The sequence below is a fragment of the Momordica charantia genome (genome assembly GCF_013281855.1).
Source record: "Momordica charantia cultivar OHB3-1 chromosome 9 unlocalized genomic scaffold, Mcharantia_2.0 BLBB01000009.1, whole genome shotgun sequence".
Lineage (NCBI taxonomy): Eukaryota > Viridiplantae > Streptophyta > Magnoliopsida > Cucurbitales > Cucurbitaceae > Momordica > Momordica charantia.
The window spans coordinates 18,970,662-19,114,840 of record NW_028275167.1 but is presented as its reverse complement, the minus strand read 5'-3'; the positions used below and the strand labels follow the sequence as shown (position 1 = coordinate 19,114,840).

Here is a 144,179-nt window from a genome sequence, read left to right as displayed (position 1 = left end):
GGATAGTAATTTTGAGAATTGGAAAGTTAACAACTTGACAAATAGTTTCAAGATCTCAGTCTCCTTTGATGATTTTCATTTGAGAACAATTTCATCATGTTACTGGAGCAACAACAAATAAATAATTTAGAGCAACGGTCAATATTGTAAAAGGTGACTTATGCATGATCAACGTTTTGTATGTGATTGCACCATATTTTGGTTTTAAAAAGAGTATGTCTGCCCAAAAAAAAGGAAAAAAAAAGAGGGAAGAAATGAAAAAAGAAAAAATAAAGATAAATATATATATATGAAACGTCTAAGGCCATGACAATTCTTTAGTTCAATGACTCGGCAATCAACATAGATCAACAACAACAGTTTCAAATGCTTCAAGGTCCTCTTTAAAAAAATTTCAAATTGGGGCAAAGTCGAGCAATGCTACGTCGGGACAAAATTGTAATTGCATTGTACAAAGCTTTGAGACAAAGGTCATCTTTAAAATGAGATTGTTACATTTCTCATCGCACAAAATCTTTCAATTTTGAAAAGTCTTCAACATTCACAAAGTGTACTCTAAAACATCCATAAAGAGCTACACTTTGAGGAAAAAAAGAGAGGTCATTTTCATTCAAAAGTAGACCACAACAACATTTCCGTGAAGCGTAACATGTGGCTAGAAATATGATTTCATCCAATGTCTCCAACGAAACTCAAAGGAGTGAGGTACATGAGATGAACTATTGGGAGAGTTACGCAACCATTTTTCAAGGTTATTTATCCGAAGAAATTAGATCATTTCTACTCTTCTATTCATTTGATCATACTCTAATCTCTCATCAATGCTTTTAAAAACATATTGTAGTCTCTTATTGTTAAAGAGATTTGTCAAAATATCCATGAACTCTTATTTTCCTTTTCTCTAAAAAGGAAGCTCTCTGACTTTTCTTATCGTTAAGCTTGATGGAAAATCATGATTTTCATCCCCCATTGCTCCTAATGTCAAATTCGTTTTCTTGTATCCGACCTTCTTGTCAATTACAAGGATGGGTTTATGAAACAGCTTAATCAAGCAAGATGTACAGTACTATGGATTACTTTTGATAGTTCTCTAAACTAGTACTTGAGATACATCGAAAAAAAGTACCCCACCAAACCTGATATGGTGAGAAATTACTTTGATGTATATATCTCTTACCAAGTGAAGACATTCGTTAAAGAAAAAAAGGAAAAGCAAAAACAAAAGAAAATGAAAAAAAAATCGACATGTTTCCTCCAATGTTGACAATATTTTTTTTTTCATTTTTTGATTCGTTTTGAATAAGAATGATGAAAGTAGACAAAAATGATATCTTTGCAAAAGAATGGAAAGATTTTTTGTTGTCTCAAAAATATTTCACAAGTCATGCATTCACAGACTGACATTACTATTTGTCAAAATAATAATAAAATAATAATAATAGTAGTAATAATAATAAAAATTCATTTTCATTTGAATATCATACATACATGTTACATCCATCTAGCTCTAGCATGCATGTGCATTGTGCATAAGAGGTGCATTCATTGGTTGAGCAAAAATGAATATCATGCATACATGTTGCATACATCTAGCGTTTAGTAGGCATATACATTGTTGCATCATGCATTAAGGGTCAGATACATTGGTTAAGCTAAATAAAAAAAAACATATCATATGCTGTCACACATTGTCAATGAGTTATCATTCTACACGTGATAAAAAATAATAATAAATAGAAAATAAAAGAGAGCATCATTTGTCATTCATTATATTGAGACAATACACATTTACAGATGCACCCATCATTTTTGTAAACATCATTTACGATAAGTACTACATATTATGATTGAGAGCTCTCATTGGCATGAACATGTGGTCTTTGTTAGTCTTATTGTCATGTGTCAAGTGATCATCTCATGCATTTAGACAAGTTTAGGAGAATTTTCTAAATCTTACACACAGTTCAAGAACTTCTTAATGAATCAAATAACTTCAACTTTTTCGAAAATTACATTTTAATCTTTTCTGGTTAAATCAAACCTCGGTTCAAGACTCAGGTCAAAGCTCGCGCAAATCACAGGTCTAGTTCATTTTCACATTTTTTTGTTAAATCGAACCCAATCTTAGATCAAGGTCAAAGCTGTGTAAATTGCAGGTCTAGTGCATTTTCACACTTTATAGGTAAATCAAACTCGATCCAAGTCGAGGTCGAAGCATGTGTAAACGTCAGGTACGTTGTATCTTATCTTCGGTTAAATCGAACCTGATCCAAGTTGAGGTCGAAGTCTATGTTAAAGATAGTTCCGTTGCATCTTATCTCTTGGTTAAATCGAACTCGGTCCAAGATTGAGGTCGAAGCCTGTGTTAAAGCCAGGTCTGTTGCATTTTTATCTTGTCGGTTAAAGCGAATCCGATCCAAGTCGAGGTCGAAGCCTGTGTTACAGCCAGGTCATTGCACTTTATCTTGCCGGTTAAATCGAACTTGATCCAAGTCGAGGTTGAAGCCTGTGATAAAGCCATGTCCGTTGCATCTTATCTTCGGTTAAATCGAACTCGATCCAAGTCGAGGTGGAAGCTTGTGTTAAAGCCAGGTTCGTTGCATCTTATCTTCGGTTAAATCGAACCCAATCCAAGTCGAGGTCGAAGCCTGTGTTAAAGCCAGGTCCGTTGCATTTTTATCTTGTCGATTAAATCGAACTCGATCCAAGTCGAGGTCGAAACCTATGTTAAAGCCAGGTCCGTTACAGTTTTATCTTGTCAGTTAAATCGAATCCGATCAAAGATCATGATCGAAGCTTGTGTCAAGCTAGGTCAGTCGCACTTTATTTTCCCATTAGTTAAATCGAACCCGATTAAGAATCGTGGTCGAAGCCTATGTCAAGCCAGGTCTGTCACACTTTATTTTCTCGTTGGTTAAATCAAACCCGATCAAAGATCGTGGTCGAAGCCTATGTCAAACCACGCAATTTATTTTCTCATTGGTTAAATCGAACCTGATCAATGACGGTAGTCGAAGCCTGTCCCAAGCTAGGTCAGTCGCACTTTATTTTCTCGTTGGTCAAATCGAACCCGATTAAGGATCATGGTCGAAGCCTGTGTCAAGCCAGGTCCATCGCACTTTATTTTCTTGTTGGTTAAATCAAACCCTATCAAAGATTGTGGTTGAACCCTATGTCAAGATAGGTCCGTCGCATTTTATTTTCTCGTTGGTTAAATCGAAACCGATCAAGGATCGTGATCGAGGCCTGTGTCAAGCCAGGTCCGTCGCACTTTATTTTTTTGTTGGTTAAATCCAACCCAGTCAAAGATTGTCGTGGTTGACCACTCGTGAACAGCGGCAACATCCTCCAACGAACATAATCTGGCGACCATCCCGGCATAATAGATCCGACAAGCCCAACAACCACGACGACCTCCGGAAGCATCAGCTACGAATCCTGATACCAAGTCTGCAAACTGCACATCTACAATACATATTGCTAATACCGTGCAGGGTTTCCTAAGCCAGCGGAAACCAACGCAAAGTGAATCTTTCATCTATTCAGGCAACAAGGTGAGCTCACATGTGGAAGTTGTTGGAACCTATCGCCTTTTTCTGTCTACTAGCTTTATTTTACCTCGAAAAAACCTTTTATATTCCTACTTTTTCTAGAAACCTAATTTCAATTTCTAAACTTTAACCTTGTGGATATGTTCATAACTTTTGTGGTAGCTCATTTAACATTTTCAAAGATAATGTTGTTGTTGGTTATGGTTCCTTATTTGATGGTATTTTCAAACTTCACCTAAATTCTACCTTTGATTACAACCTTATGGCTATGTATGGTAATGTCGGTTTAAAGCGAAGTGTTACGATTGAAAAATCGTCCATGTTGTGGTATAGAAGATTAGATCATATCTCCATTGAGAGAATTAAGAGATTAGTAAATGATGAAGTCCTTAAGACTCTTGACTTACCTAATTTTGGTACTTGTGTGGACTGCATTAAGAGAAAGCAGACCAACAAGACCAATAAAAATGCCAAAAGAAGTTCTGAACTATTAGAAATAATTCACACTAATATATGTGCCTCTTCAGAGGTGTGCTTAAATGACCAGAAATATTTCATTAACTTTATTGATGATTATTCACGTTATATGTATCTCTTCCTACTTTATAATACGAATAAAGCATTAGATGCTTTTAAGGTCTATAAAGTAGAATTTGATAAATAATTAGGGAAACAAATCAAGATTGTGAGGTCAGATAGAGGTGGTGAATATTATGGTAGATACATAGGATCTGGACAAAAGGTCGGTCTATTTGTAGGGTTTCTTAAGGAACATGGTATTGTTGCACAATACACAATGCTTGGCTCACCACAATAGAATGATGTAGCTGAAAGTCGAAACCAAACACTAATGAACATGGTAAGGAGTATGGTTAGTAACTCTCTAGTTTACCATTATCATTGTGGAATGAAGCTCTTAAAACATATGTGCATGTATTAAATAGAGTTTCAACCAAGGCAATTCTTAAAATGCCTTTTGAGTTATGGAAGGATTGGAAACCTAGTTTGAGGCATTTACATACATGAGGTTGTCCAACTGAAATTAAAGTATATAATGCACATGAGAAGAAATAAGACACATGAATATGGGTCTTTAAGTTTTTATGTCCATCTAATGCAAATAGAATAGTAGTATCACAAAATGCAAGGTTTCTAGAAAATGATGAGATTAGTAGGAGTAGTCAACCTAGAACTTTATTTTTTTAGGAAATTCAAGAAACAAGCTTCATTCCTAATTCATCAAATAGAGTTGTGTTTGTTCAAGATAATCATCAATAATTAAACAATATTGATATTGTTGATGTAGATCCTGTTAGCCAAAATTCTCCAATAGAGGATGTTGATGTAACATTATAGAGATCTATCATAACAGTAAAATATGCTATTCCTTCTAACTATGTAGTGTATTTACAAGAATTTGATATTGACTTTGGTGCTGAGGATGACCCCATCACGTTTTCACAAGCTATCAGTGGAAACAAATCCACATTATGGTATGATGCTATGTAGAATGAGATGAAATCTATGGCTAATAATCAAGTTTGGGATCTTGTCAAATTTCCAGAAGGTTCAAAGGCCATTGGTTGTAAATGAGTTCTAAAAGCGCAAAAGAGATTCTCCAGGCAATATTGAAAGATATAAAGCAACACTTATAGTTAAAGATTTCACTCAATAAGGAGTTGATTATCATGAAACCTTATCTCCAGTTTCGAAGAATGACTCATTTAGAATAATCATGGCATTAATAGCTTATTTTGAGTTAGAACAACATCAAATGGATGTGAAAACAACATTCCTAAATGGAGATTTAGAGGAAGAGTTATACATGAAACAACCTGAAGGGTTCACCTCAAGTAAAAATAGTCACTTGGTATGTAAGCTTAAAAGGTCTACATATGGGTTAAAGCAAGCCTCCTGCCAATGGAATTTAAAGTTCCATGATGTCATTACTTCATTTGGTTTTGAAGAAAACATCGTGGATCAATGTATATACCATAAGGTTAGTGAGAGCAAAATCATTTTCTTAATCCTATATGTAGAGGACGTATTTCTTGCTTCAAGTGATTTGAGCTTATCCTATGAAGTGAAAAAGTTTCTCTAAAATCTTTCAATAGGAAAAATATGGGTGAAGCTTCTTATGTTATTGGCATAAAAATTAAAAGAGACAGAGTTGAAAGGCTATTAGGGTTGTTGGGGTTTATCCCCTAAACTCGTGGTTTGTAAATGTAATTACAAATTTATTTATTTCAATAAAATTGTTATTAATGTTTATTTTATACTTTAATCCAAATCCAATAAACTAACATTTGAGAATATTTCATGTAGTCGGGACAATATATATTGGGTATATAATTGATATACTCTCGATATACAAGTGGATAATGCCCCGGTAATAACCTAAAGGGTCTGTAGGATATGAATAAGGTTGGGTATCTTACCTTAGTAACACTACGGATACGACCCACTTTGCAATAGTTACAAATGACTTGATCCGGGTGGCTCGTGTGGGACATGCAAGTGGGGGTATCTTATACAATAAGTTTGTATAAGACCGGACCGCGAAATAATTAATCTTTAGCTGTAACACTGTTAGCTAATAGATTAATATTTCAATAGGATGACCATGTAACTTGATCTTTATCCTTAGTGAGTTATGGACTCCTGCTTGTTAGGACTATTCCTTTGATTTGTATGAGTGAAAGTGGCCCGAGTCACCGACTCAACATTCCTACCATTTTGGGGACGAGACTGAGTGAGGAGCTGGGTGTTGGGTGTGTTGCCCTAGACTCGTAGTTTGTATTTATGTAAAAATAAATGTATATTCAATAAAGTTTTATTCAATAAATTTGTTATTGAATTCATAGCATTGCATTATCCAAAATTCAATAAATTAAACATCCAAGGTTATTATCATGTAACCAGGACAGTATATATACTGGTATATATTTGATATACTAGGTATATATTTGATATACCCCTGATATACGAGTGGATAATGTCCCGTGAATAACCTAAAGGGTCTATAGTATATGGATAAGGCTGGTTACCTTATCCTGCAACACTATGGATATGGCCCACTCTGTATGTAACGCCCCGAGTCCCTCAGGTTAGTTAGTCTCGAATCGGGAGATTTTTTTTGTTTCATTTAAATTTCAAAGTGAATGTTAATTGAATTTATCGGGCTCTAAAAATCCAATTAAATTATTATTTACCGAACTTGGTATGTTACGTCTTGTTTTGAGGGAATGGACTCCTTCTTCATTGGGCTTGGATGATTGGGCTTTCTTTGAGGGAAAATTGTTTTAGAACAAATCAAAAGGGAAACCCTAACATTTTCCTTCTTCTTCTTTTCTCCCTTTTCTTCTTCCCCATCCCTAGCCCTAGCCGATAGCCCCCCCCCCCCCCCCCAAACTTCTTCTTCTTCTTCTTCTTCTTGGAGCGTTCCAGCCGGCGGCCCTTCTTCTCCGGCGAAGTGGCACAGCAGTAGCGGCATCTCCACACCGGCGTCCTTCTGCAGCAGCTCGCGGCGGCGCACGAACGACGGTGTCCGACCCACGGCGGCGGTGTTCCTCAGACCCGCGACGACCCACGTTTGCGGCCCCATCTGAACGGGTCTGTTGGAGTTCGACGGACGGCGTTCCGTCACGGCGGCGCACGACGCACGGGTCAGCTCCACGGCGGTCCCGACGACCTGCTGCTATAACCTTAACCCCGGCGACGTGCGCAACTCCCGACGGCTGCCTCCGACGAACAGCAGCTCCGGCGGCTCGTTCTTTTTGCAATCCGACCCGAACAGTAGCAGATTCGCGAAGACGTCTTCATCCCGACACATTTTGACATTGACCCACACCCAAACGAAGGTTGATTTGAGTTACCCATCACTTTTAGACGTCGAGACAGCAAGCTTAAGACCTCTTGAACTCAGATTGGGAGCCCGAACCCCTTCGACGTCGACCCACTCCTAACCCAAGTTGTTTTAGTGTGAGTTAGTAGGTAACGACTCTACCTAAACTCGCTTTCGTTTATAACTAAATGTTTCTAATTGGTTACTAACCTCGAGATCATGCTCTTTTGTAGTAGGAAGTGTTCAACGAGCTTAGGAGCTTTACTACAAGTGTTAGTAAGTAGAACGGGGGCGGGGGCGTGTGTTGATGTTTGTTATTTGGTTGCCGATGTACTGTTTATGATGCTTAATATTGGTTCTGATACGTGGTTGTGCAGTGTAACTCTTGTTTATGTAGTTTTGTATGCCTGGTTAGTGTTGAATGTCCATCGGTGATAATAGTGGGAATTGTGTATTGTTGAACTGCTGAGATCTGTTGTAGAATGATGTATGATTGTAGGGAATGTTCGTTAAAGTGAATTTATTTTGGAAATGTTTGTTGTCTGAATTCGTATGAAGTGTTTGGCGTGCCTCATGAGTTTTTATTATATCTAGCAGTACTTATTGAATATGGATGTTGGATATTAAGTGTTTGGATGAATTGTCTTTGGCTCCAATCGTTTGCAATTTGTTTACTATGCTCTGTTATGACTAAACTCACTGTGACACTGTTGTTAAAATTTAGTATGTTGTGAAAGCATGTTTGGTTTATTGTTCTGCTATTAGAATGATGTTTATGTTGTGGAATCATGCTGAAATGTGTTGGTGAGCTGTGAGATGCATTGAAATCATACTAGTGGTGGTGTTGTTGATGGGCGTTGTGGTGGTTGGTGTTATTAGGAAGTTAGTACTGGAATTTTGGTTGGAGGCTAGAAACGATATGTGGAGTTGTGCAAATTATGAAGTGAATGGGTGAGTGTCAGGGCCTCGGGTATAAATGGTCGGGGGCTGATACGTCACTAATTGGGTATCGAGGCCTCGGGTATAAATGGTCGGGGGTCGATACGCCAATATTGGATAAAGATGAGTGTCGAGGCCTCGGGTATAAATGGTCGGGGGTCGATGCGAGGAGTCTTTCGAAAGGAGAACTATTGGGGCCTTGGGTATAAATGGTCAAAGGCCAATAGATTGTAAGACATCGAGGCCTCGGGTATAAATGGTCGAGGGTCGATGCACTAGTGTCGGGGCTCTGGGTATAAATGGTCAGGGGCCGACACTACCAAAAGAATAGTTTTGAAGAGCTCGAATAACTGAGGTGAACATAGTTGTTTTTGAGGTGTTAGGGAGCCAGGTGGACGGTAATTGTTTTTATATGATTGTGGTTAGCATCGGGTCTTATAGAGCATGTTTATGGATGAATATATAATGTATTAGTAGAGCATGTCTATGCTTGTTCGCATACTGTAATGATAGAGCATGACGATGTATGTTTCCTTTATGGTTACGAGCATGATGTTTGTGTGTGCTTGGTGAGGGCTACTTACGGAGTATATTTTATATACTCACCCCCCCTCTACAATGATTGTTTCAGGTGAAGGACTCGTGGGTGACCATGGTGATGGGATGGAGGAGACCTGACGAGCAAGGACCATAGGCTGCTTAGTTTTCCTGTTTAGTTTAATTCATTGGTTAGGGCCTTATGTTGTGGCCAATAAACGTTTTATTTGCATTTGAATAATTTGAGAGATTTTTCCCTTGTTGTTAGTTTTGCTTCGGGTTAGGTGCCTATTTGAGTTTTATTCCATTTGTTTAGATTCATATAGATTGAATAATAAACTTACCTCGTGAAGTGGTTCACGAATGTTGTTGAATGTTATTCCATGAGATTGGTTTATCGTTAATTTGATGAGGATTGCAACTTGATTTTATAAGTTTATGTGCATAGGAAGTTGGCAGGATGTAGCCGGGATTAAATTTGATTAGTTGGGTAGTTAATGTGACCTAGAGGTGTGCGAAAAATTTTGGGTCGTTACACTGTAAATGTTACAGACGACTCGATCCAGGTCGTTCGTGTGCAGACATGCGATTGGAGGTATCCTATACAATGAGTTTGTATAAGACCGGACCGCGAATAGCCAATCTTTAGATGTAACGCCGTTAACTAACAGATTGCTATTTCATAGGATGACCAGATAACATATTTTCAATCCTGAGTGAGTTATGGACTCCTGCTCGTGAGGGCTCGTCCTTTGATCTGTATGGGTGAGAGTGGCCCGAGTCGTCGACTCGATATTCCTATCATTTTGGGGATGAGACCGAGTGGGAATCTGGGAACATAACTTCACAAGATGAAATTCACTCCTCCCCGACTTTAGGGAGTGGATGAGTGTTCTCTTAAATGCTGACTCCGGGACTTGAACAAGGGGCTCCACCCTCTCACTGGCCCGAGAGGGACTTCCGGTTCTTAGTCGGACCATAACCGGGTTGTTCATTAGAGGAACAGTGGTATTTAAGGAGTAAGATGTAACTCAGGGGTAAAACGGTAATTTGACCCAGCTTGAGTTACGAGCACTCATGAAGGATTGACTTGTCATTAATGGTCGTATATCCATGGACACGACAACATTCTGTAGTGAGAAGAGTGCAGCTGCAGGTCTTTAGTGAAGTGACCCGTAGTTAACGAATATTGATTAACTCGGTCAATGATTTTGACCGATTAATCTTATATCGTTGGAACTTCTGATTTGTAGGTCCATTAGGTCCCCTTCTAGCTTATAACGGGTAAAACGAGAATCAAGTTTTTGGAAGAATTTGAATTGTTCAAATTGCTCAAGGGATTATATGTATATTGATACATTATAATATATAGTTTATTCTAAATTAAAACTATATATTATGAGAGATATTATTTGAATGAGATTCAAATAAAATAAATATGAATAAGATTCATATTAAAACTATAGATTAAAAATAATGTGCATAAGATGTACATTACGACTATAGGTTATACAAGAGAAATGCTTTAGAATATGATTCTATTTTTATGATAAATAATTAAGTGTTAATTATTTATTTGATTTATATATATATATATATATATACATATATATATAAATTGATTATTAATTATAATCATAATTAATTAATATTTATTATATAATATGATTAATTAATTAATTAATTATATATATTATTATATATTAATTATTAATTATTAATTATTAATATTAATATTAATGTTAATATGAACACTCCCCTGCTTAATTGCAGGGGAATGAGATGGCAGTTATGACGTGGGGAGTTACCCCACGTCATACTTTTGGGTGATGCAGAATTGTTCTACAAACCACTCCCCATAAGAAATAGAACAATAGTTCTCTCCAGCATTCCTCTCAATCACACTCTCTCAACTCTCCCTCACGTTCCAAACCGACGCTCCCACAAGCGAGATCGTCACACTCTGAGGATAGTAAGGAAGATCGTTTGATGGTATTCGGAAAATCGTTGAAGAACAGTTCTTCAAATGTAAGTTTTCCCTATATTTCTTATTGTTGCACATTTAATTTTGTTACTAAAAAATTCATGAACTATGATCCGCTTCCGCTCCGGGATTCACATCCCATCACTGGGAACATAACTTCACAAGATGAAATTCATTTCTCCTCGACTTTAGGGGAGTAGATCAGTGTTCCCTTTAGTGTTGACTCCAGGACTTGAATAAAGGGCCACACCCTCTCACTGGCCCGAGAGTGACTTTTCGTTATTGGTCAGACCATAACTGGGTTGTTCATTAGAGGATCAGCGGTACTTAAGGTACAAGATGTAACACATGGGTAAAACAGTAATTTGACCCAACTATGGTTACAAACACTTATGAAGGATTGACTTGCCGTTAATGATCGATATTCGTGGACACAGAAATATTCTATAGTGAAAAGAGTGCAGCAGTGGGTTTTTAGTGGAGTAACCCGCAGTTGACGTATGTTGATTAAAGTGGTAAATGAGTTTAACAAATTAATCTCGTAATGTTGGAGCTTCTGATTTATAGGTCCATTAGGTCCCATTGCTAGCTCGTAAAGGGTAATTAAGAACATTAAGTTTGGAACGAATTTAAGTTGTTCAAATTTAATTAAAGGAAATTTGAGTTAATTGTGTATGACACAATTAATATAATGTATGATGATACATTATAAAACTATATAGTATGAGAGAATAATGTGAATTGGATTCATATTAAAACTATATGTTAAAATTTAATGTGAATTAGATTGATATTAAATACTATAGATTATGAGGGAAATGTATATTTGAATATGATTCAAATATGGATTGATTTAATTAAATTATGTTTATTTAATTAATTAGGATTTAATTAAATTAAAATAGTTTTAATTAAATTAACTAATTATTTAATTTGAATCGAATATATATATATATATATATTAAATTAATTAATTCACTATTCCCACCAATTTTGATGGGAAGTGGTGCGGTGGAGAGTGGGAAGTATACTTGAAGAATATGAAGCTTTTCTTAAAGAGTCTACTTGGCATCTCACTATGTTACCTCCTGGTAACAGTGCTATTGGCTGTAAGTGGGTATATCGTGTGAAACGAAATCCAGATGAGAGTATTGCTTGTTATAAAGTCCAATTGGTGGCAAAGGGTTATCATTGAGAAGAAGGGATTGATTATGAAGAGGCCTTCAGTCCAATTGTGAAGAAACCGACTATTCAGATCATTTTCTCTCTCGCTACTCAGTTTGACTAGTCTCTCCGGCAACTCCATGTCAAAAATGCTTTCCTTCATGGAGAGCTTCGTGAGGAGGTCTATATGTAGCAACCTCAAGGTTTTGTGGATCCCCAACGTCCTAATCATGTGTGTAAACTTCTTATATCCTTATACGGTTCCAAACAAGCTCCTAGAGCTTCACTTGAGTGTTTTATGTCACATCTTTTAACGTTGGGATTTGTTGCCTCTGCTACTAATAACTATTTTCTATTCGCCGCATACATAAGATCAGTAGACGGTTGAAGAGACTCGATGACCGAGTTAGTGCTATCGAGGCCACACTGACTGGCTTTGGGGTCGCCCTGAAAGGTATCCAGAGATACCCGAAGAAACTATCGAAGGTACGCATTTTATATGTATATAACATTAGGTATGCTTAGTTATTAATTATGATTAGTTGGGTCCGAGATAACGCTTATTGGTCCGTACTTTTCGTGCAGGGTAAATTCCCTAATTCGACCAAATATTTTGGACGTGGGCAACATAACCGTATGGGATTCACTCCAAACGGTCACTCCACTGGATGAACTTGAGAAGGAGTTTAAGGCCAAGTGTACAATCCTACATGCGTTGCTGCATCATGGCGGGATATTTTCAGTTCGACCCGACTTGCCAGTGGTGCCGTGCAAGGTGTGTCGGGTTCGCGTACCACAGCAGAGTAGCGCGACTGATTGCAGGATTTTCTGTGGCTGGTATTTCGAATACGATGCCACCGGGTCAAATATGGACACTTTGACCCAAGATAATATTGTATATTTTAGGCGTCAGTACGCTGTACAGATGTGGGCGCGTCGTCCAATTTTTTGAATAGTGTATGCATTTTCGATATTGTTTCTATGTCATGGTTCATTATTCTAGCATCATACATGAAACACAAACAAATACAATCTCCCCATTAATAATGATAATAATAATATAACACATAGGGTTACCAATGCATGCATGCATGGTTGGTTGCTTGGGGTACAAGTTACCATACAAATTTCTGAAAAAACAACAAGTTACCAATACATCATACATTCACACTGTGTTAAGGGGTTCATTACATGTTTTGCGATTGTACCCCGATGTACCACACCGACCGCACTTACGTGTTTGGCGCACCTCGCCCGTGGAAGGAATCCTAACTATCCGCCTCCTGCCAACTCTAGAAACTATATCTGGTGCTTCTACCAGTGTATTGACAAAATCGAGACGTGACCAATTGGAAATATTGGTTCTGCATAAGCCATTACCCAGGAGTTCGTCGTGTATGCCTCGTCACACAGAGTGTACGGATTTATGTTTCGCATCATCGCCCTAGCAATAGCATAAGAGCATGGAATTTTAAAATAATCAAACTCCCGACAACTACATGTCTTAGAGTTGAAATCCCATCAAGGTTACCATCACGTACCTGGACATGAAACTGGTCGATGTTCACTACAACGTGTCTCCTGGCATTGTCCGAGTATTCAGCAAGCTTATTTTCTGCGTAGTTGGACAATGTGGTTGATCGGGAAGAGACAAGCGTTCGTCGATCGTAGAACCAAGTCTATAACAGACATCTGATATGGTCCAATAAAGTAGTTACTGGCAACCTACGCGCGTGTCTAAAGAGGGCATTCACGGACTCCGCATTATTACTGGTCATCTGTGTGTACCTCAATTCTGTTTGGAAACAACGAGCCCAACGCTCCTTCCTAATGTCATCCAGATACTCTCTCACACCAGGGTACGCACCAAGTTGAGCCCAGATTGAGTTGAAATAAGACTCTCGATATGCTTTCGCAGCTTTTAGAAATAGTTCCTCGAGTGCCTTCGCATGGACTTTAAATTTTCCTAACAAGTTCATCTTAATATGTTGTATACAAAAGCAATGAAATGCAGTGGAAAATACCTTGTCAATTGCCTTACAAATTGTGTGATGTCTATCGGAAACGAAAATCAAATTGTTCACTACGCCGAGCGCACCTTTTAATAGAGTCATAAACCATACCCATGATGCTACAGTCTCACCGTCGACAATAGCAAATGTAACTGGGTAAATCTGGTTATTCGCATCCGCACCAGAAGCTGTTAACAATACCCCATCCGAACTTCCCTTTTAGGTGGGCCCCGTCGACAACCAACACTGGTCTCGATTGACCCAAAGCCATAAAGACATATTTGAAATATTTTCCATCTTTGAGTTCCAATTCGAAAATAGTACCTGGGTTCATGATTTTTAATGCTTCACCATAAGCTGGTAGTAGACCGTATGGTGATGCTGGATTCCCTCTAATAAGTCGAAGTGCTTCTTCACTGGACCGCCAAGCTTTGTCATAACTTAAATTCACACCATACTCCTTCCTCATGTCTTGTATTATGTCCTTCGGTCTATACGTGCGGGAGACGTCTGTAAACTTCGCTTGGACAAGATGTCCGACTACCCAACTCTTGGCTTACCTATGATCCTATTTCAAAACTCCACCGTTGCATGTATGGATGCTATAGTATTTTTTTATCTTGAACAAATTGCAGTCCTTCATCTTTGTAGCTCGAAGTCTCCAGGTGCAACTAGTATCAACGCAGCGTATTATATATAGTTTCGGTGTCAACTTTTTTACTTAAACTAAAAATTCAGCCGCATTGCAACTAAATGCATTCTCAAACTCAACTTCTTCTTCGTATCAAATACTTCGCCCTCCTTAATATCATTTGTTCCAGAAGACTGTACTATGAGTTGCAACTTCTCATCATTAGGCTATCCAGTGAGACCATCACACCTCATTTGTTGGACCGCTGCTTCATCCCTACGAATCTCAGCGTGTACCTGTTCCACATCGGGCTCCGACTCTTCATCAAGTGCATCGTCATAGTCATCATTCACAAATTCTGCTTCATAGTCTCCTTCTTCTGACTCTCCCAACGGATCATATGATTCATCACTTTCATCTTGATTATCATTCCATAATCGCGGCACATTCCAATCACATACCCTGTCATCTCCTAGGTTACATGAAGCAACATCTGATTCTAATGGTGTTAAACCCGCTATATCATGACCTAAATGCCCATAATAGGGGTTTGGTTGTTGAGAAGAAGAGGGGTTCGATGATGAGAAAGGAAATGAATGTATCGAATCTGTGGGTCTTTGAAATGGGGGAATACAAGCTGTCGGCATGCAACTCGAGGACACGTTTTGACCTACATGATATGGGAAAGAAGGCATGTACGTTTCATTCTCATGTACCTGCTTTGGCGTAGTAGATATGTATATAGGCAATTCAGATACATCTTCACCAGTTAAAAAAAAATTCAGGTCATCGTCATCAGTTGTCTCCATTACACAAACTTTAGTTATAAAATGATATACGCGTCTAATTATAATATCGAACTGAAGGGGGTTTATATTACTCAATCTATACACGTGACCTAGAAATTCTCTGTACGTGGTTGTACTATCCACTGTCAATCCTCTCGTGCGACCACCAACGTAATCTTTTTCACTATCGTTCCATTCTCCACCAAATGTTATGAAAATACGAGGCATCCTGCAAATAGATAAAATCAAGTGAGATAAGAATATCGTCCAAAAAAAAGTAGTAAAAAAATAACAAAATACATGTCATCCCGGACCGTTCTGGACCAGTCTTGGTCCGAGACATATCCCGGACCATAGTGCTTTGAGATTGGTCCGGGATGTACCCCGGTTCACTCCCGAACCATCTTTCTATCCGGGATTGAACCTGGATTTGTCCGGGATTGAACATTGAATCCCGAATCTCGAAGCTTCAATCTCGGAACAATACTTTGTCTGGGATACCGACTGCATTTTTTTTCCTTTTTCAAGAAGCCAAGTGAAAATGTATGAATGGAAAATATTTCAAATCATTTCAGAAATTTTAATGTTAACGTACCTCTAACTCTTCAAATGTGAAAATGTGGGACAACGATTTTAGATAGTGTGGGGACAATGATCAAACACGTGGCAATGTTTCTTTCCCGGATTTTAAAAAACGTGATCTGTGAGGAGTTTGGATGGTGTGAAAATTTTGGATTGTTTCAAATTCAAAACATAAGTAAAATATGAGGTTAAAAGTTTGGTGAAATGGTTGAGTGGAAGTTAATAGGGAAGTTAATGCATCATAAATAAGGGTATATTCGTCTTTTCACTAAAGGTGGGTTCAAAATTAAGTAGATGTGGGGTCAAAAATTAGGTTTTTTTAAAAGCATTTATCCAATTTGAACTATTGGTGGGGTCAAAAACCCCAATTTCCCAAGAATTATGGTATTTTCTCACAGAGATCGGTAAACTTTCTTCTTCCTTATTGTTTTAGTTTAGTTTTTTTTGATTTGTAGTTTTTTAATTCAGTTTATTGGGTAAAGTTTTGAGGTCCTTATTTTTAGAATAAAAGATTTTAAGGACTTTTTATCCTAAAAATTTTCCAGAATTTTTAGTTTGAATTTTGGTTTTTATGAGACTGTTTTTTTTTTTGCTATTTTTCGATTCTTTTTACATAAAAAATTTACCTATTTGTATCTCATCTATAGCTTATTGTTATGATTTTTACATGAAAAATTGTATGTTTTTACCAAGTTTTAAAGGTATTCTATACAATTTTTCAATCTGATTTTTCTGGAAAAAAAAACAGTAAATTTGTAATTGTTTTGTGGAAAATTGTTGGAAGTTTTATTTTATAAAACATAAAATTTTCCAGATTTAAAATCCCCAAATTTTCAATTGTTTAGAACGTTTTTAAGCTTGTTTTGTTGAGAAACAGTTCGTAAATTTGATCTGTATTGATTTATACCGATTCTTGTAATTTTAAAGTTGTTATTTTTGAATTTAGGGGTTTTTTAACCCAGTTTTTGAGATCTGGTTTTGTAGCCCTAAATCTATATTTTATTAATTGTTTTGTGTAAAAAAGAGTTTTGAATGGGAAAATTGGGTAGATAAGATTTGTTTAATAATTGGTTGAATTTTAAATCCTTAGGTAGGATTTAAGGATTGATTACAACTACCCAAGGAAGAAGTTAATTAAATTTGTAGGAATTCTGAAAAGGGTAAGTGATTTACCATATTCTTTCGAAAGTATTATAAGTGATCTACCATATTCCTTCGAAAAGTATTGTAAGTGATTTATCAAATCCCTTCGAAAAGTATTGTAAGTGAATTTCCATATCTTCGAAAAGTGTTGTAAGTAATTTGTCATATCCCTTCCAAAACTAAAATTTATTTTGGATTTGAGATGAAGATTTTGAAATTGATATAAGTCATATTTTTGTTTTGAGGAACGTTTTGGTTATTTTGGGTAGTAGCCTAATTTGGAATTGATGGATTTCTGTTCTGACTTATTTGTGGGAATGCACTTTTGTGTTTGGCATTCCTTCGGAATGAAGATTCATGTGTGTTATTCACTCACATGGCCTCACATTTAAGTAACCGCTCTGTTTGTTCTAGTCGATATTATTTCGACAACTCTGTTCTGGTCGATATTAATTTAACAACTCTGATGGGAGCTTCTGATTGTTTGGTGTCACCGACGGGTAACCACATATGTTCGGTAGGCTACCCAAATAATGTAACCTCCCACTTTGATTTTGAAAGTATGAACGAGTATAACATTGTTTGAATGATTTAGTTTATTCGAAAGGGTGAAAGTTGTACTAAATGTTTTAGAAGGAATTTTAAAAGTTTTGATCTGTTTGTATTTTTTGCTACTGTTTTCTAAATGTTTTCAGATGAAGGTTTGAGTGACTGCTCTGATAGTGATTGAGGAATAGCGTTCTGGCATGAGGAATTGGAATCAACCTAGGTAAAGAAAACGTTCCAAAAAAGATCGCCTCATGCCCAAGCTAGCCGGACGGTGATACAACACGTATGGATCAAGACTTGGGCTTACCTCTCACCATGTTTATAAGCCCACTACATGGTTTTGGCTTATAAACCAACTTTTCAAATGATAATCTTTCCATGTGGGACAAAAATGAATTAGTTTACCTTTGTCATTCCCAACAATCCCCCCACGAATGATAAAGAGTAAAACAGAAGAAAGATAAGAACAAATTTTTCTGAGCAAAGGATAGACAACTTAAACATTAATATCATTCGATTTGAATTAATGTATTAGTGAAGTAGGGCAACAACCTAAGTAGTGAAAGTGAGTTACCTCTTTAACTTCCAGTAATTATAGTTGAGATCCTCACAACACGTTTAAATCTTTGATATTGATTCCACAATAGTTATCAAGTGCTATTCATTGCCATGCACATAGAACCCTTGGGGCATCATGACAGCTCTAGAAAGAGACTCTGACTCTTTCATAGAAGGCGGCCTAACCTTCACGGTCACGCTGTTGTTTCATCAAGTCTATCATCGATAAACCACTCAAAACTGGGCTAGAAGACTTTGAACATTATCCATCAAGTCCTTACAAGAACCACCCAAAATAGGACTATGGATCACAATGTGATTTATTACATCCATCAAGTCCATACCTGGACCACCCAAAAGAAGGGCTATAGATTCACATTGTGGTTTATTACATTCATCAAGTCTATACCTAGACCACCCAAAATAAGGGCTATGGATTCACAAATGAGAAACATCAAATGCTGAGTCCCATACAACTTGATGATTCTACAATTACCGTCCTTGTTTGACCTTTGGTGAGAGGATCTGATAAGTTCCTCTCGGACCTAATGTAATCCAAAGAGATAATGTCATTTTTCAGCAACTGTTTCACAGTTCCATGTCTTAAACGTATGTGGCGTCTCTTGCCATTGTACACACTGTTTTTGGCAATCCCTATGGCAGCCTGTGAGTCACAATTAAGGGATACAGGTACAGATTTCCCCCATAACGGCACATCTCCAACAAGACTTCTCAGCCATTCAGCCTCTTGTCCTGCTAATTCAAGTGCTATGAACTCGGATTCCATAGTGGAACGTGTGATGCAAGTCTGCTTTGCTGACTTCCAAGAGATAGCTCCTCCACCTAAAAGAAACACATATCTGCCAGTAGAGCTCACCTCACCGTTATTTGTAACCCAGTTTGCATCACAATACCCTTCTAACACAGTAGGAAACTTGTTATAATGCAAACAGTAATCCATGGTGCCTTTTAGATATCTCAACAAACGATGAAGAGCGGTCCAATGTTCATTACTAGGATTATGTGTATATCTACTCATTCTACTTACAGCATATGCAATGTCAGGTATAGTATAGTTCATTAAAAACATAACACTACCTATGATCTTTGCATATTCAGATTGATATATAGTATCACCTTTATTTTCTTTAGACTAATGCTAGCATCATAAGGTGTTCTTACAGGTGGATTATTAAAACAGTTGAATTTCTTTAACATTTTTTCTATATAGTGTGACTGACATAAGGAGAATCCATTATCATTTTTCCTTATTTTAACACCAAGTATTACATCAGCTTCTCCTAAATCTTTCACCTCAAAATGTAAGGATAACAATAACTTAGTATCATTAATGACATGTCAGTTTGTACCAAAAATAAGCATGTCATCAACATATCAACATATAATCACACAGTCAACTCCAAACAACTTTGAGTAAACACAACAATTTACTTTATAACCATTGTTTACTAAAGTGCTATTGAATTTCTCATACCATTGTTTAGGAGCTTAATTAAGATAGAGAGATTTTCTAAGCTTGAATACTTTATTTTCTTGACCAGCAATTAGAAACCTTCAGGCTGTGTCATATAGATCTTTTCCTCTAAATCTCCATTAAGAAATGTTGTTTTTACATCCATTTGATGTATTAATAGGTCATGAATGGCAGCAAGAGCAATTAGAGATCTAATAGTGGCTATTTTAGTTACAGGAGAATATGTATCAAAATAGTCAATTCCATATTTCTGTGTGTAACCTACAACCACTAATCTAGCCTCTTGGTAGGTTTTAGGATCTTCATCTATTAGATACATGCAAGCAAATTGATTATCAATTTTATCCGATTTTTCAACTAAAAAGGTAATTAAAAAGTCAGGTCCAAAACTTTTGCTAATCTTTTGCCTTTTACTTCTCCTAAGTTCTGGATCTTTTATAACCTCACTACTACGTTCAGAATCCAACTCATCACTAGAATTAAGCGTAAAGTTCGTTTTTGAGTTACACATGATTCACTCAAATTCTTGATGAACGGGAAAATATTTTCAAAGAATACAGCATCTGTATATTCACAAATTGTATCATTCCTTAAGCACATGAATCTATACGCTAAACTATTTTAAGCCTAACCAATAAAGACACAGTCAAATGTTTTAGATCCTACCGTAGGTTTTTTGAATTCTGGATATGCCACTTTTGCTAAGCACCCCCACACTCTCAAGTAGCTTAGGTTAGGTGAACATCCTCTCCAAAGTTCATACGGTGTCTTATTCAGCTTTTTATGAGGGACCCTGTTAAGAACAAAACATGTAGAGAGCGCAGTTTCCCCCCACATATTATCAGATAAACCAGAGCTCAATAACATAGCATTCATCATTTCCTTTAATGTTCTATTTTTACGTTCAGCTATTCCATTTTGTTGTGGTGAATAAGAAGCAGTGACTTCACGTATGACACCATTCATTTCACAAAATTCTTTAAGGAAAGTATCACTATATTCGCCTCCCCTATCAGATCTTAGTCTTTTTTATCTTTCTATTCAATTGGTTTTCTACTTCAGTTTTGAATTTCAAAAACATATTACTAGCTTCATCTTTAGATTTTAGTAGATAAATTTCCGTATATCTAGAAAAATCGTCAACAAATGAAATATAGTAATGTTTTCCACCTCTACTAGTAGTGTTCTTGAAATCAGCTAAGTCATAATGAATTAAATCAAGTAGCTCAGTACTTCTAGTTGTGACAGGTCTAAAAGACTTTTTGTGAAACTTTACCTCTACGCATACATGAGATTTCTGGGTTTCATGCAACTTATAAGTATCAATTAGATTTAGAGCTTTAAGCCTTTTAATTGATGCAATATTCATGTGTCCTAGTCTACCATGCCACACATCAATAGACTCAACCATATAAGCACAATGTGAATCAATTTCATTAATAGAAGCAGTGTTAAGGATAAACAAACCATCTGATAAATATCCCTTACCAACAAAGTCACCATTTTTGGTGATGATAACCTTGTCGGCCTCAAACACAATCCTAAGTCCAGCTCGATTCAACAAACCTCCAGACACCAAATTCCTACGTAGGGAAGGAACATACAGTACATTACTTAAAAATAAAGTTCTGCCAGAAAAGAGTTTTAAGAGTATCTTCCCTTTCCCAATTACTCCAGCTGTGGTAGAGTTCCCCATAAAGACACATTCGACATCAGTGGAGTCCTGGAAGTCGTGGAAGAGCTCACGGTTCGAGCAGAAGTGCCTGGAAGCTCCGGTGTCTAGGATCCAGTCAGACTTGTTCTCTACCAGATTTGCTTCCACGACCACGGCAGCAATGATATCATCTGTCTCTACGAGATTCGCTTGTGGAGTAGGTCATTTGTCTTTTCTCTGGATGCATTGATAGGATTTGTGTCCTAGTTTTCCACAGCATTTTTGAGTTGGAATCCCTTCTTATTTTGTACTCTATCATTAAAACTCTGTTTCCTTTGTTTTTTAACCTGTCTTTGAAAGCACTAGAAGATTCAACTAAGTAGCTTTAACTGAATTTAAAGATTGGGAAGAGAGCTTATCTTTTTGTCCGTTGGCTGTTGGCTTCCTCTGTACGCATGTTACTGATCAATTCCTGCAGGGTCAACTCTTTTTTCTTGTGTTCCAGGTGGTTTCGATAATCACTACATGAGGGAGGGAATTTCTCAAGCAACGCATTCGCCTGAAAAACCTCACAATTCTTCATGCCTAAGAGAACATTTGCCATCAGGTTTTCGTACTCATGAACTTAATTCATTATTGGTTTTTCATCCGTCATCTGGAATTGAAATGATTTACCGACGACGTACTTTTTCCTGCCTGCATCATCCCCACCATATCTAGATTCTAAACTATCCCAAATAATCTTTGTAGATTTTTGGACTACGAATAGATCAAAGAGAGAATCCTTCATATGGTTGAGTAGATGCCCATGAATAGTCTTGTTGTCTTTCTCAAATTTGTCAGTACCATCGACAGCAACAGTGAACGTTTCGGGATCAGCAGTCGTAGCGGAAGCAGTGTCGGCAGACTGGTCAGCAGTGTTGGTTGTGGCGACGGTAGGGGGACTGAGCAGCAGTGAGGATATAGTAGCCATGAAAATAAGTAGCTTCTGGGACTCGTCGAGAGGTTCCAATTTTGACAAGTTTGCTAGGGCCTTTCCAGATCCGATAGTAGCCATGTAAATTTTTGCTTTCAGATTGAAGGGAAGGATAAGGTCAAAATTGGAACGACCAAGAAAAGAATTGTTGTGTTGTGGGTGCAACCACTGAAAGCAAAATCGACACGATCGTGATGCTAAATCGTTATATTGCCAAAATACTCCCCAAGGTTAACACAACCTCTGATACAAACGTGCACTCGTTAGAACAGAGTGGAATCGAATCGTGCTCAGAAAATCTTTATGGAAAGGAGAGGAGAAGGAAGTGAAAGATGGGATGTGTAAAATGAGAGGGGAAGTAACAATTTATAGTCACTAGGTTGCTAAAAAAAGAAATTGGATTTAAAAAAAAAAAAAAACTCAAAAGAAAAATTTAAACCCACCACACGCAGTTTTGACAAAATCGAAACCTAGTAAAGAACTAACCAGACGGTGACAAAACATGAGTGGATCAAGACTTGGGCTTACCCGTCACCATGTTTATAAGGCCACTCCATGGTTTTGACTTATAAACCAACTTTCCAAATGATAATCTTACCTTGTGGGACAAAAATGAATTAGTTTACCATAGTATCAAATTAAATAAAGAAGTTTTTCCTTTAATATAGTGTTTATTTGTTTAACTTCCGCATTTTGTCAGAATGACCGTATTAGAAAATACGAGTTGTTACTCTTAATTTTAGGGAAAAAAAAAAAAGTAAAAAACTACATAGTCCTCATGCCACACAAAAAAAAAAAAAAACTTATTCATGCATATGTTTCTTTTTTTTTCCCTGAGTAAATGACTTTAAAGTTAAAATAGGAGGAGCAAATAAAATATAACCTAACTTTTGGAAGTTTTTTTTTTTTTAAACCTAATGTTGATGTCATATTGATGTTATTTTAGGTGTTTGTCCCTTGTACATTAGAATCAAGATTTAGCTTTCCACATAATTGTTTATCGAAAAAAACTAAGGATGAACTTCTTTCTTTTAACACTATTAAATATTTGACAACTATGAAAGAGAAGTACAAGAATTAAAAAATTAAAAATAATAAGTTGTCAAATATTTAACAATACTCCTAAATTTTAAGGAGCCAAGTTTTTTTTCATGGTTTATTATCATTTTCACTCTCCAAATGTATTTTTCTTTTGCAACTTTCAAACTTCCCAACATCTTTCATTCTATATATTTAGATACTCTGTGTTAGATGTGAAATGTGAGATGGAAGTCAAACAAAATAATAATACTTTGTTTTTAAAAAAATCATTAAATTTTATCTTACCGTATTTTTCGAAATACTTCCATTAAGATTACATTTTTGAAGAGAGAAAAAATAGAGATGGAACACATACTAGTGAACTTTGTACTTGTGCATCTCTCTCTAATGAGAAAAAACTTACGAGCAAGCAAGAAAAAAAAAAACGAGAACGTAGAAAAGAAAGAGCGAAAAGGGGGAAAAAAACAAGCAGCCAGTGTTAGTCTTTCCCGGCAAGAAAATTTCCAAAAATAATTTTACAAATTGAGAAAAGTGAAAATAACGTACAACCTTTTAGATTCCTTTATTTACTTTTGATGACAAAAATATATATATTTATATAAATAAATAAACACTGTTTTGGCTCCTACATTTTTTTTTTCTTCGAGTTTTTAAAACGTTCAATTTGATCATTCTATTTTAACTTTTCTCTGTCATTGTACTTCCAAAACGTTAATTTTGGTTTCTATACTTTTAAAAAGTAATCAATTTAATCCTTCTTCGCAAAATTTTAACACAAACGTTGTACACAATGTAAACTCTTAAATACAATTGAAAAAGATGGATCCAAATTTAGTGGAAGCTAAAATTATAATTGAAAAAGATGGAATAAAAATAAAAGAGAGAACCTCCAACGGCTAGTTGCCTAACAGAAAATAACTAACATTAAAAAAGGCTAACGGCTAGTCCTTAATACAAGGGAAGAATAAATGGTTTACATTACATCAAATTCCCTCCCCTTAAAAAGGAACTCGTCCTCGTCCTCGAGTTATGTGGCTAATTGAAATGAATCCGGGGCTTGATATTCATATATGTGTGAAATATTAAAAACTAGATGTATCCGGATAGTGTTGGGAAGATTTACTCGAAAGGCATTGTCACCATATTTCTTCAGTATTTCGAATGGTCCAATCTTCTTGTCCTGAAGTTTATTATAGGTTCCTTTAGGGAACCGTGATTTCTTTAGATGGACCATAACAAGATCACCGACTTCAAATGTTTTATACCGTCGATGGATGTCTGCGTCTGCTTTGTAATGAGCTGCTGCCTTTGTAAGGTTGGAGATTACTTCTTTATGCAACTCTACAATTTTGTCCGCCATTTGTTCTGCCTCTGTACTAAGATCAACAGAAGCGAGTAGGTTAGCTAGGTCCACTGTTAGTCTAGGAATCTTAGTGTAAACGATTTCAAAGGGACACTTCCCTGTTGATCTGTTTCGCATGTGATTATACGCGAACTCAGCTTGAGCAAGCGTAAGATCCCATTGTTTAGGTTTATTGGTGCCTAAACACCGATTTAAGTTGCCTAGCGTCCTGTTGGCGACTTCCGTTTGTCCGTCTATCTGCGGGTGACTAGTGGTACTGAATTTTAAACCTGTATTGAACTTTTTCCATAAAGTTTTCCAAAAGTAGCTTAGAAATTTCACATCTCTATCTGAAACAATTGTCTTTGGTATTCCGTGCAAGTGAACAATATCCCTAAAAAATAAGTTGGCTATATATGTAGCATTAGATGTCTTTTTGCAAGGTAAGAAATGAGACATCTTGCTGAAACGATCTACTACCACCATTACGGAATCATGTTCGCGTTGTGTTTTATGAAGACCAAGGACAAAGTCCATGGAAAGATCTCCCAAATAGATTCTGGGATAGGCAGAGGATTATAAAGGCCTGTGTTTTGACTTTGACCCTTGGCCTTTTGGGAAATAAAGCATCGGTTGACAAGGTTATGGACATCACGCCTGATTTGTGGCCAGAAGAATCTCTGGGCCACTAATTCCAATGTTTTATCTTTACCCAATGTCCGGCTAGGCCTCCGGCATGTAGGTCTTTAATTAAAGTCTCTCTCAAAGATGTGTCGGGAATACACAAACGGTCTCCCTTAAATAAGAAACCATCCATAATATGGAAATCATCGCACTGGACATGTGGTTGGCATTTGAGCCATGTAGTATGAAAGTCACAGTCGTTTTCATGCGGTAGAGAGGTGATCGAATGCCACAACTTGGCCTGATAGTAATGTTAGTAGACTTGCTTTCCTACTGAGGGCATCGACAACTTTATTAGTAATGTCTGCTTTATGTTTGATGATAAATCAAACTTTGAATAAAGGAAATCCACCGAGCATGCATACGATTAATAGTTTTCCGAGTTTGGAGGTATTTTATAGAAAAATGGTCGGTGAAAAGAATGAATTCTTTGCCTATAAGATAGTGCTCCCACTGTTTTAGGGCTCATATTAGGGCATATAGCTCTTGCTCATACGTACACCATTTTTGTCTAGGTAGTGTTAATTTTTCGCTGAAGTATTCAATGGGGTGGTTCTTTTGGGATAGGACGACGCCTATACCTATGTCGGATGCATCTACTGCTACCTCGAAGGGTTGGGTAAAATCTAGGAACCTTAGGACTGGGGTTGTCCATAGTTTTTCTTTTAGAATATTAAAGCTCCTAGTTTGTTCGCCCATCCCATTTAAATTGTCCCTTCTTTAAACATTCAGTGATAGGGGCCGCTAGTGTGCTAAAGTGCTTAATGAATTTCCTGTAGAAAGATGCTAGACATAAAAAACATTGAACATCTTTAACACTAGTGGGTATTGGCCATTGTTTAATAGCTGAAATTTTGTTAGGGTCAACAGCAATACCGAATTGGGAAATCAAGAAGCCTAAAAAAGAAATTTGTGTTACTAAGAAACAACATTTCTTAATATTAATATAAAGTTGATGTTGTTCCAAAGTTTGAAAAAGTGTATGCAAGTGTGAAAGATGTTCCTCTCTTGATTTACTCTAAACCAATATATCGTCAAAATAAACTACAACAAAATGATTAAGGAAAGGAAGTAGAACCTGGTTCATTAATCGCATAAAGGTGCTTGGAGCATTTGATAAGCCGAACGACATGACTAACCACTCAAAAAGACCCTCATTTGTTTTGAAGGCTGTTTTCCATTCATCACCGGGTTGTAGTCGAATTTGGTGGTAACCGCTTTTGAGGTCTATCTTAGAGAAAAGTTGGGCCCCGCCCAATTGATCTAAAAGGTCAGAAAGGTGAGGGATGGGAAATCAGTATTTGATGGTTATTTTGTTGATAGCCCGACTATCCACACACATACGCCACGAGCCATCTTTCTTGGGTGCTAATAAGACAGGGACTGCACAAGGGTTTAAACTAGGACGTATACGGCCTTTATCGAGTAGTTCTTGTATTTGAGAGTGGAGTATTTGATATTCCTTCGGGCTCATTCTGTAGATTGGGAGATGGGGTAGAGTGGCTCCGGGTATGAAGTCAATTCTATGTTGGATATTTCGCAAGGGTGGTAAGTCAGTGGGATCCATTGCTAGGATAGGGAAGTCGTCTAGTAGTTGTTGAATATCCGGATGATAAGTAGGATTTGGTTGGGTTGGACTGTTTCCTTTGACCACCAAGGCTAAAAATAAGGAGTCATCTTTTTGAAGAAATTGTTTGCCACTGATTAGGGAGAAAATTGATTGGAACTAATGTCTTTATCTGTTTTGTTTTTAGGGTCGGTAGAAGATGGCACAAGTATAATACGTTTTCCCATCCAAGAAAATTCATATGTATTGTCTCTGCCTTTATGGATGGTTTGTAAGTCAAAGTGCCAAGGACGACCAAGTAAAATGTGGCAGGCATCCATGTCTAAAACATCATAAACTATCTCATCCCTATATTGGTTTCCTATAGACAAAGGAACGGTACACACAAAGGAAACAGTGGCTTCACCACCTTTTCTAATCCAGGAGACTTTGAACGGATGGGGGTGAGGGTTGACTTTTAGTTGTAAGGCCGAGACAAGTTTTTGAGAGACCATGTTTTCACTACTACCGCTATCAATTATAACACTACATACCTTGCCGTTAATGGTGCAGTGGGTGCGGAAAAGGGAACTGCATTGAGGATGCAATTCGACCTTTGGTGTTAGGAGAACTTTCTGAAGAACGCAGCTAAGTGAGTCGCCATCATCAGCTTCGACATATGTGGGTTCCTCTTGGTCTGGGAGTTCAAGCCCATCGTCAAAATTGCCCTCGTCATCAACTAAAGCCAAAGCACGTCTCTGGGGACACTCATTGGATAAATGTCCAACCTGTCCACACCTGAAACATTTACCCAATGTTGGGCGAACATCAGGATTATTCCCACGTCTAGAAGAAGAATCAGTAGTTTTAAAAGGAAGGGACTTAGCTGAGTCGTCTGGAGTTTTATTTGTAGTTGAACTGGAAACGCCCCCAATTTGAAGTGGCTTATTTGTATCACGTACACCCGCCTTTGATGTAGAGGCTTTGTCCCAGGTGGTGCGGCGAACAGGAGTTCTGAAACGTTTCTTCTCAATCTTTTCTTCAATCTTGGTCACCATAACTATAACATCGGTTAAAAGGTTGAGAGGTTGTATGTCTAGTTGATCTTGGATGTCTTCGCGAAGCCCATCAACAAACCGAGCAATTTTATAATCCTCGGTTTCGGCCAAATTAGTGCGAGCACCCAAACGATGGAAGGCTTCAGTATAGTCAGCTACTGTCCGCACACCTTGTCGGCACCGCTGGTACTGCTGGTATAAAAGTTGCTCAAAATTAGGCGGTAAGAAACGTTCACGCATGAGGCGTAGCATTCTTGGCCAACTACGGATGGGCCGTTTGCCAAGTCGTCGACGGTTGATCTCGAGCTTGTCCCACCACGCAGAGGCACCAGATTGGAGTTTGAATGCAACCAACTTCACCTTTTTGTCATCCGGGGTATTGGTGTAATCGAAGAAAGTCTCGACGTTTTTAACCCAGTCAAGAAAGGTTTCCACATCTACTTCTCCGTTGAATGTTGGAAGATCGATCTTCATCCTGAAATCGGTATGAACACCACCTCTGTCAGCATTGTGTTCTCCGCTAGCAAACCGAGGGTGTTGCTGAAAAAACTCATCGTCTTCTTCAGATGAATCTGAATCTTGAACTCTGATTTGCAGTTCTTGGTTTCGTCGGTTTCCACCTTCTTGATTTCTTGGAGCATCGGGTGTTCGAGGTTGGTTTCTTGGTACGTTTTTTGGTTGATTTGTGTCCCCCGTATGCTGCAAGTCAGTTCGTAGACGTTCTTGTTCGTCCGAAATGAGCTCCAGTTGCCTGCCTAGATTTTCTAACAGGGCGTGGATATCCTAGACATTCGATCGAACTTATCCCAATGAATCTTCCATCAACAACAATCGGTTGGTGGTTGATCTTGGGGATAACACTTGCGGAGTCGTCGGATCCACAGCGGCTCCTTTGCTAGGATTTATTGTGTTTTTCCCAACCATCAGATCCTAGGGTTCCATTTAGGGCTCTAATACCAAATTTAATGTAATACCAATGAGAGAGTTTTATTAAAATTCTGAATGAATCTTACAAGAAGTTGGAAGGTTTTTAAAGAGAGAACCTCCAACGGCTAGTTGCCTAACAGAAAATAACTAACATTAAAAAAGGCTAACGGCTAGTACTTAATACAAGGAAAGAATAAATGGTTTACATTGCATCATATATACTATATAACATCATTGTCTAATCCCCTAATATATCATCCTCAAAGCATGTGTTATTGAACAACTGCATCTGGAGGTGCCACTTCTGGTATCTGAACAAATTTCGATAAACAAAATCTGAGTTCTAACAACAGGAATGATATTCACAAAAGGTGCAAAACTTGGTTCCCTCGACGTCAAAATATATAAGAAAGTTCAACAATGAGAAGCTTGAGCCTATGTAATATGGATTTGAAATGTAGGTACGTGCAGAAATGAGTTACACAAACTGAGATAATGTTGGTTGGCCTGTAATTTGCAAAAGAGATTTTATACCTACGTTGTATTCTAATTTTAAAAACTATTTACAAAAAAAAAAAAAAAAAAAAAAAAAAAAAAAATTCAGAATGATTATAAAACTAGTCTTAGATTCCACTAGTCCACATTCCTATTTCAAGAAACATACATTTTCATCCTTGGTGTGTAGTTTAAGAGGTGGATTTTAAAAATATAAATTTTTGTAGCTTAGATCTATGTAACTTGGAAGATCAAAATAAACTTACAATTTGGGATAACACAAACCTGTATTATATTCAAACGTAAGTTCAGTTTAGAATTTCTAATTATATAAACTCAACTCAATTCAAAAGCCAAATAATTGTATATATTTTACGTGAGTTGTGGGAGTGGAAGGATCTCTAAATGAAATGGGAGGCAGCCTCATACTGACATTAAGAAAACCAATACATTCAAAAAACAAGAAGGAAACATTAAGAAAACATCGTACCTCTCCAGGAACCCATTTCTCTTTCAACCAAATGCTAACATCCACAGAACTATTTTCCTGCTGTAAATTATGTCTGCATAATTGAGAAAAGAAAAACTAAACTTAAACATATATTTCTGACTTCTTTGATGTATAAATTTAGTAATGTAAATCGTCTTGAATGTAGTTGTTGTTGCTAATAAGATGATGAAAAATTTCACTAAAAAAAATATAAAAAGCTAACAGCAGTTTGATGAAATTGAAAGAAACAATGTTCAAGCATGAAGTTGGAATGAGAACGAGTCAAAATTTCCAGCAGCAAAGAAAAGATGGGGCACAACCACGATTTAGTGTCTAAAAACCTATATAAGGCTTGCAGTGGATAAAATATATGAGATCAGACATGGAAAGGGAACGCAAGAGAACAAGGCAAAGCTCAAGTCCCTAAACAATGAAAATGGGGTTGTGGGAGAGCAATACAACCGTCATGCTACTAGGCGAAGTGCTGAAGTGCTACACCCTAGATGGCGAGAGGCCAGTAGTCGAAAACAACACTAGCTTAAGCTCTGACCCGAGTAGTATGGAGCACATGGAATCATGTGTGAATGAACCCAGACCACCTTGCAAGGCAAAATACTCCTGGGTGACTAATAGTGAAGTAGTACCGTGAGGGAATGGTGGAAAGAACTCCCTTCGGAGAGTGAATTAGAACATGAAATCGTAAGTTTCCAAGCGATGGGAGGAGACCGAGACTCTGACCGCATGCTTATTGAAGAATGAGCTGACGATTCATGGGTAGTGGCTTGATTAAGAGAACCCACCGGAGGTGTAGCAAAAGTGAGTCTTTGTGTGACTTCTAATCTACTCAAGAGACAGATCAAGTAGCATTCTCCAACCTGCTTAGGCGCTAAGACATTGCAAGTGTTTTCCTTCTTAAGTATAAAGAATGATTTCATTGATAGGGCCCTCCAATTCTACATCCCAAGGATCATCATCAACAAAGGTTTGCAATTCATAAGATAAACCATCTAAACCCTTTCCAGTGACCTCAAGGAAGCTGGAGCTCAAATAAGACCCTAGTGGATACTCCAAAGAAAATACTTGAAAAGGTAAGAAAGATGGGTGGACAAGCTCACAAGGCATCTTTGAGCATAAATACCAACGAAAAGAACAAAATTCCCACTAGAGATGGTCTCAAATGGGGCTTGGAATCCTCAGTTAAAATGAGGATAGGGTTGGGAAAAGGGAATTGAAGCTTTTTGAGAGAAGAATTTCTTCATATTATTTTCAAGACAATAGAATGAAAATATATACAAGTTTACCTTCAATCAAAAACTAGAAATTAGGTATCAATCTAGATCTACAAGGAAAGCCTAAATCACATAGTATACAAGGAAATAAATTTGAAGTAATTTGTCCTAAATTTCAGCTTGACTTTCTACACTCCCCCTCAAGCTGGATGATATATGCTTGTCATTTCAAGTTTCGAAATCAATCTACTAAGGCTGGTTCGATGCAATGCCTTAGTTAATATATCAGCTGCTTGTTGTTGGGAGGACACATATCTGAGGTTAATTGTCTCCGTCTCAATCTTCTCACTGATGAAATGACGGTCTATTTCAACATGTTTCATCCGATCATGATGTACTGGATTTCTTGCGATGGCTATGCCAGATTGGTTGTCACATAGTACCTCTATAGTACCTTCAGTCTTGATCTTGAGCTCAGTGAGAAGGCGTTTTAACCAAATTCCTTCACAAATCCCATGTGCTAATGATCGAAACTCACCTTCAGCAGTGCTTCGGGCTACAACCGGTTGATTCTTACTGAGCCAGGTTACTAAGTTCCCCCATACATATGAACAATATCCTCATGTTGACTTCCGATCAATTGGAGATCCGGCCCAATCTGCATCAGTGTAGACTTCAAGAGCTCGGTTTGTGGTCTTCCTGAACATGAGTCCCTTTCCAGGATCGTGCTTCAGATATCTCAATATTTTATACACAGCTTCCATATGTTCCTTTGAAGGTTTGTTCAGGAATTGACTTACCACACTAACTTCAAAGCTAATGTCTGGTCGCGTATGAGTTAAGTATATAAGCTTCCCAACTAGACTTTGACATCTGCCTCGATCAACTGGTTCATCTTCGAGATTAACTCCAAGTTTTGAGTTTGCATCCATAGGTGTATCTGTTGGTTTGCAGCCACTCATCCCCGTTTCTCATAGTAGATCTAGCGTGTACTTTCTTTGAGTAACAGAAATCCCTTTACTAGATCTTGCGACTTCCATTCCTAGGAAATACCTTAGGTGTCCCAAATCTTTGATCTCAAATTTCTTTGAGAGAAGTTGCTTCAGTCGAATCATCTCCTCAGAAACATTTCCTGTGAGAATTATATCATCAACATATACTATTAATACAGTGATCTTACTTGGTGAGAAATGTTTGATGAAGAGGGTATGGTTGGATTGACACTGAGTATAGCCATCTTGTTTTAACACAGCTATAAATTTTTCAAACCAAGCCCGAGGTGACTGTTTTAATCCATAAAGAGACTTCTTGAGTTTACATACCTAACCTCTAGTATACCTGTTCTCAAATCCATGAGGTATGTCCATGTACACTTCCTCTAATAAATCGCCATTTAGAAATGCATTCTTTACATCTAGTTGAAACAAGGGCCATTCTAGATTTGTCGCAATAGAGAGAAGTACCCGAATAGTATTCAGCTTGGCAACTGGAGCAAACGTTTCCTAATAGTCAATCTCAAAGCTTGGGTGAATCCTTTTGCCACAAGACGAGCTTTGAACCGCTCTATACTACCATCTGGTTTGTGTTTGGTCGAAAAAATCCATTTACAACCAACTGTGCGTTTACCTGGGGATAAGTCTGTAAGGATCCAAGTCCCATTTTTCTCCAGAGCCTGTAGCTCTTCTAGGGTGGCAGCTTTCCATTCAGGTCTCTATAGAGCTTTTTGAACTGAGTTGGGAGTTCGTATCTGATCTACTGAAGTCCCAAAAGCTTTGAAACATGGCGACAAATTAATGTAAGATAAGTGATATTGTATGGGATGTTGAGTACACGAGCAAACACCTTTCCTTACAGCAATGGGTCTATCATCTTCTGACATGTCGTGTGCTATTTCAAGGACATTAGGATTTTGGTTTAGATCTTGGCTTTGTTGAACTTGTGTAGGTTGTATCTCAGTCCTCTCAGGTTGTCTCGCTCTTCACGAATAAACTTGCAATTTAAACTCAGGGGTAGATAAGGGAGTTGACTCAGAAGATGGTACAAGTGAACTTTCAGATGATACATTTAAAGTTACTGTAGGAAAAACAGGAGTGCAATCCCAATTTTGTGATTCAAGATCATAATGCTCCCCTTGAATTACAGAATTGGGATAATATGGTTGATGTTCAAAAAATGTGACATCCATGGTATGAAAGAATTTTTGAGATGGAGGATGATAACATTTGTATCCTTTTTTATTTGATGAGTATCCAAGGAAGACACATTTTATGGATCTCGCATCAAGTTTACTACGATGCTGAGGATATACATGAACGAATGCAGTACACCCAAATATTTTTAATGATAGTTGGGACACCAAATGGGATGTAGGATGGGTCGTAAGTAAACCTTGCAAGGGTGTGCTGAATTTGAGAATACGGGAGGGCAATCGGTTTATGAGATAGGTCGCGGTGAGAACAGCTTCACCCCAAAAAGATTTTGGAATGTGTGATGTGAGCATTAGGGATCGGGCTACGTCGAGAAGATGACGATTTTTGCGTTCAACGACACCATTGTGTTGTGGTGTGTCAACACACGAACTTTGGTGAACAATGCCATGAGATTGGAGATATGTTCCAAGAAAAGAGTTGAAAAAGTCACGTGCAGTGTCAGTTTTCAGTTGAAAAAGTCACGTGCAGTGTCAGTTTTCAGTACTTGGATATTGACTTGAAACTGATTTTGGATAATTTTATGAAAGGTGGTGAATAATTGGCTAGTTTCAGATTTGTCTTTCATAAGGAATGTCCAACTCAAACGTGTGTGATCATTAACAAACAGAAGAAACCAACGAGCCCCATTGATATTTTTTACCCTTGAAGGTCCCCAAATGTCTCCATGGATAAGAGAGAAAGGTTGAGATGGAGAATGAATATTAGGTGAATAATGGGCACGTGTGTGTTTGGAGAGTTGACCAATCTCACACTAGAAAAATTGACTCTTTTTATTGATAAATAAAGAAGGAAACAGATGCTCGAGATAGGCAAAATTTGGATGACCAAAATGATAGTGCAACATCATGATACGACTATCTTTATGATTTAAAGACACAGAAATATAAGCTCACTCACGATTAGACTGCATTACAAGTTTATTGCATTCATGTGTTGGTGGAGGACTAGTTGCTCTCAGAAGATACAATCCAGCACATAGTTCAGCATTGCCAATCATCTTCCCCAATCCCAAGTCCTGAGAAATACAAGAGTTTGCAAGTAATTTAGTTTCGCAGTTCAAGTCTCGATTCAACTTACTTACAGATAGCAGATTATACTCCAACGTTGGCACAAATAAAACTGACTCAAGAATTAGAGAGCTTGATATCTGAATACTTCCAATACCGGTCACTTTAGCAGGTGTACCGTTAGCAATTCGAACAAAGAGGTTTCCCGTATAAAGTGAAAAGGATGAGAATAAGGATCTATCACCTGTCATATGATCTGATGCTCCAGAGTCCACTATCCATTCAGATGGAAGAGTTTGAGTATGGAGAGCAAGGGAATTTTGGTTACCTTGCTGTACACATTCCCAGAACCACCTACTGTTGTTGATAGATTTGTTTTGTGCAATAGTTGTTGCAGTATGTTCAACAACTCTTTAGCATGTGGTTTTTGATTGGAAGTTTCAGATAGAGCAACATTCCCCTTAGTTTCCCGATCCGATCTAGTAGTGTTCGGCTTCAATTTGCTGGTTTCCCACGTAGTTTCCAACAGGTTTCTTTGACATGTCCCATTTTATGACAGTGATCGCACCATGGTCGCCCTTTGCGCTGCCGATTGTCACCATAGGATTGGAAGTTTCCCCGAGCAGCAAGAGCGATTGGATCTCGTTGGGAAATGAGAGCAGATCCAGTTTGAGTAAGAGGATGTTCAGATGATCCCAACATGACTTGCTTTCGACTTTCCTCCCTGCATACTTCAAAAAAGACTTCTCGGATACTAGGTCATAGCTTAGTTCCAAGAATTCGACCACGAACTTCATCAAGGGATTTATTGAGACCCATTAGGAATTTGAAAATCCTCTTTGTTTCCACAAATTCTCGAAAGAAAGTACGATCATCAGAACATTTCCAATCAATAGTTTCAAATAGATATAATTGTTGCCAATGGCGAGATAAAGTGGAGTAATAGGTTGTAACAGATAAATCACCTTCTTTGAGATCATGGAGAGTAGTCTCTGTCTGGAAAATTCAGCAGTGTTTTCCTTATTGGAGAAAGTATCATGAACAGCTTCCCAAATCTCTTTGGCAGTAGAAAATAGGAGAAAATTTTCTCCAATTTCGGTTGCCATGGAGTTTATTAACCAGCTCATTACTTGATTATTTTCAGCCCTCCATTTGCGGAATTTTGGATCATCAGATTTTGGCGATTCTGCTTTATCCGTGATATGGTCCTCCAATCCACGACCATACATGAACATCTTTACTGATTGAGACCACTGGAGATAATTGTGGTCGGTGAGCTTGTGGCATGTTATCTGAGTGTTGCTGCTTTCGTGAAAAATTGGGATATTATTATGTGATTCTGATTCTTATTCTGCCATATCTAATGAATCAACGAACAACGGTGTTCTGGAGAAAAAGAAACAGAAGACAAAACAAAACGTGAAGATTGGCGGTGGTGAGGGTGCGGCGACGGCGGGGACTGGGAGCGCGGCAGCGACGGCGACTGCGAGAGGCTACGACGGGTAGTGGCGCTGGTTGTGATTTCGGTTGCGAACAGATCAGAGCAGAGGAAAAAAAAACAGAGGAACGATATCGCCGGTAAATCGAAGACGACGACGATGGCGAGGATGGACGTCGCGGAGGCCGACTGGATTTGTGGCGGATGAAGTCGGCGGATGAGGGTCGCGTCATAGATGAAGCCGGCGGATGAGCGTTGTGTCGCGGATGGAGCTGGCGGATGAGGGTCGCGTCGTGGATGAAGCCGGCGGAGTCACGGTGGATTTGCGCGGATGACACCGGTGCGGATGGCGGAGATGGCGACGAAGTTGCCGAGAAGAGGTCGCCGGAGGTAGATCTAATGACAGCTAGGGTTGGTAAAAATTAGGGTTTATCTCTTGACGGCTAGGGTTTGAAAACTTAGGGTTGATTTCTTAGCTCTGAATACCATGAAGCTTTTTGAGAGAAGAATTTTTTCTTATTATTCTCTAAGACAATAGAATGAAAATATATACAAGTTTACCTTCAATCAAAAACTAGAAATTAGGTATCAATCTAGATCTACTAGGAAAACCTAGATCACATAGTATAGAAGGAAATAAATTTAAAGTAATTTCTCCTAAATTTCAGCTTGACTTTCTAGAGGAATACCTCAATATTTTTTGGGCGGGATGGGACCGGGATGGGGAAACAAACCCCCATACCACCCAACTCTGACTTCTTTAAGAATAATAATTACCTCCTGACTAGTCTCTTGCTGACTACTATTATGTTTTTAATAAAGAGACATGCAAAAAGGGGAGAGGAGAGATTTTTATTTTTTAAAAAAATAAATAAATAGCTAGCAAATTTTAAAGGCGGTGAAGATTCCAGCTAACCTGTAAGAAGGTAAAAAGTATTTCTTCATTAAATCATTTATTTATATACTTATTAACCTTTTTCTAAAAATATATTAATTATTTATAAAATTAACTATTTGAACTAATAAAGAATAGATTAAAATAATATTTTGAACTTTCTACTTTTAGCTCTAGTTCAATTTAGCCTCTGTACTTTTAAAGTGTTCGTTTCGATCACTGTAATTTTAATTTTGGTTCATTTTAGTCCTTGTACTTTCAAAATGTTTGTTTTGATCCCCATAGTTTTAAAAAGTGACCATTTTGGTCCCTGGGCGTAAAATTTTAACACATTTTCTACATATAAGGGAAACTCTTTAATATAAAGTCATGGTTACATTACAAAACATATATTGAATGCAATGTCCCGTCAAAATTATGATTAAAAAAACGAGATTAAAAATAAAATTAAGAGATCAAAATAGTCACTTTTTAAAAGTACAATGTCCAAAACAAACATTTTGAAAGTATAGGAACTAAAATGAACTAAAGTTAAACGTACAAGGATCAAATGAAGATTTTGAAAGTACATGAACCAAAATAAACCAAAGCTTAAAGTACGTGCACCAGAATAATATTTTAACTTAAATAATAAAAATACTAATTTGGTCATAGTAATATATATAATTTTAGTATATTCATATTTTTTTATAACTGGGAGTTGGAGCTTGAATCCCCTATAACTAAGGGCACCCACGCCCACCCTAAAGACCGGATTCGAAATACATCAACGGTTTTTGGTATTAAACTCACCAGAAGGTTTGAACGTGAGACCTTTAAGTCAATATGACCAAGAGACCCCAAGCCTTTGCCAACTGGGCTGCCCTTTGAAGGCTAATTTTAGTATATTCATTGATCTTTTAATTAATTTTTCATTTAAAAATAATTTAAAATAAATATAAAATAGGGGCCATGATTCTCGAATAGAGGTTCTCCAACCTCCATGAGAATGAGGATAAAAAATTCCTACAAGGTCGAGAATGGAAGGTGCAGTTGTAACCCTACCATGCCTTGTTACTATTCCTACGAGTCAAAAAGAACTTTGGCAGGTGAAACGCCCTTTCTCATTACATCTGGAGCAAAAGTGTCATTCTAGTTAAGATCAAAATGTCAACACAATATATCTCCCCTTCCTATGCCAATGTAAACCAAAACAACAGAGGCTAGTGCAGGGTTAGGATGACCTCAAAGAATGACATGAGCATGATAGTATACGCTCAACTTTACGACTCATGAGCCAAGATCAAGGTTTTTGAGATTAGAGACCAAGTTCTAATAAGAATGTTCAAACATACTTAGGAACCCAACTCAAGCAAGCTAGCTCCATCTTGAGAAAGCCAATCCTACAGGACATGGAACTAGAAACATATCAACTCAAGAGTGTCCAGAAAGAAAACAAATATTAAGGACTGCACAACACCTCAAATCTTACTGTGTGCAAACTACATCAAGTCCACTGATGAAACCTAGTCTAACCTAGGTCTACACATCTGGCACAGATCCATGAGTGAATCTCGCACCCAACGACTCAGATCATGCTCCACCTTTCTCAAGTTAATTATTATTCCATGCTTAGGAACAGGAATGTATGCATACACAGAAAAGTACACACAAAATTCCCTTCTACAGATTCATACTCTCGATCAAGGCTTTTCAAGAACAATTTCAAATCACCAAGCCACTTATTCTTCACTTTCTCTTTTCCTGAATCATTTTGGGGTATGATCTGTTTCCTCCTTTGAACGAAATGAATGAATGGTTAAAGAAAAAACTTGAATGTCAGAGTCAGACTTGTTGGGACTAACACCCCGGTGGTGTGAGTTACAACTGTTGTTTTATTTTACTAGGTACCAGCTTAATGATGGTGGTGGTTACCAGCAACGACAATATTAAATATTCCAAGAAACTTAAAAAAGGTCAATTATTTAATTTGCAAACAATAAAGTTCTACTAATGGGCTATCAATAGTAAAATATGGCTTCAACAAACTTACACCAACTGAGCATTTGACGCAATTTGTTCCCCTGCACTCAAATTCGAACTAGTGGAAAAGATAGTTGATGAGGCATCCGTTGGAGGGAAATTTGTTAAGATTGCTGGGGAGGAAAAAAGATTGCTTCCAATATTTGCTAATCCACTATTATTGAAGCCACTTAAAGTAGAGTTTCCAAATGTTTGGCTAGGCAGTTGACTACCAAGTGCACCTACAAAATTAACAGTCAGAAGAAAGAAGTTTATGATAGCAATAATAAATAAAATAATCACTGCACTGCATAGCTACCATTAGGATTGTACAAGAACTAAATCAAAAGGAAAGAACCTTACTGTTAATTGATAAGAAAAAATAATTATTTCTTAACTTATCTCCAAATAATTGATACAAGACTATAAATAGGAGCTACAAAGAAAAAAAGAAAAGAAACCCTTGCCTATTAGGATAAGAAAACACTTACCCAGAACAAGGAAACCTAACCTAAACACAATAGAAAATTAAAAGAAATAATATAATTTAACACTCCCCCTCAAGCTGGTGAATTCCTAGCTTGCTAACCAAATTCTCAAAGTTGTTGTTCAAACATTTAGTTAGGATACTGCTATTTGATTATTTGTTGGTACAAATGGAGTACATATGAGACCGTTGTCTAACTTCTCTTTTATGAAGTGTCTATCAACCTCAACATGCTTGGTTCTATCATGTTGAACTGGATTATGTGCAATACTGATGGCAGATTTATTATCACAGTAAAATTTCATAGGCATTTCCCATGGATTCTTCAAATCTTCAAAAATAATTTTTATCCAAAGTAATTCGCAGATGCCCAATGTCATTGCTCTAAATTCCGCTTCTGAGCTCGATCTTGCAACTACATTTTGTTTTTACTTCTCCATGTCACTAAGTTTCCACCAAAGAAAGTACAATGGCCAGAAGTGGATTTTCTATCGTCTATCAATCCTGCATAATCTGCATCTGTATAAACTTCTAGATTGAGTTTCTCGCCTTTCTTAAACAACAATCCTCTCCCAATGGAGTTTTTCAAATAGTGAAGTATTCGGTACACTGCTTGGAGATGAACTTCTTTTGGACTATGCATAAATTGACTTACCACTCCTATAGCATACGCAATATATGGTCTCGTATGAGAAAGATATATTAATTTTCCAACTAACTTCTGGTAAGTTTCCTTATTTACTGGAGGACTCTCTTCAAATGCACATAATCTATGGTTTTGATCAATTGGCGTTCCTATCGGTCTGCTGCCAAGTTTTCCTGTTTCAGAAAGTAAGTCAATCACATATTTCTATTGTGATAGGAATATGCCTTGTTCAGAATAGGCAACTTCTGTTCCAAGAAAATATTTCAGCTTTCCTAGTTCTTTAACTTCAAACTCTTGGATTAAACAATTTCTCAATATATCTTGTTCGTTATTATCATTACCAGTGACAATAATATCGTCGACATAAACAATTAGTGCTGTCACTCCCCCTGCAGTACAATGTTTTATAAACAATATATGATCTCCCTGACTTTGTTTATAGCTCATCTTCCTCCTAACTTGAGAAAATCTACCAAACCATGCCCTAGGAGATTGCTTTAATCCATACAACGCCTTTCTTAATTTACAAACTTTATTTCCTGCTTGCTCATATCCAGGTGGAATCTCCATATAAATTTCTTCTTGAAGATCACCATGCAAAAAAGCATTTTTTACATCATATTGTAACATGTCCCATCCGTGTTTTGTAACCAACCGTGTTTTGTACCTCTCAATTGTTCATACTTCAAAGTATATATCCATCGACATCTTACAGCTTTCTTATCTTTAGGCATAGTAACCAACTCCCACGTTCTATTTTTTTCTAAAGCCTGCATTTCAAGATTCATTGCTTGCCTCCATTCTTCATGTTGTATTACCTCCATATATGTGTTTGGAATATTTACCTGAGTAAGATTAACCATGAAACTTGTGTACTCACTTGAGAGTTTGTCATATGATACGAAGTGAGACAATGGACACTGAGTACAAGTTCGTTTTCCCTTCCTTAAAGCAATAGGCAAATTCAGGTCCGACTCATCATTAGCAGATATTGTAATGTCTGATTCATCACTGATTCTTTTATTGTCAATTTCAGTTCGAGAGATATGTTCAGACTCTTGGACTTGCGTATCTTTTTCAATGCTCCTTCTTGAATAAACCTGTAATGGTATAGTAGTAGAAGGGTTAGATGGCCCTGGTCAGGTGTCTATGGGTGGTAAAGATGAGGAGGATTGACTAATGTTGGGGTCAATTTCAATAGGGTTTGGTACAGGCGATGGTAAAGGATTTAATACAGGAATTGTGAGGTTGGGAATGGGCAAATTCTTATCTTCCAACAATATTTCCTCCCCCTGAAGATAAGGTGAGGTAAAGAAGCTGATATCTTCGTAAAAGGTAACATCAGCAAAGATGAAGTACCTTTTTGAAGGAGGATGATAGCATTTATATCCCTTTTGAGTGTTCGAGTATCCTACAAATATACACTTGAGTGCTCGTGGATCAAGTTTACCTCGCTGATGACTGTGAACATAAACAAAGGCTTCACAACCAAATACTTGAGGAATCAAGTTATTTGTCGTTCGAAAATCATGATAAAATTTTGATAGGATATCCATAGGAGTTTTCTGTTCTAGAGTAGTAGATGGTAAACAATTGATTAAATAAGTGGCTGTCAGCACAGCTTCCACCCAGAAGGATTTAGAAACATTTCTTTGAAAAAGAATGGCACGTGTCACAGAAAGAATGTGACCAATTTTTCTTTCGACCACTCCATTTTGTTGAGGAGTGTCCACATAAGATGACTCATGGATGACTCCATTTTTCTGAAAGAATGATGTTAGGTTTTGATTGAAATAATCTCAAGCATTGTCAGAGCGGAATCGTTTGGGTTTGATTCCGAATTGGTTTTCTATCATATGAAAGAATGTTTGAATGGTAGAACCAACATCAGATTTTTGCTTTAAAATAACAACCCATGAGACTCGAGTACAATCATCAATGAACACAATAAACCATGTTAATTGATAAGGAAAAAAAATTATTTCTTACTTACCTCCAAAGAATTGATACAAGACTATAAATAGGAGCTACAAAGAAGAAAAGAAAAGAAACCCTTGCCTATTAGGATAAGAAAACACTTACCCATTAGAACAGGGAAACCTAACCTAAACACAATAGAAAATTAAAAGAAAATAATATAATTTAACACTTACCCTTTTAGCTAAATGGTTACGGTTATTTCTCAATTTTATTTGTGCTCATAAAAATCCCCTAGTTTTTTGTCAATGCCTCAAAGGTGCATTTTACTATCTTACATGAGATTCAAGACCATGGCAAGCTTGATCATTCCCTATTTACGAGTGAGAAGAAAAGAAAGGCGGTCTTTACCAGTTTTTTGGATAACTGGGATTCAGAGCGTTGCTCCCCTATACCCAGGGGCACTAGCACCCACCCCAAGGCCCAGACTCGAGAGATATCAAGAGTTTTTTGTATTAAACACACCAAAAGGTTCGAACTTGAGACCTTTAAACCAGTATGACCAAGAGACCCCAAGTCCTTGCCAACTTTACCAATTTATCAATCCTTACGTGAAGAGATCATCAACTTACAATAACCAATGAAGAAAAACATCTTATGAAATGCTCAATCAACTTACAAGAACAGAACCTATAAAGTAAAACGCCGTACAGCATTCCCAGTTGCTTCCAACCCCCCACCCCACAACCCACCACCCACCACCCACCACCCACCACATAGAAAGTAATTTGGCCAAGCATTGTTTAATTGTTCTTTTCATTTACTAGTTGGCAGTGGATGTGTGCACTAATGGGAATCATAAATTTGATACACAGTAAAACGACATACTGGAGTTGTTCCATTCCCTTTTTCCCATCCACTAGTACTAACAATCGCTTTTGTCCTAGTCCATAGTCTAGATGAACCACACACAAACCCTATTGTACATGTTCCTCAGTGCTGAGGGCATCCTCAAATGGCGGGTTATGTGTGAGGCTTCCATGTTATTTCTTTCATGTGTCTTAACGAAAGTGATCTATTTCTTTTAGTGGTCTGCGGAAGTTGTAATCCCAGGTGGCTGTGGAGTGTGACCAAAGCTCAGAAATAGTGGCTTCTTTGTTGGTCGAAATAGCATAGAGATTGGGATAGAGGCTGTCCAGAGTCCCTTGTGAGAGCCATGTATCGTGCCAGAAACTAAGAGCGCTTCTTTCACCCACTTTGCAAATGGCATATGTCCTGACAAAGCGGACTGGTGGGCTGTAATCGTGTGGGGCAGCAGGTTTTTGAGCCTCTCGGATAGGACACGAGCAATGATTTTGTATGCACAAGGAATGAGGCTGATAGGGCGATAGTCATGGACTGTTTTTGCATCTTTTCGCTTAGGGATGAGGCAAATATAGGTCTCGTTTAATGCAGCATTGATGATTCCATTTTGGAAAAAATCTTGGAACATTGCCAAAATATTAAATTTGATAGTGTTCCATGATTTTTTGAAAAAATTTGCAGTGAAACCATCCAGCCCAAGGGCTTTGTCCTTTCCAAGACAAGACAACAGACTGCTTTGTAGATCTCCTCTTCCGTGAAAGGGAGCTCCAGCCTTGTTGAGTTTTCTATAGTGATGGGATCCCATGGGAGATTGGTAGGGCAACATCTCTGTCCAGCTTTCCTAGTGCAGAGGGATGAGTAGAAATCAACGAATTCCTTTTCAATATCCCCAATTTGTGTGAGGCTATTACCTTCCCTAGAGAGTAGTTCAGTAATGGTGCTTCGTCTTCTTTTGTTAGCTAGGAAACGGTGGAAGAATTTAGTATTTTCATCCCCCTCATGTAGACAATTTAGCTTGCATTTCTTCCTCCAGAAAATCTCTTCTTTTCCGGCAAGAGAGAGTAATTCCTCACGAATAGTCAAGCGCTCCCAAACCTTGTCAAGGGATAGGGTGTGGGTTCCTTCCAAATCGTCCAGTGTGGATAAGGATTGGATGATATTGTCCTTTTGAGTGTATGCAACCGAAGTGTTCTTTGTTCCACACCTTCAGGGCTAGCTTCAAAGCTTTGAGCTTCATCATCAAGCCATGGCCAGGCCAACCATGGATGGGGTTGCTATTCCACCAAGACTCTAGGAAAGGCTTGAAGGATTAATGGGCAAGCCACATGTTCTCAAATCTGAAGGGTGTTGGGCCCAATTATTTTATCCAAATTCCAAGAGGATGGTAAAATGATCGGATGTGGTTCTGTCCAGTCTCTTAGCAGTTGGCATCCCAAATTTGTCCGTGCACCCTTTAACCAATAGGAAACGATCAATTACGGAGTGTGATTGGTTCCAGGACCACGTGAGCTTACCGTTGCTGAGGGGAATATCAATGAGACCAGATTCATCAATGGAGGAGTTGAAAGTCTACATACTTTTGGTGAGGGGGCGGCCACTGGATTTTTCCCAAGACCATCTGGTGATGTTAAAGTCCCCAGCTAATATCCAAAGATCCTCACAAAGGTCGGAAAGATCTTTGAGCTCATGCCAAAAAAGATGGCGGTGCTCAGAGGTGGATGGGCCATAGATTCCTGCGATCCAGAAAGAGAAACCGTCAGTTAAGATAAAGTTTAGAGAAAGGGAAAAAACACCTTCAATAATCTCCCTTGTTGTAAAGGCAACGTTGTTCCAAAGGATAAGTATCCCACCAGCCATACCCACAGCGCCAAGAAACGCCCGATTTATCCCATGGGAACTCCAAAGGGATTTAACAATAGGGGGTCAATATGAGCCATTTTTGTTTCCTGTAGGATCACCACACTAGGATTTATGCGGGAGATAGTTTGCTTGATGAGGGCCCTCTTCTTCCATGAGCCCAGACCCCTCACATTCCAAGAGAGGATCTACATATGGCATAGGATGGTCCCCCCTTTATAAGCTTTCGTTTAGTTGATGGAAGAGGTAAGGTTCTTTAGCTCTCGTGCACCTGTTTTGGGCTTTTGGGTTTTGGAAGGCCTTTTGGCCTTAGTTTCTACTTGTGGGATGGCCATGATGAATAAACCCGACTCCTGTAAGTAGCTGGCCAAGTAACGTTGAAATAGCTAGGAGAGAAGAGGTTTTTGGCTAGGTTTTTGTCAGTAAAGACAGGGCTGTCATGGGTGTCTGCCAGAGAGGGTAGTGCAGCAGTATCAGTGGCCATGGGGTGAAGAGGAATGTATGGGTGGGTTGGCGATGGATAGGGTGTTGGATGGTGAGTTGGGTTGTGTAGGGGTAGAAATGTGAAGGGGGGCTGCCTCGGTAATTGGTAAATCACCAAAAAAATGGTGGGGATAATAGGTGTGGATGGGCTGTTGCAGATAGCCAAAAGTGGGCTATCATCGGGGAGCGGACTCGAAAAATAGTCAACGTCATCTAGGTCTTCAAAGATAGGACTACTATGTATGGGGCTAGGTTTCCTTCTTTGTAGGAGACATTTAAACATTTATTAACTAGTGAATTTCTTCAAAATAGTTCAGATGACTTTCAATTAATCTTGTAAGTTAACTTAATTTTAATCGAATTGGAATTAATTTAATTTTTAATTTAATATCGAGATTAATAGATTAAAATTAATCCTTTTTGTTACTAAACTTTTCATATATATCCCATTTCTATAAGTAAATACAATGAAAGTTACTTTAGATGGATGAAAAATTACAAAGGATGTAAAGTGACAAACCAAACCAATTGATACGTTTTTTGTCCTTTTTTATAGATGTAATTTTTCAATTGCATTCGCCTTGTTGTTCAAGAAATCAAATGAACGTTTCCATTTATCTGATCAAAAATTGAATCACACATAACTGACTTATACCCTAGCTTCTACAATTACTCATGAACACACCTGCAACTGCCACAGCACTTGTTGATGGAAAATTTGCTACTCCAAATGCACTCGATTTTCGTAGGGCACTCGATAATTGAACTGGTTGACCAAATGCATTATTAGGTGGGTTGGAGGGCCTGTGAAACAATTGCTCCAAATGTGAGGCCCAAAGATAGTTATGCAGACCGCAAAGCATCAAATCAAGTTTGTAAACTATATACATTCTCATAGAAAAACAATAAAATAAAGCTATATGTCATCTTACCTAGCACCAAACCCCGTATTAAGTGATGCACCCAACTGGCTAAAACTTGACAATGAAGGATGAGCACTATTTTGAGCACTTGGTAGAGTTGAATGAGAATTAGTCCCCAAAAATGAGCTTTGATTGCCAGGAGTATGATTTACTGGTGTTACATACGGCTTATGAAGAAGGCTGTCGAACTCGGCTAACTTAGAATTAAGTAAATTTCTCTCTCTTTCAACCTGTAACAGAATATGTTAAAGTTAATAGTTACGGACTGATGAAACTAGTACAACATTATTACCAATATCAAAAGAATGGAAGTTTTACTACTTCACAATTCACATAGAGGACACTTAAATGTTTCTTGAGTCATGATTAAACCACTGCTATAGTTTTAACATACATTCTACACGTCTAATTTGGTGAAGGACCTTGACAACATCTGGTCCAATGACAAAAGGATAAATTTTTTTACCTCGTACCAATTCCTTCAAAAAACTCCAAGTAAAGGAAGACAAGACCTTTGGGGCCAAAGGAAAAGAAAAAATCTATAAGATCCTCAGTGCCTGGTTAACTATGACAAACAACAGGCTAAACCTTGAAAGGGAAGGTTAAGTTCTCAATGATTATTATTTCATCACAGGTGAAGGACTTAGGTTCTTTGGCTAAATGAACCGCAATTAAAGATACTTTGCTTAAGGTTAATCCTAAATTTTCATTCTCACGAGAACCAAACTAAAGACCATTAGTGATGCAATCTTGCACAAGGATTTTGATAATAATTCAATAGCTCCTCATTAATGAGGTTGAAACCTATTTATAGAGGTTTTAACTCAAGTAAAACAAGGCTAAGATGATGAAGCTGCAGAATTTATTGATTTGTTGTCAACATTGAATCCATTCATCCCTAGTAGCTCGGATGATAGCAGGTTCTGGTTTTTGGAATCTTCGGGCTCGTTCACAGTGGCTTATTTATGTAAGTCCTTTTCACCAACCTTAATGCCAGCTGACATTTATCAGGCAACATGGAAAACAAAATGCCCAAAGAAGGTTAGTTTTTTTATCTGGATCATCATGAACGGGAAGCTAAATACTGCAGATGTTCTCCAAAAGAAACTCTCAGAATCTTGTTTATCGCCCTCAATCTGTGTGCTCTGTCAAGCAGGTGGGAAGAGTTCTGTTCATCTATTTTTTCAATGCCCCTATGCTTTGAAGTGCTGGTCTTTACTATTCAAAGAACTCAATTTATCTTGGGCTTTCAGTGGTGTAGTCGTGGACAATGTCATTCAATTACTCCTTGGGTTGAATTTGCCTCCACAAGGTCGCCTACTATGGATTAATGCTATTAAGGCTGTGCTCTATGAGTTATGGTTTGAAAGAAATCTAGAATCTTCGATGGGCAGCGTAAATCTTTGTTCGATAGGTTTAGCATAGCTAAATTTAAAGCCCCTCAGTGGTGTTATGGTTTAATGCTATTAAGGCTGTGCTTTTTGTTGCGGTGTTTAATTTTGGTTTATTTCATTGTTTTCTTTCCCTCTTTCAAGAGTTTGTATCATTGAACATTTATGTTCCTTTTCATTATGTCAATGAGAAGTTCGTTTCTCGTTAAAAAAAATAAAAATAAAAAAGATAACTAGAGTTACTTTGCAGTAAATCCAAATCCAACTTAAACAAAAGCTATAGCTAGGCCATGTGAAAGATAAAGGCTACTTAACAGCCAACTAACTACATCAATTTCCCCAACCCAAAAGATAAAACTCGCCCTCGAGTTTAAAATCAGTGGAGTTAGAAGGTTATGAACAATCCTCAAAATCTTGTGGTTCAAAAATACTCCAACCGAAAATTTGAACTCATTCTCTCTAAACTCTTACTATTTATATTGGCCTTTATTGACCACCAAGCCAACCCTTACTCTTTATATTGGCCCTTATTGACCACCAAGCCAACCCATGATGGTCGTATGAAGTTACTTATTAAACAAAATTTTCCTAGTCTTTATCACTTGGCCTTGCTTACATGGTGTTCATTGCGATTATCCTTGTTCTCACATGAGACTCCTTTTTTCTAACAAGAAACAAACTTTTCATTGATGTATGAAAAGGAATAGAAAATTTTTCAAAGATACAATTTCCCGAAGGAGTAAAGAGAAAGGAAAAAAAAAATTAAAAGATACAACCAAATCAACCTTAGAATAGGCAAGAAGATAGAAATATTCAAAAGAAGATCTAGACAGAAGTCAAAAAACGTCCCAATTAGAGCAGATTGAAGGCCCTTGGTTTCGCTCAAACCATAACTCCGATAAAAAAGCTTTAATACCATTTGCCCATAAGAGGCTTGCTTTTGGAGGTAAGGATGGACCAAACAGAAGCTGAAAATTTGACGAAGAGACTGCCTTGTCCTTAACCCAAACAATGTTGAAAGATTTAAAGAAGAGATCCCAACATGCAGAAGGGACAGAAAAGGAACAAATGCACCTTGTCTTCACAATTGGCAGCACAAAAAACACATACAGAAGGTTGAAGGAGCATGATGGGCAGCTTCTTTTGAAGAGCTTCTACTGTATTAACTTTCCATTAAGGAGAATCCATGATGTAGAGACTAAGGTTGGAGAGAATCCAATGTGATGTATTCTCATTATTAAAGTCTATATATATAGACAAATATATAAGGTTGACCTAATTTTATAAGAAGGTAAAGGACAAATTAATATTAATACAAGAATATATAATATACTAATATATACTCTAACACATGATAAAACATTCACCCTTTTCAGACTGTAGAAACTAAGGTTTGAGAGAACCCGATAGATCTCATTCTCATTACTGAAGTCTATATATAGACAAATATACAAGGTTGACCTAATCCTAGAAGGGGAAGGTAAAGGACAAATGAATACATATTATTTAAAAGAATGTAAAATATACTAATACATACTCTAACACTCCCCCTCAAGTTGATGCATATATGTTAATCATGCCCAACTTGTTAGAGAGATAATTTATCCGTGCTCCAGTCAATGCTTTAGTGAAGATATCTCCTAACTGCTCTCTAGTCTTCACATATCCTGTAGTCACCAATCCTTACTGTATTTTCTCATGTAAATAATGACAATCAACTTCAATGTGTTTGGTTTGTTCATGAAATACTGGATTAGATGCAATATGGAAAGCTGCTTGATTATCGCACCAAAGTTTCATTAGAGTGGTGATGCCAAATCCCAATTCAGTCAGAAGCTGATATATATATACTAATTCACACACCGACTGTGTCATGGCTCGATATTCTGATTCAGCACTTGAACGTGACACCAAATTTTGTTTCTTACTTTTCTAAGAAACTAAATTACCTCCAACAAATACACAAAATCCCGAAGTTGATCTCCTGGCTTCCTTAAAACCTGCCCAATCAGCATCTGAAAAACATTCAATATTAAGATGACCATGATCTTTATATAACAAACCACGTCCAGGAGCACCTTTCAAATAACATAGAATATGTTCCAATGTGGCCCAATGGTCAGTCGTAGGAGAACTCATAAACTGACTCATAATACTGACTGGATAAGCTATGCCAGGCCTAGTAACTGTAAGGTAATTAGCTTCCCTCTAACCTCCTATACTTCTCAGGATCTTTCAACAACTCCCCTTCTTTTGTAAGTTGTAAATTAGGCATCATTGGAGTTCTACGTGGCTTAGCAGCTAATTTTCCTGTTTCAGTTAACAAGTCGAGTACATACTTTCTTTGTGACAAAAGGATCCCCTTCTTGCTCCGTGTTACTTCAATTCCTAAGAAATATTTCAATATTCCCAAATCTTTAGTATGAAATTGACTATGAAGAAAAGACTTGAGTGATAGGATGCCTGATGAATTATTACCAGTAATCACAATATCATCAACATATACAACTAGTAAGATAACACCAAACTCAGATCTTTTATAAAAAACATAATGATCTAACTTACTCTTCTTTATCCCAAAATTTTCAATCACCTGACTGAATTTTTCAAACCATGCTCGCGGACTTTGTTTCAACCCATATAATGATTTACGAAGGTGACGTACCTTTCCATTCTCCCCCTGAGCAACAACTTCTTCTTGAAGATCACCATGGAGCAATGCATTTTAATTATCAAGCTGATGCAAGGGCCAATGATGAATAGGTGCCAATGAAATGAATAACCTGACAGAAGCCAATTTAGCAACTGGAGAAAAAGTATCAGAGGGAGATGTATTGCTAGGAAGCTCTTCAACAGAGGTAGAGACAATAGAATAGACAAGAAATGTATCATCTTCCTGTGACTGCTCCCCCTGACTGGTACTCAGGACGATGAAAAAGGAGTATCTTCAAAGAACTCCTTTTTGAACACGAGAGTAACCAAGGAAAATGCATTTCAATAACTTAGGGTCTAATTTGGTGAGCTGGGGGCGAACCTCCCGAACGAAACAAGTGCAACCAAATATTTTAGGTTTAATAGGAAATAAAGGTTGCGTAGGACACATAGTACGATAAGGTATTTCACCCTTAAGAACTGACGAAGGCATGCGATTAATCAAGAAGCAAGCCGTCGAAACAGCATCAACCCAAAAGTATTTTGGAACATGAATTTGAAACATTAAGGCTCTTGCTGTTTCGAGAAGATGTCTATATTTCCTTTCTGCAACTCCATTTTGAGACGGAGTATCAACACACGAGGATTGATGAATAATACCATATTCACTTAAATAGGAGCCAAGAGCACCAGAAAAATATTTCTTAGCATTATCACTCTATAGAACTTTAAGAGAGCCACCAAATTGAGTTCGAATTTCAGCATGAAAGTTACGAAAATGAGAAAGTAACTCAAAACGATATTTCATCAAATATAACCAAGTTACAAGAGAGAAATCATCGACAAAAGTAACAAAATACCGAAATCCATTTTTGGATTCAATAGGACAAGGACCCCAAACATCATAATGGACTAATTCAGAAAGAGCATTAGCTCGTGTATTGACTCTAGGATAGGAACTGAGACGATGAAACTTAGCGAATTGACATGACTCACAATCTAAAGAATGCAAACTATGAAATTGAGGATGGAGACTCTTTAACACGGAGAGAGATGGATAACCCAAACGACAATGTTCTTCGAAAAGAGTTGGCACTCGAGTGCAAATGGTGGCTGTAGGTATTTGTGTATCAAACGTGTAGAGGCCATTAGATTCACGCCCTATACCAATAGTCTTCTTCGTTGTAAGATACTGAAATAAGCAATAACCAGGAAAGAATAAGACACAACAATTGAGATCACGAGTAAGTTTACTGACAGAGATCAAATTAAAAGAAAATTGTGGCAAATTTAAAACAGAGGTCAATGAAAGAGTTTTGGAGAGATGAACTGTGCCAGAGCCAAGAACCGGAGAAGTGGTGTCATCTGCTATTGTAACATCAGGTAAAGATGTAGATGGTGAAAAGGTAGCAAATAAATTGGGGTTACCTGACATATGATTCGTAGCACCAGAGTCAATGACCCATTTTGACGCAGAAGAAATAAGACATTTATTGGTATTACCTGAATCAGCAATGACAATAATTGGATTAGAGGATGATATCATCAATGACTCTTGATACTGTTGGAATTTAGCAAACTCTTCCGCAGAAATCGTTACCATTAATTTCTTGTCGATCATAACTTCAACAATATGGACACAAACAAAAACTGCACTGAAACAGACCAAACCAAATCTGACGGAGGAAAGGGAATCGAACCAAACCAATTGAACAGAGCCAAGTGAACCAAACCAATTGAACCGAAACAAACGAAACCAAAATAGACACAAATTCCATAGCTTTGAAACAAAACCAATGGGCATAGATGAAGAAGTAGAAACTCTAGGTTTACCGAGGGAATTAACCTTCAATTTTCCAGAAACGTTTCATCCAAAATAGACAAAACTGTAAATGCTTGCCACAAGCCCACAACTTGCCACCAAAGAGCTGAAGATTCAATACTAAAACGCCATCCCCACTTAGCAGAAGCCTGCCAATTTCCAAACCTCCTTCTACTCAACAAAGAGAGGTATAAAGACTAAGGTCGGAGAGAATCTGATTATGCTATTATCATTACTGAAGCATATATATATACAAATATACAAGTTGGTCATGTAAAAGGACGATAAATGACAAACTAATATAGATTACTACAATAATATAAAGTATACTAATATAAATACTCTAAAAAAGAGGTAATGTCCCCAACTTTGGTTCCAACAAGCCAATTTCCAAACCTCACTCAAGACTCCTTATCCTTAAACTTTGGTTCCAGACTTCCAGTCATCCTCTTTCAGAATCAGATTGTGAGTCTTTAGATATTTCGTTGCTCTTATCCTTGTTTTCTAAGTTCTACCCACAAACTGGAGTAAGGGATAATTGTTTTTGGTCTCCTAGTCTGTCTAGGGATTTCTCGTGCAGTTCCTACTCTATCCTTTAGGGGTCCACCATTCCCACAAGTTCTTTGTTTTCTTTGCTATGGAAGGTTCAGGTCCCCAAGAAAGTTAGATTCTTTGCCTGCCAAATCATCCAGGGAAGTATTAACACCACGGATTGCATTCAAAGATCGTCTTTTATTGTGCTAGAGCCCCAATGGAGCAAAGTGTATAAGAAGGTCGTGGAAAGTCTTGATGACGTTCCCAGTTTGCTACAAGGATTTGGGATAGATTCTGAAGCACTTTTGGGTTGTAGTTGGCTTGCAACAGATCTTATGATAGAGGTATTCCACCCCTAGAAAGGGGTGCTTATAAGGCAAGCAATTATTTTTGCTATTTTATGGAACATTTGGCTTCATAGAAACAAGAGAGTCTTGAGTGACGAAAATTTCCAAAATTCTTGGAGGATGTGTAAGGCTTAGCTAAATTGAACGCCTCCCTTTGGGTTTCTATCACCAAGGACTTTAGTGATTTTCCTCCATCTCTCATTCTTTTGAATTGGAGCCTTTTTTGTAATTTGCTTCTCTCTTCCTTGTTTTATTTTTTTTTTTTTGGGTACTCGTAGGCTCTTTTTGGCTTGGACTTTCTTTTTTTGTATTACCCCTTGTATTCGTCGATTTTTTCTCAATGAAAGTTGTCTTTTCATAAAAAAAATAAAAATAATAAAAAAACTTATTAAACAAAATACTTTAATAAATTTAATGGAACTTTAAACAATTACTTCGTTTATTAAAAAATATAATTAAATTTATGAAAAAATTAATAAAAATATATATTACAGCTTACACTTTTTTTAATAAGAAGCCTTTCATTGTCTCAAACATATTTCGGGTCTTTCTCCTTCTCAGTTGAATGAGTATCTTGCCTTTCTCGATTCTCAGCTTGTTAGGCTTCGAGAAGAATGGGCCTTGATGATAGAAGAATTTTCTAGAAGGTTGGATATTCAAGCCGCTCGGGCTAGGGAGCTAGCTGAGATTCAAGCCAAATTCTTCCCAGTATTCAAAGATCTATATGCAGAAGATAAAGATGGAGAACCCGAAGTTAAAGACCCCTAAAACTTCTCTTTTGTGTCATCACAAATTGGTGGATGTTTTTGTTTGTAGTTAGCTTGTTTTTTTGTTGGCTTTTGATATCACTCTTATGTTGATTGTATTGCTCATTTTCAAGCCTATATTTTGCTTTCATCTTTTCCTTTTTCTCTCACTCCTATGGGAGTTTTTATTCTTGAACTTTTTCTCCGTCTCATATATCAATGAAAAGTTGTTTCTTGTTCAAAAAAAAAAATAAGAAAACTTTCATTCAACTAAACAAATACAAAATAGCCCCAAGGGCAGGAGAAGATGGAACTCCCTCCCTAAGCTATAAGAATAGCTTTCCAATCTTGTATAGTCATATAGAGACTATAGTTACACAAACAATTTCTCTGCGTGGCATCATGAACAGGAATGAGGTGAACTGTACACTATTACAAAAGACTAAAAAGAAGAGGATTTATTTTCAAAAGCTCTATGATTTCTTTATAGCCATGTACTCCAAAAAAAAGAGCTCTAATCGCACAATTCCAAATAACCTTGGCCTTCCCTTTCATCTTCCACCCCTGCAAAACTTCTGTCAGCCAATCATCTACGTACTTCAACATACACCCAGATAATCCAAAAATGTGAAACAAGAACGTCCAGCCCCTAGCTGGAAAGGGACAGTGAACGAAAACATGGTCTATTGTCTCTTCCTATCTGACACAAAGCAAGAGCACGGGGATAAGGCCCATTTACTTCACTTCCTTTGCATATCATCTTCGGTGTTCAAGGATCTATGTGCTAAGGACCAAAGAAAAAGAAAAACTTCACTTTCTTTGGAATATTGTACATCCAAATGAGGTTAAGCAGAGGAAATTACCACTTATACATCTTTTTTTAATGAACAAGAAACTAAACTTTTGATTGATAAAATGAAAAGAAACAAAAGTTCAAGGATACAACCCCCAAAAAGGGGAGAAAGCGAAAACTAAAAGAAAAAAATAAGAGAATGAAGTGATAAATATCTCCCAATTCATATAGATATCTAAAGTAAAAACAAGGCACGCCAAAAGAGTCTTAAATGCTTTCTTCAAGTTGGGGCATTCCAAAGCTCCAAAAGCTGCAACAAGATTCTTCAGCACACACAAAACCATCTTCATCTTCATCGTCCATCTTCATCTTCATCTTCATCGTCCATCTTCATCAAACTCACTTTCAGAAAAAAAGGCTTTGTATTTCATTGAAAATTTGACGAATGCTTCAGCAAGCTCCTTCTCATAATTAGCTTGGATCTCCAATTTTCTGGTCCATGGAAACTTGCTCAGGAAACGAATTGAGAATCCAAGAAAGAAGGCTGGAAGACTTGCGGCTACAAGCTCCTGCACATCTTATTCCTACATACCAAACACAATAATCCTTTTCCTAAGTAAACCATTACATTCCCAAGCTCCATATTCCCATTTTGCACACTAAGAGCCTCCTTATTGATTTTTCTATTCTCAATCTCATGTTATCAAATCCTGAAAAAAAAAATTTGGTTCCAAATTGCTTTCTTAGAATGACAACACAGCATTTCGGAAGCAAGGATGCACTTCTCATCCCACCCCATTCCACAATTTGGAGAATTAGGATCGAGTTCAAGGAAATCCCCATTCGGGATCAGAATTCCTCACAAGAAAAATTATGGTTTTATATTTATTTTAAATTATTCTTTTGAATAAAATTTAATTAGATATCAATAAATATATTTAAAATTATATATTTCTAATCACAAAATTAGAATTTAAATTATTTACTAGTTTTAATAATTAATATATATTAATAATAAAAGGGTCAAGGAAGGGTTGAGGATAGGGATGAGGTGGTAAAAGAATTTCCCCGTCTCTCTACAAAAATTATTTTCTTCTCTCTATCCCACCCTATAGAACTTTTACCCTCCCTAGGATTACCCCACACCCATAGCTCCCATCATGACATTATATAAATGAAACCACACAAATTAAAAATTGAAATCATGAGGTCCAAATAAAAAATGAATAAAATTCAGGGTACATTCTCATCTTTGGAACATTTTTCAAAATGTTAGAAAGTAAATCTCAAAAGAGAATATAAAAGGTGAATTCATTTCCAAAAATTTCAACTGAAGCTCAAGCAACATTATGTAGTTCTAGGAAGTCAAAAGCAGTTAACATGGTTCCTTACAATTGATTGCAAGCTTATCCCTCGTTTGGCTTCATCATATGCAATTGCCCGTAGTTCTTCATAACTAACATCACCAACAATATCACAAGGTTCACTGCAAACAAAAAAGTGCAATGGTGTTAAATCATTAGATGAATTAGCACTGACATTGATATGCCCCTGACACTTTGGAAAAAACATAATATATCAACAAGTATATTCCTAATATAGGTACAAGATTTAGTTGTCATATTTGTTTTTACATTTAAATAGTGGATTTTAATACAAAATTAAATATTTAGGCCAAGTTTGTTACCAAAAATAGCAATTTAAGAAAGGTATCCCTCTGCCCATCCCCATATTCCATGCATTCTGGAAGATTATTTTCCCCTATAGTTGGGCGATTGTGAGGTTCATTGGCATGCCCTGGTTAGGGTCCTTAGAGGAAATGAACATGAACCGGAAGACCCTCAAGATGAAATTCAAGATGGGGAATCATTCAGTAGTGTTAAAGGGTGACTCATCCATTTGCGACTCATTCATTTCCTTCCACACCATGAGTTGAGCCATCAACAAAGAAGGCCAAGGAATTATGCTAGAGTAAGAACCAAGAGAGGAGGCGGTTATCGTGCCCGAGTTAGCCCCAGTGCTTGAGGCACATTCATACTTTTTTCACATGCCTTGAGGGCTTTCCCCAAAGAGAGCCCATAATCGTGCCATTGAGATGGCAGTTCTCCGGTGAATGTCCAATCATATAAGTATCCATAAGTCCAAAAAAATGAAATCGAACAGCTAGTCCAAGAGATGTTAGCAACGAGGATAATCCAACCCAGCCACAACCTATAATCAAGCCCCTTTTTGCTGGTCCAAAAGAAAGATGAGAGTTGAAGGTTCTACTTCGGCTACTGAGCATTTAAGAAGGAGACTGTGGAATGACTTGGATTATTTAGAGAATGTTAATGAAGCCCGGCAAACGAAGTCAATTTTAGATGTTTTAGTAAATCTCTTCAATGAAGATAAAGGGTCCTTTTCAGGAAATATAGACAATCTTAGTAATTGTCAACAGAAGGGTAGTAATCAGGCTATTCCAAAAGACAGCATCGTGGCCTCATCTACTATCAAGAAGAACACCTCGGTATTTTGAAGATTCAAGGATAGAGAATAAAGGAAGAGATGTAGCAAAGAAAAAGGGGACCTTTTCTATAACAAGTATTTTTCAATACTTTGAAGAAGTTGAAATTACTCTTGTTCCAATCAAGAAGCTTTGATTTAATGCTAAAGTTTTTTTTTTTTTTTTTGGAAAGTGGTTAAGGTTTTGATGGTTATTCTCTTTTGCTTGGCTGGAAGTTGGGTTTTCAAGGTATTCTCTTTTAATTTTCACTTCTATACGATGTTTAGGTGGAAAAACTGTTGTAACTAATGTGGTTAAGTTTTTCGTACTTGCAGACTCCAAGTTTCTCAAAAGAATAAAAGGCAGCAAGGTTCTTCTGAATTTGAAAGGTCATTTTTCATTAAACTTCAGCAAGGGCTGATTGGTTCTCCATTAGGTTTTCTTTTTTTTTTTTTTCCTTTAAGAACAAGAAACAAAATTTTCATTGATAATACGAAAAGGAAGAAAAAAGTTCAAAGAATCTCCATTAGGTTTTCTTCTGAAGATTAAAGGTTGTTGGTGTTGTTTCCTAAGGGTCTTTTAGAATTTACCACTTATTTATTGCAGCCGAAGGTTTCTTTGGAAAGAAAAGTGACTTTTCCCATCCTAGTTTTCAAGGCATATTTATGGGATTTTAAAAGGTTTTTCTCGGCATCATTAATCCCTTTTTGAGAATATGACAGGTTTAGAACGCAGAAGGGGTTTTTTCAATTTTGAAAGGTCATTTGCAGAAGGGGTCTTTCGAAATTCCCCTGGTTCCAACCATTGAGAAGTCTCTTGAATCTGAAAGGTCTCAGGTTTTTATTGTTATGCTTCGGATTTCATGTCTAGGTTTATTAAGAAGACCTTTCATCTTCCTCACTCATGGAGTTGGTCTTTTCTATCCTTGTAATTTATATTTCAGCCGGTCGCAGTTGAGTTTCTTCACGATGTTTTGCAGATTCTCCCAAAAGTGCATTTTTCTTCTTGTTTGCTTGGTTCACTATGGAGTATCCACCGGGAATTTCTAAAGAAGACATTGTTTTATTCCTCAAGCTTTTATCAAGCCTCTCTCTGATGTAACTATCAGTAACTACTTTAGTTAGTCTCGAGTTAGTTAGTTAGTTACATAGTTAAGTTGTTAGTTCTTCCCATATCCCTAGGATATTTCCTATAAATAGCTCGTCATTTGTAACTTTTCCTACACTTGAATACAATCCTAGTTTTCTCTCAAAATTGCCTACACCAATTTGGTATCAGAGCAACCAAAGTCCTTGGGTAATTGTCCATGGTGGGAAGAAAGAATGCTCCGGTAAGCGGAGACTCTTCACTCGGTGACAAAGAAGCGGAACCAACCACCGCTCTCTCTCCACGGTCATCAACCATTCGCTTGCTGATGGTTGAAGGAGCTGTTGAAAATTTACAGCGGAATGTGGTTGAGATTAAACAAATCTTGAACGTTTTAGTAGACAAGATTGATGGTCTGCAGATACAACAAGAACAACCAAGAAAAAAGAATGGCAAGGAGGTTCAAGAACAGGGGATTGCTTTGGATTGTGATGCACAACACCAAGTGCCAAGAATGCTGAAAGATCCTGTTCCTTTTAAAGAACCTCATCCTGCTCTTCGTCAACATTCAGAGTTAGCCCACAATCCGAACCAAGAACCTTATCCCAGAACCTTTTCTAACCATCAAGAACCATACTATGCCCGTCCACCATATCAAGAAAGACAGCAATAACAGCGTGCGCGTCGTCGGTTCGTTCAATGCCCTCGCCGACGACAATTCCCTGTAGATTCATCCAGTGATGAGGAGGATATGCCACTGTGGGATGACCGGAGACAGCAGCTGTACAATCCTTATCAACCCCGCGAACCCAGTGAATACAAGATGAAAGTTGATCTTCCTCCGTTTGATGGCAGGTTAGATATCGAAGGCTTTCTTGAATGGATCAAGAATGTAGAAAGCTTTTTTGAATACATGTCGACTCCGGACCACAAGAAGGTAAAGTTAGTGGCGCTAAAATTGAAAGGAGGGGCTTCCCCTTGGTGGGAACAATTGGACAGCAACAGGCGACGTTTTGGGAAGGTGCCTATCCGCGTTTGGGAGAAGATGAAGAAGCTCATGCGTGCCAGGTTTTTACCCATCAATTTTGAGCAAATCTTATACAATCAATACCAAAATTGTAAACAGGGCACACGATCGATAGCAGACTACACCGAGGAATTCCATAGGTTGGGAGCAAGAACCAATCTTGGAGAGCCCGATCAATACCAAGTAGCTCGTTTTATTAGTGGTCTTCGGGCTGACATCAAAGAAAAACTTCAGCTCCAACCAATTGGATATCTTGATGAAGCCATTGCCACGGCCATAACCGTGGAGGAACAACAAGCTAATCGATTTAAGGTACAATATCAACGAAGGACACTGGGAGACGTTCCAATTGGTTCTTCCAAAAAAGGTACATTCTACCTTGATAAAACCACCCCCGGTTCTGCCTCTACTTCCAAAGGTAAAGGATCTGAGGATACCAAACCTACTGACCAACCTATCAAGAAGACATCCAATGTTTACAATAGACCCACATTGGGAAAATGTTTTCGCTGTGGGCAAGTGGGCCATTTATCCAATGAATGTCCACAGCGTAAAATGGTTAACTTTGTGGAAGATGACCAAGATTTGGGTGAGTCTTGTGGCCATGACTCCGACGGAGATATTGCCTACCTGGAACCCGATGAAGGAGATCAAATTTCTTGTGTGTTGGAAAGAATTTTACTTACCCCTAAGATACAACCTACGCCACAACGACACTCCTTATTCCGCACGCGATGTACTGTCAATGGTAAGGTTTGTACTATTATCATTGATAGTGGCAGTACTGAAAATGTCGTTTCAAGTAAGCTGGTTTCAAGCTTAAACCTCAAAGTTTCCCCCACCCCACGCCATACAAGATCAGTTGGATCTGAAAGGGTGGTGAGGCCCTTGTTAATACCCTGTGTACTATTCCATTATTCATTGGGACAAGCTACAAGGATCAAATTACATGTGACGTCCTCGATATGGATGTTTGTCACATCCTTTTGGGACGTCCTTGGCAATTTGATACTCAGGCCATCCATAGGGGTCGTGAAAACACATGAATTTACATGGATGGGGAAAACAGTGGTTCTACTCCCTCTAACCAGCCCTACAAATTCAAAACATGTGGACAAAGGCAATCTTTTCCACATTTGCAATTCAAAACAACTTCTGTTTCAACAATCTGCTCCTATTTTGAGTTTGATAATAAAGAGCTTTGATAGTTCCGATACTATTACTACCTCTACCATACCACCGGAGGTTGACCAACTCTTATCCACCTTTCCTGACCTCCTTAATCCACCAGAGTCTTTACCTCCAATGAGGGACATTCAACATCACATTGATCTCATTCCAGGTGCCCATTACCCAACTTGCCACGTTATCGCATGAGTCCAAATGAATACAAAATTTTACATGACCAAGTGGCAGAATTGTTATCCAAAGGCCATATTAAACCTAGCTTAAGCCCTTGTGCTGTCCCAGCACTCCTTACGCCCAAAAAAGATGGATCTTGGCGAATGTGTGGATAGCCGGGCTATCAACAAGATTACTATCAAATATCGGTTTCCTATCCCTCGCATCAATGATCTCCTTGACCAATTAGGGGTGCCAACTTCTTTTCTAAAGTGGATCTCCGCAGTGGATACCACCAAATCAGAATTCGTCCAGGAGACGAATGGAAAACAGCTTTCAAGACAAACGAAGGGCTATTCGAATGGTTAGTCATGTCATTTGGTTTATCCAACGCACCAAGCACTTTCATGCGCCTAATGCATCAGGTACTTCTTCCTTTTTTACACAAATTTATAGTTGTCTACTTTGATGACATCTTAGTCTATAGTAAAACAAGAAGTGACCACATTACACACTTGGACACTCTGTTTTCAGCCCTACACCACAATAAACTGGTCATAAATATCAAAAAATGCCTTTTTCTAGTCTCAGAAATCTCTTTCCTAGGGTTTATAATTAGTCAGCAGGGGTTAAAAATGGATCCAGCCAAAATTAAGGCTATTTCTCATTGGCCTGAACCTAATTCCATAAAAGGCATCCAATGCTTCCTCGGATTAGCTTCTTTTTATAGAAAATTCATTAAGGACTTTAGCACTATCGCGGGCCCCCTCACTGATTGCCTAAAAAAGGGCAACTTCCAGTGGTCTCAAGCTCAGAAGCAGAGTTTCCTACATTTGAAACAGAAATTAACAAACAGCCCCGTTTTGAAACTGCCAGACTTCACCCAACCCTTTGAGGTAGCCGTAGACGCTTCTGGGGTTGGTATTGGAGCTGTTTTATCCCAAAATCAACATCCGATTGAGTACTTTAGTGAGAAATTAAGCCTCTCTCGCCAAAATTGGAGTACATACGAGCAAGAATTATATGCCCGGGTTCAAGCCCTTAAACAATGGGAGCACTACTTGCTTAGCCACGAATTTATCTTATTTACTGACCATTTCTCTTTAAAGTTCCTTCACACACAGAAATCTATCAGCCGCATGCATGCTAGATGGCTGTCCTTTTTGCAGAGGTTTGATTTTGTTATCAAACACAAGGATGGTACCCTTAATAAGGCAGATGCCCTTAGTAGGAAAGATTCTCTTCTCACGATTTTACAAAGTGAAGTTACTGCTTTTTCGGCCTTACCTACAAATTACCAAACTGATCCAGATTTCGAAACAATATGGACTCATTGTCAGCAACACAAACATACAGGAGAATTTCATATCCTAGATGGGTATCTCTTTAAGGGGGATCAACTTTGTATCCCTCGTACATCCCAAAGAGAAGCCCTGATTAAAGACCTACATGCGGGAGGTTTGGTCGGTCACTTTGGCCGAGACAAAATACTAACCCTTGTGGGAGCATGCTTCTTTTGGCCTCAACTACGAAAAGACGTCTTTAGCTATGTCTCCAAGTGTTTCATTTGTCAAACTAATAAGGGGACAAAACAGAAGACTGGCCTTTACATACCTTTACCTACACCAAAAAATATTTGGGAAGATCTATCTATGGACTTTGTCCTTGGATTACCCCGCACACAACGAGGTTATGATTCAGTGTTAGTGGTTGTGGACCGATTCAGCAAAATGGCCCATTTTTTGGCTTGTAAGAAAACATCAGATGCCATATATGTGGCAAATTTATTCTTTAGGGAAATCGTCCGCTTACATGGCATACCAAAGACCATAGTGTCAGATAAGGACGTCAAGTTCCTTAGTCACTTTTGGAAGACACTTTGGCACAAATTCGATACTTCACTAAAATACAGCACAACAAACCATCCACAAACGGATGGTCAAACGGAAGTAACAAACCGGACTTTCGGCAATCTCATACACTGTATTTGCAGTGATAGACCAAAGCAATGGGATCTGGCCCTAGCACAAGCGGAATTTGCTTTCAACCACATGCAAAACCGGACCACAGGGAAGTCCACCTTTGAAGTAGTTTATACTAGTCTGCCAAAACTAACAACAGTAGACCTTGCTAATATTCCTCTTTCTGTTGATTTCAGTTTGAAAGCTGAACCAATGGCCGAACGAATTCAACAATTACATGAAGAAGTTCGCCAACATATTGAAACGACAAACGCAAAGTACAAGCAACAGGCTGACAAAAAGAGGTGCGACCAAGAGTTCAAAGAAGGAGATTTGGTCATGATACACTTGACTAAAGGAAGGCTGCCTTCTGGTACAACACACAAGTTACAGAAGAAAAAATGGGGACCTTTTGAGATATTACAAAAGTACGGCCCAAATGCTTACAAAATCCAGCTACCTCCAGACTTCAATATTAGTCCAATCTTCAATGTGGCAGACATATATCCATACGCAGCACCAGATTCTTTTGCATTGGCTTCTTAACTCGAGGTCGAGTTTTTTTAGAGGGAGGGAAAATTGATGTAACTATCAGTAACTACTTTAGTTAGCTTTGAGTTAGTTAGTTAGTTACATAGTTAAGTTGTTAGTTCTTCCCATATCCCTAGGATATTTCCTATAAATAGCTGGTCATTTGTAACTTTTCCTACACTTGAATACAATCCTAGTTTTCTCTCAAAATTGCCTACACCACTCTCCTTCCCATTTGGAGTCCTATTTGTCCTCTCTTGATAAGGAGCTTATTAGAGATCGAGAAGAAGCTCTCCACCTTAAAATAATTTTTCTTAAGATGCAGATTATTTTGTTTAAAGAGTATCTAAATGAGTTCAAGGCCTTCTTTGAGGAGTCTTCTTCTTCGGATCCTTCTCTGCAGTAGGTTTTGATGTTTTTTGGTTCTCCAAGCTTTGTTAGCTGCAGTTTTCATGGTTCTTTAATCTTTAGAGGAGGCTGTTGGATTTAAATTTTCTTTATCTATTCTCTGTGTTTGTATTGCTATTGTTGAGCTTGTTTTTTATTACTTTTGTGTCCTTTTCATATATTGAAAAATTGTTTCCTGTGCAAAAAATAATAATGAGACTATGTAAGATCGTTTTCCAATTCCAGTCATCCATGAGCTGTTAGACAAGTTAAACAGGCAGCGATGTGCTCAAAACTAAATTTGAAGGTTGGGTATCACCAGATTCAGGTTCGAGTGGAAGATGTACCGAAGACAGCGTTTCGCACCCATGAGGGCCACTACGAATTTTTGGTCATGTCATTCGGCCTAACCAACGCTATGTCCACCTTCCTATCTCTCATGAATGGGATCCTCCAAGAATACACCACAATTCACATGATTTTCAGGTTTCCTTTGGCTTAGAATTGTTTTAAGGAGAGAACCCGGCCTCTTTTAAGTACTAAGAATACTTGTTCTTTGTTTTTCTGCTGGTTTTCTTAATGAAATATTGAGATAAGTCATATGAAACTTATCTGGTATCAGAGCATCGATTCCAGGGCATGCAGAAAGGGAAAAGGATGGGAAGTAGGATAGATGCTTTGGAGGGATGAGTAGGGGCGATTAGTCGTTCCTCCATGCTTTTTGTCTCTTGTAAAGTTTGGAGCTTTGTCCTTTGTTTGGTCGTTTTTTTTTCCTTTTCTTTTTTCACTTCCCTTTGGAGTTTGGATGCTTGAACATTTTTCTTCCTTTTCATAATATTAATGACAGGTTTTTTCCTTGTTAAAAAAAAAAAAGAAAAGACCCCAGCAGCGATATTGAAAGGATTGGGGATGCTAATGAGGAACCAGGACGCTTCTAATGCAACTGTGTTCGAAATAGTGAGAGGCGACAAAGGGAAAAATACATTCAGACCAACGGTTGAAGGAGGATCGAGGAAGACGAGTGGGAGATTCAAGGGGGTAAATCAAACAGGAGAATCGGAGTTGAGAGAAATTGACCTATCTTTGTTCGACGGTGACAACCCCAAAGGCTAGTTGTTCCAAACAGATCGTTACTATACCATCAACCACGTTTTGGAAGAGGAGCGGCTAGAGATGGTGATGGTGCAACTAGGAGAGCTTTGGCTTAGTGTCGCTAGACTTATAATAGACGACCTTTCGAAGCTAGTCGAAATTTCAGCAGCATTGATCAACTGGTTTCAAATGTCACAAAAGAGACAACTGTATGAACGTTCCCAATCCCTTAAACAAGAAGGTAGCGTGAGGGTTATCGGCATCGGTTCAAGGTTTATGGAGTCCCGTTATTGCCTCTTCCATATATGGTTTGGGAGGGGAACTTTGTTAGTGGGCTTAAGCTTGAAATTAGGGCTGAACTGAGGTTGCATTGTCCGATTGGGCTTGAAGAGATGATAATCGTGGCCCAATTGGGCTTGAAGAGATGATAATCGTGGCCCAATTAATCGCGAATAGAAATTTGGCTATCAAATCAGGTAAAACTAGGGCACCATCGCCACGTACGACAAGTTATACAAGGGCACAACCCTCAGCGTCAATTGGAAAAGACAAGGGAACGACGAAAGGAATGATGGCAACACCTACACGAAAGTACACAACCTATAGAAAAACTAACAAACGTAGAGCTTAGGCACCAAAAAGAGCAAGGCCTTTGTTTTGTTGCGAGGAAAGCTATACGGTAGGGCACAAATGTAAAAATAAGGAACTAAAATTCCTTTGCGTCCCAAAAGAAGAATGGGATTACGTGAGTTCGTCAGCACCACCCGTCGCCTTATCACTAAAATCTGTCGTGGGTGTAGTCTCACGCATTCGATGAAGGTACAAGGCACCGTGGGCAACAAAGAGGTGGTCAGTGAGTGGTCAGTGGGGCTACCCACAACTTTGTTGCAAAATGGCTGATGAAGCAGCAAAACCTATCGATGGAAAAGGCCAGCAAGTACAACGTGGCTTCACCAACAACTTAATCAAGGCAAAGAGGTGTGTCGAGGGGTCAAGCTGAAACAGCGAGAGTCGGAAATGGTGGAAGTTTATTTTTGCTAGGAGAAACGAATGTGAACTGGAAGACTCACGATGATATTCAAGATGAGGAATCCTTCAGTAATGTTAAAAGGGTGGCCTATCCCTCTGCAATTCATCCATCTCCTTCCATGCCATAAGGCGAGCCATCCACAAAGAAGTCCAGGGAATTATGCTGTAGTGTCACGACAAAACCACCAAAGGAGGTGGTTATCGCACCCGAGTTAGGCCCAGTGCTTGAGGCACATTCATATGCCTGGGAGGCTTCCCCAAAGAGAGACCATGATCACGCCATTGTGCTAAGGGACAGTAGTTCTCTAGTGAATTTTTGACCATACAACTATGCCCAAAATATTGAAATTGAATGGCTAGTTCGGGAGATGTTAACAACAGGGATAATGCAACCTAGCTACAACCCGTATTCAAGCCTCGTTCTGCTGGTCTGAAAGAAAGATGGGAGTTGGAGGTTCTACGTCAACTACCGGGCGCTTATAAGGAGACCGAGTTAGATAAGTTTCTAATCCCGGTCATTGATGAGTTGTTAGACGAGTTAAACGGGACAGTAATGTTCTAAAAATTGGATTTGAAAGTTGAGTAGCACTAGATTTGGGTTCAAGCGAAAGCAGTGTTTTAAAAAGCCCCCTTTCAGGCGCACACCTAGGCGCTAGGCGCAAGTCCAACACCTCGCCTTTTCTAGGCGAGGCGACACTAGGAAGGCGTGCGCCTTCCGTTGAAGCCCTGAGGTGCAAAGCGTTGCACCTTAGGGGCTTCTGTAATAACTAGGAAAAATAAATAAATTTAACCCATACCATTTCCTTCTTTTTCTCCACAATTCCTCTCTTCCTCATGCTTTCATCTCATTTGTTAAATTTCTCTCTCTCTCATTTGGTCAAAGAGGAAGAAAAGTGGTCGAAAGAGAGGCAGAAGGAAGTGAAGAAGAAAGGTTGGGAGAGGTGAAGAAGAAAGGTTGGGAGAGGTGAAGAAGAAAGGTTGGGAGAGGGGAAGAATAATCGAGGAAAGGTAGAAGTAGAACTTAGAGGGAAGAGAAGATAAATTTGAAGACAGATCATTAAAGTAGCATTTTCTAGGCTCACAAAAGAGGCTGCATGCTAGTCAGATTATTATAAAAATGGAGTATTTATTATTATGTATATGTACATATATATTTTTGTATTTTTTATATATAGGTGCTTTTTTTTGGACCTGGCGCTTAAGCCCAAGAAAGCTATTGCACTTTAGTGCGCCTCGAGCTTTTATAAACACTAAGCAGAAGATGTATCAAAGAGAGGATTTCGCACCCATAAGGGCCCCTACGAATTTTTGGTCATGCCATTCGGCCTAACCAACACTCTGTCCACCTTCCAATCTCTCATGAATGAGGTCTGGGAAGACACCATAATTCACATGATTTTCAGGTTGTGTTTGACTTAGACTTGTTCTAAGAAAGAGAGAAACCTAGTCTCTTTTAAGTGCTAGGAAGACTTGTTCTCTGTTTTTCTGCTGGTTTTCTTAATGAAAAATCTCAATAAGTCATCTGAGAATAATCCCATTCCCTTGCCAGTCTCATGAATTTCGGAAGTTCCATACACAAACAGTGACTCACACATGGTGGTTAATTGGAAGAAGACTCAAATGAACCAAAATGGAGATTTAGGCACCTGTAATATCCAACAAAGAAATAAATCTCTTCTTACAAAATGAATATGAAGATATATTTATCAGGAAAATGCTCTTTGATGAAAAGTATTCCAACCCAAATATGCATTAGATGCAATCTTTAGAAGCAATTTTAGATGCAATCTTAAAAAAATTGTATTCAAACAAGGATTCCAAGTTTCTGTTTTCAATGAAAAATACATAAACATCAATAGCAGGATTGGTTGATGCTAAAAAATTTATTCTGTAGGGAAGGATTCAGAATAAATATTTTAGTATAATGACAAGAGTTTGTGACATGACCAGACCTTTTACTGTGGCCATAGCATGTCAGTTTCCATAATGGCCTCTCGTTTTGAAAATCTTCAACAATTTGGCACTTGCAAGACTCCCCATCTGTGCATCTTCATATACATGAATTTGCAATTTATTTTAAGTGATTGACATTTATGACTAAACAGCAGCAAACAGAGTAAACATAATTTTGATGACCAAAAGATTGGGCACGCACTTGTGATTAGCTGATGGGGGCTGATTGTCTGATTTTTGAGAAGGAGCATTTCCAGAAGGTGTGGAAGAACGAGTCCACTTATTTTCAAATGGCTATTGGAAAGAAGCTTTCACAAGTTAAATTCAGAATATAATCTCAGTCATAAAACAGAGAGAGAATTTATTTAAGCCTTCATTTTCTAACCCCTCATAGAAGAGAAATATTCTTTTCCAGGGCCATAAGATCCAATGGTAACTTCTTAGGAGATTTAGTTTGTTGACATTGTTGGGTTGTTAAAAAGAAAAATATTATAAATATCATGGATGCATGCAACATAAGCTTGCAATTTTAAAAACAGAGCCTTCATTAAAAAAACATGAAAAAATACAAAAGGACATACAAAAAGACTCTCCAAAAAAAGAAGTCGGGATAAAATTAACTATAAATAAAGGGCTCTAATCCAACAGAATGAGGTCTGGCGAACCATTACAAAAGTCTGAAGCTTAAAAGAGAACCATTAAACCTAGCAAGAGACTAAATCTCTTCCCAAGACCTCTTACCCCTCTAAAATCATACTATTTCTCCCAAACCAAATGCCCCCCAAAACAGCCAAAAAGCCAATATTCCAAAGAATCCACCCCTAATCCTCCCAGCTCTCAACCCCTCTAAACATAAGCATATTGATTTCTCGAAGGCTTGGTTAATATCAATAATTTCCTACAATCATGTTTAGTCATAGAACCAAAAAAAAGTATGGAAACACAAAATCTAATCTGAATATAAAAAAATTGAACTGTTCAGCACAAAAACCAGCTCTTTTCAAAAACAGTCTCACACCTAAGCTGATTCTGCCTAAACTAAGCCCGTGGATAGAATGGAAGACATAAGACAAGTCAAGAGCAAGTGTGAAAAGTGGAATGCTTATGCCTTTCCAATGTCAATGCATGGAGCCAACAGCATGATGTTTTAACCCAACCGTGTCTATTTCCAATCAACAACAAACATAACACAACCCTTCTGACAATGCTTCTCAGCTCTCCCAAGGTGGTTAGTGTCGACAAATGATGACCCATGCCACATTTACAAATTTTATAATATCTATAAAAATTTTATTTTCCAAGCAGCAGAGTCTATTCAACTGCATTTCGATTCAACTAGTGGTAGTACTCTGCTTGAAAGTGGTAATGGGCTATCACACAAAGTTGCAACTCACAAGTGAATAATGGCCAATTATGGAAAAAAAAAAGAAGGAAAAAAAACATCTTGTGTGCACCTAAGGAACAAGGATAGCATACAAGGTGGATGATAAAGATATTTTGGAGCAGGGTCAAGTCAAGAATTTCCTTTGTAACTTGTGATGGTGAACAGCCAATAAAGTGTAAAGACGGTGATAAATTGGCCCTATTTATTCTTCATTTTGCTTGTTTCATTTGTTTATTATCTTATTCTTCAATTCATCAAATTGAACTGTTGATTTACAGTGCATCGGTGGTTAAGTTTGCTTGTTTGGGATTTCTTTTTCTTTTTCTTTTTTTATCTGTGATCGAAACTGTCCAATTTGATGAAAGCTCAGTTTCCTTCCAATTTTCTACACTACTACTACAGAAAGGATCAAATAAAATTTGAAAGATCTATTTTTAGCCTAACACACACGAGGAATATACCCACAGTTATGTTTTAACTATAAAGGACCAATGCACTACACTAAGTTAGACTTTTAAGAATATAAGAGATTGAGGAAGGGATAAAAGTCACTAGAAGGTTTCAATTTCAGAGTGATGCAAGACATGATTGAAAAGAAAAAAAAAACAGACAGACAAACATATAAACACAGGCTAGAGTTAGTATTACTCCCACAATATTATGTCTTTTTTGGGCATTCTTGGGCCTTCTGTTGCGTAACTATATACTAACTGGTATTCTTTCATGTAATCTAATGTTCTTTTATGTGAAGGATTCCTTATCTCTAACTCCTTATATAGACATTACCTCTTATTTTAACAATATATTCTTGTTTATGATTAAAAAAATAATAATAATAATGTTGCTGATTATAACTTCAAACATCCATTATCAAAAGATCTCTAAGATGAGAAATGACCTTATATTGGTTTTGTTTCGATCCAAAATCAGCAGCTGCTTTAGACTGACCGGTGCTATGAACTCCAAATCCAAAGGGATTAGGTTTTTGCTGATGTTGTGAACTAGTTTGCATCCCAAAGCCAAAGCTACCTGAGTTTTGTGGTTGCTGAGTGGCATGGATATATCTACACCTTTCACCATATTTGCAACTGAAATAGGACAGATTGAAGCAGCACATAAACATAAATAAGTTCCATCAGTAACTGGCTTGGAAAAACATAATATTATTTAATTGGGTGAGGACCCTGGGGAGAGAATGAACCAAAAAAGTAGGCCTAATAGCAAGATATTAAAGAAAAATAATTTTCTCCTAATCTAATAGACGATTCTAATCTCTCTCTTTTTTTGGTTAGGTCATTAAGGTCTAATAACATAATTATTACAAATTTAAAAATGTATATAAGAAAATGTATCTTCTTCTATTAGAGAACAAAATAACGAGATTCCATCATGATGCAACAAAAAGGTTTCTCCAAATTTGAATTTGTTCATCGTGCATTGCCAACTGCATTTGGACCAATCTTTAACTCTACTTGAAAGGGTGCTACTCCCTATCCAATCACTCTCACATTTTATAAATCCAATAAACGAACTTGGGAAATTAAAAAATCTCTTCCTTCCCCAGAACTTGTCTTTGCCCAACCAAGACTCCACGAGAATGAGGATTCTCGTCTCGCCAAAATCAACACTCCTAAACAAGCTTAAATATTAATCACTTGTAGGTTTCAGAAAGAGAAACAAAACCCACTTAATCCATCATATTGGGTCGGATCAAATTATACAAAATTCTCATCGTCTTCAGTGCACTAAATAGCAATATCCGGGTAAGATGAAAATAGGATCAAATTGTCGAATATGGCGATGAAAGAGGAAGGAAATTCACCATACCTGCCACGCTGAAAATTTCTGCAGAGGTCTTTCTTGTACTGCATGTTTTCTCTCCGTCCCCTCAGCTCAAGATTTTCTTCCCGCTCAAATCTCTCAGTCCTTCGGTTCTTTCCGGTAACTTCTCCAGTCGGAGGCGGTGTGATTCCTTTTGGAAAAAAACTTGCAGTCGTACTTTTTTTATTTCTTTTGTAATTATCAAATATTTTAGTAGAAAGTTGATCAAGATGACTCAAATGACCTTTTATCAAATATTCAAATGACCTAACGTCTCAAAATATGTCCGGCCCACTTCAATATTTAATTAATTTTAAAAGGTAGCGAAATTACAGTACTACTCCTTTGTTCAAAAAATCAAACGGTTCGCTCCCCCTTTCTCTCTGCTTTAATTTCCCGTGTTTCCCCTTCTTCTTCGTTTTCAGCCACTTCAGTTACCTTCGAATTTCTACTGCATTTTCGTTTTTCCGTCGATTTCGTTGTCCAATTTTACTTTTTTTCGTTCCATGTTATTTGTTGATTTTTCCTTCGTTGTTGTTATGCTAAAATTGAGATCTGTGGGAGGTTGATAGCAGTTCTAAGTTGTGTGGTGGGAGGTTGAAGAAGAAGAAGGAACATCACTCTTGTTCAGCTTCTGTCAATTTTTCTCAGGTTCGACTTCAGCGAGGTTGAGCTCGAGGTCTTCGGAAAAGGCTAAGCCTCGAGGTTACCTCAAGGTTGAGCCTCGAGGTTGAGGCCTCTTTCAAATACCTCGGGCTCAACCTCGAGGATGTGCCCGAGGTATTCGAAAGATGTTCAACCTCGAGGTTCAACCTTTTCCGAAGACCTCGAGCTCAACCTCCTTCGAGGTCGAAGCCGAGAAAAATGACTGAGAGCACCAAACCACTATCGACTTTCAAATTTTTGTATAGTGTATGTACATTCTGTGAACTTTTCGGGCCCAACCTCGGACGACCTTTGAAATTTCATCCAAATGTTGCTCGAGGTTGAGCTTCTTTCAATTATCTCGAGCTCAACCTTACCCGAGGTTGAACTCGAGAAAACTGACAGAGAGCACCACACCTTGAGCGACGTTTCAAATTTCGTCAACCTCGATCTAGGTCCATCCCACTTCACCCGAAATATTTCTTCTACAACCTCCCACCACACCACCTCAATCATTTCAAATCAACTTCCCACATACCTCAGTTCCAACAGAATAACCAAGAACGAAAAAATGAAGAAAAAATAGGGAACCAAATCGATGGAAAATACCTAAATTGATGCAGTATTATACATGTATTCCTTCATCTAAACATAGGAAAATTGAATCGACGGAAGAAACAAAGGAGGAAACTTGCGAACGGTTTGATTTTTTTGAATAAGAGGTAGTACTGTAATTTCACTACCTTTTAAAATTAATTAAATATTCAAGTGGGTCATTAGGCACATTTTGAGGGGTGGGTCATTTGAGCATTTCAAAAACTTTTGAAGGTTATTTGACTCAATTTCCCAAAGTTCATCCCTAACATTAACAACTTTCTTTTTCTCTAGGTAAATAAGTTATGGAATTTTTCAATTAAAATTAGACCAAGATTTTTAAAGGCAGACTTAGGTGGAAATTCTTGGATATCGAATTTATAAATCACAATATCGATGTAAATATTTTCTTTTCATATACCATTACTTTTTTTAGTACAACATGTAGGTTGGAAGACTCACAATCTCTTGATTTGAGATATATATCAATTATCGCTGAACTCTACTCACTTTGGTCATATATCACTATTATATCATATCTATTTGTCAAAATATATATGCATGTATATATACATGCATGTATCAATATATAAAACAAAAATGGTATACGTTCATTATATAATTTTCATATTATTTTTTTTTTTTTGAAAGAATTTTCATATTCCTTTTTAACTCCTATACCACCATGTTCAATGTTTATTGGTGGGTAAATTTACATTATTTAGCGCTCAATATCTTTATGCTCTCACCAATTTTACAATTATGATTTCTAATTTATTTTTTGATATTTTAGACAAATAATATTAGCATTTCTAATGTTAGGTTCTTTTTACAAATCCACATTTAATTCACAACTTCTCTTCAATTGATATTGAAAATATTATTTTTATAAAGTAAATTTTACAAAAAACTGGTCGTCATTCAATACTGCAAATTTAATTTTAATCTAGCAAATTTAATTAATGTAGATTCTCGCCTCCCAAGTAGATTCTCACCTCGAGATAAACCTAAAAAAAAGTAAGTTGGATTTTCCTACAGAACTCCTTGTGAGAATTCGGTACACAGTCACACCCAAGTAGATTCTCGCCTCGAGATAAATGCTTCCTTACTTTACTTGCTCCATACCCATTTGCTCCCACCTTGAGTTCTAACTTTAAATTAGAGTGCATTCAGTAGAGTACCACATTTTTGTCGATACGGTCTTTAATCGAGTTTTCTCTTTCTCACATTTTTGCGTGGTTGTAGGTGCATGAACGATTTTGAGAGCTTGGAATATATTATAGATCACGAGATAGAACACACATCCCATAGAAATGGAATAGAACAAAAGAGAGCCCAAGCTGAAGCAAACATGAATTCGCCTAACCCAAATCCGAGCGTATTCCACCAAATGTGAGGATTGAGGAAATAGTAGATGAGGTTCTTGTTGCTGCTAACCTTGAGGTAGCAGTGCCCCCTCTCAATGTGTAACGACCAAGAATTTCCCCCACACTTCTAGGTCACGTTAACTACCCAACTGATTAAACTCAACCCCAAACGCATGATACCAACTCCCTATGCAACAGTTATATAAAATCAAGTTCCACCTCTGGTCAATTCAACAATACATCAATTTCATAGAATATCGATCAACAACATCCGTGGACAACCTCACGGGGCAATTTTATTATTCAAACTAAGCAAAAATCAATGAATGGTAGAGAACTAAGATAGACACCTATCCTGAAATAAAATCAATAACAACTGGGAACCTCCCAATTATTCAAATACGAACAAATAGTTTATTGACCATAACATAAGGTCTTAACTAATAACTTAAACTAAGTAAGAGTGACTAAGCAGCCTATGGTCCTTGCTCGTCATGTCTCCTTCGTCTCATCACCATGGTCGCCCACGAGTCCTTCACCTGAAACAATCATTGTAGAGGGGGGTGAGTATATAAAATATACTCTGTAAGTAGCCCTCACCAACCACACACACATCATGCTCAACTAAATCATGAAACATTCATAGTCATGTCTTTCAACACATTATGCATTCAAACATAGACACATTCCATAAAATTTGGTGACAACCACAACCAGGAACACGCTAACTACCAACCTCTAGTCTCCCTAACAACTCAAGCACCTCTACGCTTATCACAACTACCCTAGCCTTCCACAGTTAACTCCTTCGAGAAGAGTCGGCCCCTGACTATTTTTACCCAGAGCTCCGACACTGCTGCATCGGCCATCGATCATTTTTACCCGAGGCCCCGATGACTTCACCCTCTATTGGCCCTTGACCATTTTTACCCAAGGCCCCAATAGCCTTCCTTCCAAAGGACTCCTCGTATCGACCCTCGACCGTTTTTACCCGAGCCCTCGATACTCAATTAGTGACGTATCAGCCCCCGACCATTTATACCCGAGGCCCTGATACTCACTCATTCATTTCCTCCAAGAATCCAACTCTCACCAGAGTCTTACTATATACTTTCTTAAGCCATTACCCCTGCATCTTTCAACTCACAAATACAATTCAGCATGCTTCCACAACATAAACAACATTCTAATAATGAAATAATAAACTAATCATGCTCTCACAATATAACTTTTCTTAACAACGGCTCCACAATGAGTTTCGTCGCAACAAAGTATAACCAAACAAATTTTAAACCATTGGAGTCTGACACAGTTCACCCAAAACACTTAATATCCAGCATCAATATTCAATAAGCATTACTACGTATAATAACGCACAAGATACACCGAACAACTCATGCATATTCAGACAACAAACATTTCCACAGCAATACTCAGAAGTTTAGCAAAGTAGAAACCTCACCATTTTCACCGACATATATCCAACACTACTCCAAGTATACCGATTAACACAACGAGAGTTATTGAGCACAACGACGTAACAAAATTAATATTAAACGCCACAAAACCAGCACATTAGAGACCATTTAACATACATTAACGACCCGTTCGCCGTGTGCCGCCGTGAATCTGACCCGTCGCCGTGTGCCGCCGCGAGGAACACTGCAGGGAGCGGTGCTGGTTCGTTGCAGATCGCCGGGGAACGCGCCGCCGTTGCTATAGATCGCCGGGATGTCGGGGAAGTCACGCCGCCGCTGCTGCTGCTACAGATGCCGCCGCTGCTGCTGTTTCGAGGAGGCGCCGCCGCTTCCGTCGCCGCCGTGAGGTGTGGTCGCCGGTGAACAAGAAGAAGAAGAAGGGTGGGTGACGGCTAGGGCAACAAGGGAGGAGAGAAGAAGAAGATGAAGTTTTGTTTTCTTTTTCCTCTTTTCCTTTGTTTTAAAACCAACTTAACCCAATAAAGGCCCAACAAGTCCAAGCCCAAGAGAAAAGAAATCCATTCCATCTTAAAACAAGACCCACTACCCGAAGTTCGGTAAATATAAATTTAATTGGAATTTAGAGCCCGATAAATATGTATAAATCTAATTAACAATTAATTTGGAAATTAAATGAAAAATCTCCTGATTCGAGACTAACTAACCTGAGGGACTCGGGGCGTTACAGACTTCCCTCCTTCAAAAACTTTCGTCCCCGAAAGTTGACTATTCCAACAGTTCAGGCTATCTCGCCTTGATATCGTCCTCCCGCTCCCAAGTAGCTTCTTCCACTTGGTGGTTTCTCCACAAAACCTTAACCAAGCGAATCGTCCGATTCCTTAACAACTTGGTTTCTTTTGCCAAAATTTTGACAGGTACCTCTTCGTAGCACAAGGACTCATCTAGTTGTAATGGTTCAGGGTCCAAAACGTGCGAAGGGTCATGAATGGACCTCCTCAGCATAGACACGTGAAACACATTGTGAACCACTGCCAATGATGGTGGCAAAGCCAGCTTATACGCGACTGGGCCGATACGTTCCAAAATCTCAAAAGGCCCAATGAACCTTGCACTGAGCTTCCCCTTTTTCCCAAATCGTAAAATTCCCTTCATGGGTGCCACACGAAGAAACACCCGCTCACCTACCACAAACTCGAGCTCCCTACGCCTGACGTCTGCATAACTCTTTTGACTGCTCTGTGCAATTTGCATTCTTCCCCTGATCTTTTGAATGGCACTGTTAGTCGTCTGCACCAAATCCGGTCCCAAGAGAACTCTTTCTCCGACTTCGTCCCAATTAACCGGAGACCGACACTCCTTCCCATACAGTGCCTCGTATGGGGCCATCCCAATCGTGGCCTGAAAACTGTTATTATAAGTGAACTCTATTAGGTAGAGGTACTTGTCCCAACTACCACCAAAGTCTAACATGCAAGCTCTGAGCATGTCCTCTAAAACCTGGTTCACACGCTCCGTCTGACCATCGGTTTGGGGGTGAAACGCTGTGCTAAAGTCCAACTTAGTGCCCAGGGACTTGTGTAAACTCCGCCAAAAAGTCGAGGTGAAACGCGGGTCGCGATCGGACACTATGGATACCGGTATACCATGTAGCCTGACAATTTCCTGCAAATATAGTTCCGCCCATTTTTCTACTGTATACGTGGCCTTGCCGGGAATAAAGTGAGCGGACTTGGTCAAACGATCTACAACTACCCAAATCACCGTGAATCCCTTAACCGTCCTTGGTAGTCCTGTAATGAAGTCCATAGCCACATCGTCCCACTTCTAAACTCGTATGCTCAAAGGTTGCAGCAATCCAGCAGGTCTCTGTCTTGAAGCCTTTACCTGTTGGCATGTTAAACACTTGCTAACAAACTGAGCTATTTCCCTCTTCATGTTATGCCACCAATAATGTTTCTTAAGGTCTTGATACATTTTGGTGCTTCCTGGATGGACCGAGTATGGAGTATTGTGTGCATCTCTCAGTAAGTCCTTCCTCAAAGAATAATCCTTTGGCACACACAACCTTCTGCGAAAAAGCAAAGCTGCCTCACCCGAAAGAGTGAAATCTTCATGGCCCACCATACTAAAGCCTTTAGCCAAGCGAGGGTCTTCCTTTTGGGCAACAATGATCCTCTGTCTCAGGCTAGGTTCCACTGAGAGTCGAGCCAACAACGTGGAGACATCATACACCGTCACCTCCACCTCCAAGCGTTCCAACTCGCTGTGCATTGGACTGCAGACCGCTACAAGAGATGCCACACTTGCCGCCCTTCTACTAAGAGCATCGGCCACCACGTTTGCTTTACCCGGATGGTAACTAATCTCACAATCATAGTCCTTCACCAACTCTAGCCACCGTCTCTGTCTTAGGTTAAGCTCCTTTTGAGTGAAAAGGTACTTCAAACTCTGATGATCCGTGAAGACCTGAATTCTCTCTCCGTAAAGGTAGTGCCTCCATAACTTTAAGGCAAAGACCACTGCTGCTAGTTCTAAGTCATGAGTGAGGTAGTTAAGCTCATGCATCTTCAGCTGTTGAGAAGCATAAGCTATAACCTTCCCATGTTGCATCAGCACACATCCCAAGCCCTTTCGCGAGGCGTCGCTGTAAACCACCAGACCTCCCGTCCCATCGGGGACAGTTAACACCGTTGCAGACACCAAACGCTTCTTTAGTTCTTGAAAAGTCTCCTCACACTCGCTGCTCCAAGCGAAGGTAGCATTCTTACGAGTCAACTGCGTCAACGGTGCCGCTATCCGAGAGAAATTCTGGATGAACTTCCTGTAGTAACCAGCCAAGCCGAGGAAACTACGAATCTCTGTAACTGAACTAGGTCTTGGCCAATTGCTAACAGCCTCTACCTTGGCGGGGTCTACTGCAATACCCTCCCTGGTGACTATGTGACCTAGGAAAGCCACTTTGTCCAGCCAGAACTCACACTTTGAAAACTTTGCATATAACTTATTTTCTCGTAGTGTAGTCAAAACCTGTCTGAGATGCTCCTCGTGACACTTTTCAGTCTTGGAGTATACCAGGATGTCATCGATAAACACAATGACAAATGAATCTAAATAATCCTTAAAGACCCGATTCATTAGCTCCATAAAGGCTGCCGGAGCATTTGTGAGTCCAAATGACATCACGATAAACTCATAGTGCCCATACCTTGTTCTGAACGTTGTCTTTGGAATGTCGGCCTCCTTTATCCTTAACTGGTGGTACCCCGAACGCAAGTCTATCTTCGAGAACACTTTCGCTCCCTGAAGCTGATCAAAAAGGTCACCAATGCGTGGTAGGGGATACTTATTCTTAACCGTAACTTTGTTTAGTTCCCTGTAATCTATACAAAGTCGCATAGAACCATCTTTCTTCTTAACAAAAAGCACGGGCGCACCCCAAGGGGACAGGCTTGGGCGGATGAAACCCTTGTCGAGTAATTCTTCCAACTGTAGCTTCAGCTCTTTCAACTTTGCCGGAGCCATTCGATAAGGTGCTTTCGAGATGGGAGCCGTCCCTGGCAACAACTCTATGCAAAAGTCCACTTCGCGAGACGGAGGCAAGCCGGAGAGGTCCTCAGGGAACACGTCAGTGAACTCATTAACCACACGAACCGCCTCAATACTTGGCACAACCTTCCTTGCATCCACAATGCTAGCCAAATAGGCCCAAACACCACGCTGGAGAAGATGGCTGGCCTTCAATGCCGACACCACCCTTGGGACCCTGGCCTTGACTCTTTTAAAGGTAAAGTTTTGTCCGGAGGGCAAGCGAAAGCTAACTTCCTTTTTCGAGCAATCAATATTAGCCCAGTTAGCAGCTAACCAATCCATGCCTAGTATCACATCAAAATCCTGCATATCCAGTTGGATTAATTTCACCTCCAAGGTCTGACCATCGAAAGAGATCTGGCCTCCTTTCACCACCTGACTAGTGACCAACACAGATCCTGACGGTGTGGATACCGACAACAAAAAGCCTAACGATTCTAGCTTTAGGTCCACATGTCGAACAAAGGTAGAAGCAATGAAAGAATGACTATATCTAGAGTCAAATAATGCGTAAGCAGGCATACTAAGCACTAAAACAGTCCCTACAAAAGTAACACGCATGCAATAAAACACAAGCATATACACACAGCTCAAGACTCGCAAAGAGAAGGTACCTGTGACCATGGCATGCTCAACATCCCCCCTGGTAAGAGCGAAGACGCGCGCCCTATGGGTCCCACCTTGAGCTGCCGCTGTCGCAGGGATCCTCTGGCCTAAAGCTTGGGTATTCGAGCCGGTCATCAGACACTCCCTTGCGAAATGTCCTTCCTTCTGGCACCTGTAACATATTCTTTTTCCCACCCATCATGGCCCAGCATGGCTCTTCTTACAAGAGGGGCACACCGGAGGAGCAATCTGCCTTTGCACATGATGCTGGTGTCCTCTTGAGGGTTGACTGGAAGAGAACGATGTAAATTTCCTCTTGACCCCCGAGCTAGAGCCTATCACCTACTGAGACTGAGGCTCCTCGAGACATTTGTCCATAACCAACGCACACCTGACTGCCGCTACATATGTAGTTGGTTCCTTGAGGACAAGTAGCCCCTTGATCTCCCTACGCAAACCGTCAATGAACTTGTCAATCTTTAATTGCTCAGTAGGAATATATTGCATTCCAAAACGGGACAGCTCAGTGAACTTCCTCTCGTATTGGGCCACAGTTAGGCTCCCTTGAGTGAGACGGAGAAACTCTGCCCGTTTTTCGTTCCTGACAGTCACGGGGAAATAGTACTCATAAAGTAGGTCCTTAAATCTTGCACATGTGACGGGTACATTGGCGTGATCCTCCGCTGCCGCCACCGACTCCCACCAATTTACTGCTTCTCCCCGAAGCAAACACTGCTCCCCGGACCTTGAAATCGTCGGAGCATCCCAAATACACATAAAGGGCTTCCAACTCCCTGACCCATTCCTCGGCCATAGTAGGCCTCTCACTCACCCCGTTGAAAACGGGTGGCCCAAAGCGTTTGAAATCCCTGATAAACTGAACCTCATCTTGCAGAATTTGTGCCCGGCGAGGCTGCTGCACTCGAGCTCCACCGGCTCCGTTCGCATTATCCAGCAGCACTTGCAATGCCTCAACTAGCAACGCCACCTGGGGATTCACCTGGAGAACTCCCTGAGGAGCTGCCTGAGGGCCCGGGGGTGCTACCCCTCCAGGAACTGCCGGGCGAACATTCGGATCCGCTGCTCCCTCACCCCTAGGATTCGGTTCCTCATAGTTGTGAGCTCTCGTGTTCCGCCGAAAAGCCATTGTCTAAAAGAACAGAGCACCAAGGTCATTAACGCACTAACCGATGAACAACACAAGTGCGAAGTTCAAACAAGTCTATATAATGAACCAGGGAAAAACACGCCAACCTATCCAATATCAGACAACAATGACATCTCAACCATAAGAAATGTAAGATATTCATGATCGAACAACAGAACTAGGAAACGTACCTGGTGATGACGAGGAAACTAACAAGGACCATACCCTATCGACCTAAATTCTAGGACAGTCTACAGGAACAACTCCGCTCTGATACCAATTGTAACGACCCAGAATTTCCCCCACACTTCTAGGTCACGTTAACTACCCAACTGATTAAACTCAACCCCAAACGCATGATGCCAACTCCCTATGTAACAATTATATAAAATCAAGTTCCACTTGCTGGTCAATTCAACAATACATCAATTTCATAGAATATCGATCAACAACATCCGTGGACAACCTCACGGGGCAATTTTATTATTCAAACTAAGCAAAACTAAATGAATGGTAGAGAACTAAGATAGACACCTATCCTGAAATAAAATCAATAACAACTGGGAACCTCCCAATTATTCAAATACGAACAAATAGTTTATTGACCATAACATAAGGTCTTAACTAATAACTTAAACTAAGCAAGAGTGACTAAGCAGCCTATGGTCCTTGCTCGTCATGTCTCCTCCGTCTCATCACCATGGTCGCCCACGAGTCCTTCACATGAAACAATCATTGTAGAGGGGGGGGGGGGTGAGTATATAAAATATACTCTGTAAGTAGCCCTCACCAACCACACACACACATCATGCTCAACTAAATCATGAAACATTCATAGTCATGCCTTTCAACACATTATGCATTCAAACATAGACACATTCCATAAAATTTGGTGACAACCACAACCAGGAACACGCTAACTACCAACCTCTAGTCTCCCTAACAACTCAAGCACCTCTACGCTTATCAGAACTACCCTAGCCTTCCACAGTTAACTCCTTCGAGAAGAGTCGGCCCCTGACTATTTTTACCCAGAGCTCCGACACTGCTGCATCGGCCATCGATCATTTTTACCCGAGGCCCCGATGACTTCACCCTCTATTGGCCCTTGACCATTTTTACCCAAGGCCCCAATAGCCTTCCTTCCAAAGGACTCCTCGTATCGACCCTCGACCGTTTTTACCCGAGGCCTCGATACTCAATTAGTGACGTATCAGCCCCCGACCATTTATACCCGAGGCCCTGATACTCACTCATTCATTTCCTCGAAGAATCCAACTCTCACCAGAGTCTTACTATATACTTTCTTAAGCCATTACCCCTGCATCTTTCAACTCACAAATACAATTCAGCATGCTTCCACAACATAAACAACATTCTAATAATGAAATAATAAACTAATCATGCTCTCACAATATAACTTTTCTTAACAACGGCTCCACAATGAGTTTCGTCGCAACAAAGTATAACCAAACAAATTTTAAACCATTGGAGTCCGACACAGTTCACCCAAAACACTTAATATCCAACATCAATATTCAATAAGCATTACTACGTATAATAACGCACAAGATACACCGAACAACTCATGCATATTCAGACAACAAACATTTCCACAGCAATACTCAACAGTTTAGCAAAGCAGAAACCTTACATTTTCACTGACATATATCCAACACTACTCCAAGTATACCGATTAACACAACGAGAGTTATTTAGCACAACGACGTAACAAAATTAATATTAAACGCCACAAAACCAGCACATTAGAGACCATTTAACATACATTAACGCACGCACACGCCCCTTGTCTACTTACTCACAACCGCGCCCTTATGTTTTGCGTCGACCTCACACCTAAGAACTAAAACAGAAAAATACAGCAAGTTACGTACACTATTTAGCCTTCGAAATCAATTCTAAAAGGGTTGAAATGACTCATTACCACCAAAACCGACTTCGTATAGGTGTGGGTCACTTAGATCTAGCTCGCCAAGGTGTGGCTAGCCTAAATCGAGCTTCGAACGGATGTGGGTCACCGCCAAACGTCCTAAATGCTGCTGTAATGCACAAATCTCGCCGCTGGAGTTGCTGTTCGTCGGATCGTAGCAGCAGGTCGTCGAGGTTCGCCACGGATCTGACCCGTTCGTCGTGCACTGCCGGTTCGCCGCTGTAACGACCCGTTCGTCGTACGCCGCCGCGGTTCTGACCCGTCGCCGTGTGCCGCCGCGGGGAACGCTGCAGGGACGTCGGGGAAGTCGCGCCACCGCTGCTACTGCTGCTACGGGTGTGGTCGCCGGCTGCCGCTGCTGCTGTTTCGAGGAGGCGCCGCCGCTTCCGTCGCCGCCGTGACGTGTGGTCGCCGGTGAACAAGAAGAAGAAGAGGGGTGGGTGACGGCTAGGGCAACAAGGGAGGAGAGAAGAAGAAGATGAAGTTTTGTTTTCTTTTTCCTCTTTTCCTTTGTTTTAAAACCAACTTAACCCAATAAAGGCCCAACAAGTCTAAGCTCAAGAGAAAAGAAATCCATTCCATCTTAAAACAAGACCCACTACCCGAAGTCTGGTAAATATAAATTTAATTGGAGTTTAGAGCCCGATAAATATGTATAAATTTAATTAACAATTAATTTGGAAATTAAATGAAAAATCTCCTGATTCGAGACTAACTAACCTGAGGGACTCGGGGCGTTACAGACTTCCCTCCTTCAAAAACTTTCGTCCCCGAAAGTTGACTATTCCAACAGTTCAGTGTATCTCGCCTTGATATCGTCCTCCCGCTCCCAAGTAGCTTCTTCCACTTGGTGGTTTCTCCACAAAACCTTAACCAAGCGAATCGTCCGGTTCCTTAACAACTTGGTTTCTTTTGCCAAAATTTTGACAGGTACCTCTTCGTAGCACAAGGACTCATCTAGTTGTAATGGTTCAGGGTCCAAAACGTGCGAAGGGTCATGAATGTACCTCCTCAGCATAGACACGTGAAACACATTGTGAACCGCTGCCAATGATGGTGGCAAAGCCAGCTTATACGCGACTGGGCCGATACGTTCCAAAATTTCAAAAGGCCCAATGAACCTTGCACTGAGCTTCCCCTTTTTCCCAAATCGTAAAATTCCCTACACGGGTGCCACACGAAGAAACACCCGCTCACCTACCACAAACTCGAGCTCCCTACGCCTGACGTCTGCATAACTCTTTTGACTGCTCTGTGCAATTTGCATTCTTCCCCTGATCTTTTGAATGGCACTGTTAGTCGCCTGCACCAAATCCGGTCCCCAAGAGAACTCTTTCTCCGACTTCGTCCCAATTAACCGGAGATCGACACTCCTTCCCATACAGTGCCTCGTGTGGGGCCATCCCAATCGTGGCCTGAAAACTGTTATTATAAGCGAACTCTATATTATAAGCGATGACCTGATTGGAGTCACTTCCTTTAGAATTTATTACAAGTTGGGACGACTTGGCTGGAAATTTTTTGATGAAGTACTTCCCACCAAGCAAAAATGCTAAGTATAGAAGCGAAATCAACAATTTTCAGCAATTTGTTGGGGAGTCGGTTAGTGAGTCGTGGGAGCATTTTAAACGACTTCTGCAAAAATGCCCTCACCATGGGATTCCAAGATGCATTCAGATCGAAATGTACTATAATGGATTGGACAACGCCACACGTCTGGTCATTGATGCCTCTGCAAATGGCGCATTGCTAGCAAAACTTTATGCTAAAGCATTCAACATCTTGGAGAGGATATCATCGAACAATCGTTCATGGTCTGACCTGAGAGCCATGTACGAGAAAGGAGGCAAATGATTGATTGAATCAGTCTTTCACCGCCTTAAATTCAAAGATTGAGAATTTGACAGATTTGCTTATGAGGAGTATGATGCAGCAAAACACAGCTGAAGTATATGTTAGTAAGGCAAATGTTAGCCACATCCAAGGGATTTCTTGCTCTTTTTGTGAGGGAGAGCATCATTACAACAACTGTCCTGGCAATCCATAGTCAGTGTACTATTTGAAAAATGCTCAAAATAATGGAAACAACTTGTATTCCAATACATACAACCCGGGCTGGAGGAACAATCCCAACTTTAGTTGGAGTAGAAATCAGGGAGGAAACAATGCTAGTACATCTAATGCTCTAGCATATAAGCAAAAAGGAAGTTATCCCCCAGGCTTCTCAAACCAAGGTCAGGTAACAGTGCAAAGGTCATTTGAAGGATCATTCACATCTTTGAGAATCTAATGAAGAAGTATATGGAAAAGAATGATACCACGGTGCAAAGCCAGACAGCATTGCTGAGGAATCTGGAAATACATGTGGGTCAGTTTGCAAAGATTAGGCCTTATGGAGCGCTGCTCAATGATACTGAGGTGACCAATAAAGATGGGAAGGAGCAATATAATGCTCTAACATTGCGGAGTGACAATTCATTGCCTACTACCCATCCAAATGCTCTAGGAATCCGTAATGAATTAAATCAAGTTGAAGGAAGTGGGCTGCGAACAAAAGAATGCGAGTCAGATGGAATACCTATAATCATGCCAGTTAAAAAAATGGCAAACCTCAGGCAGTTAGTGTACAGTAGCGAGCATATAGTGGAACTGCAAAGCAATACAAGCAAAGAGGTCAACCCAGTAGAAGCTAAGGCAACTAATGCAGAAGCATAACAGCTGCACATGACTGGAAAACAGAAGCAGATAGAGCATGAAAATACTCCAGTCGAGTATCAACCCGCACCATCATACCCAAAACGGCTGTAAAAGAAAGAGCAGGATGTGCATTTTAGAAAGTTCCTAAATGTGCTGAAGCAGCTGCATGTCAACATATCGCTGGTGGAAGCATTGGACCGACCTATGTGCGCTTCCTTAAGAACATTCTCACAAAGAAAAGAAAGCTGAGAGAATATGAAACGGTGGCAATGACCAAGGCCTGCAACACTATCCTCACAAGCAAAATTTCGGAAAAGATGAAGGATCTTGAGAGCTTTACCATACCCGTTTCCATTGGAGGACAGGAAATAGGTCAAGCACTCTATGATCTGGGGGCAAGTATCAATCTCATGCCCTTGTCCATCTACAAAAAGCTGGGAATGGGAGAAGCATGTGAAGGGATCGGATCCCGCAGCGGAAGCACGCGAACGCGTGTGCTTCAATCTGGTTTTAGAATTACAACAAAGAAAAGACATAAGCATGAGTAAGAAGGAAGTTAGTGATACATACCTTTGAAGACACCTCTTCAATGTAGACACCAACGCCACCACAAAGTCTTCCTCGCTATCCTCTAAAAGTTAAGAACTCGGTTTGTGGGAGCTGTCTTATAATTGAAAGGAAACTGATAGGTTGAGAGAACGATTTTCAAACTAGAGTTTCTGAAACTCGTTCAACCGGCGACTGAGGGAGCTCCAAGGAAAGGGGAGAACTTCCCTTTTTATAAAGGAGGAAGAGTGGTGGGGACGACCCCTAACAGGCAGGAGTCCATAACTCACTCAGGCTTGAGATCGAGTTACCTGGTCATCCTATTGAAATATTAATCTATTAGCTAACGGTGTTACAGCTAAAGATTAATTATTTCGTAGTCCGATCTTATACAAACTTATTGTATAGGATACCCCCACTTGCATGGCTCCACACAAACGACTTGGATCAAGTCATTTGTAACTATTACAAAGTGGGCTGTATCCATAGTGTTACCATGATAAGATACCCAACCTTATCCATATACTATAGACCCTTTAGGTCACTACTGGAACATTATCCACCAGTATATCGAATATATACTATATATATATACACTGTATATCAAATATACATGTTGTATATTAAATATATATTGTATATCTGTTATATATTGTTCAAGTTACATGATATAACCTTGAATGTTAGTTTATTGGATTTGGGTTAATGCAATTATATCAATAAAAACTTTATTGAATGAATATTTATTTTATGTTTACAAACCATGAGTTTAGGGCATAAAACCCAACAGCATGGCCAACAACAGTCACATTGCAACTAGCAGACTGATCCATCACGCATCCAGAAGGAAAGATCTAAAATGTTCTAGTACAAGTAGATAATTTTAGTTTCCCTGCTGACTTTATTATTTTGGATTACGATGCAGATAAGAAGGTCCCTATCATCCTTGAGGGGCCATTCCTTGTCACTGGAAGAGCACTCCTGGATGTCCATAAAGGAGAGCTGACAATGCACGTTCAAGATCAGGAAGTGAAGTTCTCGATCTATGATTCCATGAAGTTTCTTGCTGAATCAGAAGAATGCTAAGTGTTGAAGATTTTAGATGAAGCTTTAATGGATGAATTGAGTGCAGAAGTAATGTTGGAGCATTGTGTAAGAAGGCACGCTAGAGCTCTAGAAGGTTTTGGTGATGGGAATAAAGAGATGATGGTAAAGGAAGATGTTACCGGGCTGAAATATAGACCCTAGCACCGGGAGAAGAGTATAAAAATACTGAGCCGTCAAATGCCTCAGCACAGCATGTAGGAGCTAGTGAGGGCCAACCAAGTGGAGAGAGGGTATATGCTCCAGCATCTTGTGCCCTCAATCAAGAAAAGAGCCTTACAACCTTTGTAGATAAAGTGCACATCAATGTAGAGGAAAAGCCGACAAACTTACCTAAAAAAGAGCCACCCGCATCAAACCGACTCTAAAAGGTTCAGAAGCAAGGATGAGGAGACCAAATAGAGTCCTGGAAGCATCATGCAGCAAAGAGAAAAAGGCAAAACCTTCCAAATCATCGAACAATGTACGAATCGAGCAAGCGAGAGCAACTCCAGTCACCATTTCCAAGAAAAACAAAAAGGTAAAAAAGAGAATTTTCATTTCCCCAACTGAAGGGAAGAGGTATGCTGCAGCTATTTCACAGGAGCATGCCCATGGCAAAGTGAGGGAAGAAGGCAATATATCAAGAGAGGAAGATCAGCCTACGGGCGACTCGTTGGACGAGAAAGAAGGCAAAGAACATTGACATGCTTGACCTGCGAAAGGGAATTTCCTTTCCTTTTTGCTCTGAAAAATGACCCCCAATTGTTGTTACTTTTTATTTTCATTAGTCTAGTTTAGTTCAGTTTTAAATTCCTCCATTTTAAAATGTCTGCATTTAAATTCACTATTTGCATAGTTAGTTCTTTCTTTCTCTTTTAGTCAGTATGTGAATCTCTCCCTATAAAATTACTTTGAAAACAAGTTGTTAGCAAATAATGTGTTCTCAACATGTGTCTTTTAACCTACCCTTTGAGTATAGTCTTGATACTAGAGTCTGTTAGTGCGCAGTTTTTCTTGTTGATGTTGGAGCATTTTAATGAGTGTATGATTTCTTTTGTTTGCCCTTTGGTTCATGTTTGTCTGCTCATGCCCTCGCTTCCCTCTCGTAGTACTGGCCCCAGGTAGCGCTTACCCTAGGGAGGGATTTCAATGGTCATCTATCCAACGTCAACCCTTATCTTTGTATAGCTAGCATGGACCTATTTTATTAGATCCCCTTAGTTGTTAGCATTAGCCCTCCACACTCATGTCTATATCCTGATAGCGAACATCCTTATCCTTCTCATCTTACTTTCGCTTTAAGTTTGGGGGTGTGCTGGCGCTTTAAATTCTGGATGTTCTTAGCTGCATTAAGGACAATGCATCCTTTTAAGTTTGGGTCGGGGAGTTAACCTTCAGTTCTTATATCTTCAATTGAATTTGTATATAATCATGAATCTTTCTAATCCTGTAATTCAGCCCTTAAAAAAAAAAACTTTCTCAATAAAGGAGGGGCTAGCAGTTCACATCCAGAGCATAAAGAGGCTGCAAGATTAGGAAGGGTTAGTAACCCATGGTTAAAGAAGCCCATGTTGGAAGTGCAAGGGTTAAGGATTTAGGCTAGTGAAAGGGGCTTGAGAAAAGAATCTCTAGAAGAAGTTAAATTTGAGGTTGGGAAGTAGAAAGAAGCTACAGTTGGGCAGAAAATAGCATCCTCCAGAGTGTGAACAAACCTAAGCTGCTTTTATTTCTTTGCTCCAGTTGAAGTACTTTAGTAGAGTATGTAGGTTCTAGCGTTGTTGATCAAAATGAAAGGTTAAGGCATAGGGCTGGATGCTTGAAGTACAGGTTTCTAACATTCTTCTTTCATGAACAGAGGTAAAAATACATGCTCTTGTTTGGTGACAAGCAAGATTTTAAGTTTGGGGGTGTGATAACTCTCCAAAAAAGGGTTATTATAGTGTATATTTGGGTGTTTTTATGCAAATAATTGTCAAAGTGTGTCCATTTTAGCTCTTAAATATCATAGATAATATTAGAAAGTGAAGTTCGAGCTAAAAGTCCCAGGTCTTGAATGCTTTGCCTAAAAATTGTGCTAAATGCTCTTATTTCAAGCTTAAATGCGCATGTTTGGAAGCAGAAGATAAAGCATAAAAGAGAGTGCTAAGTCCAGAGAAGAGTGAATGAAGCATTTGCAAAGCAAAACAGATGAAAGCTGGAGCGAAGCAACGTTGGAGCATTGATTTACTGCGCAGTTAACAGCAAGACACAGGAATTTACCATGTCTGTACAATCTTCAGCTAGGTGTCCTAAAAATGGGACCCGATATAAAAGGGACATTTAACCATATTCGCCACACACAAATCCCCATAGAGACACGTTTTTTAGAGATAAAACGACAATGAGGAGGAATCTCTCCATTTTCGAGGGAGAAAGTTGATGATAGAGGAGGATATTCGACTGCTTCTTCGAGCTATCATCTTCTTTCTCAGTTTTCTGCTATTTTCTTGAAATGAGTTGTCTTCGTTCTTTACCTATTGTATTTTCTTCTTTCTCCATGAGCTAAACCCCATTTCGGGGGAGATTTACATGTTGTAACTGATGAACAACCAAACATCTAGTTGCTTCATTTGTTATTAAATAGAGCTTTTTTTATTTCTTAAATCTTACCTAACATTGTTGGCCACTCTGTTCTGTATGTTAGCGTCTGTATTGACCCGAGAGGGCTTACGAGTTGTTGACTTGCTCTGTTTGTGATTAGTTACTCTTTTCTAGTAATTTGTGGATGCTCAGGAATGGGTCCCCTAATCATGCTTAGAACTTGTCTGTATTGCTTGGAAACTTAGCAACGAGAGTTGTGGGTATCCATGTTTGGGTGTCTCGAAAGGGAACCATGTCAAGTTGAGCACTAATGAATGTTGTCTTGCTAGAGGGTAGGTTGAAAAGTCAGTAAAAGCATGTTAAGTTTCCCCCACTTTTCCATATATGCTAACCCTCATTTTCGCTGTTCTGTGCTGTAACTTTCTTCTGTTATCAACTTTTTGAAGTGTGTATGCTGTGAGATCATTTACTGTTTTGTCTATGATATTTCTTTTACATATAATACAATCATATATATTTTATTGTTTTTACATTTTGTTATTTGCAAACATAATTTTGAATATAATCCCAGGTCCCTGTGGACTCGACCTCGTTTTGTATTACAATCGGTAATTTCGTGTATACTTGCATGTGTTGTCAACACGGTTGTGTGGACGCAACACCACAAATTTTGACTTAAGGGCCTCGATCTCGGCCTTTACCTTATTTAGCTCCCCCTCAAGAGCAGCAGTAGAGGAGGCCTCATGTTCCGTTACTGTGAGGAGGTCATGACCATTCAGCTCGGCCTTCATCATAATTACGACATGACAGGCAGTCACATCGCCTGCGTAAGAATAAGGAAGAGACCCGTTAGCCCTGAACACTTAAAATTTTTAAGTCGCAAGGGATGGAAGATCGTACCTCAGTAGTGTAATCGATCATCCCTTTGGATTGTAGACCAGGGAGTGCTTAGAACTTTGATGCCAGCCTCAGACAGTGATTAAAGCAAGCACTGGATATTTGTGCCACTTTCTCCTTGACGCTGGCGCTTGAAGGTTCAATCTTGAACCTCATTTTGATGTTGGACATTGCCTCCAACCAAGCATTGGGATCGTCCTTTAGTCTAGCAAAGCCAACAGTCCTCACCTCGGGCACGACATCATCACACGACATCTTCTTCTTTTTTTTTGGACTTTTTGGGAGGAGACCTCCTTTCAACCTCTTAGAGTGGTGAAACATCAAGTACCTCAATTGAGGTCTCGACCTCCCTCCTCCACCAAGGGACTATTCCCCGCGAGCCCCTCATCCATCATGACCTCGGGAGAAGTGTCAGTGACTCTTGAGCTCGAGCCCGATCCAGATTTGGACGGACGACCATCACGAGGGTGTTTGCGCTTCCCATCTTGGGCAAACCTAAAAATCATAGCTGCAAGGCAAAGGTGGTGAGGATTAGCAAAAGCCCACATAAGAACAAAGAGATAAGTTCCGAGGCCGACTTACCTAGTTCAGAGTTCGGTCTTCGGGATTCCGGAGGAAAGAGTAAGGGGTTGTAGTCTAACAACCTAGAAGCTAACAAGAGCTTATCAGTTAAAAAAGTTTCGACCTTCCCATCGCCCTTGTACTTGTCGTTATAGTACTTTAAGATGTCGAAGGTTGATTGCGTCAATTGGGGAACAGGCTTGCTAGGAGAGGATTAAAGAACGAGTTTAATAAAAACACAAAGCAATAAAGAATACGACCTCTTGCTTAAGTTCCCAAATCTACACGGAATGTTGTGAAATGGCTGGTCAGACTCGTCCTTCGCCAACCACTCTCCAGAGGCGTAAAAACATTTGCGTATCCACATCTTTATTGATGTGGGGCCTTTGACGATTCCTCGCTCCTTTCCTTACGCACAAATAGTAACGCCCGAACTTTTTTGAGATACGCTTCACCTCGAAGCAAGCAAGAAGCTGCTCAACCCTAAGCAGCTCCAAACCCTCGACTTCTTGGCGCCTAAGCCATAATAGATTGGCCAGACCAAAGGCAACAACCAAACCTTTGAGGGTAACCTGGGCGGGAGCAAGACTAGTTTTGCTCAGAAACTCTTGAGAAAAAGGGTGGATTGGAAGACGAAAACCGTACTCAAACATCTTTAAATAGAGCGTGACGCACCCCTCCAGAGGATCGTCAGCTCGTTCCCTTCTGAATGGAAGACGTAGACCTATATTGTCAGGGATGCTATATCTCTTACGAAGAAGTCCTAGATAGTTCTCGGGCATTTGAAAAGGGTATTCCAACCCTTGACCTGATGTGGAGGCATTACTATCATTTTCATCATCATATGAAAACCTAAAGTTTTCTATCTCCTCGAGCTCGGCATCGAACCTATCAGCTAGTTCCTTGCTAGAGCTAACCTTTTTAGGGGAGGAGGTGCTAGGGTTCCGACCTAAGCTACCGAATGAACTACTTCTGGAAAAGCTCGACATGACTAAAAAAAGAGGAAAAACACAAAAATATCAAAAGATAAAGACTGACCTAGAGTGAAGTTCCGAGCTGCTCAAGTCGAACACAAGATTTACATAAAGCATAAAAAGCATATCTGAACCTTGGGGCTATTTATAGTGCTATGGAAATCCATCTCCGTCGTACACGTTTCCAGAAAGCAACGAACTGGATTATTTGAAAGTTCAAACGTAGGAGCATGTAAGTGCTCTAACAGCTGTCGATTCAAATTTCCAGTTTCTCCAACGAATATAATTTCACCAGGAAATCGGAAGTCACCATGTCGGTCGATTTTCCAATCAAATAGGAACTTCTATGCCAAGTCGATCTCGAACCTGCCAGACAGGGAGCCAATGTTTGGGGATGAAAATGGCAATGCCTCGTGGACGATAGGGAAGTGCCCACATAGGCAACGTTTGAGGACAGATCCACCTCGAACCTTCCGAGGTGGATTACTTAGTCATTTACTCTCCATTTTTACCCATGTTAAAGGTTTGATCTACTCCAGAACTGACATGCCAAGTCTAACATATCTGATCTGCTATTCGACACGAATAATCGTTAGTCGGGAGGTCTGTCGGATCCCAAACCTATAAATAAAGGGCACCATTTCCACACCAGGTATCAAATTTTTCATCGAACTTACTATTGAGTTCGAGCTGCTTTACTGACTTGAGCATCGAAGAATTTGCCTCTTCTGCAGGTCATTTTGTAGCGATCTGAGTCAAAGAAGCTTACGTGTCCGACCTTGATCGGGTCTGACCTCGTCCCATTTTCTGCACAAACAAATATGAATTAATTTGTTCTATAAATTAATACATAAAAATTAATATATACAAAATTAATATAACAAAATAAAATATTAAATTAATAAAAACAAATCTATTACATAAATGAAAATTATATTAAATTAATGTAGGAATAATATGAACATTCGAATATTTTTGGAACATTATATAAATTTAAAATATTACCACTAATAAATTCCGCAAAACAAACATAGTTAACCAAATATTCCGGGACTATAACTTGCTCACACAGGGGTCTGAAAGCTTTTCAGTGAAGACTGATCGGAGGCAAAAAGATGGGGGAAAGAGTTTTAAATGAATTTGGTGTACATTCTTATAAAATTTCCTGCAAAAAAGTCATGATTATCTAAAGATGTTGGACATAAAAATTTTTTATGCCTTTTAAATTCCAGACATCTGAAAATGCCGGATATCTATATTCCTAAAAAAGAAATGGCTTCTAAGTATAAATAGAGTGATAGACGATGCCATTGACTCGCCCTATTCCCATTTTCTTTAAAGGATCGGGCTATGAATTGGTAGAATTTCTTGCCGGCAGATTTGATTGATATTTGGAATGGTTTGGCTAGAAGTTTTTGGATAAGTTCTTCCCACTTGCGAAAAAAAAAGAAGATAAGGCTTGAGTAGCAATTTGGTTCAATTTAAGGGAGAAACTCTATACAAATCATGTGAAAAAGTATAAGGAGTTATCATCTAATAACTCATAACACGATAACACTAACTAAATATTTGCAACTTACAATTTAAAACAGACTTTTAAAGCATTTTATTATGAGAATGTAGGCACTGGTTCGTCCCAATTTTATTTTTTCTAATAAAAATAAATAAAATAAACTAATGGGCATTTCAAAATTGAATTTTGACTCAGATTTTCGATAAGGCTTTATCAATTTTTTTTAAAAAGAATTCCAAGGACAAATTTCAAATAGGATTTTGAAATCGAATTTCAAATTGATGTTTATTATTATTATTATTATTTTGTATTCGTGTGTCGCGTGTACCTCAACAAAAAAAAGAAAAAAGAGATTTTAGATAACTTTTCTCATATTGATTTTGATTAAAGCGAGTTTTTTGAATTAACAACTAAAAATTAGATTTTCAAATTAGACTTTGATGGTTAGGAATGATTTTAGTAAAAGGGATAGAATTTGACAAAATTTTTAGAGAGAAACAAAATCTTAGAGGGAAAGCTTTTAGAGGGTGAGAGACAAAAATTTTAGACATATAAATAAACTTAGAAAATGGACGAAATTAAAAATTTTGATAGATTACAAAAATTTTAGAAATAAGAAATAGAGAGAATAAACAAAATTAAAGATAAATAAAGTTAGAAAATGACAAAAAAATTAGAAAAAGAAAATAGATTTAATAAACTAAGATCACTTTCGAATTATTATCAAACATTCTTATTTAAAATGGGAGTGATTTTGGCAACTGAAAGATGCCCTAAACCTATGGAAGGTTCTTTTGGTTTAGAAGTACCCATATTTGAAATTAATTCCCTAAATCAAGATTTTTTTAAAGACAAATATAAGAGTTGGGATTTGAATCAGATAGGTTCCAATCACCGCTAAGTTCGTTGTTCTTACCGAAAAATTTCCGATAGTCACAATAGATCCTCGAGAACACTCCAGAATAAATGAATCTGCAAAAACAAGTTAGCACTCAGACGATCTTGTTAGTCTTTATGCCAAGTAAATAATGAAAATTCAAGTTAATAAGTTTTTGCGTACCTGACTCATTCGTTTCAATTGGTATTTATAAGGGATGAGAAAAGTAACCGTTGGACAGGTAAGGATCCTGATTTGAATAAACAATTCCAATTCCACAAAAGTAGGGAGACGCGCGCTTAGTGGTGGGAACGGTTGGCATGCTACGTGGGTAGTAAGCAAAACCGTTCAACTGGTCGCCTAGTTCGGCTTTGGTCCGAACTAGTACCCTTTACAAGTTGCCTCCGCCAGGTATTTTTTCCTTATAATTAATTTGGAGTGGCGATGTGTCTTAAAACTCGAAGGCCAAACAATAGCCCCATACTTCAAGAAGATTCAAGGACCTTAATTTGTAATTCTTGAAGTAGTGTTTGATTCGCCTTACACCAGTACGGATCCGAACTCGTCTTTTTCTCCACTCTTCCAAACTAACACAGCTTTCCGTTAAGTATTTATAACGTTTCAACGTGAGTTTCACTTGATTTTCATAATTTAGAGGCCTTCGTTGAGCAGCTAGGGCAAAGGATTTCAATTATTGCGAATTGACTAAGTAGATTGCTCTATTTATTTTTGCTTTGCACTAGGTAATCCTTGCACCTGATACTAATTTCCTTCCTGCCTTTTAAGTCTTGTAGATGGCTAGGACCAAGTCTTTTGATGCTAGTTCTCATAGGCCTTCGACTTCTCAAACTCCTTTAGAGAATCCCCCGACTAAAAGTAGAAAATCTCGTCTGCGCAAGCGTAGTGAGCAACCGAAAATTAGCGGTGACTGCTCTGAGTATTCGTATTCAAATTGTCCTGAGGAGTTGCTAGGGATACTTAGATATATTTATTCCATCTCGAACGACATTGTGTTGAGAATCCCTGCGGCAGGTGAAACGATCAACAAACCTCCATTAGGCTTTGTCAGCTTCTACCTGCAAATGTTCAAATATGGCGTTAGGTTGCCGTTACATCTTTTCGCCCAATTATTTCTTAATGCTATCAACTTAGCTCCTGCCGAATTAGCACCCAATGGGTGTGGCATATTGATGGGCTTCTGGTACCTATTGTGGAGATTTTGTGCATATAAAACCTGCATCCTGTCTGTTGAACAAATGCTTGTCATCTATAATATCAAAAGTCTTCCAAAGCCCCTGGCCGATTCTATTTAAGTTACTTTCCCGGAGTTGCTAAATTGGTCAACGGGTCGGTAATGGAGAAAGGCTTTTCTTCAATTAGGAATGGTCCCACCTCTATAAAGAACTGGAAACAAAGGTGGTTCTACGTTTCGGGAACCTGGTTAACGATGACCAATGAAGGGGCCCCTTTATTGTGAGGTTCCTATGGAATTCGGTAGATTGAGTAAGTCTCTCTTTGAAGAGTTCTTCATTTTTTATGTAACTGAGGCGCTTATAATAGCCAATTCCCCGTCTTTGCAGCCTTGATCGATCCTCTACTTGAGTTGACTAAAGTGACCAGGTCAGTTCTAGCCGGCTGTGTAGTCATTCCAGCCAGGGATCGCTATAGTCCTGACCTCTTGTCCAATCGGGACTTGAGAAACTGCAGGCTCGCAGCTGAACTCACGAAAGGTTGAACTCCCTTACCATTTTCCTTTTCTGCTTTTCATTGAGATTTTTACTAATCCAGTTTAAATTGTTGTGTAGAAGAAATAAACCCTCGTCCATCCAGGTTTAACAGTAGTCGTCGCAATGAAGTCCTTTTGGGGAAAGGTTCAACTAGTTCGGTAGCGGGAAAAGAGATAGCCACAAATTCTTCTCCTTCAAAGGAAAGGCAAAGAGGTGCTTGCACTACACAGCCCCAGTTTGCACCCGCGATTGGAATTTGAAGAACACCGTCCTCCTTTGTCGAAGCCATCTGCTCCGAAAAATACTCTTAAACGAAGATCTGTTTCTTCCCTTATCGAAATGGGGATAAACAAAGTTTCCACTAAACAATCCTCACAAGATGAAGGAGTGGAAGAAAAGCTTTTATGGAGAAAAAGAACACGGTATGAAGACGATCTTATTGATTTGTTTTCCGTATAGCCTTTGCCCAAGGCACCTTCAGGCTTTCAAACAAAACCTACTCTCCCTACTCCTTCTGAAGTCATTAGTCCGTCTCCCAAAGGCCATAGAGGAGTTGAGTCTGAATTCCAAGCCCCAGGGGACGGTCTTGGGATATCTCTTCAAGAGCTTGACGAGGTCCAATCTCGTTCTCCTTTAGTAGACAACACAGGCTTTGCTTCTGGGCCATCCAACGCCAGGGAGAGCTCTTTCGAAGTTTTTGGAACTCCTCCATCTCTGCTGTTGAGGTTCCCCTTTTTCTGACTGATCTGGGCGGAGTAAACGTTTTGTCTATTGTAGACAAGCTTTATTCTATTTTCTGTAGTGGCTCAGAGAAACATATCCGTAGCATCGATTCCTCATCATCTCAAGAGTTTTTCTCCGAAGCGACCACATGCATTGCAATAGTAACTCCTGACTTTTTATTTCATTTCACACTTTATTACCATGTCCGTTTCTTTAGTTTCATTCTTTAATTTTAGGCTTTAGCTCTCTCATGTAGTGGAATGGCTTCCGTTGGAGTGGAACTTTCCCACCGTGACACTGCTGGTCGAAAGAACAAAATCAAACTTGCGGAAGTCACAAGGAAGGCTGCAGCCTATTCCGCTCGCCTGGCCGAGTACGACTCTTTACTAGAAGGGCTTAAGAAAGAACAGGAAGCTTTAGTCAAAGAAAAAGAAGAGTTCAAGACTCTAAAGCTGAAGACCATCAACGTTCTTGCCGCGTCAGAGAAATGCATCATGGAAAGTAACAGGTACAAAGTTAAACAGACTAAGTTGGAAGAAGAAATCCTTCGCCTGCAATCTGAAAACTCTAAGTTGAAGGCTGAAGCCAACTAGTTCGGCCTTTATTATTCAACTGCGGGATGAACTTGCTGAGTTGAAGACTTCAATAAGGAGCATTCTAAACGCTGAGGTCGAAAAGAGAAGGTTGATCGAGTCCGAACTCGCTGACCTGAAGACCTCGATGGAGAAAGCTTTGAGTGTTGAGGTTAAAGAGAAAAATTTAGTTGAGGCAGCGCTCGTTGACACTAAGTCAAAACTTGGCCAAACTGAATTATATTTGGCCAACATTGAATCCAAATTCCACGAGTCTAAGAAAGTAGTCACCGAATCCGTATCAAAACTTGCTGATGCTGAATCCAGACTTGCCAACACTGAGGCCTGACTTGGCAATTTCGACCTTCTCTATGAAGTCATATCCCAATTTCCTGATTTCAAAGAACTAGAAAGAAACTTGGAATACAGTGGTCTCAACTATGCGGTTGAATGGCTAAAAAACTTTGCTCAAGAAGTCGACTCCGATAAGCTTGTTTCCATGTTTGATCAAGATTTGGAGTTTGCTATGAAGAAAACGTTCGATCAAACCGCTAAATTAGCCTAGACAATGAGGTAAGCGCTTTACCTTTAACCGGAATAGCTGAACTGGATCCCCAGGTAAGAACCGACATCGGGGTCAAGGAGGTCAATGTCGTTCATTACTTAACGGCACCTGCCCAGGGCAGAACTGAAGGTTTATCCGAGCTGGCAGATTCCAATCTCGCATTAATTTTTATTGTAGTATGGTCTCCTTTTTTTATATTTTGTGATGTAACCGCCCTTAAATTTTGGCACGATTTTCGTATCAAATCATATCTTCGTATTAATTTCACTGTATCTTTAATTATTCCGACTGTGCAGTTGCCATCAATCATCCCTAGACGCCGTTTCATATTCAAGATTAGTTCGACTGATGCTTCAAACCCAAAACCACTAATATATTTAAGGGCTTTCACCCTACTTGCCGCCTCACGCTATTCCTTAACCCTCCTACACGATGTCTGAAGAGGTGAATGGCCCCCTTATTTCTTTTATGGCGATCTCCTCTGATCATTCTGGAGACTCTTCTTCCTTTTCTTCTTCTCCATCCTCTTCTCCGCTAAATCTTCCCAAACTTTTACCAGTCGCAGATGGGGAGCCCTCATATAGTTGCTTTCCACGCTACATTGCTCCTCCATCATGATTTGAACTCTGGAGAACCGAAGGAAAAGCTCTCAAACTGGAAAGGGAAGTCAATCAACTCGGAAACAAACTACGGGACACGACAGTCAAGTCTCTGAAGTTCGAATTCGAGTGTCAGGCTTTGAAGGAAGAGAATGAGAACTGGGATGAAGAAAAATTGGCCATGAAGGAGGAGAGCCGTGCGATGGATCGGCGAATCGCTTTCCTGGAGTGGCAACTCGCCATGGAGAATAAACGAAAGCGAGATTAATCGTTTCTCTATACTTCCATTTTATTTTTTGCTACCTCTGTGTAATTTTGGTGATCACTCCGAAATAACAAAATTAGAATGTTTTGTTTAAATGGGTGTTCAATTCACGTCTGGTTTGAATTTTGCACTTTTTTTTATACTCGTGATACTCGTATGCTTTTAACAAATCAAATTTAGTCATGCATGTACGGAGCCGATCATATAACCAAGTAACAAATACTTCCACAACAACTCATTCATACGTGCAAAATAAGTGTATATGATAACGTCTAATTTGAGTAAGGTTTGTAGAATGCTGAATCGAATTACAGACATTATTGACAATACATTTTAAGATGTTCAGCATGCCATGGATGGGCGAGTTGTTTCCCATTCAAATCCATCAATTGATACGTTCCTGTTCGGACAATGTTCTTGATCTTGTTCGGTCCGACCCAGTTTCATTCCAAAGCGCCAATTTTTTGAAGAACTTTCTTTAACACTAGATCGCCCGACTTAAAGCATCGTTTCTTCACCCTGGCATTGTAATATTTCATCATCCTATTTTGATATTCAGCATTTCTTAACCGTGAGACGTTTCTTCGTTCTTCAAGGAGATCTAAATTCAAACACAATGCTTCTGAGTTTTGCACTTCATCAAAGAGACGTTCAGTTCATTCTGATGGCAAATCGATCTCTACATGAATCACTGCTTCCGAACTAAAAGCTAATGCATAGGGTTTTTGGTTCGTTGAGCCCTTGGGAGTAGTCCGATAAGACCATAACGCACTTGGGAGCTCTTCGGCCTATTCACCTTTCAATTCTTCCAATTTCATTTTTAATCCTCGTTTCAAAATTTTATTAACTGCTTCTACCTGCCCGTTGGCTTATGGATGAGCAGGCGAAGAGGTAATATATTTTATTTCGAGATTTGCACAGAAACTATGGAACTTCTCATTGTCGAACTGCTTCCCTTTGTCCGTGATTATGACATGCAGAACTCTGAACCGACATATTATATTTTGCCAAACAAAGTTTCTCACTTTTGCTTCCGTAATGGTAGCTAAAGGTTCCGCTTCAGACCACTTAGTGAAGTAGTCCATAGCCACAACAACAAACCTCACTTGGCCTTTTCCGGTAGGAAGTGGGCCAATAATATTAATCCCTCACTAGGCAAACAACCACAGATTGGAGATCAGCGTCAAGTTCTCGGGTGGTTGCCTGTTTAAGTCGGCATATCTTTGACATTTGTCACATTTTCGTACGAATATCTTCGTATCTTTACTGATATTCGACCAATAGTATCCTTGTAGAATGATCTTCGACATCACAGTTCAAGCTCCATTATGATCACCACAAATTCCTTCATGTACTTCTCGAAGTACATATTCTGCTTCATTTGGTGTGAGGTATTTTAATAAAGGCAGAGAATACCCTCGCTTGTACAATATTTCATCATGGAGGAGGTAATGAGCCGCTTGCCTACGTAATTTTTTCACTTCATTTTTATCTTCAGGTTGAATTCCTTGAAGGAACTCAATTATCGGACTCATCCAAGAACGAGGTCGTATCACGACCTCACACTGTTCTGCTCCGTTAATTAATGGCGAGCTTAGCACTTCACAAGTACTATGCGGGAAAGATTGGTCTCATATGCAGAAGCCAACCTCGCCAAAGCATCTGCGTTCGAGTTTTCTGATCGGGGGACTTGACGGATTACAAAATCTTTTAACTTTGCCAGACCTTTGCTTGCTTTCCACTAATACCTGGCCATTCTTCCATATTTCGCTTGGAATTCTTCCATTATTTGGTTGACTATAAGTTGAGAGTCACTGAGAATCAAAAAGGCACTCGGCGCTCATGCTCTGCGCCATCTGAAGTCTAGCTAATAAGGCTTCGTACTCAGCTTCAGTATTCAACGTCCTAAAATTAAATCGTAGTGCGTACTCAAAACGTGTTCCTTCCAGTGACTGAAAGAGATTTCCTACTCAACACCTCTTTTCTTTGGAAGAACCGTCTACATACAAAGTCCATTGCTGTTTGGAATTTTTCGCTAATTGACTGGGTGTCAATTCAGCCACAAAATCAGCAACGACCTGTCCTTTTAAAGACACTCGAGGTTCAAAGCTGATGTCGTACTAACTGAGTTCTAACACCCAATTCATTAATCTCCCTGATGTTTCAGGCTTGTGAAAAACTTGTCGTAAAGGGAAATTAGTCAATAAGACGATCTTACGTGCTTGGAAATACAGCCACAATGGTCGAGCCGATGTAACCAGAGCTAAAGCCAATTTTTCAATACTTGGATATCCCATCTCTGCATTAGTCATAGACTTACTCGTATAGTATATTGGGTTCTGTGTTCCTCTGTCATCACGAATCAGAACCAAGCTGACTGCTGTCTTAGATACAGCTAGATACAAATATAAGCAATCGACATGTTCTGGTTCCGAGAGTAAGGGTGCCGAACTCAGATATTCTTTTAATTTGACAAATGCTTATTCCCATTCATCTATCCAATCAAATTTCCCTTTAGTCCGAAGTATTTTGAAGAATGTGAGACATTTGTTAGTAGACCGAGAAACAAACCGATTTAATGTTGCAATTCTTCCGTTTTAACATTGAAGTTGTTTCAAATTTATGGGAGACTCCATTTCCAGAACCACTTTGATTTTGTCAGGATTAGGTTCAATTCCTCGTCGATTAACCATAAACCCGAGAAACTTCCACGAAGAGACCCCGAACACACACTTGGTCGGGTTGAGTTTCATTTGGTAGGATCTTAATACACTGAAAGCTTCCGTAAGGTGAAAGCTTCCGTAAGGTCGACCACGTGTTGTTCGACTGTAACGCTTTTTTCCAACATATCATCAACATAAACTTCCATGTTCCAGCCTGTCTGTTTGCTGAACATCATATTTACTAATCGTTGATATGTGGCACCCACATTTTTAAGGCCAAAGGGCATCACCTTATAGCAGTAAAGCCATTGATCTGTCACAAAAGCAATACGTTCTTCATCGGGTACATACATTTTAATTTGATTGTAGCCCGAGTATGAATCCATAAAAGTTAACAGCTCATGCCCGGCTGTGGCATCGACGAGCTGGTCAATCATGGGAAGAGGAAAGTTGTCTTTTAGACACGCTTTATTAAGGTTCGTGAAATCGACACACATTCTCCACTTCCCATTCGCTTTTTTCACCATTACTACATTAGAGAGTCACGCGGGATAATAAACTTCTTTAATGAATTCAGTTTTGAGGAGCTCGTAAACCTCCTTGGAAATTATAGCATTACGAGTAGCGTCCACAGGTCGACGCTTCTGATTAACGGGTTTACATCCCAGATCAATATTTTACCTATGGACTATTACACTTGGGTCCATCCCTGACATGTCCTCATGGGACCATGCAAACACATCAGAATTGAGTTGCAGAAAATTGACAAGGTCTCCTTTCACTAGGTCGTGCAACCCCATCCCAATACTGACGGTTTTATTTGTAGATCCAAGTTGTACCTCTTTAAGCTCTTGTTTCGAAGCTCCCCATCTGGAGTCTTCAGAGGTCCCTCTGTTGGGTGTGTTGCCATAAACTCGTAGTTTGTATTTAATGTAAAATCAAATTTATATTCAATAAATTTTATACAATCAATTTGTTGTTGAATTCATAGTAATGCATTGTCTAAATCCAATAAACTAAACATCCAAGGTTATTGTCATATAACTGGGACAGTATATATACTGGATATATATTTGATATATACAGGATATATATTTGATATAATCTCGATATACAAGTGGATAATATCCCGGGAATAACCTAAAGGGTCTATAATATATTGACAAAGTTGGGTACCTTATCCTGGCAACACTATGGATATGGCACACTTCGTAAATGTTACAGACGACCCAATCCCGATCGTTCGTGAGGAGACATACGAGTAGGGGTATCCTATACAATGAGTTTGTATAAGACCAGACCACGAAATAGCCAATCTTTAGATGTAACGCCGTTAACTAATAGATTGCTAATTCAAAAGACGACCAGGCAACTCATTCTCAATCCTAAATGAGTTATGGACTCCTGTCCGTGAAGGCTCGTCCTTTTATCTGTATGAGTAAGAGTGGCCCGAGTTGCCGATTCAATATTCCTACGATTTTGGGGACGAGACCGAGTGGGGAGCTAGGAACATAACTTCACAAGTTTGAATTCACTTCTCCATGACTTTCGGGGAATAGATGAGTGTTCTCTTAAATGCTAACTCCGGGATTTGAACAAGGGACCCCACCCTCTCACTAGCCCGAGAGGGACTTTCGGTTAATTGTCGGACCATAACCGAGTTGTTCATCAGAAGAGCAGTGGTTTTTAAGGAGTAAGATGTAACACAAGAGTAAAACGGTAATTTAACCCATTTGTGGTTACGAATGCTCGTGAAGAATTGACTTGCCATTAATAGTCGTATATCCATGGACACGAAAACATTCTACAGTGAGAAGAGTGCAGCTGTGGGTCTTTAGTGGAGTGACCCGTAGTTAACGAATCTTGATTAACTCGGTTAATTAGTTTGACCGATTAATCTAGTATCATTGGATCTTCTGATCTGCAGGTCCATTAAATCTCTTTGCTAGCTCATAACGGGTAAAACTAGGATTAAGAATTATGAAATAATTTGAAATGTTCAAATTATATAAGGGAATGTGTATAATGTATATTAATACGTTAATTATATACGTGTATATATATATATATATATATATATTAATTTTTGATAAAGATTCAAAATTAATACTATATATTAATGAGAGAAGTTAATTAATATAAATTGGATTCATCTTAAGACCATAGATTATACAAGAGAGAGTTTTTTGAATATGATTCCAATATATAGTTTTAATTAAATATGTGATATTTAATTAAAAGAAAAATAATTAATTGTTAATTATTTATGTATTTATTTAATTAATATTAAATTTGATTAATTAATTATTAATTAGATTAATAATTAATTAATTTAATTTAATGTTAATTAATTTAATTTAATTAATTTGTTAATTTAATTATAAAAAAAATCAAATTAACTCCCTTCACAAATGTAAGGGAGTGGTGACGTGAGGTAACTCCCCACGTCATTTGGTTTTTACTGCAGAACAATTCTGCGGACCTTCTTGTTTTTCAACCTTCAAAGAAAAAAGAGGACGAGGAGAAAATTCTCTCTATTGGAAAACTCTCTCAATCAACGAATTCCGTGTCGGTTCCCACACAACCAGATCTTCACCGGAGTCATAGCAAGGAAGGTCGTGGTGGTGTTCGCTTGTAATCACTAGAAGAAAGGTTCTTCAAAAGTGAGTTTCTTTTTCCTTGTATTTCTATCTTGTTTTGTGGGTTTTGTTCCTCAAAATTCAAGAACAAAGATCCATGCTTTTGGGCATTTTCTTCTGTTTTTTTTTATTTTATTTTGCTTTCTTAGGATGCCAAAATTCGGTCCAACTTTGCTATTTAATTATTTATGTATTTTGAATGTATATTTTAATTAAATGTATATTGCATAATGTATGTCATATAGTTTTAAAATCCCACCATAGGATACATGCATAATATGTATATTTGATATATATCATGTATGTATTATAATGCATCATATAGTTATAAATGTTATATGTATGAATGCTTGTTTTATTTTCATGATTAATTAATATAAGTGTTGTATTAATTAAAAGAAAATAGAGTTGCATTCAGCATGACATTACTTTAGTTAATATAATCGTTATATTAATGTATGTCATCAATGCATGTTTATAGGTTTAATTTCTTCAATTTTATGAGAGTTATAAAATTTGGTAGGTAGAAACTAAAATCTATAATAAAGAGTTGCATGTAAACATAGGGTCTAAGTTAATTAATTTTAAAGAGGTTTAAAATTAATTGACCTTCGTTTATATCTTCTAATATGATTAGGGGGTAGTCTTTTATTTTGTTTTAACTAGGTTTAAAATGAAATGATAAAAACTAAATATAAAATATTGCCTATAAGGGAACCCTGTCTAAAGAAGGTTCTGTGTAGGTTGAGGTATTTAAGCTGACCGTAAGGGAACACCTCTACATGGGAACCGACCTGAGGGTTGACTTAGTCAATATTTTATATACATACAATAACGTCATTAGTTTATTAAAACTTTTGATAAACTAAAACATTAGTGTACAACTTCCAATATAAATAGTTATATTGCGCCGACTAAAAATTCACTAAGTTAATTTCACTTAGTCGGGATTTAACTAAGTAGTATACCCTTGTAACGACCCAAGATTTTTTCTGTGCACCTCTAGGTCACATTAACTACCCCACTAATCAAATTAACGATAAACCAATCTCATGGGATAACATTCAACAACATTCGTGGACCACCTCACGAGGCAAGTTTATTAATCAATCCATATGAATCTAAACAAACGGAATAAAACTCAAATAGGCACCTAACCCGAAGCAAGTCTAATAACAAGAAAAAAAATCTCTCAATTATTCAAATGCAAATAAACCGTTTATTGGCCACAACATAAGGCCCTAACCAATGAATTAAACTAAACAGGAAAACTAAGCAGTCTATGGTCCTTGTTCGTCAGGTCTCCTCCGTCCCATCACCACGGTCACCCACGAGTCCTTCACCTGAAACAATCATTGTAGAGGGGGGGGGGGGGGGGTGAGTATATAAAATATACTCCGTAAGTAGCCCTCATCAAGCACACACACAACATCATGCCCATGACCATAAAGGAAACATACATCGTCATGCTCTATCAGTACAGTATGCAATCAATCATAGACATGCTCTACTAATACATTATACATTCATCCATAAACATGCTCTACAAGACCGGATGCTAACCACAATCATATAAAAACCATTGTCATCCACCTGACTCCCTAACACCTCACATACAACTATGTTCACCACAGTTATTCGAGCTCTTCGAAACCATTCTTTTGGTAGTGTCGGCCCCTGACCATTTTTACCCAGAGCCCCGACACTAGTGCATCGACCCTCGACCATTTATACCCGAGGCCTCGATGTCTTACAATCTATTGGCCCTTGACCATTTATACCCAAGGCCCCAATAGTTCTCCCTTTCGAAAGACTCCTCGCATCGACCCCCGACCATTTATACCCGAGGCCTCAACGCTCATCTTTATCCAATATTGGCGTATCGACCCCCGACGATTTATACCCGAGGCCTCGATACCCAATTAGTGACGTATCAGCCCCCGACCATTTATACCCGAGGCCTTGACACTCACCCATTCACTTCATATTTGCAAAACTACACATATCGTTTCGAGCCTCCAACCAAGATTCCAGTACTAACCCCTTAATACCACCAACCACCACAACGCCCCTCAACAACACCACCACTAGTATGATTTCAATGCACCTCACACTCCCCAATACATTTCAGCATGCTTCCACAACATAAACATTATTCTAATAGCAAAACAATAAACCAAACATGCTTTCACAACATACCAAATCTTAACAACAGCGCCACAGTGAGTTTAGTCATAACGGAGCATAGTCAACAAATTTCAAACGATTGGAGCCCAACACAATTCATCCGAACACTTAATATCCAACGTCCATAATAAACACTACTAGATATAATAAAAAACTCATGAGACACGCCAAACACTTCATACGAATTCAGACAACGTACATTTCCAAAATAAATTTCACTTTAACGAACATTCACTACAATCATACGTCATTCTACCATAGATCTCAGCGGTTCAACAATGCAGAATTCAAACTATTAACACCGATGGACATTCAACACTAACCAGGCATACAAAACTACATAAACAAGAGTAGCACTGCACAACCACGTATCAGAACCAATATTAAGTATCATAGACAGTACATCGGCAACCAAATAACATACACCAACTCACGCACCCGCCCCCGTGCTACTTACACACAACCGCGCCCTTAAGTTTTGCGTCGACCTCACCCACCAAAACCGACTTCGTATATATGTGGGTCACCTAGATCTAACTCGCCAAGGTGTGGGTAGCCTAAATCGAGCTTCGAACGGATGTGGGTCGCCGCCAAACATCCAAACCACCGCTGTAACGTTCAAAACTGTCACCGTTCCGCTGCTGTACGCCGTTCACCGTGCCCCGGCGCGAGGAGGGGCCGCGCCGCCGCTGGAGCACCGGGAGTCGCCGGCCGCCGCGGTTTGAACCCCGTCGCACCACGCCGGAGGAGGGAGCCTCGCGCCGCCGCTCGGAACCACCGGATCGGCTGCTTCGCGCCGTCGATCGCCGCCTCTCGCCGCTCGTGGATCTGCCGCGGCCGAGTGTCGCTGTCCGTGGAGCTGATACGCCGCCACCGCCGTTGTTGGAGTTCGCGTGCGCCGCTGGGGTTCGTGGAGCTGCTACGCCGGTGCCGCCGTAGGGGTTGCCGGAAAACGGGAATGGATCGGGGAGATGAAGAAGAACCAAAGGGGGAAAACAGCTAGGGTTGAAGGGAAAGAAGAAGAAGGAAAAGGAGCTTGGGGCTAGGGTTTTCTTTTCCTTTTGTTTTGTTTTAAAACTCATTTACCCCAATGGAGGGCCAACGCGTTCAGGCCCAAGAGGAAAGAAGTCCATCCCCCTTAAAACAAGACCCACCACATCGAGTCGGTAATTATTAATTTAAGTTGGAGTTTAGAGCCCGATAATAAGGATAACTTTAGTTAACGATCCATAAATTTAATTAACAATCAATTTAAAATTACTGAAAAAAAATCTCCCGATTCGGGACTAACTAACCTGAGGGACTCGGGGCGTTACAACCCTAGTCTTAGAATACTAAGTGGGAGCAAAAGGGAATGTGTTATATACCACGTATATTTTTGATATACAACGTAAATATGACATTTTTTTCTCACGTTTCTCCTTTATATTCACACTGTGAGTTCTATGCTCGACCTCGTGTAGCCCTGGGCACGGCCTCCCTACGGAAGGTGTTTACATGGTTCAATATCGAGGTGAACGGAGATAGTATTCATAGTAAGTGGGAGAAGGACGTATGACAACACATCCTACGGTCTCCACCATTGGTTTGCACCGTGAGAATTCATAGACGACCTACGTGTCGTCTTGGTGCGACCATCCCTACGGAGGGTCCATTGTATGAATCAAAACCAAGGCAAACTCCAGAAATGGATAAGGGTTTCTTAGGTTTTGCTCCAATATTTTCCTTCCCTACAGCGGAAATTATTGGAGCGGACCTCTGATATCCGAAAATGGTGGGTCACACTTACGGGGAGTTGTTAAGCTAGTTAGCAATTCCCTAACCGAATAAACGATGACTAAAGGTTATAAGAATAAGAGTTATTATGGTATAATATTTAGTTCAGAATGTCTCAATTCAGTGAAGGGGTAGTTGTCTACCCTACGGTGGTTGTTGCTCTAAATCATTGAAGCATCGTTGCAAAACAGTTTAGTTAAGGGTGCTTAATTATTTTTGCTAAAATTTGATTGGGTTTAAAGAATAATACATGAAACTGATATAGGTTTGTTTTTATTTTCAGCATGTCTACTTCTATAATTGCTTTGTTAGCCGCTGAAAAACTTAACGACGAGAATTACAAACAATAGAAATCGAACCTAAACAATATACTTGTGATAGATGATCATAGGTTCGTCTTGCAAGAGGATTGTCCTCAAGCTCCTGTGCCTAACGCCACTATGGTGGTGCGCAACGTCTATGACAGATGGATCAAAGCCAATGACAAAGCTAAGGTCTACATCTTGACGAGCATATTTGATGTGCTTGCTAAGAAGCATGAGGACATGGTCACCGCTAAGGAGATCATGGACTCGCTGTAGAGTATGTTTGGACAACCATCCTCACAGGCTCGACATGAAGCCCTTAACTTCATTTACAACTCCCGCATGAAGGACGGCTCCTGAGTGCGAGAACACGTTACCAACCTGATGGTCCACTTCAACGTCGAAGAGTCGAACGGGGCCGTCATAGACGAGCAGAATCAGGTCAGCTTCATTCTGGAATCTCTTCCGAAGAGTTTCTTGCCATTCCGCAGTAATATGGTTATGAAAAGTAAGGGACAAAACAGGGAGGCAAATGTAGCCACCTCAAAGAGGTTCCACCGAGGGTTTGTCCTCTGGAACCAAGTCTGTGCCCTCTTCTTTTAGAAGACTTTCAAGAAGAAGAAGGCTACTGGTAAGGGGTCTAAACCTGACTCCGCTGCTGCCGCTGCCAAGAAAGGCAAGACCAAGGCTGCAGACAAAGGAAAATGTTTCCACTGCAACGTAGACGGGCATTAGAAGCGCAATTGCCCGAAATACCTGGCCAAGAAGAAGAAAGCCAACGAAGGTAAATACGATTTACTTGTTTTGGAAACTTGTTTAGTGGAGAATGATTACTCTGCTTGGATACTTGATTCAGGAGCCACTAACCATGTTTGTTCTTTATTTCAGAGAATTAGTTCTTGTAGGTAGCTTGAAGCCAGAGAGATGACTCTCAAGATCGAAATGGGAGAAGTCGTCTCAGTTGTGACAGTAGGAGAGCTTAAGTTGTTTTTATACAAGAAATCATATATTTTATTAGATAGTGTATATGTTGTTCCTAAAATTAAGAGGAACTTGATTTCTATTTCTTATCTATTAAAACAATTGTACTCTGTTTCTTTTTCTATGAATGAAGCGTTCATTTCCAGAAATGGTGTTAACATTTGTTCTACCAAATTAGAAAACAACTTGTATGTGGTAAGACCAACCATAACTAAAGCAGTTTTAAATACTGAATTATTTAGAAATGCTAAAACTCAAACTAAAAGGCAGAAAGTGGATGAGTGAATTCAATCTCGTGAAGTTATGTTCTCAGCTCCCCACTCGGTCTTGTCCCCAAAATGGTAGGAATATTGAGTCGGCGACTCGAGCCACTCTCACCCATACAGATCAAAAAACGAGCACTCACGGGCAAGAGTCCATAACTCACTCAGGATTGAGAATGAGTTGCCTGGTCATCCTATGAAATAGCAATTTGTTAGTTAACGGCGTTACATCTAAAGATTGGCTATTTCGTGGTTCGGTCTTATACAAACTCATTGTATAGGATACCCCCACTCGCATGTCTCCACACGAACGACCTAGATCGGGTCGTCTGTAACATTTACAAAGTGGGTCGTATCCATAGTATTTCCAAGATAAGGTACCCAATCTTATCCATATATTATAGACCCTTTAGGTTATTCTCGAGATATTATCCACTTGTATATTGAGAGTATATCAAATATATACCCAGTATATATCAAATATATATCCAGTAAATGGTCGAGGGTCGATGCGAGGAGTCTTTCGAAAGGAGAACTATTGGGGCCTTGGGTACAAATGGTCAAGGGCCAATAGACGGTGAAGTCATCGGGGCCTCGGGTATAAATGGTCGAGGGCCGATGCTGCAGGGTCGGGGCTTTAGGTACAAATAGTCAGGGGCCGACTCTGCTCGAAGGGGTTAACTGTGGAACGCTAGAGTAGCTGTGATAAGCGTAGAGGTACTTGAGATGTTAGGGAGACTAGAGGTTGGTACTGGTAGTTAATGTGTTCCTGGTTGTGGTTGTCACTGAATTTTATAGAATGTGTCTATGTTTGAATGCATAATGTGATGAAAAGCATGACTGTGAATGTTTCATGATTTGGTTGAGCATGATGTGTGTGTGTTGATCCTTTAATAAGCATGACACGTTGTTCCTTGATAAGTATGTTGTTTGTGCGTGACCTTTCAGATAAGGGCTGCTTACTAAGTACTGTGGTTGTACTCATCCCTCTTTTTCCCCTCTAGTTCACAGGTATCGAGCTAGCTCTTAGGATGGTGATGGCGAGAAGGAGGCTTGATCAGAAAGACCATTAGCTATGCCGCATGCAATTAATTTCTTTTAGTTAGGGTAGTTGTGGCTATTTAATCGTGTAGTTGAGTTGTTAGCGGTTGGTCTTGTTTAGTTTTATGGTCTAAAGGATGTTGTAAGGTTGCCGATTCATTATTCTTTTTAGAGCATTAATTGTGTTAGGTTCTTGAACTACGGGATTGTAACCTAATTAGGATATTTATGAATACATTTGTTTAAGTTGATCGTACTTGAATAAGTTTTTGCTTTATTGTCATTCGAGATGTTAATTTTCATTTAGTGGATGGTTTATAGTTAGTAGAGGTCTCCTTGAAGGGTTTGGTTGATGTGAAGTCGGTATTTAATGGTTTATCTGTATAGGATGTGAGTTTCTCTTAAATCTTTAGTGGTGTTGTTCTAATTGTTCACGCTCTCGTGAGTGTTGAAAATCAGAGTAGCGCAGCAGAAGCGTGGTAGCTTTATTGCTTAGTTTTGTTGTGAAGACAATTCTCTTGTTTATGTGAAAATTTTAGGTAGTCTTAGTAACGGTCCCTGTTGGGAAATGGTGAAATTCCTGGGGTATTACATATTCATTGCCCACTGGTTCTTCTGACAATCCCAACTTAAATTTGGATTATGCATTCAATCTGCAATGAAGTTGTTCTAGTAGAGGTGTTTCTATTGATGCTCTGATTCAAAATAATACATCGGTTGGATTGACTGGACAAAAATCAAATGTATGTCTTTCTCCACAATATGAGCAAGATATTGAGTTGTTGTTACTGACATTGGTTGCTTAAATTGCTCCAGCAATGTCCATTGCTTCCATCATGTTGGTTAAGGATTGATGCGAGAGCATTTCTAACATTCTCTTTGGAACATTTGCTAATGCCTTTATTCTCTTCTCCTTTTGGAAAAAGTTCTCTCAATTCCATAGTCAATTAAATATTCCAATGCACCTACAACAAAATTGGAGACGCAAAAGAGAAAGAGAGTTCTTTCAGCATCGTATCCTTAATCACAAAAACTTAAAGTAAATAGCTTAGTCCCTAGCAACAGCGCCAAAAACTTATTACATATCCACAACTGACGTGAAAACAAGTGCAAGTATACACTATTCTCGCCGATTGTAGTATAAACAAGGTCGAAATCCATAGGGACTGAGGGTATTACTCTAAGCATGAGTTTAAGAATACAAAAGTTGCAAATAAAAGATAATCGATGTTTGTATAACTTAAATAAGTAAAATTGCTATAAAAATGCAAAAAGCAAATCCAAGGGAGAGATGATGTTGTAATAACAAATGCTGGGGCAAAGAAATGCTTTTGCAAAATAAATAGAAAGAGGAAACAAATAATGATATGAGTACCGTGGGATCACTATATGCTCTCGCTCACTCCCAAATAATGTTCTAGCATAATCGAAATACCAACTGCCTAAACCGACATGGATCTCTCCCAAGATACCCATACATGCTCATTTCCAACTTCCCACTATAGAACAAACAAGCTTAAGACATAGTTTATAATCACGATAGGGTGAGCCTTATCCATGAGTACTCACCATCCTACTTCAAAGAGACGAATCTAATGCTTCGGTTATCGTGTATCACATGGATATTCCCACATCACAAAAGAGCCAACAAACTGAAAATGATTGTCAAACACATTTAGTAAGAATGAAATATTCAAGCAACTCTATTAAATTAGCAGTATGATATGTTAAAACATCGCTGTTTGAAAGCTACAGCAAGAGATCTCCCCTGAAAATGGGTTTAGTTCATGGGGAAGAGGAAGAATAGAATGGGTAATAAAAGGAAACAACCCATTTAGTGAAAAAGCTCTTTAGAATCCTTTGAAACCTCCAGCTCAGTGAAGAACCAACAGCTTCAACTTCTATCAGCTCCTCCTCAAAAATTTGGACAGCTTTCCTTGTCGTTTGCATCGAATTTGAAGTATTTTTCTCTCTTTGGATCTATTCCCCATTGGAAATTGATAATGATACAACCTCCATATTGTTGCTTTTATAGATCCCCTAAAAATTAGGGTAAAACTAGATAAAACGCGCGTAATACGAACATCAGTAAAAATCCGGAATAAAACTTGTTATTGCACTGTCTTGAGGTTCTAGGACATTAGAAAGGCTCCAGCATAGCGACTTTGGTGAAACTTCAACATTTCTACAACAATCTTCAACATCACTTTGACATAACATCTTCAAATCTACAAAAACATTCTAAAATAGTAGGAATTCAGCTAGAACTTGCACAACTGTGTCACACTAAGGATTTTATATAACATAAATGAATTATTCACTCAATTTCTCACTTTATATGTTAACTAGACAAAGACCCTCACATTAAAGCACCGATTTAGCAATTTAAACAATCTTTCGGAGAGTTATCACTCGTCGTCATGCATCTCAATAGGCGTAGAACTATTGCCCAACTTGGCAACTCTCATCTTCCCACCGTCCAAGAATGTTGGCAACTTATCTGGCATGGTAGTTACATTAATACTAAATTAAGAGCAAAGAAAGTTGAGGTAAGAAAGAAACATACCTTTAGAGCGAGTTAGAGAGCTGAAAAGGGTTGATGGCTTTCAAAGGGTAGACTCGTGCATGTTGGTGACCGCCCTGGCCGCGTCAATCATGTGCAGGCCACAATTGTAAAGATTTTCATCCACCAGAAGAGCCAAGTAGTGTCAAGCAGCGCTACAGATCTTGGAGATATTCTTGAGATACTCCAATGTCGACTCGTTGCTCCGGGGAACAGGTTTAGGGAGAACTACAAAAGAGTTCAGTTAGTCAGAATGCAGACTACTCCTAACCTAAAGAGAGACAAAATGCTAACTTAAAAAGGCGGGCGTTACCTAAGTTGCTGAAGCTGCAGGGGACTCGACAGCTCAGCTCGCCCTCGTGCTTCTTGGCCAGCCAATCTCGAAAGACGTAAAACTAGTTCTCCTTCCAGTCCTTTATGGAGGAGTGGCCCCAAACTAGCTTTCCAACCCCTACCAAGCAGTCAAGTAGAACCGGTCGGAGTTTTTGAGTAAATTTTTAACGTTGTAGAAGGACAACAGCTGGTCGGGGTCAACTACTCGGCGTCAACAGTGTCTACACCGAGCCCCCACCACAACATCCAACAACCAATAGGATGCCCTAACCGTTCAGAGTGAGTTGAACGAGGGCTAGGTTAACCTTAGCTAGGAACTCTTAGGCGAACGAATGAAGGAAAGTCGGACCCCAAACTCAAACATCTTCTCATAGATAGCTACGTACTCATCTGGAGGATTTTCGATGGTCTCGCCTCTCATTGGGAATCTCATCCCAATGAAGACGGGAACCTCGTACCTATCCCGAATGAAAGCTAGCGTTCCATCAACCAGCTTAGACAAACTACCCTCATACATTTCCGATGAGACAGGCCCCGGTACGTAAGCTTAATCTTCATGCCTTGAAAGACTTCCTCTTCACCTGGGCTGGGGTAGGCCTATCAACAAACAGCTTGATGAGAGGCTGTTCTTCGCTCGATGATCCAACAGAGGCAGACTTGTAGGGGGTGAATAGATATGACCGACAAACCGAGCTAATCGACCTAAATCGACCGAACCGATAGCGGTCAGTCGGTTACCATAAATTTACCTAAAATAGACCGACCGACCAACCGATATATATATATATATATATATATATATATATATAAACTGTTTCCTTCTTTTTCACGTTTAGCATTGATTTTCCTTGATTGTTAAGCATTTATCATTAATTGTTGTGCATTTATCTCTCCTCTTTGCCCTCCCTTTCCTATTTTCCCTCCTTTTCTTTAATTTTTTCTTGATTTATGTGCATCTCTCTCCTCATTTCACTCTCTTTTATTTTGTTTTTAACTCTCTCTCTTTTAATTTATAATCTAGGGTTTCATCTCTATTCTGTTGTATTCTCTTAGCCTCTATCCTCTCACTCTCATCTTCTACCTTCACACCCCTCTCTCTCCTTTGTCTTCTTCCGCTTTCCAACTTCCATCTCACCACCGCTTGATTTTCGCCCCACCAAACCCACCACTCAATTTACGTCACACCCAGCCCCCACCACTCAACGCCGTCAAGTCCCACTAGTTGCCATTGCAAATGCACCTTGCCGCTAAGTTTTCACCACGACCCACCGTCAACCCCGTAACTCCCGTCAACTCAATAAAACAAAAGGTAAAAAAAGGAAAGAGGTCAGTTTGTCAATAACCGACCGACCGAACCGATAAAAAGTCGATCAGCGAGGACTCCGCTCCATCGATCGGTCTTGGAAACCGGCCACATGTTGGTCGGCGAGGGTTTTGGCCTAAAAACCAACCAGACCGACCGATGTGCACCGCTACCGACTTGCCATTTGAAGAGCTACTACCTAGGGGGGATCTATCCTATGGGTGGGAGCCTCCCAATGACGACCTAAAACTCCCTCCTGAGCTACATCTATCCGACCTAGAACTACTACTACGCCTATCCAACATGACTAAGACTTAGGATGAATTTACAAGGGGACTGCGAACTACTAACCTCGGCACGAGAGCAAACGTGAAATCTGGAGAACAAGAAATTAGGGGAGAAGTCCTTATTGTAATTAATTTAATAATTAATTCATATGTGGGAAACAAATTAAAGAGCAATTATATTTGGGCTATTTAATGGGCATATGAGTGATTTTAATTATGAGCCCATGACTTCCCATTTTGTGGTGTGGCTTGCTGAGTAGAAATCAACCCATTAAACTTAGGGGAGTATGGGAAACCTTAGGATTAACCTGTAAATATATGGTTATGGTCCCCAATACACTATGCTTCTTGAGCCTCCTGTTTCACATCAAACAGAGAGTATTGTCTATATTTGGTCTGGATTGCATAGCTGAGGAAGATCACAAACCAAAGTTTCATGGTAGTTCATGGTCAATCTACTTAATGGTTCCAGGTAATTCTAATCTCCTTATAGATTTTGATTTTCTTTCGTACTTAGATCCTTGATCTTGATTGTTCTGGAATTTTATGGTTTTTATTCTAGAATAATATGAATTAAGATTTCTTTAATTTTTCCAACAAGTGAGTTTTGCATGGATGATTACTTGATCTTTTAGAATTACTTTTAAGGACGTTGTTCTTTAATAACCTTTAAATAACATGTCATTGAAGTCATTTGAATTGAAAAGTGAATGAACAATTTTACATGATTTTAAATTTTTAGTTGTTTAAAATTGTTCAAATCTTTATGCACTATTGGTTTGATCAAATTGCACCATTGGTTTGATCAAATTAGACATTTATTTTAATAAGGCATTTAGCATTAAAAGTCTTTGGCTTAATTAGAGAAAAAAAATTGTAGCAATCAGTGCCGCCTACGGCTGCACACCATTGGGAGTGCCCACGTAATAGAAAGTGGTGCTAGGACACCACTGTGATGAAATTGATATTGTAGTGGGCAGAACATAAAGTTATATGTGTATATTTTAATAATTTATTATTAGATCGTATATATATATTTGTAATTTGTCATGAATATTTTGTGGGCATGATAAGTATAAAGTATGGTTTGTTTGTCATTATCTAAAGTTTGATTATTATGGTGGCACAAATTTTTTTTAATTTCTGTGAATGTTTTGATTTTGAAAATAATTGCTAATTGTTCAAAAAATTTAAGTATATTTTATTTTCATTCAGAAACAATTAACATTAATTAAGGAATTAATTGTGAGATCTATTGTTGTTTATGCAAATTGTGGTCGACCCAAAGGAAGGTCACAATTTGGTCAAATAACAAATACACTTACAATTATAGAATTAATTATTGATATCTGAATATTGTGCGCTACAATTAGTGATCCGTAGCCTATATTGAGTTGTTGATGAGTTAAAATATCAATAAAATTCCTTTTGTTAGGCAATCAGTTTTGATTGTTGTTCCTGTATTTATAAATTGTTTAGAGGACTTTTCTCATTATTAAATTATGCATATAAAGATATTATTATTAATTTTGAAAATAACTTTGATAATTTTATTTTCATAAAGATAAAATTAATAATAATTAAAGTTACATATGTTGCATAATTGTCTGATTATTTTGGTTGGTGTTAATTTGATGAATCATGCCGCCAAAGTAGCCTCTGATTTCTGATATTGATATCTTTCAAAATTATCAGATGTTTGTGGGTCTGTATATTTATGCACTCTATAGTCGGCTCAAAGGAAGACTTTAGTTTGGCCAAATAACAGGTTCACATGTAGTTAGATGATGATAAACATGGATAATATAAAGTTTTGCCATGTGAGTGATTGTCGGCCCAAAGGAAGGCTTTCTGTTGATAGGATTGGTTATCAATGTTTGATCACCACATTGAGTGTACCACTTGCAATTTGATATTGTCGGCCCCAAAGGAAGACTATCAATATTGTGCTAGGTATCTTGTTGTCCTTGTTGAGTTTAAATATAATGTATTTTTATAAATACTTAAGGTTAATTTCGAGCATGTTTCATTATTAAATCAGTCGTTGTTAAATATTAATTCATTGTTGCCTTATTATGAATTTAAGAAATATTTTATTTGATTTAAGTTGCATCAATTTTTAAAGTTTAAAGGAAATATTTATACTTTTCACTAAGCAGTATTTCTCTAAGGTTACATGGAATCTGGGAGAAACCTGTGGATGAGAAGATAATTAAGAAGTTCCTTAAAGGGTAAAGATTTCTGAAAAGAACAAAAGGAATAGAATTTAAATTTGTGATAAAGAATAAAGGAATACTAGTGAGTACACTAAAGGATCAAATGCACAAAATTTAAAACATTCAAGGATTTACTTGTATTTGATACTTATTTGAGACATTATACAATCAGTTGTAGTGGTATGTAATGGGTTATGATAGTTATACGGGTAGATATTGAACTATTAATAACCTAATTTTTTACCACATGGTTTTTAGGAAAACGAGGTAAGTAAGACAATACAAACTGTACTATTTAATTAATTATTTCCTTGAAGAAAGAAATTAAAGTTGGTACTAAGGTTTATTTGGAAAAGGTTTATTTGGAGCATATGTTTGCCTAAATCACAAAGAATCGATCTTAGGACTTCTCTTGATATTTTTTTTAGGAAATATAAACATATAAGGAAAAAAATAGGTTTCAAATACATTGTCACATAAGGTATAAAGAAAATTTCTATTCATTACTTGTTCGCTCTCGAGATTAAACAGACATTCAAGTCTGTATTAGGAATGATCAAGGGAACATAACTCGAATTGTCAAATTAGATGCTATTGAGACTTTTAGTATTTTAGGACATTAATTTATAGCCTATTCAATATGGCTTCTTTAAATGTTTAACAACATTACATAAAGTTATAAGAAATAATTTACTCTCGTTGAGGGCACCAATATTTGATATAGGAGAGACTTTTATTCCTGGATATCTTAAAAGTCATCATATATCAATTCGTAGTGGATGAAATCGTTATGAAATACGATGGATTGGGAAGATAAGGTCTAGGATATTTGCTAACTCCTTTAAGGATTTATAGAGCTAATAAGTAATATATATTTTCAGGCAAACTTGAGATGTGTTTTGCTTATAAAATGATTCAAAGCTGAAAAGATGTGGTAGGAAGTATGACAATAATTTTTTCCTTACCCTCAGTCTATTTAGAGAAAACACTCAAGATTGTTATAAAAAAGTTTAAGTGGTGTACCAAATAAAGAAACAACTAAATCACTTGCAACTCAAGGTTTTACAAAACTTAGACTTAAGATATTTAGTTGTCAACTCTAGATACACAAGTCTTTTCAATATATATAATTTCCAAAGTTAATTCCCACTTAAAGTTGATGTGGATGAGATTTTAAAGTTTCTTAAGGATGTTGAGTTTGGGGGGAAGATAAAGTAAATAATGTTATATTTAATAGAAATTTAGTTATTTTCTCTTTATAACAATATTAGTAAATAATAAAAATTCTCCTCATTTTAGTAAAACAAACTTAACATCATTAAAAATGTCACTAAGGTAAGTAGAAGAGATATGAGAAATATGATTATAAAGATTTAAGTTTGATAAAAAGAGTATATTCTCTACCGTCAAACAAAGTCTTATCTCTTAAAAGGAAAAATGAATAAAGAATGTGTTGAAACAACAAACAACGAATATATTTTACATTTTGTTATATTGCTTTTAAAAGGCAATGTTAATAAATATAAGGCTCATCTAGTCGTTATACCCATTCAGTGACTTTGGCACTGGACGTTCCAAAAATGGGGTACTATCGGGTCGGGTGAATTCAATAATAGACGTCTGTTGGCATTCCAGCCTTCCTTCTCCTTTCAGGGCCTACCCGAAAGAGAATCCAGTGTTTCTTGGTCGTGAATATCTGAATAGGACGAACCGCCCCGTGGTTTGCTTCGGAACAAAACAATTAGAATTAGGCTCGGTGAACTGGAATGTGTATTATCCATATAGGGGATCTTTCAATGGAGAAGATCCGTCGACCTAAGACGAAGAGAAAGGTCTATCTATTTTATTTAGTTATTCAGTTAAACCAATGATTCGTTATTGTAACAGATAGCAACAACCATTTCATCCGGCAGGTTTCAATTCTTAAGGCTGACATTAATTTTTAGAGATATTTTCTATAGTTTCCCAAAAAGTTCTTTCAAGTAAATGACACAATACTTATAACCTCTTTGAGTTATGTCAAATGAATATAAAGATTGGTTTCTTAGTTGTATAATTTATGAAATCAATAAGCTCAATTTTGGATACTTTTGATCTAGTAACACAAAGTTTCAAAAGGTTTATATTCATCTGTGATCTCAATGAAGAATTTTTATCTGCAATTTCATAATTTTCATTACATATTGATATTCACTGGTAGAAATCCGGGATTCATTGACAGTTAAAAACTGTCATTACATAATTCATGACAGTTTTTTTTTGTCATCTATTAAGGCATCAAGAAAGAGGAGAAGATGACAAATTTGAAAAACTGTCATCAATGCATTTACAACTACAGTTATACTTTGTCACGAATAGATCTTCCATCACAATTAATAAATGTCACAGAAACTCATTTAATTACAGTTTATAGCTGTCACTAAAACAATGAAAGATTTTATTCTCTTGTCAATAAAAACTTAATGACGACAGTTTATAAATGTCACGAAATATTTTTTAACGACAGTTTATAATTGTCATGAAATGTTTTTTAATGACAGTTCAAAATTGACATGAAATATTTTTTAACGACTGCTGATGAACGTCAAGAAAAACGTAACAATGACTATTTATAATTGTCACAAAAACTTTTGTAGTGATAGTTTTAACGGTCAATATTGACAATTTTAACTATCACAAAAATTTTATATATGACAATTGATTAATTGTGACAATTTTTTTTTGTCACAATTTGTGTTTAATAAATGATTGTAATATTAATAAAAGTTTATATATGATAACTTCATAACAGCCATGAAATACATTTAATAACACTGTACACGTTTCAAAAAAATTATCTATATCTATAAATTATAAAATGTAACAAAGTTGCATATAATAAGATCAAAGTTGGATCAAATTTGTACATTAGGATATTTTATACAAATACTATACTATAAGTCTATGACTACAATAAGAGAATGTCCAACGAACTATATTCACATTACATCAACCTCGTATATGTCAAAAATACGCCGAAACTCTTCCCTATACATTCTCCTTTCTCAAAATGTTGCTCCCACATTTTCTTTCTAACTCCAACATGCATTACGTAATGACACAAATATAAACACTAAGTCTTAATGAGCTATCTTTGCTGCAAGATAGCCACACAAATATGTATTAATGGAAGAGAAAGAAGTATCAATATGAATACATTAGGCAAAAACATCACCCCTAGTGTCAAACAAACATCAATGTCATATTCTTCTTACAACGGTAAGTGATGATTGACAAACACAAAAAATGAGAATATTTGTTATACTTCTATCAAAAGCAACGATGAAGAAGTAAATGTAACAAAAAGAATAACAAAAAAATGTTGTGCGGCCAGAATCAGCATATACATAGAAGTTAGTTTGCTATATGTTTTGTCACTAGAAAAGTCCTTTACAATTGATCAAAGGATTTCATTATCAAAATCAGCAAATAAACATCCTTACTAATTAATCAACATTAACAAAATTATATTTTGCCCTAGAGGAATTTCGTATTTGAAGCCATTTCATTTTATTTCAAAATGACAAATCAATTCAAAAATATAACCCAACATATATTTGAAACTTGATGTAAGGCTTATCTAAATAGGTAACTATATCATAAGTTTTGAATTAACTAGAATAACTTACTTTAAATGCATTTTAATGCTCAAATAGTTAAAAACAGGTAAATAAGATAAGTGACAATTTCTCTAATTTTGAGGTTGTATATCTTGTGATGTAAATTATGGATATTAGAGTATTCGGCTTATCCTTCCTAAGCCACATCAAAGACCCAATGCAATAAATGATATACTCAACGCCTGAATCGAAGTGAGGGACAAAAATTAGAGAAGAAACAGCACAGTTGAAAGATAATTCATCTGTAAGGATATACACAACACTAACAAACAGTGTAAATAATTTTATGATCATACATAATTTAAAAACATAATGGTTACAATAAATCCATTAAAATATAATGGATGACATAAAAATGTACCAAAAAATGTATTAATGATATTTTTCATCATGGCCACATAGTTGGAAAAGCTTATGATCAAGCTTAAGGCATTGCAAATATAGGTATGTCTGTCTACATTTTCTTCAATTCAAAAGCCTAAAGTATTGCAAATCAAACCGAACATGTAAGAGCCGACAAGTGCATTCAATAAAAGGGCCGACAATGTTGATTAGAAAGACAAAATAGTCACTTATCTCAAAGACTCAAATTGAAAATCCATACATTTTCATATAAGAAAACTTTAATTTTTTATTCAATAACCTCATCATCATCTTCAGAAACTGATCACCTACAACGAAACGAGAAATTTTAGTCATCATCAAAACCTCAAGAACAACTTTAATTGCTAAAATCCTAAAAGCTTAAGCTACGCAACCTAAATCTAGAGACTTAAATACAAAATGCTATTGTTTACCTCTTCACGACAAAAATTTAATGACTAACCATGTAAGTGAGTAATCTACCGCAAATATTTCAAAACAACGCAATTTAGAAAAACTACCGCAAGAACTAATTAAACTTTTTTGGATAAGACACGAACTAATTAAACATTCTCTACAATTATAAAATAAAAAATCTGTATTAGATTTTTACCATCTTTCACAATCCTAACCTAAGAGGAGAAAGAGATAGAATTTCGTTCTGATAACAATCCTCATAGCTTTATCTGATTTGCTTAACTCGGATGACAATAGGTTGAAAGCTTAAATGAAAATTTTAATCATTGAAGTGGTTTTCTAGATAGAGAGTCCATAATACAAGATAAGATCACTGGGAAGTTTTGATACTGCATAATACCTCCAATGACCATGATTAAAAGCTACCTTATTAGAGAGAGCAATCCACCAAAAAAGATGGTAATTGTAACTTTCAAACTGATGAAAGCCTATTTCTTTAATATTGACATTAAAGTGATCCTCCAGACCACTTATCCCTGAACTTAAACTTTTAGGTAAAAACTAATTAAGCTTAAGAATTGAACTCAGATGCCGAATCCAATTAGTAACCATCATTGATTCTTTATAGAAATCTCTTCTCTACCACACATCCAACCAATCACGTGACTAAAAAAAAAAAAGGCACAACTGAAGAGACATGGAAGATAATTTTCTCAAGTTTGGCACAGTTACAGAGTAGCACATTTCAGAGTAGAAAGAGGAGAAAAATTATTTACCCAGACAGTCTGCCACGAACAACAATATGTTGTTTACCTCTTCAATTACTAAAAATCGTAAAAGTAAGCTACACAACCTAAATCGAGAGACTTGAATACAAAATTCTAATTTACAAAGTGAGCAGAATCTAACAGTATCAGTTGAGATTATATTGCAATGCCTTAAAACACCAAGAAAATAATGAAATAGACTGAAAATAAATTTTCCAGATCAACATCTAATAAGAGTGCAACAACCCTACCATCGATTCGCCGAATAAACAACAACCCTACCACCGAATGCTCCTTGCCGCCGTTAAAGAAGCCGCACGCACTTATGGCTTCTCTCTCTTCCATCGTTTTGAACTTCGAATCTTTGAATTTTTTTTCCCCTTTTTGCAGGGTTTAGATGCTCATTCCTACTTTGAAGAAGAAGATTAATTAGTAAGAATTAAAAATTAATCATAATTATTAAACAAACAGTTTTTTCTCTCTCACTTTTGAAAACTAAACAATAACATACAAAAAAATCCCGTTCGCTCCACAATGAACAACACGAACAAGGGAGAAAAAAATACAAAAAAAAATGAAGTTACTCTTAAATCTCGACTACAAGATCATGCACGATATTACTAACAAAACCAAACATAAAAATCCACCGCCGATTCCGACCAAAACTTTTCGCCGCCGTTCAAGGATCTAAACTCTCACACTGAACCAGAAAACAACTTAAAAAGTAAAATCAAACCAACAAAATAATCGGTTAAAACTCGGCATTTTCACAAACCTTCGAGGGACTTTGTTTTCAAAGCAAACAGTAATTTACAAGCAAAAACGGACAGAAAATGAACAGAAAACTGAGTAAAAGATCACGATTCACGACCTAGAACAGAAATAACTTCCTTCCAATCCACAGTACTGCACACGAAACGACTCCCAAAAGGAGCTGCACGCACTGTTGGGCCGTCAAAGAATGCCAGATCTGGGCGTTTGTTGCTGTCGCACCACCGCCGAAAACGCTACAGCTTGAGGGTTACGCCGCCATGGGGTTCGTTCGCATCGCCGTCCGCTGGGAAATACTGTCGTGGAGTCGCCGCCGATGATAAAGAAGAATGAGGCTGCTATGAAGGAAGAAGAAGAAGAATGAGACTACTATGGAGGAAGAAGAAGCTTCTTAAGAATGGGACTACACGTGAAAGGAAGGGGAAATAGATGGGGGCTAGGGTTTCCTTCATTTTTTTTCCTTTTTATTTTTTTTCCTTTTTCTTTTTCTTTTATTTATTTTACCAAAAAGAAATGGTTCCAATTAAACCAAAATAGCAACACAAAGTAATGTTTAAGGTCTTATTAAAAAAAAGAACAACGTTCCATAATCCTTTCCCAATAAGAACTCTCTCTAAAAATGATTTAGAAAATTTATCTAGAAGATTAACTAAATTTAAAACCCAAAATTAGAACTTCGATATTAGAAAATCCATGAAATTAAATATCAGCTTAGAGGAAAAATCCAAGGGCACAAATAAGTCTTAAAATAAACGAGCCAGAGAATGCAGGTGTTACATAAAATGTGAGAATTTCAAAAAGTGAAAAGTATACGTCTACAAAGGCAATGACAATTTCTAGTAGTAAAAATGATATTCGAATAAAAAAATTTCAGTTCAGTTGAACTGGTTAATTTGTGTAAACCAAAAAATCAAACTCAATCATCCAATGAACATCCAAATAATTAAATTTAATTATATTCTTTTCAAATTATTTTTGTTCCAAACAAGATAAAGAATTTTCAATCATATCTCTAACTTTAAATCACGAAATTTAAAATCATTTCTTGAACATTCTTGCCAGCAAACGAGGATAAGAGAAAGTATTGAATTCTTGCAAAAATAAAAAATAAAAAATAAAAATACACACAAAATAAATAATAAAATTCAATTCTATTTATTGAGATGATCTCCGACAAGACGCCCGACAATGGCTTAACGGTCATCCGACCGCCCATAAAACGCGACGTTTTGTTTGATTAATGTGTTATTCAACACTCCTGCAGACATCTTTGCGTAGGTTGGCTCTAACCTTGTAGGTTGGTCGATAAAACATAATGAACAGTTTAGCTCATCAAAGCATTCCAACCTAAAGAGACTTGCACATAGTATCATGATCAAAGATATTCTTAAATAACAATACCTTTCTTTTGTCGATACGTTGCCGACGATAAATAGTCTCCAACAAACCTAATTAGTTCCAATTTAAACCCAAAATAATTCCTAAGCATTCGATTAAGTTGACTACCTTTTATTCCAATAAAAAAATATAATTTAAATATGAATATTTTATTTACGAAATGCTTGGTGAAACTAGAATTAACCTATATTATTTTTATAAAAATATATTAATAGAGGGTTGAAAAAATAATTTAAATTCATAGGGCTCAAACTCAGGACCGAAGAGAGGAAGGACACAATTACGCAGGATAAGCATACCACTATACCAAAATCATTTTCTACTTGTTTCATGGAGTATTTGGGGAAACTATTAAGCATAAATCTATACTCGATACGACCGGATAATCCCAAAATAATTAATATCGTTAACTAAGCTGCAGTTTTTTCGACAGAAATGAACCGCGCTCAAAATCATTTGTTTTTGTATGTCATATATTTTCAAGAGGGTCTATGTAATTGTCATGGAATACTTGAAATTCTTTTTATTTTTCTTGACAATTATAAAATGTCATAAAAGCATGAAAATTTTCGTAAATTGCCGTTTTTTCCCGCCCAAAATCGCGCCTCCACCATTTCGTAACAGTTTTTCACCGCCCAAAATAGCTCCCAAAATTCGATTTTCGTGACAGTTTTTAACCGTCATAAAACTTACAAAATCTGAAAAATAGCGTTTTTCCCGCCAAAAACTCACCCCATCATTTATGATAGTTTTTTTTCCTCCAAACTTGTTTACTGTTCACAACTGTCTTGGAAGACCACTTTTCTACTGGTGATTATCATATGTAGTATCGGAAGGTAATAAGAGTAATAATTATGAATTACATAGTGGGAGTAAATTTATTTACCTAGTGTAATATGTCTGCGACATAATAAAGGCTTAGTTAGAGGATGAAAACTTGCATGAACATATCTCTTTATATTGTGAAATGATATTGTAAGATTAATCTCAAGTAATATTCAGAATTCACAAAAAGAACTATGTTGAAAGGTATCGCAAGTTCTCTAGCATAAATATTTATGCACTAAGGGATATTGAAATTGCTAGTGGTAATAAGCTCACTTTCAATAAAGGTCCCTTGAATAATAAAGTAAAATAAAAAAATTCATGCTTAAAGTCTATATGCTTCCGTTGGAGTATTCATATCAAGAATATGAAAGACAATTTTTAATAACTCTTAATTGGATCTAAAAAGTTATAGGGTGCTTAACACAAAAAAACAAAAAAACAAAAAAATTAGATGCTCACTCATCAAAATCATATTAATTTGAGATCATAAAACTATTTGATTTTGATAATTTGAGTTGCCATCTAGATCCACCTTTGAAGCTATATTCACTAATAGGTTAAAGAATGCTACTATCTCGTGGTAGAGAGTCAGTTTAGTCTCTTTCACCACTAAAGTTTGTGTTCATAGCATTTTGTATGTGGCACAAACTTAAGAATATGGTTGTCAAATTTTGTCATTAGGTTGTTTTGACAAAAATTTGTATTTTTCCATATTACGGCAACAAAAGCTTTTGTATGAATATTTAAGATTTAATTGATAAAGAAAATTCAGGGTATTTTTGTTTAAAGAAATACAACTCCATCATTGCAGATCCGCTCAGAAAATTATGGTATGTCAGTTGAGTGAGAGCTTGTGTTTTCTTAAATTAGACATGTGGTTTTTCTTTCCTGCAGAATAAAGAAGATGATTTATTTTGTTACTCTAAATTATTTTCTTTCTAAATGTAGTTTAACAAAAAGCTAGAAAGCATAAATTTTAATCTCTTTAAAATATAAAGTTGGACCAGTTGGGAATAGACATGTTTAGATCACATCAGATGTAATTCTCATGCTACTCTTCCACACTTTGATCCATGTTATTGAGTATATTTGGTGTGGTGATCATTGAAGGTTAAGTTGCGACTATACATGTAACAGAAGCTGCTTTGGTCCCTCATTGATATGCGAGATGGACCAGATTGTTATTAAACGGAAGTTTATTTTAATAGCGTTGAGTTGTGCACTAAAGAATAAATTAATATAATTGCTAGTAAAGAAAATTGTTATCCAAGTGAGAGATTGTTGGAATTAATTTAATAATTAATTCATATGTGGGTAACAAATTAAAGAGCAATTATATTTGGGCTATTTAATGGGCATATGAGTTGTAACGCCCCGAGTCCCTCAGGTTAGTTACTCTCGAATCAAGAGATTTTTCATTTAATTTTTAAATTAATTGTTAATTAAATTTATACATATTTATCGGGCTCTAAACTCCAATTAAAGTTATATTTACCGGACTTCGTGTAGTGGGTCTTGTTTTAAGATGGAATGGATTTCTTTTCTCTTGGGCTTGGACTTTTTGGGCCTTTATTGGGTTAAGTTGGTTTTAAAACAAAGGAAAAGAGGAAAAATAAAACAAAAAGGACTTCATCTTCTTCTTCTTTTCTCCCTTGTTGCCCTAGTCGTCACCCACCCCTCCTCTTCTTCTTGTTCACCGGCGACCACACCTCACGGCGGCGCCTCCTCGAAACAGCAGCAGCGGCGGCCGGCGACCACATCCGTAGCAGCAGCAGCGGCGGCGCGACTTCAACCCGACGTCCCGGCGATCTACAGTAGCGGCGGCGCGTTTTCCTCTGGCGACGTGTTCTCTGGCGAACGGCCCAGCGTCCTCCACGAACCCCGGCGGTCTGCAACGAGCCAGCACCACTCCCTGCAGCGCTCCTCGCGGCGGCACACGGCGAACGGGTCAGATCCGCGGCGAACCTCGACGACCTGCTGCTACGATCCGACGAACAGCAACTCCAGCGGCGGGATTTGTGCGTTACAGCAGCGTTTAGGACGTTTGGTGGTGACCCACATCCGTTCGAAGCTCGATTTAGGCTACCCACACCTTAGCGAGCTAGATCTAGGTGACCCACACCTATACGAAGTCGGTTTTGGTGATAATGAGTCATTTGAACCATTTTAGAATTGATTTCGAAGGCTAAATAGTATACATAACTTGCTGTATTTTTCTGTTTTAGTGCTTAGGTGTGAGATCGACGCAAAACTTAAGGGCGCGGTTGTGAGTAAGTAGACAAGGGGCGTGTGCGTGCGTTAATGTATGTTAAATGGTCTCTAATGTGCTGGTTTTGTGGCATTTAATATTAATTTTGTTACGTCCTTGTGCTAAATAACTCTCGTTGTGTTAATCGGTATACTTGGAGTAGTGTTGGATATTCGTCGGTGAAAATGGTGAGGTTTCTGCTTGCTAAACTGCCGAGTATTGCTGTGGAAATGTTTGTTATCTGAATATGCATGAGTTGTTCGGCGTGTCTTGTGTGTTATTATACTTAGTAATGCTTATTGAATATTGATGCTGGATATTAAGTATTTTGGGTGAACTGTGTCGGACTCCAATGGTTTAAAATTTGTTTGGTTATGCTTTGTTGCGACGAAACTCATTATGGAGCCGTTGTTAAGAAAAGTTATATTGTGAGAGCATGGTTGGTTCATTATTTCATTATTAGAATGTTGTTTATGTTGTGGAAGCATGCTGAATTGTATTTGTGAGTTGAAGGATTCAGGGGTAATGGCTTAAGAAAGTATATAGTAAGTCTCTGGTGAGAGTTGGATTCTTGGAGGAAATGAATGAGTGAGTGTCAGGGCCTCGGGTATAAATGGTCTGGGGCTGATACGTCACTAATTGAGTATCGAGGCCTCGGGTAAAAATGGTCGAGGGTCGATACGAGGAGTCCTTTGGAAGGAAGGCTATTGGGGCCTTGGGTAAAAATGGTGAAGGGCCAATAGATGGTGAAGTCATCGGGGCCTCGGGTAAAAATGGTCGAGGGCCGATGCAACAGTGTCGGGGCTCTGAGTAAAAATGGTCAGGGGCCGACTCTACTCGAAGGAGTTAACTGTGGAAGGCTAGGATAGCTGTGATAAGCGTAGAGGTACTTGAGATGTTAGCAAGACTAGAGGTTGGTAGTTAATGTGTTTCTGGTTGTGGTTGTCACCGAATTTTATAGAATGTGTCTATGTTTGAATGCATAATGTGATGAAAGGCATGACTATGAATGTTTCATGATTTAGTTGAGCATGATGTGTGTGTGTTGTTGGTGAGGGCTACTTATGGAGTATATTTTATATACCCACCCCCCCTCTACAATGATTGTTTCAGGTGAAGGACTCGTGGGCGACCATGGTGATGAGACGGAGGAGACATGACGAGCGAGGACCATAGGCTGCTTAGTCACTCTTGGTTATCTTAAGTTATTAGTTAAGACCTTATGTTATGGTCAATAAACTATTTGTTCGTATTTGAATAATTGGGAGGTTCCCACTTGTTATTGATTTTATTTCAGGATAGGTGTCTATCTTAGTTCTCTACCATTCATTGAGTTTTGCCTAGTTTGAATAATAAAATTGTCCCCTGAGGTTGTCCACGGATGTTGTTGATTGATATTCTATGAAATTGATTTATTGTTGAATTGACCAGAGGTGGAACATAATTTTATATAATTGTTGCATAGGGAGTTGGCATCAGGCATTTGGGGTTAAGTTTAATCAGTTGGATAGTTAACGTGACCTAGAAGTGTGGGGGAAATTCTGGGTCGTTACATGAGTGATCTTAATTATGAGTCCATGACTTCCCATTTAGTGGTGTGGCTTACTGAGTAAAAACCAGCCCATTAAACTTAAAGGATTATGAAAAACGCTAGGATTAACCTATAAATATATGGTTATGGTCCCCAATATACTATGCTTCTTGAGCCTCCTGTTTCCTATCAAACAGATAGTATTACCCATAGTTGGTCTGGGTTGCATAGTTGAGGAAGATCACAAACCACAGTTTCGTGGTAGTTCATGGTCAATCTAGCTAATGGTTCCAGGTAATTCTAATCTCTTTATAGATTTTGGTTTTCTTCCATGCTTAGATCTTTGATCTTGATTGTTATGGAATTTTATGGCTTTTATTCTAGAATAATTATGAATTAGGATTCCTTTAATTTTTCCAACAGTCCTCACATATATACATATATATACACACACACATACATACATATATGTATGTATGTAACGTACCTACGTATGTAAGTATGTATGTAGGGCCAGGAAAGATCTCAACCCTCCACGTGGCGACCACACCTAAGGTTCAGATCGAATGAAGATGAAGCGACTAAGCACTCGAGTGTGCTTAAGGAAATGTGCTAGGCCAATGAGCTTTCCGACGACTATTTAATGCTGCTGTCAAGGGCGACAGGACGACCCACGTCACCATAACTGTGCCAAGGCAAAGAGCCTAGCGGCCCATCATGCACTATCACGATCAATCATAACTAGTTCTCAAGTGAGGTCTTGCCCCTCTAGCTCGTTCTACATTAGCTCGCAAGTGAGGTCTTCTCCCTCTAACCGCTTCGCACAAGCTCACTAGAGAGACCTTCCCTTTAGAGCTTGCTTTTAATCAGCTCGTTATCTCAACAACTCGCTCGCCTATAGCTCGCTAGAGCCCAACATCGGTCGTTCCACGACACTTGGGCAGATTTTGACATCAACAAGCGAGATTGATGGAATTTTTTTATTTTTTAATTTTACTTTCACACATGGTCTATAATTCTAAAAAAATTAAATAATCAAATTTTAAATTTGAATCCAAGTGTTTTTTTTTTAGAAAAAAAAGCGAGAACCAGGGTTAGAGCAAAGATTGCTGTTTTTTTTTCTTTCTTTCTTTTTTTTTTTATTTTACTTTCACACGTATTCTATAATTTTAAAAAATTAAGAAATTAAATTTTAAATTTAAATTGGACAGAGATTGAGGGATAGATTGAGATTTGTTTTTCTTTTAACTAGTTGGTTCAAATAATTACTTGAAAGATGACAAAAATCTAAATCTGTCCACAATCTTAATGATATTAATTAGGAATGAGATTCAAATTTAAAATTTAATCCAATGAAATTAAAATAATTTACTAGATTTGAAAGTAATAGAAAAAATAATTATTTAATTTTTAAAATGGAATGAGGTTAAAAAAAAAAAAGCGAGATTGAAATAGTCTGTAGGAAAAAAAAATCATATCCCTTTTTTTCCTCAGAATTTGAGTAAGGGTGAGAGTTAAAAAGGAATGAAATTGAAGAACTTTGGTTCTCACTCTGGCTCTTGCTCAACTCTGGTTCTCGCTCTGGCTCTCACTCAACTCTGATTCTCGCTCTCGCTCAACCCTGATTCTTACTCACTCAAGTATTGCTCTCGCATATTGAAGTTGATGTAGCGATTTTCTAAAAAAAAATTTGATGTAGAAAGTCTGAAGAGGAGGCGAGAGATTTTCTAGGGCAAGTTCTGGCAGCACCCCAGGACACAAATTTAGAGACCCAACAACGATTTGGCGTGACTCAAATAGAGGGTGTAACGTCGTCATTGGAGGCTAGATCTTACAGAAGCAAGGACTTCATTTCTTTGAATCTGCACGCATTTCCTCTTTATTCTTCTCGAGATTCTGAAACTTGGGAGTGCCCTGTGCTGCTTAATGGAATGAGGTTGACTTTTCAAGTGGTTATAGGATGGTGTTAAGCATGTGATGAAGGCTAGCTTTTATTACACCTAGGGAAATTATGCCCAAATTATTGTGGAGACGATGTTGCCTCAGGGAGAGAGAAGAAGAGGAAAATTAGGAAGAGTGAGGGAAGAGAGAGAACAATGAACCGAAAAAAGAAGAAGAAACCAGGGACAATTTGTAATTTCACAAAAATTGACCTAAGCAAAAGATAACAAAACTTGAGTCAGAACAAAAATCATTTTTTCCGTTGAAAAAAAGGTTAGTCTTGTTGTTATCAGTGTTACAAAATGTCTACGTGTTCGACACCAATACATAAGAGGGAAATCGGGGACTGGAGCGGAATCACGCCCTTTCCTCCATTTTTTTTAAATTAGAATTTTTTGATCCTTCTTTACCCCATAAAGATATTGGAATAGAGGGAGTTATTTGTTTTTCCGCCGCTTTAGTGAGTGAAATCTTGAAATTTAAATTTTTAATACTTTACATTCGAACTCATGACCTTTTGGTCAAAGATAGGTGCTTAACCACTTGAGCTATGCTCGATTTCGCAATGTTCTTGTAGATTTAATTTGAAATCTAAGGGGAGAGATACTATAAAAGAAAATTGATGGGATCGTCAAAAAGTAATAGTAGTTTTGATAAATATTTATCTAAGTAAATTTACAAAAATTACCCGCATATCCTGGTTTAAACTAAAAAATTGTTTATTACAATTGTAACATTCGAGACTAAATTTGTAGAGCATATTTACAAAAATGGTCTTGCTAGTTTCAAAATTACTTTTATCAATTATTTGAATTACTTATAGTAAATTAGTATGAAGCCCCCTCAACAAAAAATTTTATCCTTGATGGAGTATATCTTAAGAATAAATAAACCACCACTCAACCCAAAAACTTAAGCTTATGGGTTGGGTAAATTTAATTCATTTATATGGATTCTAACAGTATAGTCCTTGGAGTAGAATTTTACCAATAGTTTGGTCCTTAATAAAGAAGGGTGAAATTCAAAATTAACTTTGTTATCTTTGCAAATTCGCTAACACTTGTAAGGGTTTTAGTAACTGGGGAACATGTTGGAGATTTTGAAGTTGAAAATATGGTTAGATGAAGAAATAAGAGAAGAATGGCCCGTATAGGTTATTGACAAACCTGCTCTATTTGGTGTGTGTATTTCTTGCCCATTAATAACTAATTCAATGCTCATGTTTAGGTTGTTCATGTCATTGGTGATATGGTTGGTAGCTCTTAAGTCTGGATACCAGTTGCTATCCTTGTTTAAATTCGGAGTCATAACCATTACAGACATCGATGATTGTTGATTATATGCTTGGGGTCTTCCATTTCAGTTATGTCCATTGGTGTTATTTGTCATTCGAAAATAACATATGTCTGCAGTTTGTCCAAACTTATGAAAAAAAATGACAGTTCATTTGATTTCTTGAATGCCAATTTCGACCTCCTCTCTAGGTATAATGGACCCAAACCAAGGAGAAAATCTTTTTCCTTAAGGGAAAAGATCTTTTTGAATTTTTACTTGTATTTTTCGGTTTGAGTTTTTTTTTTCCTTTCCCTTTTAGTTTTTGTCATACAATCTATTATAAATGGAAATAGATGGACCATTTGATTAGTGGGTACAAATAGTGAATCATGAGAAATTTTCAAAGAAGAGAGAGTTTGAGAGCTAAATAATTGTGTATCCGTCAAGAGTTTGAAAGAACTTGTAGAGTGATTCGTGAGCGTTTTCTGTATGAGGAAAAACTGAGCGAAATCATTGTAAAGGGCTTGTAAACTCTTGGGAGATTCTTTCTGACATTTTCGTAGAACTTGCAACGGTAGCAGAGAACTGGAAGCCCACATTGGGTGAATCAGTATAAATCCGACGTTTAATTTTCTTCTCCATAATATTTATTTATCGTTTTTGTTACTTAGAAGTTTTAGATTATTTTATCTAATCTTTTAAGTGGTAGTTTCTAATTTAAAATTTAAATTTCGCATTAATTGGAATAAGAACTTGATCTAGGATTAGCGAACAAATACCGTCTGCATTTGTAATTGAGATAATTATTTTTGGCTGCATTTTGCACCTCCTCTTCCACTATTCGATCTAAAACCACCTCTGTTATAAAAATAGTTATTTTGCTGAGTTCTTTGTGATTCTCTAGGTATAGTGCTTTATTGTAGTGTGAGATTGACTGATGGTAATGTAGGATATGTAGTGGTTGTTGCTGAAGCTTCTCTTTTCATTCTTGTTTCATGTGAAATAAGAAAAGATTTTATTTCTTGAATAGTGTTGGGGAGAGAATTAATGGTGTTTTTGTTTATAGGTTCATGAAGCAGGAATCAAAATGGGATTCAAGAAAACAAAAAACATAGCTCTTTTTCTCTTCTTCCTCATCGAGTTCTTCTGATAAAAAAAGAAGTTACCAACGTAGATGAAAAGTTAAAATTTTCCATATGGGTTCTTCTGATAAAAAAAAGTGATCAATATAGATGAAAAATTAAAATATTCAATCTGGATTCTTCAGAAAAGAAACGTAGAAGTCTAATTTGTTGATTGACATTAGCTTCGCCGGTCAAAAAAAAAAAAAGAGAGAGTTAATCGGTGATTTTCTGATGGCTGCCTCACCCAAACCGGCGGTAGAGTTAACTTTGCCGTCGTCGTCGATGTCTCTACAGTAATCCAATTTTCTTTAAAAATAAAAAAGATGCAGTCCGATGACCCAACCCGACCCATCCCAAAAAGTTTGAGTTGGGTTGGATTGGTTTGCCTATTTAGTTCGGTTCTATCGGTTTGCTAGTCTAACCAACCTGAAAATTTGGGTTGGTCCAAAAAATGCCCTTAACCCGACCCAACCCAACTCAACTCATGAACACCCCTAGTTTCCGGTAGTTTTACGGAGGTTGAGTATACGACACTTGCTTCTATATATACCTGCAAAAATTTCTTGGTTGCGACATATTCTTAAGGATTGTGGGCATAAAAAGTACACACGATGGAGAGGATAGAAAAACCAATGAGTTCCAACCTCCTTGATTAATGATCAACTTCCTCATCTAGCAACAATGGTTTTCCTTAGCTAATCTCTGAGAAAAAGAAGGATTGGGTTTAAAAGTTCTGCTTACCTTCTCAGATGCACTAGGTGCACTCTCCTTGCCTAGATCGGTATTCTTATTTTTTGACTTCTCTATCTGCTTTGAATTGTTCTGGATGTTCCTTCTATGTCTATTAGCATCTTTGGGCCATCATATGTCAATCCACTTCTCAAGGTCACAACCTTACACTACTCCCTTCCATCTCTCTTTTTCCTGACAATGCTTTTAATGGTCAAGCCTTGAGTTATTTGCAATTTGGCCCATTTTGGACTTCTAAATTCCTTGGAGGTTGCTTAACTTTGAATGGTGGCTGTTTGTGAATTTAATCATCGCATCATTTCAAACTCTGTAATCCTTCAAAAGACTCTCAAGGACTACTAGAACTGCTTTGACTGGGTTGGCTTTTGACTCTCTATTGTTGATTTAATTGTTGTGGTGGATTCACATGTTGATTGGGGAACTCTGGTGGAGAATAAGGTGGCTTAAACTGCTGGTTTTGAACTTGACTTGCCTGCTAGAGTTTTCCTATTCATTCCATGAAAAGTTGGGATGCTGCCTCCAACTTGGATTGTAGATGTTTGAATATGGATTAAAATTATGTTGAGCTCCTTTATCTACATAACAAATCGAAGCGGGATTAGATGGACAATTCTCAAACATATGATTATCATTACAGTAAACACAAGAGAGTTTAGAAATTTGTTGAACAGGCGACAGATTTTGAGAAGGAGCCACTGTGGTTAGCGCACTATTATTCTTCTCTACCGTCAAGTACTTCAACATTTGATTCATGACAGCTATCTATTACAGCATGGATGTTGTAGTGTCCAATTCTCTGGCTGATACTTACTTTTTAACTATAGTGGCTCTCTTCAAATTCCATTATTTATTATGTTGTTTCATTTTATCCAACATCTCCAAAAACAAATCATTAGTTGTTGTATTCAACATCATCTTCGAATGTATGTCTAGTCCCCTAAAGAATTGTTTGATTTGAAAGCATACAAGCAGTCCATGATTTGAGAATTTATCTAAAAGCCCTTTAAATCTCTCCCATGCTTCTTTAACTGGCTCGTTATCCTTTTGTCTAAATATCACAATATCTTCTCTTAGCTTTCTCTTAGCTTTGCATTTCCTGTCACTGAATAGCACTTGGTTAAAAAAATTTCAAACAACTCTGCCTATGATGTGATTGAATCTGGTGGGAATGCATTCAGCCACGCTCTCGCTTGGTCATTGAGAGAAAAAGGAAATAACTTAGATCCTAAGGGCATCTTCAGTTACACCTTGTAATTTAAACGAGTTAGTTATTTCAAGAAAAGATTTCAGATGGGAATATAGGTCCTCATTTGTTAATTCTGAAAATTATCTAATTGTCTCTAATGTTTGGAACATGATCGGCTTAAGTTCAAACTGAGCAGTGGCAATCATAGGGTTTGCTATCCTGAATTCAAGTTCTAGGAAAGCATGCGTAGCATATTTCCTCATGGTTACATCTTTGTTGTCTGTTAACAAAATAGGATCGTGGATTCCTTGTCCGTTGTTCATAACTTGTCTATATTTGCTCTTTGGTCTTCCATATCTTCATTCCTATTCACGCCCCAGACCCAAGATTCGAAATCCAAATTTGGCCCTGATCGTCCCACCATTCCCCCCAGTAAAGCAACTAGGAGGTCACCCAGTCCAAGTTTGCTCCAAGCCGAGCACGGTTTAGTTTGGAGTTCTTATGATTGAGTTACCGAAAGGAAGGTGCACCTTGTTAGTATAGGTAATGATTATCAATTCTTTTAAGTATTTCTTGACCATTCTTCCATGATCTCAAGATCCCTCTCATTCAGATGTAGTATCGATTCATTGATGTACCCTTCCTATCTACTCAGGTGTGACAGAATCCTAGTCCGAATCCTAGGCCTAGGGCATTACACAAATGATCTTCTGATGTTGTGGTGAACTCTTCATTCCATGGTTGAACTTACTCCTTAAGTAATACTTTAAGGTTCTAATTCTTTCTCTTTTTGCTTTTCTTGTTATTTTTCGGTCTCTACTCCTTCTTTAGCCTTCTAAGGGTTTTGTCAATCTCCAGATTGAGGCGCAACATAGATTCTATGCTCATACACTAAACAAAAACTTGCTGGAACATACACAGTGTAGCGACCACACGTCTCAACAAATCACGAAAGAAATCAAAACTTTTAAAGGATATAAACTACTTAGTTCCCCAGAAACAACACCAAAACCTTTTTGCGGCTCCGATTTATAGCAAAATAGTAGAGTACAAGCGCACACTCCTCATAAATGGAAATAATTGCCAAATCGTTCCTTAGGGACTTAAGGTTTTCTTTAAATACAAAGTGAATTATGAAATGTTGAACGTGCTATAGGTTTTATGAATGAAATAAGTGAAAATGATGTTGGTATGAGGTTTTGGGATTTTTTTTAAATAATTACTTTTTAAAAACAAATGACAAAGGTAGGGTAGGATTCAAACTTATTCCAAAAGTAGGGTAGATAAATGGCAGCATTTGGTTGTGATTTCAGCGAAATCGTGGCCGTCGCCTGCGATTTAGTACAAAATAGCGGTCCATGACCGCGATTTCACTGAAGTCGCAGTCGTCGCTGCGACTTCGCTTTGACGTGGCTCCACGTGTAGCCATGTCTCAGAAGGAAGTCGCAGCCAACGACTGCGACTTGCTAGGGTTTTGGTGGGGACAAATTGTCCCCACCCGGGCCTTCCCCCCCACTTCACTTTCATCCTTTCTTTCTTCCCGTGGTCCCCCCTCCTCCTCCATCACCGCCGACCAGACTCCTGCCGTCCGACCTCTCCACCCGCCGCCTCCTCTATTGTAGTCACCGCCTCTTTTACCGCCAGAGCTCTGGTTTTTGCCGCCACCGTGACCGTACGTCAACCGCCGGTATACCTTTTTTTTTTCTTTTCTTTTTTATTGTTAAGTTGATTTTTTTGGTAAATGTTTTTTTATTAAGTTGGTTTTGTTTGTATAAGTCTTTTTTTATTAATTTTGTTTTGTTTGTATATGTTTTGTTTTGTTTATTTGTATGTATATGTCTTTGTTTTTTTTTTTAATTTTATTTTGTTTGTATGTCGTTTTTTGTTTGTATATATATTTTTTGTCATGAGTTATTTAATTTAGACATAGATTGATTAACATTGGATTATGGTTAACTTTTTTAGATTTATGTTATATGTTATGAATATTGTTATATGTTTTTTTTAAATAATTCGTTAACATAGTTATAAATATTGTACAGTTATGTCATTAGATTGTGATGAAATTGGGATACTTGAACCTGGAAATGGGTCCGCTTCTGATATTGAGGTGGAAGTGGATGAATTGTTTGGAACTGTATTGTGTGTGAACCTTCTAGTAAATTTAAATCATCCACTCCCAAATGAGGAAGCACCTTCTCCGATGTTTACTAAAATAGATTTTGAGATTGTAGAATCTATATGTGAAGAACGTTCAATGTTGGAAGAAGGGTCGATGTCTCTAGAAATGAATGTAGATAACATACGTTTAGCGTCAAAATTTAAGACCAAAGAAGAACTACAACTTGCTGTCAAGAAATATTGTATTGCACAACATTATCAATTTGTTGTAACGAAATCGAATCAAGATATGTGGTATGTAAAATGCAAACAGTGGAATGATGGTTGCAAGTGGACACTTCACGCTCGTCGACGTAAATCTCATAGGATGTTTGAAATCAGTGTACTTGAGGAGGTTCATTCGTGCTTATATGCCGAGCTTACACATGATCACTCACAATTGGACTCAAATTTTATGTGCAATGAAATTCAAAATATTGTACGACGTGATCCTAGTACGTCTGTAGTTTCATTACAAGAAGTCATAAAAAAAGATTTTGGATATTGTGTAAACTACAGACGTATGTGGCAAGCTAAACGAAAAGCACTAATTAAAGTTTTTGGAGCTTGGGAAAAATCGTATGAAGAGCTCCCATACTGGTTGAATGCTTTGGTGCATTACAATGCCGACGCTCGAGTACTCTGGGACTTGATACCTTCGAATAAACCTGGAAATCTTATTTTTGGGAGAGTGTTTTGGTCATTTGGTCCTACAACTGAAGGACTTAAACATTGTAGACCATTAATCCAGATTGATGGTACACATCTGTATGGCAAGTATAAGGGAAAATTACTTATTGTCACCTCAATTGATGCAAATGGACTTATATTCCTTATTGCTTTTGCTATTGTGGAAGAGGAAAATACTTCTAGTTGATCGTGGTTTTTATGTGCCTTGCGAAATTTGGTTACCGAACGAGATGAAATTTGTCTAATTTCTGATCGACATGGAGGTATTTTGGCGGTTGTGAAAAAATAAGGAAAATGGTTAGAGTGAATCGAGAGCACATCATCGATTTTGTCTCCGTCATGTGGCTAGCAATTTCAACAAAAAATATAATTCAAAGCCCTTAAAAGAGTTGGTGTATCGTGTTGGGGGAACACCAAAAGCGTAAATTTGAAAGATATATGAGAGAGTTCCGATATGGATGGATGACAACAAATCTAGTAGAGTGTATTAATGGTGTTTTCAAAGGAGTTAGAATGTTGCCAATTACTGCATTGGTGAAGTTTATGTTTTTTAAGACTATTACTTATTTCCAGAAATGTCGAGATGATATCAGTGAAGTAGTAGATCGGGGTGAAAAGTATACAAAATATGCTTTAAATAAATTGAGGAGGTGGGAGAAAAGAGCGGCGGCACATTCAGTGACTTCTATTGATCGAAAGACACAAACTTTTCAAATCGAAACAGGAATAGATATGTTCTCTCCTTACAAAGGCCAACATACTCAAGTCGTATGCTTGAAGGACAATACATGTACTTGTAACAAGTGGCAATCTTTCAAGATACCGTGTTCTCGTGTAATTGCAGTCTGCAATCATGTTCACTTGTCATATTTGCCTTATGTCAAGAAGTATTACGAATTGTCATGGTACCAACTTTGTTATGCATCTCGATTCTACCCTATATAACATAAGGACTATTCGCCGGAAGTGAAGTTTGATGTTATTTATCCGAACCCAAATTTGTTGAGGGAACATGGACGCCCAAAAACTTCTTGCATTCACAATGAGATGGATTGGCAGGAGACGGGTACGAAAGTTCATTGTGGACTATGCAAAAAAGATGGACATAACAAAGGTACATGTCCAACTCGCAACTCTGACGCTTCATCTTCAAGAGAAATGGATGATTAAGGTGAATTTTTTTAATTATTTTTTTAACATACTGTTACAAATCTATTAATATTGAAATCGATTCTATATTTTCTATGGCTTGCTGTAAGGTTTCTGCCCGAGACGAGTAGCTACAGGAGAGTCGTCTGTAGTTCACACAGGTTGAAGAATATGCGGTGATATCGTTCTCAATTAGTGTGGGATTGTTGCTTTGTAATAGCCTATATTTTATCACTTATTCGGATTTGTGCTTTGTAATACACTACGCTTTATTGAATCATTTGTTGCTTTGTAATAATTAGATATTTGGAATTGTAATGTACTATACTTTATGTCATGTTATTTGAAATGAACTTTGATTATAATTGTGCTATTTGTCTTATTATATTTCAGCATTAATCATAGATCCAGGACCTTTGGATTCACATCGGCTATACTTACAATGATCACATCGTTCACAATTAGTGTAGGATAATGGATCTACTATAGTTTTGCAATGTTGAAGAAGAGAGATCGTAGTATCTCATAACATTAGGCTAGATAATCGTATAGTGCCATATCTACAACAGTCTGGATTTTGAGGGTTTCACAGATAGGTTTTACTCAGTTAGATTGACACCTTATTACTGCACTGGTGGAGCGATGGAGGCAGGAAACTCACTCGTTTCACATGTCTGGTGGAGTGTGTACTATTACACTACAAGATGTTGCTGTGTGGTTAGGGCTACCTATTGATGGAGAGCCCATTACAGGATCCTTGCAATACGATTGGGCACAATTATGTGAGGACCTACTGGGAGTACGAACTCCTCAACTTAAGGGATCTAGGTTGATTATTCCTTGGCTAGCGGCACAATTCATTGAATTACCACCAGATGCTGATGAGGTTGCAATACAGAGATACGCATGAGCATATATTATGCAGCTCATCAGTGGATTTTTATTTCACGATAAATCTAACACATTAGTTTATCTCATGTTCCTTCCGTTACTGACTGATTTCCAGGAAGCTGGACAATATTCATGGGGTAGTGCATGTCTCGCATGGTTATATCGAGAACTATGTTTGGCTAGTCGAGCTGATGTCCTGGATATAGCAGGTCCGTTGATACTTTTACAAGTATGGGCGTGGGATAGGTTTTCTACAATTGCTCCACAACACCATGTACTCACCCTTAAACAATATGTTGGACGTCCTCTCAGTGCACGATACATTCATTTTCATTTATCTATATGTGATTTTTAAATTATATGCAACTGAATAAGTTTTACATAATGCAGATGGAATGAAGTTTTGATAGCTTCTGAACAATCTACGAACATGTTGGTTCAATATCGAACATGTTTTGATCGACTTAAGCCCAGCGAGGTATATTACTTAGAAATAAATAATTATAATTAACTTAATAATAATATTAATTCTTATTTATTAATGATTTCAGATTTTTGGACATCGTACAATCACAATATTATGATTCTATTACCTGAATATTGTCATAATGAGCGAGATATTTGGTTGACTTCAAGCTGTCTTATATGTTTTCATATTATCGAGTGTCATCTACCAAATCGAGTGTTTCGACAATTTGGGCTTCTACAGAATAAATCGTCATACTGTAATACTGACACGAGTCTACATCAGATCGCCTACGAGGAAAACATGATCACAATTGGCAACGTCAACATGCAGCATATATATCACTATGGCGTCAACGTCGTGATTGGTGTGCATTTAGTGATGCGATAGATATGTCGGCCATGTCAGATGATTATCAATAGTGGTATGATTCGATTACAAGAAAGTATATCACACGTGAATCTGCTTATCACGGTTACATGGTTAGTATTATATTTCTTATATTTTTTTAATTACAATATTTAAATCAAATTTAATATTAATAATTATTGTATCCATTATAGGATTTTTTTTTGTTAGCAACGTACAAGACTTTGTAGTACAAGAAAATCTACCTATATTAAAATCAATGTGTGATACTTGCATTAGCGTAACTGAATCAAATTCAGTTTATCCAAGAGTTGCTTCAAACTTCGAAATGAGGCATCCTCGTCGTAGGCACAACCAAGCACAGCCAAATGAAGAAGTTCAAGAAGAAACACAAGAAGCTGAACAAGTTCATTAAAAAAATGATGTTATAGGAGATGAACAAATTATGAATACTCCTATACAATCACATTTTCTAATGATTTCTATGCCAGGAGTTCATTTAGACACTGCATCTACTTCAGCTCATCAACTTGACCCATCACCTGTTCAGCAAGAACCTTGTCGTCGACGTTGCGTAAGATGACCACGACAATGTGGTACATGATTATCTATGTTTTGTAATATGTTTAAAAGTTTAAGACAGCTTTATGTATCCAATATGTTTTTCATGTGTAAAATTTGATATTTGACAAATGTTTACTTTATAATATAAATACATGAAAAAAAAACCTTATAATTCATTGAATTGATTTTAGTCTAATTTTAAAACTTTAGACTTTAATCACATTTTAATTAAAATTTGAAATATAATAACAAAAAATAAAAAATTTAATTGTATCTTAATTAAAAATTTCGTAATATTAATAAAAGTAACAATAAAAAAATATGAAAACCCAGTGTACGCGACTTCTTACAAAGAAAAAAAAAACTGAAAAATAGGTTGAAGTCGCATGCAATAGGAAGTCGCGTACATTGCTTGCGACTTCCGTTCGAAAGTCGCGTCCATTGTACGTGACTTCCACATCACCGGCCACCTCAACCGCCACATAGACAACACACGTGCATGGAAGTAGCGTCCATTGTACGCGAGTTTTGATCCCTCCTTTGACCTAACCAATTTGTCAATAGTTTCAAAAACCTAAGTTACTTTTGTATTTATTTATTTAATTTACATTAATTTAGTTATTATTTTTAAACTAACAATATTTTTGTAATTTCTTTTTAAAATTTGATTATTTTAAAACTTTGTCCGAGGTTTTGTACTTCAAAAAATAAAAATCCAGCCTCCTACAACTTAACTTGAAATCAAATCTCACAGTAGCAAGAGTATGAGGTGCACTTATATGAGTTTTACCAGTTCGGCTTCTTGACCTACTTACGTATGAGAGATCTTGAAGTTTAAAGTCAATTATTGATATTTCTATTAACAACTGGACCTTAATTTGATAATCTCAACTGTAACTAAAGGATAATGTCCTATGTCTAGGTTTCTTACTAGATTCTTTATTCTAAAGTTTCCTTCCCTTAGTTGTTCATTTAGATTTTAGGATTTAATAGTTAACCTTTTCAGAATCAAGCAATTGAATGAACTCCTTAATTGACCAAATCAAGTTTATTAATTTATAAATGAATCCAAATTAAGAACAAGTGTGTGCCTTGAAATATTTTGGTACTATGTTTAAAAAGAATAAGTTAAATTTCCATAGAAGGGCTAGAAAAGTAAAATTAGCTCATGATTAATTTAATTAAACCTAATTTAATAAAAACAGCGTTTGACACCATTGTAAAAAACTTAAGGAATAAAATTGGAAAGTATAAGTAACAAAGAAGTTGTAACTTGATCTAACTTTACATTTCTCCTTTGAATTAGGGGAGTGAATTCGTTCAAATTCAAAATAGTGTATTGTCACAATATCTTTACATAAAGAAAATGAAATCATGAGAAGATAAAAGAAGAAAAATAATACTTTTTGGAGATTTTGATCAATGAACGACTGTTAATAGAAATGAATAAGAACTGCTTGCTAGAAAATTGTTAAATTCACCAAATAGAGTGCTACTACAAAAGAAACACTTAAAAGCTAAAATGAAACAAATGAATGTAAACAAACTAAGCTACGAGCGATTATCTGGAAGAATGAGCTAGTGTTTATATGGAAATTTGGAAGCTATTTGAGCATTTGAGACTTTCAAGGAGTCCATCGATTTCTAAGCCTCTTGATTGGTTTGACCAAAAAGTCTTCTTAAATATTGAGTTGACACGTGGTTGTAGTGGAATTTGTCAAAACGCATCGAAACTCATGTTTCATTAAAAACGATCTTTGAGGTTATAGGTGTGCCAAGAGCGTACCCCTATTTCTAGTAAAAACGCACATATTATGAGTATAACTGCAATTTGATTTTTAGTCTTCACATAATCAACTTGAATCTCCTTTCTTGAAATGCATTCTCCGATGAAGTGAAATCTCTTATCAATGTGCTTACTTCGATCATGGAACACTAGATTATTTGCTAGAGCAATTGCTGACTTGTTGTCCACATGAATTACAGTTGCATCTTTTCGCACAATTCCAATTGCCTTGAACAAATTCATCAACCAAACTGCATGACACACACATGACGATGCAGCAACATATTCTGCCTCACAAGTAGATAGTGTCACAATAGCCTATTTGTTATGATTCAATGTAAAATAGTATTGCCAATAAAGAACACAATTCCACTTGTGCTTTTTCGATCATTAAAATCTCCAACCCAATCACTATCACAATAACCTTCAAGTTTGAATTCTCCATATGAAAAATAAAATAATCCATAATCCAGCGTATCTTTGAGATAACGAAGAATCCTCTTTGCTACTTTCAAATGAGTAGTTGTAGGAGATTCCATAAACCGACTCACCAATCCAACACTGAAAAGAATATCGGGTCTTATGCACGTCAGATATCTCAAGCTCCCAATTAAGCTTTTAAAATATGAAGGATCAACAACATCTCCATCTTCATATTTTGACAATTTCATTCCAGTTTCAATCGCAGTAGCAACTGGTTTTGAATTGAAAATCTTGAATTTCTCGAGAATTTCTCTAGTGTATCGTTCTTGAGAGATAAAAATTACTTCTTTTGATTGCTTCACCTCAATGCCAAGATAATATGATATAAGGCCAATGTCTGTCATCTCAAATTCTTGGATCATTGCCTTATTGTATTCGTCAAACATGTTGGACAGTTTTCTGTAAAAATCAAGTCATCAACATATAGACAAACCAACAAAATATCTTCATGGTCGTTAGTCTTCGTATAAAGAGAATGTTCATGTGGGTATCTTAAATACCCATTGTCATGGAAATATTTGTCAATCCTACTATTCCACATCCTTCGAGCCTATTTCAACCCATACAGTGTCTTCTTCAACTTCAGAACTTTATCCTCTTGTCCTTTCACCACATAACCAAGAGGTTGTTTTAAATATACTTCTTCTTCAAGATATCCATTCAGAAATGTTGATTTAACGTCCATCTGAAAAATCTTCCATCTATTTTGAGCAGCAAATGCAATCATCAATTTTATGGTCTTCAAGCGGGCAACATGAGCAAATACTTCATCGTAATCAACGCATTTTCTCTGAGAGTAGCCTTTTGCAACTAATCTCGCTTTATGTCTCTCTACTTCTCCTCTTTCGTTTCTCTTTTGTCTTGAACACCCATTTGACACCTACTGCTTTCTTTCCACTTGGAAAGTAAAAAGCTCCCATATATCATTCTTTTTTATGACCTTTATCTCGTCAACCATTAT

The 144,179-nt window shown here is 38.1% G+C and overlaps 4 protein-coding genes, 1 long non-coding RNA gene, 1 other non-coding gene and 1 pseudogene across 9 annotated transcripts; 3 read left to right on the top strand and 4 right to left on the bottom strand.

Annotated features, from left to right (window-relative positions):
- Nucleotides 1-29,039: 29,039 nt before the first annotated feature.
- On the bottom strand, nucleotides 29,040-70,544 carry LOC111014106 (Zinc finger C-x8-C-x5-C-x3-H type family protein). Of its 4 annotated transcripts, XR_015787312.1 has the most exons (12): nucleotides 70,333-70,544; nucleotides 69,404-69,593; nucleotides 67,324-67,415; nucleotides 67,121-67,216; nucleotides 55,625-55,718; nucleotides 51,419-51,493; nucleotides 45,957-46,177; nucleotides 45,710-45,828; nucleotides 38,802-39,012; nucleotides 34,327-34,444; nucleotides 29,991-30,063; nucleotides 29,040-29,316 (listed from the first exon to the last, which is right to left on the bottom strand). XR_015787312.1 is itself a non-coding variant. In XM_088117827.1 (11 exons), the coding sequence occupies exons 1-11, from the start codon at nucleotides 70,374-70,376 to the stop codon at nucleotides 29,278-29,280; spliced, it is 1,254 nt and encodes a 417-aa protein (XP_087973953.1). In that variant the 5' UTR covers nucleotides 70,377-70,543; the 3' UTR covers nucleotides 29,040-29,277. The 4 variants fall into 4 exon arrangements, 3 of the variants coding, with proteins under 3 accessions (XP_087973953.1, XP_087973954.1, XP_087973955.1); XM_088117827.1 differs by lacking the exon at nucleotides 34,327-34,444 and having other exon boundaries at nucleotides 70,333-70,543; XM_088117828.1 differs by lacking the exons at nucleotides 34,327-34,444; nucleotides 51,419-51,493 and having other exon boundaries at nucleotides 70,333-70,541.
- A 7,482-nt stretch (nucleotides 70,545-78,026) lies between these two features.
- LOC148209144 (uncharacterized) lies at nucleotides 78,027-79,712 on the bottom strand. The gene is made up of 5 exons (XM_088117426.1): nucleotides 79,297-79,712; nucleotides 78,957-79,166; nucleotides 78,574-78,737; nucleotides 78,191-78,501; nucleotides 78,027-78,047 (listed from the first exon to the last, which is right to left on the bottom strand). Exons 1-5 carry the CDS (start codon nucleotides 79,710-79,712, stop codon nucleotides 78,027-78,029), a joined length of 1,122 nt encoding a protein of 373 aa, XP_087973552.1.
- Nucleotides 79,713-82,444: 2,732 nt separating this feature from the next.
- LOC148209143 (uncharacterized) lies at nucleotides 82,445-83,044 on the bottom strand. The gene is made up of 2 exons (XM_088117425.1): nucleotides 82,865-83,044; nucleotides 82,445-82,801 (listed from the first exon to the last, which is right to left on the bottom strand). Exons 1-2 carry the CDS (start codon nucleotides 83,042-83,044, stop codon nucleotides 82,445-82,447), a joined length of 537 nt encoding a protein of 178 aa, XP_087973551.1.
- A 37,419-nt stretch (nucleotides 83,045-120,463) lies between these two features.
- LOC111021591 (uncharacterized) lies at nucleotides 120,464-122,834 on the bottom strand. The gene is made up of 3 exons (XR_002602849.2): nucleotides 122,480-122,834; nucleotides 121,860-122,015; nucleotides 120,464-120,732 (listed from the first exon to the last, which is right to left on the bottom strand). It is a non-coding gene; the product is annotated as an uncharacterized LOC111021591 (long non-coding RNA).
- Nucleotides 122,835-134,444: 11,610 nt separating this feature from the next.
- LOC148209142 (small nucleolar RNA R71) lies at nucleotides 134,445-134,551 on the top strand. The gene has a single exon (XR_015787480.1). It is a non-coding gene; the product is annotated as a small nucleolar RNA R71 (small nucleolar RNA).
- Nucleotides 134,552-136,704: 2,153 nt separating this feature from the next.
- LOC111021598 (uncharacterized) lies at nucleotides 136,705-137,697 on the top strand. Its single transcript, XM_022298611.1, has one exon. It carries the CDS (start codon nucleotides 136,705-136,707, stop codon nucleotides 137,695-137,697), a length of 993 nt encoding a protein of 330 aa, XP_022154303.1.
- An 860-nt stretch (nucleotides 137,698-138,557) lies between these two features.
- On the top strand, nucleotides 138,558-139,905 carry LOC148209141 (serine/threonine-protein phosphatase 7 long form homolog pseudogene; annotated as a pseudogene).
- The last annotated feature ends 4,274 nt before the right edge of the window (nucleotides 139,906-144,179 follow it).

Coding starts and splice junctions, on each gene's coding strand:
- LOC111014106 (XM_088117827.1), bottom strand. CDS start 70,376: ATGCAGTACAAGAAAGACCTCTGCAGAAATTTTCAGCGTGGCAG. Junction 69,594..70,332: donor AGAAATTTTCAGCGTGGCAG/GTATGGTGAATT, acceptor GTCCTATTTCAG/TTGCAAATATGGTGAAAGGT. Junction 51,494..55,624: donor GGATAAGCTTGCAATCAATT/GTAAGGAACCAT, acceptor TTGCTGATTCAG/GTAATACCAATAAATGTCTT.
- LOC148209143 (XM_088117425.1), bottom strand. CDS start 83,044: ATGGGAAGGAGTGTCGATCTCCGGTTAATTGGGACGAAGTCGGAGAAA. Junction 82,802..82,864: donor GTAGGGAGCTCGAGTTTGTG/GTAGGTGAGCGG, acceptor TTTGGGAAAAAG/GGGAAGCTCAGTGCAAGGTT.
- LOC148209144 (XM_088117426.1), bottom strand. CDS start 79,712: ATGGCTTTTCGGCGGAACACGAGAGCTCACAACTATGAGGAACCGAAT. Junction 78,738..78,956: donor ACATATGTAGCGGCAGTCAG/GTGTGCGTTGGT, acceptor AATATGTTACAG/GTGCCAGAAGGAAGGACATT. Junction 78,048..78,190: donor TTGATTGCTCGAAAAAGGAA/GTTAGCTTTCGC, acceptor TGTGGATGCAAG/GAAGGTTGTGCCAAGTATTG.
- LOC111021598 (XM_022298611.1), top strand. CDS start 136,705: ATGTCATTAGATTGTGATGAAATTGGGATACTTGAACCTGGAAATGGG.